This window comes from Canis lupus, chromosome 23, assembly GCF_048164855.1.
Source record: "Canis lupus baileyi chromosome 23, mCanLup2.hap1, whole genome shotgun sequence".
Lineage (NCBI taxonomy): Eukaryota > Metazoa > Chordata > Mammalia > Carnivora > Canidae > Canis > Canis lupus.
The window spans coordinates 13,520,867-13,642,762 of NC_132860.1; the positions used below are offsets into that span (position 1 = coordinate 13,520,867).

Genomic DNA, 121,896 nt, shown 5'->3' on the forward strand with positions numbered 1-121,896 from the left:
TTTCTTTTTAAGGTTTTATTTATTTGTTTGAGAGAGAGAGAGCACAGCGGCGGGGGGGTGGGTGGGTAGTGGCAGAGGAAGAGGGAGAAGCAGACTCCTCCCCAAGCAAGGAGCCTGATGCGGGGCTCGATCCAAGGATCTCAGGATTGTGACGTTTGCTGAAGGCAGATGCCCAACCAAGTGAGCCACCCAGGCACCCCAAATCAGCTGACTTTAAAATACGGAGATTATCCAGGATTATTCAGGTGGGCCCTATCTAATCATAAGTGTCCTTTATTTAAGATTTTATTTATTTATTCATGAGACACAGAGAGAGAGAGAGAGAGAGAGAGGCAGAGACACAGGCAGAGGGAGAAGCAGGCTCCATGCAGGGAGTCCGACGTGGGACTCGATCCCGGGTCTCCAGGATCAGGCCCTGGGCTGAAAGCGGCGCTAAACCGCTGAGCCACCCGGGCTGCTTCATATGGAAGAGGGAAGCAGAAATTCAAAAGGAAATATGATGACAGAAGTAGAGGTTGGAATGACTCGGTGTGAGGACTCACTCTGCCGTTGCTGACTTTTGACGATGCAAGGGGCCATGAGCCAAGAAACGCAGGTGGCCTCTAGACGCTGGAAAAGTAAGGAAACAGATTATCCCCTCCAGGGCCTCTAGAAAGGAACATAGCCCTACTGACAACTTGATTTTAGCCCAATGAGGCCAATTTTGCTCTTTTGATATCTAGAATGATAAGATCATAAATCTGTGTTGTTTAAGCCACCAAGGTTGTAATCATTTGTAACAGCAGCATAGAGAACTAATTCAGCGTAAAGAACTAATTCCACAGATGACAGGCAAAAACTGGGGGCCTGGGGGGATTTTGCATCAGTGAGCCCAGCCACGGGAAACTATGGGAAATGTTACAGAAACTGGGGAGGTAAAGCCAAATGTGCCAGGGCTTACAGTAGCTTAATAGCCAGCTCTCTGGCTTACTGGCTTGTTTGTTGGTTAAATTGGATTTGGCCACTCCTTACAATCCAGACCTGTAGAGAGAGGGCAGCATGCAATGTGGGCAAACTTTCCCAAAGTAAAACTTTTACGCTTTTCCTAGTTAATCACCCTCTCATCTTGAGAACTAACGGTCTCCAGAGCCCCCATTATAGTCACTGCTGTGGAATTCTACAGGCTTCCTGACCCTTAAACTATCAGAATTGCTTCTCAGACAGGCTGTCTGAGTGCCTGTCTTCCTCTTAAGAATTCTCAGAAACTCAGTCTATTTTGCTTCCATCCCAGAGCTGAGAAGAAAAGAAAATACCTCACTTTGTGTAAGTAAAGAGCACAAGATGATCATATTACTAATGATAACAATTGGTATCATTTGAGTTTCCTAAGCACATTTCACAAAACTTGATAAACCTCATTTCCTTTAGTCATTATGATCCTATAAAGTGCATACTATTGGTTTTTTGTGTGTGTGCATACTATTATCTTCATCTTACAGAAAAAAAGAAGTAAAATCCAGAGTGATTAAGGAAACTGCCCCAAACTAGAGAGCTAGCAAGTGGTAACCCAGCTCAATCTTACTCCAAAGTGCATGCACTTTTTCCCATGGCCTCAAGTACCACACTACTTCCCATGGCCTCAAGTACCACACTACTTCTCCAGAATTAGCTGCATATTGGGAAGCTCCAGCTTTCTGTAGCTTTCCCAATACCAGGGCAGAGATTTTAACTGACAATCATTTCTGATACTAAAATAGCAAACATGGTTCAGAAATCTAACAACATTTCTTCAGCCTTAACTCCTATCCTATATTTATTGGTGCACTAAGTGTCCTTCCTTCCCTTCTTAGGCTCCCAGTCAAATATATCCATCTCTTCCTGGCCTGGCTTCCCATCCCCTCTTCCCTATCCCCTCTCAAACCCCATTTGCCATGACTGATGGAGGGGAGAAGGGGAAAGGAAATAGGGCAGAAGAGGAGAGGGACTGGGCTAGGTTGATGGTGTGGTAAGTGTCCTGAGACCTGTGTGAGAATGGGCAGCACTGATGCCCAGCAGTTCTAGAAGCTGAAGGCTGGGGTTCCTTAGTTCAGAGACAAAACTAGCTCCCAGTTCAAACCATAGCTCAGGCCTCCTCTTCCGTATATGCCTCCACCCCAGTCCTGCTTGGGATGCCCAGATCCATCTTGCCAGAAGTAATGAGATAAGCCATAGGAGAGAACATGAAGAGAAATGAAGAAAAGAGGCAGAGAGATTCAACAGAATGCAGCTCCAGTTCGCTTTCATTTACGGTTTCTTTTTTTTTTTAATTTTTTATTTATTTATGATAGTCACAGAGAGTGAGAGAGAGAGAGAGAGAGGCAGAGACACAGGCAGAGAGAGAGGCAGGCTCCATGCACCGGGAGCCCGATGTGGGATTTGATCCCGGGTCTCCAGGATCGCGCCCTCGGCCAAAGGCAGGCGCCAAACCACTGCGCCACCCAGGGATCCCTCATTTACAGTTTCTTGACTGCCTCCCCTGCTTCCTGCAAAGCTCCTTCTCCTGCCATGCTTGCTCTGCTTTGTGCCTTTAAGGATTCCATTCTTGCCGGTCTACATCAGGACTCTTTCCCCCTGGGAAAGATAGGGATCGGTCTAGGTGCCCAGGCCTTCATTCAACAAACATCACTGAGCACCAGCTCTGTGCCAGACAGTGCTCTAGGCAAGGTGATTCAGAGATGAACAAGATGGTTCCCATCCAGCTGAATCTATCAGGAGCAAAGTCGTCGTCGTCGTCTTCTTCTTCTTCTTCTTCTTCTTCTTCTTCTTTTTAAAGGCTTAAGGTTAAAAAAAAAAGACTTAAGGTTTTATTTATTTATTCATGAGACACACACACACACACACACACACACACACACACACATACAGAGGCAGAGACATAGGCAGAGGGCGAAGTAGGCTCTCTGCGGGGAGCCTGATGTGGGACTCAAACCCAGGCACCTGGGAGCACAACCTCAGTCAAAAGCAGATGCTCAGACAGCCAGAGTGGCTCAGCAGTTTAGCGCTGCCTTTAGCCCAGGGCCTGATCCTGGGGACCCAGGATCGAGTCCCATATCAGGTTCCCTGCATGGGGCCTGCTTCTCCCAATGCCTGTGTCTCTGCCTCTCATAAATAAATAAATAAATAAATAAATAAATAAATAAATAAACAAACAAATAAATAAATAAATAAATCTAAAAAAAAAAAAAAAAAGGAATCCAAAAAGCCTTTCCAGAGAGTTAATCAGATGCTCAGAGCTACCATGGGGTCTAAGCTTTGAAACAGACTGACATATTTGCTTAAAATCTAAAAGTTCCTTAAGCCTGGCAACTCAGATCCTCCAAGTGCATGCTTGATCTTTAAGGACGCCGGTTATCATGCAAGGAAGATAAAGGTTTCATCTTAGATGCCAACTCTCATCAGTTGGTAGTGGTTGCCTGGAATCCTGGCTTGAGAAGGGCTGTGGAACCCCATCAGGGCTCAAGCAGGAAAAGAGGTTGTGGTAGATGAGAAATGCCCGCCACACATATTCAAGGGATGAGTGATGACAATGTCCTACATATGACTGTATCCCAGCCCTAATGTAGATTCTACTGTATTTTCCATGGTTGTTTCATATCTGTTCATTTCCCAATTTCTCCGTTCTAGAGAAAGCAACATTGTGCAGCGGAAGGAGCACTGGAAGCTGCACAATGCTCTTTCTCTTCTGAAGCATGGAATGGTGGAATGGAATGAGCATGAGGCGTCCAGAAGCAGAGCTGCGCATCCACACTGTTCCACTGGTCCTGCACATGCTACAGTGGATTCTTGTTTTTTACGGTAGCTCTATAAAGTCTGGGCAGGCACCGAATTAGCAAATACTGAACTGTTACTCCCAGAGGAAATACAGGGTTAGATTCCTGTGGGCCTCCAGTCATGATATTTTCATCAACCAATTAATGTATAACTTTATTTTATGTTTGTTTCTGTTTAAAGACAACTTAATATATATTACTGGTTCATTAACACTGACTTCACAGCCAACAGCACTCTAACTCCTGCCTAAACAAAGCTCGTCTAACACATATTTTTCTCTATAAGGCACGTCATGGCCTTCTTGTGCTTAGGAACACAGACAGCACTTCAACATTGTAACCAGGGACCATATGAAGTGCTGAAATCACCAACAAACAGCACACAATGTGGACAATGTGATGCTAAATAGACTGCAAAAGGGAAACCTGTTTACGGTATGGGAGCTGAAACAGGCTAAGTGTTACCTCTTCTACTGGGTTAGGAACAGTGCCTGAGACTATTCAATTTTTTTCACCACTCTGCGCGTGTCTGTGAACACTGTGAAAGTACAGGTGGTGCGCAGCCCAGGTGGCTCAGTGGTTTAGCGCCGCCTTTGGCCCAGGGCCTGATCCTAGAGTCCCAGGATGGAGTCCCATGTTGGGCTCCCCACAGGGAGCCTGCTTCTCCCTCTGCCTGTGTCTCTGCCTCTCTCTCTCTCTCTCTGTTTCTCTCATGAATAAGTAAATACAATCTTTGAAAAAAAAAAAAAAAGAAAATACAGGTGGTGTTGTTTTGGGGTCACAACTAAATTTTAGGGAGTAGGCAAATTGGCAAATACAGATTCAGTGAACAGTGAAGGTGGATGGTACTTACCCTCAGTATTGCTACCTCCCTAACCCTGCAGATCAAATGAGACAAGGTGTGTAAAATGCTTCACCTGATTCCAGCTACTTCTTTATCCCAAACATTTGCATTTCACCTTTTGTCCCTTGTCTGCCATGCTCAATCCTGAGAGATACGTAGCTATCCAGAAATATCCAGCTAAATGTACCACCCCTGGAGCATAGACCAAAAACCACTCCCACCAGCTCAAGTAGAAGAGGAGGTAGTTGGAAGTGACACAGAAGGTGCTCTCCAGGGGCTCTAAAGTGCAGGGATCAGCACAGGTGTCCTGGCTGTGGGATGAGCCTGAAACAGGAAGGGAAGATGCTGTGCCATGTCTCACGTGGCTGCATCACCTGCCATCCCTGCCTCTCTCTCTGCCTTCTGCTTCTCTCAGGAGACAGCTTTCCTCTGCTTTCTCTGGCTTCCTTGCACTCTCATAATTTTGGCTCAGGTGCCCTTCTGGCTACTACAGAGCCGACTCCAGCCTGACGTGGCTCACCAGGGCACACCTGTCGTCTCTGTCTAGCACCATCCCCCATCTCCAGTAACAGAGGAGGTGACTGTACCTCTGGCTCCAGGTCTGGCCAGGGACCCTTCCTCCTGAGAATGTGATGCTGTCTTAGTCATCTTCTATCACTTCCATCATTACTTTGTGTATCTTTTTGCTGCCTCGTGGTTTTTGTTTGCTCACGGCTGGTGTTTATTCACGGCTTGTGCTTACTCATGAAGTCTGACTACTGCCTCTCTGTGTGTCTGTCAGCTTCTGCTTTCATGGAGTGTCTCTTCTTGTTTCTCCAGTTCTGATTCCTGAAAGAGAAAATCATTGGCACAGTTAATTGCCATTTGCTTGGGCAAAACTTTCGTGCCAGGAAACTCTGTAGGCTAATGTCCAGCCCACTGATCAGCTGCTTGCGGGTAAGCACCTACCATCGTCCAACAAGCTGTGAGCAAGGTTGTAGGAGTAGGAAGGGTGCGTGTGGTATGGAACGCGGTCACCTACCTTTAAGGATTTATATCAAGCTGGTTATCCACATGTCTGTCTTTTTCAAACACCCCAAGTCCAGTCTGTGAAGAACTCCTATTAAAAAAAAAAAAAAAAAAAGAATTCCTATTAACTCTCTCAAAATGTATGTATGTATTTTTAAAGATTTATTTATTTTAGGGGGAGGGGGCAGAGGGAGGGAGAGTCTCAAGCAGACTCTGCACTGAGCATGGAGCCTGACATGGGGCTCAATCTCACCACCCTGAGATCATGACTTGGGCTGAAATTACGAGTTGGACGCTTAACCAACGGTGTCACCCAGGTGCCCCTCAAAATGTATTTAGAATGTAGTCACTTCTCACTATTCCCACTGCTACCACTCTGCTCCAAGCCACACCGTCTCTCGCTTGCATTGCTAGAGTACCCTGCTATGAGGTGACCTGTTTCTACATGTGGTCTATGCCTCACATAGCAGCCAGAGTGATTCATTGAACACCTAAACCAAGACGTGTCATTCCTTTGCTTCATATACTGCAGTGGCCTCCCTTTTCACGTCGAGCAAGACCCAAAGACCTGGCCCCCTTTATACTCTGACTTCATCTTTACCACTTCCCCCCTTGCTCACCCTGCTCTAGTCACGCTGGCTGCCTTGCTTTTCCTCAGATAGTCCAGGCATGCTCCCACCACAGGGCCTTTGCTCTAGGTGCCCCACCTGTCTGAAGCACACCTCTACCAGACACTGGCTTCACTGACTCCTTTAGATCTTTTTTTTTTTTCCTTTAGATGTTTACTCAAATCTCACCTTCTCCACAAGCCCTGACCAACATATTCAATACTACACACATAGTATATCAAATGCTGTACTGTTAGTACTATAGCATTAAATGCTCTAGTTCCCCACATGTCCATTCCCTCTTATCCTGCAGGACTTTTTGTTCCTGTACTTATTACTTTCTAACATACTATCTAAATGACGCTTATTATTTATTGTGTGTCTCCCCTGGCTAGAACGTAAGTTCCACAAAGATAGAGATCTTTGTCTGTTTTGTTCCCTGATGTATACTGAGGATTTAGAACAGTACCTGGCCCAAGCACTCCATAAATATTTGCTGAATTGAATTGAATTCCTCGGTAGGGAGCTATGCACACGGTGGGTACATTAAGGTTTCCCTACACAATAGAAAATATCTCTTTCAGGGAAATTAATTAACACTAAGTGCACATATGAGAAAAGAGGAAGTCTCAGATTAATAACCTGAGCTCCCATTTAAGAGGCTAGAAGGAGGGCAGCCTGGGTGGCTCAGCGGTGTAGCATCGCCTTCAGCCGGGGGCGTGATCCTGGAGACCCGGGATCGAGTCCTAATCAGGCTCCCCACACGGGGCCTGCATCTCCCTCTGCCTGTGTCTCTACCTCTCTCTCTCTCTCTCTCTGTATCTCTAATAAATAAATAAAATCTAAAAAAAAAAAAAAAAAAGAAGCTAGAAGGAGAGAAAAATAAACTCAAATCAAAAGAAAGGAACTAACAAATAGCAGAAATCAATGATTTTTATTTATTTTTATTTTTGTAAAAAGTTTTTATCCGAATTACAGTTAGTTAACATACAGTGTAATATTAGTTTCAAGTGTATAATATAGTGATTCAACATGTCCATACATCATCCAGTGCTCATCACAAGTGCTCTTCTTAATAATCCCCATCACCTATTTCACCCATCCCCCCTACCCACCTTCTCTCTGGTGACCATGAGTTTGCTGTCTATAGTTAAGAGTCTGTTTCTTGGTTTGCCTCTTTCTCTCTTTCTCTTTTTTTTTCTTTGCTCATTTGTTTTGTTTCTTAAATTCCATAGATGAGTGAAATCATATGGTTTTTATCTTTCTCTGACTTATGCTTAATAATCTTTAGCTCCATCCATGTCATTGCAAATGGCAAGAGAAATCAATGACTTTTTAAAAAATACTATGGCAACTCTATACACATAAATTTGACAACTTAGATGAAATGTAGTAATTCATTGAAAAACACAAACTAACACAACACACCCAATATGAAATAGATCATTTGAATAGCACTATAATAATTTTTTTTAAGATTTATTTATGTATTTGAGAGAGAGAGCACGAGTAGGAGGTGCAGAGGGAGAGGGAAAGAGAATCTTAAACAGACTCCACGCTGAGCAGGGAGCCCAATACAGGGCTCTATCCCAGGACTCTGAGATCATGACCTAAGCCAAAATTAAGAATTAGATGCTTAGCTGACTGTGCCACCCAGGCACCTTAGCACTATACCTATTAAGGAAAATCATAACTATCAGGATGGCTAAAATAAAAAGCTAACACCAAGTGCTGGTGAGGATGCCGAGAAATCAGATCATTCTTACATTGTAGGTAGCACTGTAAAATGGTACAGCCATTCTGGAAAACAGTTTGGTAGTTTTATAAAGCACTAAACAGCCAACCACCATACAACCCAGCAATTGCACTCTCGGGTGTTTATTCCAGATAAATGGAGACTTCTGTTCACATAAAAATCTATCCATGAATGTTTATAGTAGCTTTATTTATAATAGCCAAAAACTGGAAACAACCCAGATGTACTTCAGGGGACGAATGGTTAAACAAATTGGGTATGTCCATTCCATGTAATACTCAACAATAAAAAAAGAACACATTATTGATATATGCTAAATTTGGCATGCTGAGTGAAATTATACTGAGTGAATAATCATTAACTTTTCTAAGTTAAAAAAAGTATTATGCAAAGTGGAAAAAAAGCCAAGAAAGTACATACTGTGTGATTCTACTTATGAGCATTCTTGAAACAAGAAAATTATAGAAATAAATGAAGAACAAATTAATAGATGCCAGAGATAACAGCCCCAGTAGAGGAGAGGAGAATGGAACAGAGTTGCCTTATAAAAGGGCAACATGAGGATTCTTGTGGTGATGGAATGTTCTGTATCAATATCAATATCCTGGTTATAGGGCATCTGAGTGGCTCAGTTGGTTAAGTGTCTGACTCTTGGTTTCAGCTTAGGTTATGATCTCAAGGTCGTGAGATGGAGCCTCATACTGGGCTCCATGCTGAGTGTGGAGCCTGCTTAAGATTCTCTCCCTCTCCCTCTATCCCTACCTGTGCCCCATTCCCTCTCAAAAAAAAAAAAAAAATCCTAGATCTAGTACTGTACTACAGTTTTGTATGATGTTACCTGTAGAGGAAACTGGGTATATTAGTTAGGGCTCTTCAGAGAAACAGAACTAATAGGATTATAGATATAGATGTTGATGTAGATAGACATAGATTTGTAAGAGGAGATTTATTATAGGAATTGGTTCACATGATTACAGAGAAAGTCCCATGAGTGTGTATATTTATTTATATAATCCTGTACATCAGATATAGAAAACATTTAGAAGAAAAGATACCAAAATAACAGTAGTCATCTCCAGGTAGTAGAATTATGAGCATTCTTTTTCTTTTCTTTTTTTTTAGCTTATGGGCATTTTCTCATTTTTGTATAGTGAACTCTTATTACACGTGCAATTTTCAAAGAACATATTTTTAAGACATTATTTAGACTAACCTTTAATCTGTTGCCTAAAAAACCCGTAACCAATCTCCAAATAATTAGTCATTTCAGTCTTTCATATTATAGAAATGAATATTTCCCAAACTAGTCCAGGTAGCTCGAATTATTAGAAATGAGAGCTGTTGAAAGCAAAGGTCTGTACAGCCTGTGCCTTCAGAGAGTATAAAGACATGGATTTGGTCCTAAAACAGGTCATTTAACTTGGCTCATTCATGGGGGAAAATGGGAAAGGTACACCTCCCAATGGCTCACAAGAGCCACGTGCTACTCAAACATTGTCCACAGAGACACAAACACGTGAAAGCAAACAGGTGACACAAATCCATCTCTGCTCTGCACCCCTTCTCACACTGGACAATTCTCCATTGCCTCAAGTGGTCAGCAGGGAACATAAATAGATTTTAAAATATTTAGTCGTTATAATCAATATCCAGAAATGAAAGTGTAAAAAACAGTCCATTCATAACCAAGACCCCAAGTCCCCACTAAATATTTTAATGTATACCTAACAAAAATTATAAAGAAAATCCCAAAACCTTAATGACACAGTAAAAGAAAATCGGACTAGATGGAGAGTTAACCTTGCTCAAAATTGGAAAGACCAAACAAATGGTAAGGTAACACTTCCTGTTCACACATTTAATGCAATGCTAATTAATGGAGCATTAAGAGTTTCATAAATATAAAATACAAAACAATTGGGATGCTTGAGTGGCTCAGCGGTTGAATTTCTGTCTGCCTTTGGCTCAGGGCATGATCCCGGGATCTGGGATGGAGTCCTGCATCAGGCTCCTGGAAGGAAGCCTGCTTCTCCCTCTGCCTGTGTCTCTACCTCTCTCTGTGTGTCTCTCATGAATAAATATATAAAATCTTAAAAAAATTTTTTTAAAAAAATACAAAACAATTGTAAAATGCAACCAAAAAGAAGCATACAAAAATGTTAGTGTTCTGGGAGGGAAAAAGATAATGTTGCAGAATTTCCCTTTTCTGGATTTAAAAACGTTGTAATGTCATAGAACAGCAATGATCACAACTATTGGGCAGTTCAACTTCCAAATGCAGGATCTGTTCTGAGTCTGCATGGTGAAGGAAAACATGGGGGAAGAGGCCTGGTCTGATGACCATGATGGGTGTCTTGGGAGGATTTGTTTCTGAGACAAGGTAGCTCAAGTAAAAGGAGGCCTATTTTAAGACTATAATAAGTAATTTCACCTCACTGAGGATGGAAACAAAATAGTACGACTCATTGCACGAAAACTATGAACCAAGACAACTCTCTCCGTATCTTTTTTTTTTTTTACATTTTTAAAATTTTAAATTCAATTTGCCAACATATAGTATATCTCTCTCCATATCTCAAGAACCCTTACTAGTGTATCCACAATCTCCCAGCTCTGAGCACTGGCTGAATGACACCACCTCCTACCTACCTTTGCAGTTCCCTGGAGAATGTTCATGTCACCTCTTCACTTATGTTCTCCCAGTCTTAGAGTTGGTAGCTGTTTGCTGAAATATAAATCTCTGGTTTTCCTAGCTTCCTCTTTTTTTTTTTTTTTTTAAGACTTTATTTATTCATGAGAGGGACAGAGAGAGCGATGCAGAGACACAGGCAGAGGGAGAAGCAGGCTCCATGCAGGGAACCCGACGTGGGACTCTATCTTGGGTCTCCAAGATCACGTCCTGGGCTGAAGGCGGCGCTAAACCGCTGAGCCACCCAGGCTGCCCTAGCTTCCTCTTTTTTACGCTTTTCCAGCTTTCCAACAAATTGCCTGAATTAAATCCTTCTGTTTAACATGTCCATAGCAGTTTTTGTTTTCCCGATTGGACCCTGATTGCTACATGGCCAGCTCCAGGGATGAGCTTTGTGTGTTTTGTGATTTTTTTTTTTTTTTTTTTGAACCAGAGTGCACAGATCACAAGCTGTTTCTCTTGTGGGCAGAATCCATTTCTGGTCTAAAAAACCATGTCCAGGGCATGGCTATTTTGAGCAGATGGTCTGTCACCCCAAACATTCTGATGCAGCTGAGAATAGGACAGACCAGAAGCTGGTAGAGCTGAAAGTGGGTGGGTAGTATGGAGGTGAGGAGGGTTGATAATTGAGGCAGGACTACAAAGAGATTTGAGCTGTAGCCCAAACACGGAAAGAGCAAAATCTGGTATCAGAGATCTAGAAAGAAATCAGTGACTGTTAAGTCACTGTGGTAACCAACTGGGTCAAACACCAAAGGCAGACATAGCTGCAATCACAGGTAGTAGGTTCCAGGAATAGGACTGAGATAGAACAGGACAAGAGAAGTAGACATCTCAGAAATGTCAGGGGCAGCTATGCAGAGATGTACGTACACAGAAGGCTGGATGGTGTCAAGCAGAGTCACATAAAAGGACTTAAGAAGAATTGCCATTTCTAAGTTTGCCCCCAGTGTGACATACTCCCTATCCACCCCTTCTTCATATTTTCCTAATAAGTGCCTTCTATTTCATGATTGATATTTTTGTGTTCTTCACTTTGTTCAAAGAGTTTCTCTAGTTTTAAGCAATGAGGTTGATTTTAATGTAACATATATTACATTTATAGATAAATGACAAGAATACAATGAAATGGTAATCCAACCATCCAAGGTTAACCCTCCAGACTTGCTAATGTCTCCATATGCATATACCTATACCTATAGTCATATGCACATATTTTAGAGGTAAGAATCTTATAGTATTAGATTTTTTTTTAAAGTAGACCAATTGTGGGTAGTACAGTCAGTTAAGTGTCCAACTCTTGGTTTCAGTTCAGGTTGTGATCTTGGGGTCCCGGGGTTGTGGGATCAGCCCATGTTGGTCTGCATGATCAGCAAGGAGTCCACTTGGGAATCTCTCTCCTACCCTTCACTATCCCCCTTGCTCAAATAATAAATAAATAAATCCTTTTTAAAAAAAGAAGAATTAGAAACTGCAGAAATAAATTCAAATCTACACAATAATGTATAAAAAATGTGTTGAAACAAACAATAAATAAATGAATACTTTTTTAAAAAAATTATTTATTCATGAGAGATACAGAGAGAGAAAGAGAGAGAGAGGCAGAGATACAGGCAGAGGGAGAAGCAGGCTCCATGCAGGGAGCCCAATGCGAGACTCAAGACTCGATTGGATCTCCAGGATCACACCCTAGGCCAAAGGTGGTGCTAAACCACTGAGTCACCCAGGGATCCCCAAATGAATACCTTTTAAGCCACAGAGGAGAAACTAGATATCATTTAAAAGACTATACATATATGATCCCATGTATACTCTTTGCCATAACAGATTTGGAGGAGTTAAATAAACTGAAATAGATTTTCATTTGAAGATAAAAATTTCAAAAATTTATCATAAAACATAGAAGACAATCCAATAATATTCCTTTCGTAAAAGAAAAACAAGGTATCAATGTTGGAATATTGAGGCACTTAAAGAAATCATTACTGCCAGTGTGGTTTTTATGCTATAAAAAACAAAGCCAACTATTAACTAAAAAGTGAATTCAAGAGAAAGAGCAATGAAATGAGAAACCACTGAAAAGAAATGTCAAGGGATCCCTGGGTGGTGCAGCGGTTTGGCGCCTGCCTTTGGCCCAGGGCGTGATCCTGGAGACCCGGGATCAAATCCCACGTCAGGCTCCCGGTGCATGGAGCCTGCTTCTCCCTCTGTCTATGTCTCTGCCTCTCTCTCTCTCTCTCTCTCTCTCTCTCTGTGACTATCATAAATAAAAAAATAAATTAATTTTTAAAAAAAGGAAACTGAATTTAAAACAATGATGAGGTGACAATTCATCCTACTATGAAAAGTACAAGTGAGAAAAATCCACAGTTAGCATAATAATGAGGAAACAGGCATTCGAACACTGCTTATAGCACTGCAAATTAAGAAAATCTTCCTAAAGAGCAACATGGGAATATATCTGTTACTCCCACTTTGGGGTAAAAAAAAATATTTTTTTTTAACTTTTTTTTTTTTTTTTTTTTTTTTTACGTTTTTAAAAATTTATTCATGAGAGAGAGAGAGCTAGTGAGAGTAGGAACAGGGGGGAGGACAGAGGGTCAGAGGGAGAAGCAGACTCCTTGCTGAGGAGGGAGCCTATATGGGATGCAGGGCTCCATCCCAGGGCCCTGGAATCATGACCTGAGCAGAAGGCAGACATTTAATTTAACCAACTGAGCCACCCAGGTGCCCGTTAAAAACTATTTTTTAAATATGCACTATTTATTATTGTGAAAAACTGGATATAAGTCAAATGTTCCAAATAGAGGGAATAAGTCATTATGAAAACATTGATATACTAATATGGAAGAATATTGAATTGCTAATAAAAATAATAAATCTATGAACAATGGAAAACAAAAAAACAGAATTTTAGAAAAAACTGAATTAATGGAAAAGAAAAAACAGAAATTAAAAGGCTATGAAAACAACTTAAGACTATGTAAACATTATGTCTATACAATAAAGATTTTTTTAACAGATTTTATTTATTTATTCATGAGAGACACACACAGAGAGAGAGAGAGGCAGAGACACAGGCAGAGGGAGAAGCAGGCTCCACGCAGGGAGCCCGACATGGGACTCGATCCCAGGACCCCAGGATCATGCCCTGAGCCGAAGGCAGACACTCAACCACTGAGCCACCCAGGTGCCCCACAATAAAGATTTTTTTAAGAAGCAGGAAGAATCTCATAAATGGTGAATATTTTATGATAAAAGCATTCTTTGTACTTTTTGTTGATCTGTTTAGAAATTTTTTTGCTGGATCAACATAAAGTCATAAAATATGCCGTTTTTGATGAATTTTTCCAGATAATCAACTATGAAATTTGACAGGTGATAGATATAGCTCACAATTCTCTATCCTAACTCCAACCCATTCCCATTCCAGAACTCCTCGGAATATCTGAAATCTAAAGCAGAAACTCATCATTTAGTCATTGTAGTGGATTCTGTGGTAGCCTGCCTCCCTAGACCTCCCATTCAAGAGTGAGGAACTCATCCCCACTGCCCCCCAACCCCTCGCTGCAGGGGAGTTGGCTGACAACTCTCAGAAGAGCATCTCTTCAAGAATTGCCCTCCCTCAACTGAAGATAGCTGCCTTATCCAATGTTGTGCCCCCTCCTTGAGGGCAGCCACTTCTATTGTCTGGCCAATGATGGGGGAGGGGGAAGCATAATAAAGACCAGACTCCCTTGTCTCAAAGAAGCACACCTCTGATGGGTCATCTGGGCCCAGAGCTCCCTATGGGAACCTTTGTTGGAACTGCATCACTGTTTACCTCTCCCTCTGTCCAACTTGCCACCAAGAGATACCAAGCCTGAGGCCCAATACAGCACCATTTTTCTGGGAGAACAACCAGCCATTTGATGACAAGCTGACTACACCGGAAGGGGCAGTGACTCATTTTGGCGGAAATGGATATGTATTTGGGGCATAGGTTTGCCTTTCCTGCCCTCAGTCCTCAGCCTGTGGCACCATCTGAGGGCATGCAGAGTGTTTGATCCACCAACATGGAATCCTATGTAATATTTTTATTGGATCGAGGAACCCATTTCATTTCACAACAGAGTAGCTGCAACAGTGGCCCATGACCATGGGATCCACTCTTCCTACTTTTCACACCATGCTACACAGAAGCTGTCAGCCTGACAGTGACGAAATGGCCTTTTGAAGGTGCAACTGAGCTACCACTCTGAAGGTGAAACCTTTCAAGAATGGAGTGACATCTTCCGAGATGTTGATGCAAATCAATAATTATCATATGAGCCTATGTTCTCAGTAGGCATAATACATGGTTCTGGAATCGAAGGGGAGGAAGTAGGAGTGGCTTTGAGCCCTGCTTATCATCCCTCACAGTGACCCACTTGTGGTATATATGCTTCTTGTCCCAGTACCTCTAAACTCTGTGGGTTTAGAGGTCCTGATGATTGACTAAGAAACACTTTGCCAATTGTGATGGTAAATGGAGCTGAGAGTGAAGGAAACAAAAATGGGTTATAGAGTAGGGAGTTAAATATCAGTTGCAACCTTCAGGCCAGGAGCAGTATGGGGGTACTGGTAACTGTAGTTTACCCTACTAACCTTCTTCTTGTAAGTTTCCCCAGCAAAAGAGACCACCTGGGGTACCCCAGGAGTTCTCAGACCTTATTATACAAACTGAGTGAATCCAGTGCAAAAGGTTTGCTGTAATGGATGCTATGGTGTACCACTTAGATCCTCCTTTCTGGATCAAGGCAATCATTCCCTCAGCTACTAGGAATACTGGCTGCTGATGGCTCTCAGATGAGTGTCTCTTCTGATATTGTCCTCACCCAGAGAGTCACTTTGCCCACATCTCCTGACTGATTCATACCCAGATATAAATGCTCAGCCCACTTCACTCCAAGGCAGGACAGAGTTCCCTATAGGACTGGCTGAGAGGCCTTCATGGTGACTACACTGCCATTCAATCCCTCCTTCACCCAGTCCTATTTCCTTCACTCCTCTACTGATGTTGAATCCCTGGGTGCTCACTAGTAGACTTCCTGCATGCAAATCTCCAACTCAGAGTTTCCGGGGGACTCAGTATGCAACATTTATATCAGTTTAAAAAAAAATAGAAAAATACCATCTAACACACAGGCTTTGTGTGGCTATCATATATAGAGACATTAAGAATCCCTGGATGATCTACATTTGGAAAGCCATTGAGCTTACCAACAACACTGACTCTATTTCTTCTCCTTTTAGAGACTTTGTTTTCTTGGACTCTGTTGCAGGTGTCAAATACTAGAAACATCCAGGAAGCCTTCTGGTTCAGCTTCTGTCTCATGGTCATTTCTTTCCTTCTTCAGCTCTTTGGTTGTGCCAGGCTCTGAGCTTTTCTATCCCATCTTTCCAGAAAGCTACTAGTACCACTAGCTGTCTCCCTCCACTTGTCTCCCTCCACCCACAGTCAAATAAGTTCCAGATGCTGAGGGAGTTGTGGGAAGTGTCACCAGGAGGAGGGGAGCTTAAATTCCTTTGGTTACCAATCACCATCTTGTTTCTGTTTCTTTCATTTGCCCCCATTGACTTTCTTTCATGATCAGAGAGTTAAGTCATTTCCTTACTCCACTGCTTCTTCAAGTTCCTCTGCCCTCTGGGATTTCAACACCCTTTTATAGTAAATCTCTGCATTACACTTTTAAATTTTATTATTATTATCATTACATTATTATACTTTAAAATTTTTGAATGACAAAGCTATAAATGAGAACTAAAAAAAAAAAGAAAAGAAAAAAAAAAGAGAACTAAGCTCTTTCCTTCCTTCTAACTTTCCTTCCTTCCTTCCATAAATTTCTTGTGTATCAACTCTGAGTCATCTCTTAAGTGAAGCTGGACTATACCTACCCTTACTTAAGGTTATTAAATGTGATATTAGGGACACAATCATTCCTTCTTGCAAATTCCCTAGGGGCCAAAGTTGGCAGCAGATTGCTGGTCTGGCTGAGTCTTGCAGCACATCCCACTGGAACAACAACCCAGGGCGCGTGCCCTTGGATGGAGAGCATATTAACAGCATTCTCTTTGTGTAGGAAGGCCTCCAAGTTTTGTAAAGGCCCACTATATTTAGCGTAGTAAAGTGAAATATCCCTGACCAGTAGATTTCTATCAACTAGCCAGTCTTCAAAGGGCAACGGGACCAGGAGGCTGGAAACCACAACCCAGCCCCCTCTGCAGTGGCTCCTTTAAGACATCAAGAGCTCTTGGGCACTTCTAAATCAAGAGCCACATAAAATTGGACCTTCTCCATCCTCACATTGTTGTTGACCTTAGTTCTCAAGCCTGGACACACTTAATCTTTCTACAACCTCCAGATTTCTGACCTCAGAATTCATTCTCCCATATATAGCCTTGCCTCTCCCTCAGGGCAGAGTTTGGGGTCAGCTGAGGGAACTACTGCTCCTCTTTAGCACATTATCTCAAAGTACAGTCTTTTCAACCGGAGAAATATGTAGAGGAGGTAGACAAAGACTGTGACTTTTTAATAAAGTTTTTGTTTATTTATTCATGAGAGACACTGAGAGGCAGAGACTTGGGCAGGAGAAGGAGGCTCCCCACAGGAAGCCTGATACGGGACTGGATCAATCCCTGGACCTCAGGATCATGCCCTGAGCCAAAGGCAGACTCTCAACCACTGAGCCACCCAAGCGCCCTCCACTGCGACTTTTTAAATATGATTACTCCTCCAGTTTCAAAACACTTCTTGTTTCTTGCTCATCTTTTGTGCTTGACCATAGGCATCATTTCTCTGACTTTAACTTCCAACTTTTATTTTGCTCCTAAATCAGGACTCAGGCTCCCTCACACTGGGACAAATTAAAGAAGGCTGAAAGAAGTAAGATAAATTGAACCAAAGAACCCTGGAATACTCTGAAATTGGAAGCATCAGGTGCCCCTGAAGATGGGAATGTGGGGTAGAAAGAAAAGATTACCTAAACGTCTTTACAATGACCAGTTAAGTATCTAGTTCTTCTTCCCAACAGCACAGCCAAGTGACTACCTTTCCACCATCCTAGAAGAGGCCAGGCAGTTTATTCTTTTGAGAGCCTGGGTCAAAGGCTCTAGGCTGGCACACCAGGCACAGTGGAAGACTGGGGTGGGGGTGGTTAAATGAAAATCTCTAGAAAGAATGATGAATTCCCCTCACCCCACTCTCCAGCCCCTTTCCCCTGATAAGCTCCCAGAAAGCTAGAAACTAGGTTAACAAATTCCCATGCAAAAAAAATTTTCTGACTGACAGCCTAGCCTAAGAGAAAAGATCTTCACATGATGATATTTGGAGGTCCCTCCCCACAAAAAAGGAATGGGAAACTACTATGAAAGCTCAACAGCGAACATGATCTGCCCATTCACAGGAGGAAGTTTTGCTCTTTAATATGAACAGACAGGCATTCATGAGAAGTCATTAATGTGAAATAAAAACAAAAAGAGTATCAGAGGGAGACAACAATAGAGGAAATAAAAGGAAACCTCAAACACTATAATTAATGCCCTTAGAGAAGTGAGAGAAAATACTGCATCCACAGAGCAAGGATAAGATGTCATTTAAAAACAAAGCAGGGCGGGCAGCCCAGGTGGCTCAGTGGTTTAGCACAGTCTTTGGCCCAGGGCATGATCTTGGGGACCCCTGATCGAGTCCCACGTCTGGCTCCCTACTTGGAGCCTGCTTCTCCCTCTGCCTGTGTCTCTGCCTCTCTCTCTCACTTTGTGTCTCTCATGAATAAATAAATAAAATCTTTTTTTTAAAAATAAATAAATAAAAACAAAGCAAAACAAAACCAGGACTGGAGGGAAAGGACAGTCAGAGAATAGGATAGAACTTTAAATAATAACAATGGTAGAAATTTAAAAATTCAGTACAAGAGTTAGAAGACAAAGTTAAGAAAATCTCCCAAGAAAAAAGTATAGGAAAGATATGAAGAATATTACATTAGTTCAAGTGAACCAACAACTGAATCAAGAGTTCTAGAAAGAATAAGCAGAGAAAATGAAGGGAAGGGGATGACGAAAATAAGACTATACGTTAAAAAAAAAAAAAAGAATATATGTAATAATTTCTCAAAACTGAAGGAAATGTGTTTTCAGGTTGAAAGAGCCCATTGTGTTGAATTCATTCCACACAGTGGATGAAAAGAGACCCTGTTCCAAAATGTATCAACATGAAATTTCAGAACATTAGGAAGAAAGGGAAGATCTCAAACCTTCCAGAGAGGAGGAAAAAAAAAAAAACCATGGAAGATGTTAGTGGTTCAACAACAAGGTAGAAAGCTAAACAGCAAGGAAGCAATGCCTTTAAAATTTCGAGTGAAAATAATTTTCAACCTGTAATCCTATACCCAGACTCTCATTCAAGAGTACTGCTAAAACAGAGGCATTTTCAGACATGCAAGTTCTCAAAAAAATTTACCTTTCATGAATTTTTTCTCAGGAAGCTATTGCAAGATGAGCTCCACCAAACCAAGTACATAAAACCAAAAGGTAAATATGAGATCTTGCAAACAAGGAATCCAACAAAAGAGAAGAAATTCCTAAAGTGATGTAAAAGGGAAATCTTGGGATGACAGTTGGACAGCTGACCTAGAGAGCAATAGGGTCAGACCTATGCTGGATGATGGAAAGTTCCAGAAGATATATTTGGGAGGAGGAAACAAAAAAAACCATAAAATTGATGAAGTGAAAGATATATAATTCTGTTAGAGGGCTTGGGTGGAAATTAGTAATTGCTGTATGTAACTGAAGCTTAAAAAAGACAACTAGTAATCTAAGGGAAAACAAAATTATTGTATAAGGTACAAAGTGAACAGCTCACCTATGAACAGTATTTCCATAGGCATAATAATGCAAACACTGAAAATGAGTTTAACCAAAATTGTGATATAATCATAATGGGAGGATGGTTGTAGGTGAAGGGTGTGTATTATAGATAGTGGTATAAGAAAACAAAATCCTACTCTCTGTAATAGGAACTCAGGAGATAATATTTAAACTGAAAAGTCAAGGGGGAAAAACAGAATAAGCACTACAAGAAATAGCTAAAAGGTATGAGTATAGTTGGCTCTGTAGAGCATAGGTGAGGAGGAGTGAGCAAAGGGACTGCCATTTTGTTTTGCTGCTGTTATTAAAAGCTTTGTATTTGATCTTTTTATACTACATGCTTGTATATTTTGATTTTTAAAAAGACTAAGGAAAAAGAGTGAGGAAATACAAACAGAAAATTAGAGTAGAAAAAAACAGATGAAGTCAGAAGTAATATTAGATCTAGTACACATCATTGCTAAAGATAGGCTGAAAATTTGGTTCTGGGCTTTTTAGCAGACAGCACAAAGTGGGAAATATAATCATTTATACAGTTTCACCATGTCCAAGAGATAAAAAACAAACTACTTACTCAGGAGCAATACATCTATTCCTGGTACTGAGATCTGAGACACACTTTTCCTATCTGTCCGCCTAAAGGGGTTATCATGTGACATAGTGAACCACATCCTCATCAACTTGCCTCCAATAAATGCAACAATAATTTTCATTGAGCTATTTCTTATGATGCTTCTTGACATAGGTTAATGACAAAATGCCAGTGCAGACTCCAGTAAACACAATTCTGTGAAGAGATAAAAATCTGTTCACTTCAGAGAGGTAGTGAAACATAGTGGCTCGTGTGTGGACCTGAGTTCCAAATCTGTCTCTTAAGAAAGTTACTTAACTACTCTGCACTCAGTTCTCTCTACTATAAAATAGGTCTAAATATGATTATTTTGTAGGATTCTGTAAGGATTAAATAAGTTTATGCTTATGAAACTCTTAAAGCAATGCCTGGCATGTTATAAGCCCTCAAAGAAAAAGATAGTTTTTATTCAAAGAAATGTTTTTTTTAAAAATGCATCGAGTGAGGATCCCTGGGTGGCTCAGCGGTTTGGCGCCTGCCTTTGGCCCAGGGTGCAATCCTGTAGTCCCGGGATCGAGTCCCGTGTCGGGCTCCCGGCATGGAGCCTGCCTCTCCCTCTGCCTATGACTCTGCCTCTCTCTCTCTTTCTATGTATATCATAAATAAATAAAATCTTTTTTAAAAAATGCATCGAGTGTGATAAGACTATACTAAGCAAAACACCATGATATTGGTGAAGGGATAGATATGCTGGTTAATGGAATAGTATACAGAAATAGATCCCCACAAGTAGAGCCAACTGATTTTTGACAAATGCGCAAAACATTCAATAGAGGAAATAGTCAAAAAAATGAACTTTAATGTAAACTTCACACCTTATACAAAAATTAACTCAAAAATGGATCATAGATTTAAATGTAATATGTCAAACTCTAAAACTTTAGATAAAAACAAAGGAGAAAATCTGCAGAACCTAAGGCGAGATGAAGATTTCTTAGATACTCAAAGCATACTCAGTTAGAGAAAATGTGATAAATTGGACTTCACCAAACTTAAAAATGTTTGCTCTGCCCTATTAAGAGCAAACCTGTTAGGGCACTTGGGTGGCAGAGTAGGTTAAACAATCGAATGAATCTTGGTTTCTCAGGATCATGAGATCAGGACTCACCTCAGACTTTGTGCTCAATGCAGAGTCTGCTTGGAGTTTCTTTCTCCCTCTTTGTCTGCACCTCCTCACACTCCCCCCCACACCACAATCTCACTCTCTCAAATAAATAAATAAATAAATAAATCTTTAAACGGAATAAAAGAGCAAACCTCTTAAAAAGACCCTGTTAAGAGGATGAAAAGACATGACACAGACTGGGAGAAAGTAGTTACAAACCAAAACGAGTTGCAGAAGGTAGTACAAATCAAACATCTGTAAAGGACCATAAAGAACTCTCAAAAAATCAACAGTAAGAAAACAATCCACTTGGAAAATGGGCAAAAGAAATATAAAGACATTTCTGGAAAGACGACATACAGTGGCAAGTAAAAATATATTCAACATCATTAGCCATTAGGGAAATGCAAATTAAAACCATGATGAGATTTCACTATACATCTCTAAGAATGGCTAAAATAAACTATAGTAACAAAACCAAATGCTGGCAGGGAAATCGCTCTATCACATATGGCTGGTTGTAATGTATAGTATGGCAATATCTTAAAAAAACTGAACATACTTAAGGCATTACCCAGCAATCAATGCTCACACACAGCTATGCACGCACACACACATGCGCACATACACAAGTGCATATAAAACTGTGAAATCTGAATCTGAATAAAGTTTATTGAGTGCATCAAGGTCAATTTCCTGGACTTGATATTACATTGTTGTATAAGATGGTGCCACTGGGGGAAACTGGGGGAAGAATATACTGTGCTGGCAATTTCCTGTTAATCTATTATTATTTCAAACTAAAGTTAAAAAGGAAAAATAAATGCTATGAAAAGTGTTAGGTAAATCTTATCAATATGGGAATTAAAGTTATCTTCATTTAGCAAGCTCTTAATATATAAAAGGTTAATTTAAATATTTGAAGGGTTAGTCGAAATTGTAAAAATTCATCTAAGAATAGTGCTTCTATCAAAATACAGTGAAGGGAGAGGTGTGTGAGGAAGGGTGTATGGAGGCAGGGTGTTTCTGTAGGTACTCAGTTTCAAGAAGGCAAGTAGCATATTTCCAAGAGTCCACACAAAGTGACACTTCTTACCATAGCCCTGTGTCTGGCCCTCGGTTTTTCAGCTCAAAAAAACTGATTTTCTTGCAGAATGAGCATGGGTTCCCCATTAACTGAGCTCATAAGACAGATGTGCTGTGAGTGTCGATCTCAACCACACTCAGATGTACCAGAAAAGCCAAATTTCTCTCTTCTTTTTTTTTAATTTTTAATTTTTATTTATTCATTTGACAAAGCGAGAGGGTACAAGCATGGGCAGTGGCAGGCAGAGGGAGAGGCAGAAGCAGACTCCCCACTGAGCAGGGAGCCTGATGAGGGACTCAATCCCAGGACCCTGACATCATGATCTGAGCTGAAGGCAAACACTTAACCGACTGAGCCACCCAGGTGCCCCTCTCTCTGTTCTTTAAATCAATTTACTTTGATTTAAAGTAGGAACCCCCTTCCTATGAGCTGGAGGAAATTCAATCTAAGTAATTCTTTGTAAAGGCATCGCTGGTCTGGTGACTGCACAGATACTCACTACTGTTGTCTGAAGGGTACTCCCCAAAATGCTGTGGCTTTTTTTTTTTATAGATTGTATTTATTTGTTCATCAGAGATGTAGAGAGTGAGAGAGAGGCAGAGACATAGGCAGAGGGAGAAGCAGGCTCCTCGAGGGGAGCCCGATGTGGGACTCATCCCGGTACTTCGGGACCATGCCCTGAGCTGAGGGTAGATGCTCAACTACTGAGCCACCCAGGCACCCCTGACTGTGGCTTTTGTGATACTTGAGACTCTGCAGTCTTCAGTGCCTAGACAGCAGCGTCTCTGAGTACTCCATGCAGCTTTTTCCCTGAGGTTTTGCACCTTCTCAGGCTCTGAAATCTCCCCCTCTCTTGCCTCAGAGAAGCTCCTAGAGAATCCTCTAATTTCTCTAATATCCTTTCTCTCCCAGTCCTCCAGGATATCCCACATCATCTGATCAATCAGTTTAGCTTTTCCAGAAGGTGGGAAAAATCCTAACTTGAAGCTGCTTTTATTTTTGGTCCTGCAAAAATACCCATGGTAATTACAAAGCCTCACTACTTTCTGAAACGTGGGGGAAAATATAGGGAGAACAAAATGAAATTAATGTTTTAACAAATCATTCCGCCAAAACTACATCGAACCGGAAATGCCATTTAATTGCTTTGCAAGAAGCAATGAATATCACAGCAACAGGTCACATCCACGTGGCTAGCCCATTCTGTTCTCTTTAACACAAATATTCAAGATTTTAATTAGACCGTTGCTTAATGACCCTAAAATCAGAATCAGGGAAATTAGAACAACTCAACATTTAAAGGGGTCAGGCTGAATGAATGAATGAATGAATGAATAAATAAGTGGGTCAGACAGTTGCAGTCTGATACATCAATCCATGGTAGGGATACTCACATCATGCTAAGGGAGTTGGAAACACTGGAAGTTCGTTGGCTATAGTCCCCTGGGTCCATGTTCACTTTGAGAATGTCCTTGCCAATGGAGTTGCAATATTCAGAGGCATTTGGCCAGTACTCTCTCTCCCAGGAGAGCACTTGGATGAACACCACCACCATTTGTCCTAGAGACTGTCCTTTTTCTATGCTTCCACAACTGACCACCTCTTTCATCAAATAACAGGCCAGTCCTGCTGACCTAGGATTCATGTCTCTTTGGGATGATTTTGCATAGATCTGTTCCAATCAGTTGCACAGGGACTTTAAATTGAACTCTCAAAGAGCCATAAAATTTCTTTGTTCTTGAGTTACTCTTTCTGTACTTGCCACATGCTGATAATGGTATATATAAAACTAATCATATTAGAAGATTTTCAGTGTGGGGTTCTTTTTTTTTTAAGGTTTTATTTATTCATGAGAGACAGAGAGAGAGAGAGACAGAGAGGGAGAGAGAGAGGCCGAGACACAGGCAAAGGCAGAAGCAGGCTCCATGCAGGGAGCCTGATGTGGAACTCCATCCTGGGACTCTGGGATCACGCCCTGAACCGAAGGCAGATGCTCAACCGCTGAGCCACCCAGGGGTCCCTCAAAGTGGGATTCTAAATACATAAACATTTGAAATAATTATCTTTAAAAGTTTTAAAAAATAATTATACTTTTAAAAATTCAATCATTTTAACCACTGAAGAATAATTGTTAGTATGCATGATGATGGGTGAAATCTGCTGGATACAAATGATAAAACAATAATGACACTGAAGTCAGATTTTCAAGTGTTGAGTGCATACGGTTAAGTATTGACTGTTAATGTTCCTAGGTATTTATGTTTTAGTGGGTAACAATATCTTTTTGGATTATTGTATGTATGCTGTGTTGAGATATCTAAAACCTCAGATATATCAATAATCTAGTATGGGACAAGCAAGTCCATGACATTTCCTCCCCCTCTTTGCAGAGAAACAATGGATGTTCTAATGAAAGTATTGTAGTCTGAATTTGAAAGTGCTTAAAAGCAAACTTTGTGGTAATTCTTCACCTATATTCTCTGTGTGTATATTAAGAATTATTACCCTATTTTCTACTTTATAGAAGAATAAGAAAATATAATTAATAGTAATAGCAACAATAATATAGAGTTCAAGGTCATTTTTCCTATAAAAAGTTTAAGTTATATCACCCATGGCAGCAAGAATAAAATTCAGACTAAGCTTGCTCTCTCAAACTGTTTAGTTACCTTGTGTTCTCTAGTAACTTCTGCTTGCTTTTTATTTCTCTTTTCAATCTTATTTTTCTTCACTAATTTTCTGAAAATGGCACAGAGTACTCATCATTACTAATGAGATCTTCCCAATTTTAATCATTTCATTATGTCCAATAAAGCAAGAAAAAAACACCAGCCAACCGACCTCATGAATGATTTTGTAATAACTTTATCAAGATAGATAGATATGCCATTAACATATTAGGGTTTCTGAGTAATTCCAGTATAATTTTAGGCTTCCAAAGGCAGTATATGAGAAAATGAAGTTTTTTTAAAGTTCAGTTCAACTGGTTTGGGGGTAAAATAGCATAATGTTTCTATCAAGTTGTGCTGTTTTATTTTGATTTGATTCCTTGACTATTTATGAAACACATGAATGTTTATGAAATACATGAATATATTTACTTTGAGCTTTGCTTTCCTCCAACTCATGCATAATGACCCTTTTTTATTTATGTGAACCTGAAATAATAATAATAAGCTAGTTGTGTTCAGCTCTGTCCTTTGAGATGAAGAGATGCAGTCATAGCCGCAGAGGGAAGTCATATGGTCTCCATTGCCCTCGGCATGATTACAAGTAATGACTGTGCTCAGAATCTTGTTCAGATGATCATTTCACCTAAGATACACTTTTGTCAAATACAGAACACCAGGCATTAGGGTAAGATGAGGCTTAGAAGAGTTAACATGTTTTGTTTTGCTAAGACAAGAATAGATCCGGTTCCATGTATTACTCTTGTCTACTGGCTCCATCCTATTGCAATTGGAGCATCAGAACAGAGACTCTCCTCTTGTCCTCTGGCTCTGGCCAGAGCTCCAGTCTTGAGCACACGCTGTGACACTCACTTGGCCAGGAGGGGCGAAGGGCACAGGGAGAGCTGCCGACTGTTGCCACGTTGTATGAGGTGACAAGAATATCTCTTCAGGTTTAATTTTCACTGCAGGAAATTTTAAGATCAGATTACTGCACATAATGGGGCTCACTCTAAGAGGCTAGATTTAGAAGCCTTCTAGCCCACTTACCAAAATGCTTATGGTTCCCATTTAACCGCGGATGAAACAATAATAAATAGTGAGCAAAGGAAGTTAATTCACATCCGGAGGATTGTACTAAGTCAAACAACAAAAGTTATGCAGATCCCAGGCAATGAGGTTCATATTAAAATTCACAGCGACCCACAGGCACATTTCATCAAAAGCCTTAAGAGAGAGGTTGTAATGTATCTTTTTCATCAATGACTCTATCATGAGTCCAGCTGAAAAACAAATAGTAATCATGAACATCAGGGTTGCTTTATTTTAATCAGTGTTTTTCTTTTAAGCAGCATAGCAGATCTAGGGACCTATCAGATAGTGTCCACAGAAGAGTATCAAAACATTATTTCCTATAAAGAAATGTATCATTTTATAGCAAGTATCTTCTAAAGAAATCTTTTTAATTGATCTTTAATCAATTAGGCTGAGTGTGAGGGAAAGCAGGTCAAAATAAAGTTATTATGCAGTCTTAATATTTTTATTTTATTTATTTATTTTTTGTCTTAATATTTTTAAACTTTGTTTTATATTTGGGAATTTTTAATTTATGTGTGGTTTATAATAGATCTATGTGATATGTATACCCAGTGGCATACTGGTAAGTCAACCCTTCAAATAGGTAAAGTCTTGATTTACAGCCTTTGACAATTTCTACGCTCTAAATACTCCCACTGTGGTCAGTTTCAAGCTACCGACGTGATGCCACTGAATGTGAAGCTGGGAAGAGATGTGCATATGTGGCTCTAGTGAGTCAGTACAAACAAGCTCTAACTCCCTGCTGTATCTACACATAGGAGTGAGTGTACATGTAAATATACAGACATATATAAAGATATGGGTGCACACATGGGTATGTATACAACACACACACACAAGAAAGCTATGGAATAGAGAGCAAGACCGAAGCCAGTGTTACTTGGAAATCCCACCCTCACACATCTCTAGTTATGTGACTTTGGGCAAATCACTTAACTTTTCTGTTCCTCTGTTTCCTCTTTTGCATTATGAACCTAATAGTAATTGTACCACTTAAAAGGTATGCTATGAAGATTAAATAAATTAACATATGTAAACTATTAACAACAGTAAAACGTAAGTGCTATATAAGTATCAGCTATTACTATTGCTGTTGCTATTAATATTACCTCTATTTAACTCTGTGTGTGCATATATGTGTGTACACACGTGTAATTTGTCAGGATCTTGCCCACCTGAAGTAGCTGCCACCATCCTGCATCTCCTTCTCCACTTCCCAGCCTCTGTGCCATCTCTCCCCTCCTCTAATTTGCAGGTTTAGGTTAGCCTTATAGGGATTAAACTCTGTCCCAACTGGAATCAGCAAATCTTTAGACTTGAGGAAGGGGCTGTTCCGTTACGGGGCATTAAGTATGTTGTCATGTCTTTGTGTCCTCTCCATCAGTCCTGGAGAGGTCCAGTAAGTGGAGCATTGCCCTCGGTGTTTAGCTACCTTCCTTCATCCCCCAGAGCCTTTGAGCTCATCTGACTGCCTCTCTTTCTATTGCTTTCTGACTGGTATCTTTTCCTAATCCTTGCTTTAAGTGTGTACCTGGATCTCTGGACCTCAACTCCTGGGTTTTGACCTCATGACCTTACTTTGGTGTGAAACCCCAACTGATGATCTTGTTTTCAACCTTCCCTATTTCTTATCTGTTTTTACTGCAATTCCAATTCTCTTGATCTGGGATTTCTATAACTATAATGGTCACTCAGCCTGGGTTTTCCAGATAGTGTCAATTTTAAATATTCTGTCCTGTTGACTCTAGTGCTTTGTTATTACCAAGTACATTGCCTAGAGAATTTTTGATGACAGAAAGAACTACAAAACCCCATACTCAAAATGTCTTTTTTTTTTTAATTAAGAAAAATCGTGGTTTGTCTAACCTTTTAATTTCCAATACTGAAGTGACCACTATTTTTTAAATTATTTATTTGTTTATTCATGAGAGACACACAGAGAGAAAAAGAGAGAGAGAGGCAGAGACATAGGCAGAGGGAGAAGTAGGCTCTTTGCAGGGAGCCCAGTGTGGGATTCGATCCCGGACTCCGGAATCACACCCTGAGCCGAAGACAGACGCTTACCTAACTGCTGAGCCACCTAGGCGTCCCTAGTCTTTTTTTTTTTTTTTAAGATTTTATTTATTTGAGAAAGAGAGAGAGAGAGAAAGAGAGCGAGCATGCATGAGTGTGAAGGAGGGGCAAAGCAGAGGAAGAAGCAGGCTTCCCACTGAGCAGAGAGCCCAAGATAGGGCTTGATCCCAGGACCCTGGGATCATGACTTGAGCCGAAGGCAGACATTTAATCAACTGGGCCACCTAGGGACCCTAAGAAGTGACCACTAGTCTTAATGGCCAATCACAAACCATGGTCCAGGTCCTACTACTCTATCGGACAGTAACATTTTGCATGATGTAAATGATTTGGAAAGAAGGCACAGTTAGTTCACAGGAGGACCCAAAATCTTTCTTGCCCCAGATTTCAAATAATGGCAGAAATGTCACATATTCTGTTCTCAGTTTTTTTTTTTTAAGATTTTATTTATTTATTCATGAGAGACAGAGACAGAGGCAGAGACACAGGCAGAAGGAGAAGCAGACTCCCTGCAGGGAGCTCAATGTGGGACTCGATCCTGGAACTCTGGGATCAAGCCCTGAGCCAAAGGCAGATGCTCAACCGCTGAGCCACCCAGGCATCCCTCTGTTCTCATTTTAAAAATTATTTACTCTGTTTGTGTGTACATATTGCAATCATCTGATATTTGTTGCCTGAATGTAATGGAGGCAAACAACTTGACTGTTTTCCTCCATTCCACCTCTTAGTGACCACATGTGTATTAGCAGCTGTCTCTAATGCTGGCATGCCTTGGTAAACTCCTCTGTAAATCAAAAAGTGGCTAAATTTCTGTGAAATCTAAAATCAGTGGTTGGAGCTTGGTTACCCCACCATTTCCCACTGATTCAAACTCTTGACGACAGCTTTCCTGCCTTGCCAGGCATTCAAAGGCAAATTCTTGAAAATATTCCCTCTAAGAAAACTGCAAAATTCACACTTCCACTGAAGCTGTAAATAACAATTATTTCTCAAAATCTATGTCTTCTACTGAAAGGGAGAAGAAGCATTGTAACATCATTTGGTGATGGTGGTATGGTAGTGGGGCTGGGATGTGTAGGTCATAGGGGAAGGTCATAGCCAAAAGTCCTTTTTTCTTTAGAAACTCCCATGCCAGCAAATCTTGGGTCCCTCTCTTTTTAGAAATGACTCACTCTAGCAGTTTAAATAGAACTCCTTCTTTTCTACTTATTGCCCTATATTAAAAGAGAAAAAAGAGTAGGGTTAGATGGGGTACTGAGTTGTCAGGAAGCACAGATTTTAAAACAGCTTTCTTACCTATTTTCTTGATGAATCCCTCAGGGGTCTATAGATGGACTTGAGGGTATCAGTGAATTTGGAAGGGAAACAAATTATATCATTGCTAATTGAAAGTTAGTATTTCATTCAGTACCTCCCCAACCTCAGCCCTGTCTGTTACTGCTTCCCATTTGTAAGCCTGAATGTGCTATGTAGTCCTTCAATTATTACTATAGATAAGAAACCAGAGCGTTAGTAGTACTTATGCCTTTTCACTAATAGAACCAGACATTTTCTTATTGCTTTTATGTTTGTTGCTGATATCTCAAAATATCACAACCATTCATCACTACTTCAAAATTATGGTAGTTTACAGATTTGCTGCTATATCTTATAATGTGTTAATAAAGAAGCACATATATTACAGATCACATATTTGTTTTTTAGTATTCTGATAACTACATTTCAGTAGAATTGGTTTCCTTTGGATTTTCATGTATTCTATTTTTAAAAAACATCTTCATTGAGATATAATTCATATAACATAAAATTTACCCATTTAAAATGTACAATTCAATAGCTTTACTGTAGTCATACAACTGTGCAACCATTATTATAATCTAAGTTTAGAACTTTTTATCACCACAAGACAAAACCCATACTCATTAGCAATCATTCTCCATTCTCCTACCCCGTAGCCCCCAGCCCCAACCAACCACTAATCTATTTTCTGGCTTTATAAATTTGCCTATTCCAGACCTTTCATATAAATGGAATCATACAATATGTGGTCTTTTGAGATTGGCTTCTTTCACTTAATGTCATGTTTTTAAGGTTCATCTGAGTTGTATCACATATCAGGACTTCAGTTCTTTCTACTGTCAAAAAATATTCCCTTGCAATGGATGGACCATGTCTTGTTTATTTGTACTGATGGAGATTTAGGTTGTTCCAACTTTTTAGCTATTCTGAATAATGCTGCTCTTAGCATTTATGTACAAATGTTTGTGTAGATGGATGTTTTAATTTATAATTGGTTTATACCTAGAATTGTTGGGTCATATGGTAATTTCATGTTTAACCTTTTGAAGAATTACCAGACTGTTTTCCAAAGTGGTTGTACTATTTTATACCAGCAGTGTTTGTGAGTTCTAATTTCTCAATATCTTTCCTATCTCTTGTTGTTGTGTAGCTTCATATAAAGTGGTATCTCATTGCGGTTTTGATTTGCATTTCCTAATGACTAATAATGCTTAGCATTTTTTCATGTGGCTATCGTGGTGTCTAATGGGGTGTTTCTCGATCAAATGGGCCCCCCCCAAATGTGGGAAAACAATAGAACAGTGAAAGGATTACCCTGAGGCAGAACAAAGGAGACAGAAGTTTATTGAACATACCACAGAGAAGTGGTAGGCAGGACAGGAGAGGAGAGGAGAAGCTGTCTGCAATGAAGCAGTAGGTGGGGGCTGTTTTTAAAGGAGGGAAGTGAGGAGGTATGGGGACACCCAGAATTCTCTCTTTTTTGGTTAACTGTGCCTGGTCATAAGTAACCCACTGGTTAGTTAAGGCCTATGGATATCCCGACGTGGGTTGCCTAATGGCCCTTTACTACATTCCATGGTTCAAGCCTGTTTACCTGAAAGCAGGCTCCACACTTATGGGCCATTTGTATTTCTTCTTTGAAGAAATATCTATTCAAATCCCTTGCCCATTCTTGAATTGGATCATTTGCCTTTCATTATTGAGCTATAAGAGTTCTTTATATATTCTGGATACAAGTCCCCTATCATATGTATAATTTGGAAATATTTTCTCTCATTCTGTGGGTTGCCTTTTCACTGACTTGATGGTATTATTTGCAGCACAGAATTTTTAAATTTTGAAGTAGTACCATTTACCTTTTCTCTTTGTTCCTTGTGCTTTTGATGTCATATCTAAGAAACCACTGCCTAGGTAACGATTGTACAACTCCATGAATATGGCAATAACTATTGAATTATACATTTCAAATGAGTGAATTATAGAATATGTGACTTAATCTAAGTGAGATACCTTTAAAAAATAGCAAAAGAAAAGAAGACATAGACTGAGAAAAATCTAGACCTTCATGTCACTGGTCATCTCTGTACATAACCCAATAAATCTTCTTTATTGTTTAAAAATAAATAAGTGGGGCACCTGGCTGGCTTGGTTGGGAGAGCATTTGACTCTTCTTGATCTCTAAGGTTGTGAGTTTAAGCTCCATGGAGGATGTAGAGATTATTTAAAAAAATTTTTTTTGGGTGGGGGCAGCCCCGGTGGCTTAGCGGTTTAGCGCCGCCTTCCGCCCAGGGCGTGATCCTGGAGCCCTGGGATCGAGTCTCACGTCAGGCTCCCTGCATGGAGCCTGCTCTTCTCCCTCTGTTTCTCTCTCTCTCTCTCTTTCTCTCTCTCTTCTCTCTCCCTCTCTGTGTGTCTCTAATAAATAAATAAAAACTCTTAAAAAATTTTTTTTTAAATCAATAAATCAGATCCTAAAGTTAGACCATGATAATGGTTGCACAACTCTGTAAATATACTAAAACTGTATATACTTTAAAAACGGATGAATTTTATGGTATATAGATTATATACCATATTATATAGATTATATAGCTGTTTTAAAAAAGAAGAAATCATTCCCTAGTCTACAGTCATACTCATGTTTATTCATGTTTTCTTCTAAGAATTGTATTGTTTTAGTACTACATTTAGGTTTTTGATCCATTTTGAGTTAATTTTTGTTTATGGTGTAAGGAAGGAGTCTGACTCCACATACTTCATTTTATGTTCTTAAAAAAAAAAAAACAACACAGACTTTATTTATTTATTTATTTATTTATTTATTTATTTATTTATTTTAGAGGGAGAGAACGAGAGCATGAGCAGAGAGAAGGGAAGGAGTGAGAGGGAGAATTACAAGCAGACTCCCCACTGAGCATGGAGCCTGACCCAGGGCTCTATCTCATGACCTGAGGTCACTACCAGAACAAAATCAAGAGTTGGGTATTCAACCAACTGAGCCTCCCAGGTGCCCTTCATTTTATGCTCTTAAGAACATTATTTTGAGAGGGAGTCCATAGGCTTCACCAGACTAACAAAGTGATTCATGGTACAGAAAAAATAAGGAATCTTCCTATTAGAAATTGAATAATATTCTTACTTCTCTGGGCCTCAATTCCCTCTCTTGGAAAATTCATGGCTGGGATTAAATTGGGAAGCCCCTTCCAGTTCTGTGCCTTTTATTGTGCATACATTATGGGTAAAGATCAATGATTCTTTTTTTAAGAAAGTACCAGTTGTTGGGGTGCCTGTGTGGCTCAGTCAGTTAAGCATCTGCCTTCAGCTCTGGTTGTGTGATCTCTGGGTCCTGGTATTGAGCCCTGTGTCCATCTGGCTCCCTGCTCTGTGGGAAGCCTGCTTCTCCCTCTCCTCTGCCCTTCCCTCCTACACGCGCATGTGCTCTCTCTCTCAAATAAAATTTTTAAGAAAAAAAAAATACCAGTTGCTTCCAAGTATTTTTTTGTAAAGGAAGCCATGCTTTGGCAATCATGAGAGGGCTCAGCCAGAGCTTTATGAAGTGTTTTAAGGGGTAGAGGTGACACAATAGGGGAAGGAAATGTTTTCTATTGAAAAGCAGTCAATTGCCTTCAACAAGTCGCCAACAAACTGGGAAAAGATTTTTTTCCCTCTGGTTTCAGCTGAATGCCAGCTTTTGGAAGGTAAATAGAGCAGGCTAGATGAAAGGGTAATAGACACCCCCAAATGAGGGAGGGCATTGTTTGCACAAAGTTAGCAGGAGGAGAGATGCCAAGCATGCAACTGAGCCACTGACACTAAAGTCATCAAAGAGGAAGAAAAATCAGGAAAATACATCCAATCTTTACTTTTATAATGATGAAGGTAATTTTATAATTGTTGCTCCATATTATTTACTTTTTCTTAAATTTTAAACATGGTATAGAAGGTGTTACATATTACTTGGGTCTCTTTCAAAATTAATCAAATGAATGCGAAAAAAATCATTTGCATTTTCAAAGGCTTTCACATTGAATTCTATAAGCTATTGGATCATTGTCTATATGACCAATAATTTTCCCTGGAATCTATTTCTATACAATGGAACTACTGATAATAATAATTACAAAAAAGAGGCAACCCATTTAAAAAAAGTTCCATTACATATGGAGTTTAAAAAAGACTATGGGGGGAGGGGTCCTGGGTGGCTCAGCTGTTTAAACTTCTGCCTACAGCTCAGGTCATGATCCCAGGGTCCTGGGATCAAGCCCCGCGTCGGGCTCCTGCTTTGCAAGGAGCCTGCTTTAACCTCTCCCTCTGCCTGCCACTCCTTCGGCTTGTGTTTCCTCTGTCAAATAAATAAATAAAATCTTCATTTTTTAAATTTTATTTATTTATTCATGAGAGACACAGAGAAAGACATAGGCAGAGGGAGAAGTAGGCTCCATGCAGGAAACCTGATGTGGGACTCGATCCTGGGACTCCAGGATCATGCCCTGGGCCAAAGGCAGGCGCCAAAACCACTGAGCCATCCAGGGATCCCAATAAATAAAATCTTAAAAAAAAAAAAAAGACAATGGGGATATTTGCAGAAGGGCTAGCATATTCTTCTGAGGCTTGTAAATGACGCTGATGCATAGGCAATGCTAACTTGTCTCATATTTTTGCAAATTCTGCATGTCATCCATTGACATCCTTTTAAATTGACAATATCCTGTATCAAGGACGGGGAGAAAATCCTTAGAGCCTCCAAAGGCAGGACTTGCACTTTTCCTCCTCTCCCCAGCCCTTTTTCCTTGGACTTTTCCCCTTTTCCAAGAAGTACCAACAGTGTGGGGAAGAGGAAGAGTGCAGGCAGAGAGGCAGCAGGGTCAGGGCCTGAAGCCCCGCCAGCTAGTCAAAGGTCAGCGCGGAAGGGACTGTCTGTGAGAGGACAAGGAAGCTGAACTTCTTGTGAGCCAGCTGAACTGGACGGGGGCCAATCTATCTCCTTCCTGGGCCTGCCTGGAGCTCTCCAAGGCTCCCTGCCGCCCTGCGTCAAAACAAAAATACTCTGTAGAAATAGGGTCTACTTTCACCTTTTTAAGGTGAGCAGACTGAGCCAGGTTGCAGCAGGGGTTCAAGGGACAGAGGACAGAAAGGACCAAACTGCTATTTGCTCTGTCAGGAACTTGCAGGCTTATTTGGAAAGACTGAAACTAAATAAAGACTTCTTATGAGCATAGGACTAGAGTTGTGAAATTTGGTCAAAGGGTTTTATGCAAGGACGCCTACATACATACATACATACATACATACATACATATATACATAGATACTCTCATGGTGATAGGGAAAAGTAAAGAAAAATGCAATCATTTAGTTAGGAAAGAAAGCTATTGTTTTTCATAAATTCATAACATTTCTAGGCCAGCTATTTTCTTTGTATACTGGAACACGGGAATTATACTCCCAAGTTTTTGCCCCTCTCCTCAAAATGAAAGGGAAGTCAAATTCTTTTCACAGAAGTAAAAAGCACTTCAAAGAAAAAGAGCATGAAACCAATATTAGATGACTTCTTATAAAACCATCTTCCACTTTAATTTGTTTTTTTCTTCAGGTTTTCTAAGAAGGAAAATTGATGTCTACCTAGATTTGTTAGTTCCCTTTTTTGCTTTCACAAATTTTTTTTTTCAAACATTTACTTCCGGGGGGAGAGGGGGAGTACTATTTTATCATTCTGTGAAAATCCGATTATAATGCATCAGGTATCAGTTGTTAGTAAGGTAACACGTGTAAAACTGAAAAAGACATTTATGTCCGAAATAATGGGCCTTTTGCTCTTTATGCGTGTAGGTGATCTCAGCCTATATTCTGGAAATGTGTTTTGAACTGTAAGTGATAACCGAGCTCTCCTGAGGACATGATATTTTCTAAATGCCTGCCTGGTTTACTTTTTCATGGAAGGAATAATCCTGAGGCCTGGGTCCAACAGGGAAGAATGTTACCAAATGTGGCCTGAGACAACAGGGCTGGATGGAGAGTCCCAATTTTCCTCATCCTGTTTGCAAGGAGACCAGGTCATGGCACTGAAGACAACCTTGTGTATTTGTGGGCCAGGCAAATGCAGAGAAGTAAGTGGTGAAGCTGAGATCAGGTGAGTGAAGACCTGAACACAGTGAGGTGGGTGGAGAAGGTCAAGGGTAGTGTTTCAGTTCTGAAGCCACGAATGGGAAGTGGTGCCAGAGCACCTCTTTTACGTCAGCTGTTGAGAGAGGTTCTATTGCTTGGAGTAGACACCCACCACTCCAGGCTAACCACTGAAAATCAATAGGTACACAAGACATATTTGTATTCACTCTTTTAAATCCTTCCGTTTCATCTCAGGGCTGTCATAGTTTTTTATCCTTTCATTCTTCCTTCCATGGGTTCCTGTTTTTAAACTCCATTCTCTACGGTTCTAGGTTCCTTTGAATAAAACCTTTTTGGTTTTGTTTTAAGAGCTTTGTGAAGGCGAGCAATTTTGCCTTTTTTCCCCCTTTGTTCATGTAGTCTAGCCTGGAAACCAGGACTTTATGTTGGCCTAGATTTCCCAGGTCTCTAATCAACTCTGCATAAAGTGAAATAGCTTGCCAATGGGCATAATAATAATAATAATAATAATAATAATAATAAAATAATAGTGAGTACAGAACTAAGAAATGAGATTCAAAAATAAGAAGGAAAGTGATAGAGTCATAGGCTTTCTTGCAAAAATACCCACTCTGGCCAACTTAGAAGCACCCTTACCAATCAGTTAATACCATCTCTCCATGTGGAGAAAAGCAAAACCATTGGGAAATACTGCCTTCAAGTGTAAAGTTTGCTTTGTGTATTACCTTCTGGTTAAATTCCCATATATAAACAAACCTTTGAAAACCCATGATGAAAACAATGGCTGCCACTAGTAAGATTTCCAAGGGTCCTTTGAAAACATAGAGTAGATTTGTTTTTCTGGCACAACTACTTCAGAGAAGTTCACGCATGGTCATTTTATATCTCCCATATTTGCATTCTTGTTTGCTAAACGTAAGTCTTGTCAACGGGTTATTTTAAAAGTACTTTTTAAAGTTACCCACACCCTGAACAGCAGAACTGCTGTGTGTATACAAATGCTCTGGAAAGGCACAAGTCAGGTATTGGGTGTAGGCACAGGACAAACCGCATGGTCTGCCTTGGCAGCCGTGTCCTCACCTGCAAGCTGCCCACACACACTCCCTTCCAAACGGTGCCCTTCTGATGCCAATTGGCTGACTGAGCTACTCTGGGAGGAAGGCCTATGGGAGGGGAAGGGGGAGAAGGTGATGTGGATAAATATTTTATAAACTAAACTTTAAGCTTAAAATTTGATATATTCTTTCAAACAATTCACACCGTAAGTCCCATCCCTTAAAAACCTTGGACACTGAAGAGTTAAAAGGGTATGGAAGCTGGTGTAGCCTGGGGCTGTCATCCAAGGCCAGCAGAAAAGGCAGCAGGAAGGGTTTGGTTCTGGCTAGGCTACAGACAGGCCATCTGGATGCAGGGAAGGCCTAGAATGCCAGAAGCAGCTTTTCTTTTTGGTGTTAGGCTTCATTAAGTTCAGCCTGGGGAGAGTCTTTTTGGTTTAAGACCCAAACTGAGAGTCTTCTTTGAGTAGGGATTTGATATTTTGAATTTTATGTAGCAAACACCCATTACATATAGTCTTTGGTAACGAAAGTCACAAAAACATTGTACATGAGTAAGCATATTTTTAAAGAATGTAGACCAGACTCCTAGATTTATAAATACACAGAAACGATGTGTAGTCTTTAAACAATTTTGCTAGGAATAGATAAATCTGAATAGGTTGTCTGAAGAAAAATTGTTTTTTTATAGTCTCCCAGTCTGTGACTCCCATAAAGACTTATTTTATTGTTTTTCCTATAGTTCACCTGAAAAAGCAGCTTTACCCCACTGGAATTGCTTTTAGGTCTTTAAAATTACTTCCTTTCTTCATTTTTGTTTTGTATTTAATTATATTACGTTTGGCATAAAGCTGGCATGGGCCAGTTACAATTCCTTTCACAGGAAATTTTCTTTAGTAAAATTGAAAACAGAAAAAAAATGCTGCAGGGAAATTATAGCAACTTCCTACTCTATATCACTCATGAACATACACTCTTTTTGGAAACCACCCTCTTTAATTTAAAAGATATGATCTATTTTTCCCTAGCTATAGTAGTCAGCTTTAGATTTGTATGTGTTATTCTTAACAATTAAAGGAAAAGGTGAATGTAAATTCACTTGGACAAAACAAAACAGGAAAGAGAATATTATCCTTAAGAGAATTCTTACCTTAAGGAAGAGAAAATGCACGTATCTTTCTGGGCCGGAAGGGGGGTGGGTGCACTTTTTTTCTCTCCAAGGCATTAATTGCCACCTAGCAGTGGAGAAGGGAATTGCACACTAACTTTGGACTTCAATTCTAGAAAACATGGGTTTTTGTTTTTGTTTTAAGACTTTATTGATTAGAAAGAGAGAGAAGCGGGGGGGAGGGCAGAGGAACAAGCAGACTCCCTGGCTTAATCCCAGGACCTTGAGATCATGATCTGAGCCACCCAGGGACCCCTAAAAAACATTGGTTTTAAAGGGCAAGTTACTTTTTTTTTTTTTTTAAGATTTTATTTATTTGCGAGAGAGAGAGAAAGCATGAATGAAAGAAAGAGAGAGAACATGAGCAGAGGAAGAGGCAGAGGGAGAAGCAGACTTCCCACTGAGCAGGGAGCCCGATACAGGGCTCGATTCCAGGGCCCTGGGATCACAACCTGAGTTGAAGGCAGGTGCTTAACCAATGGAGCCATCCAGGTGAAGGCCATGTTACTTTTATGACCAATATATTTTTTTTTCATGACCAATATTTAAAGAATTATTTGCCTACTGGTAGATTAGGGATTGAATTTTTTTGTCTCTTGTCATGAAGGAAGAAAAATAAATATAACAAATGAAAAACTTTGGCTTATTTATAAGAATGCTCTTTCCATCATAAAATGTCTTGCTGGGATGCTTAGGTGATTCAGTGGTTAAGCGTCTGCCTTCCAGCCCAGGGGGTGATCCTAGAGTCCCAGGATAGAGTCCCACGTCGGGCTCCCTGCATGGAGCCTGCTTCTCCCTCTGCCTGTGTCTCTGCCTCTCTCTCTGTGTGTCTCTCGTGAATAAATAAATAAATAATCTTAAAAAAAAAAAACAAATAAAATGTCTTGCTTTTTTGTTTCTCAATGGTTACCCTTGCCACCTCAGCAATAGGCCAAAGGAAAAGAAATGCTGAAGTCACCCTGACACTAAAAAATGCTGGCTTTGGCTTATTAAAGGAAGAAATGTCTGTTTTTAATACAGAAAGTGGTTTCCCAAATAATCTCAGGGTGGATTTCTATAAAAACAAGATCAAAATGGATTTTATTTTGCTAGGACAATAAGGGGTCATTTATTTTGAAAATCATAAGATATCGTCCTATAAAGGATGAAATAATTTCCAGACCAAATGATTATTCAAAACTGTTTAAGAAGGACATCCTTATTTCAAACTTTACAAACCACGTGTTTACTTTTATAAAAGTCAGCCATACTGAATGCCAAAGTTTTAAAGGAGTCTCTTATTGTGTTTCATAGATCTTGGCAGCTAAATAAAAATAACTTATTTCTCCAAAGAAGACCTACAGATGGCCAACAGACATATGAAAAGATGCTCAATATCACTCATCATCAGGGAAATGCAAATCAAAACCACAAAGAGATTATCACCTCACACTTGTCAGAAAGGCTAAAATCAAAAACACAAGAAATAACAACTGTTGGTGAGGATGTGGAAAAAAAAGGAAACTTGTACACTGCTGGTGGGAATGCAAACTGGTGCAGCCACTGTAGAAGACAGTTTGGAAGTTCCTCAAAACATTAAATACAGAACTACCCTATAATACAGCAAAAAATTGCAGTACTGGGTATTTATCCAAAAAATACAAAAACATGAATTCAAAGGGATACATTCACTCCTATGTTTATTGCTGTATTATTTACAATAGCCAAACCATGGAAACCCAGTTCCATTGGACCCAAGTGTCCATTGACTGATGAATGAATGAAGATGTGGTATAGATATACAGTGGAATATTACTCAACCATCAAAAAGAATGAGATATTACCATTTGCAACAATGTGAATGGAGCTAAAGAGTATAATACTAAGCAAAATAAGTCAGTCAGTAAAAGATAAATATATATAATTTCACTCATAAGTAGAATTTAAAAAACAAATGAGCAAAGAGACAAACTTAGACTTTTAAAAAGATTTTATTTATTTGAGAGAGTGAGCAAGCGAGAGAGAGAGAATGAGTGAGAGAGGGGCAGAGGGAGAGGGAGAAGCAGACTCCTCATTGAGCAGGGAGCCCAACTAGAGGCTCAATCTGAGGACCCCAGGATCATGACCTGAGCCAAAGGCAGACACTTAACTGACTGAGTCACCCAGGTACCCCTAGACTCTTTTTTTTTTTAAATAACTAAGCCTTATACCCAACATTGTACTTGAACTCACAACCCCAAGATCAAGAGTTGCATGTTCTACCAACTGAGCCAGCCAACCAAGAAATAGACTCTTAACTATAGAGAACAAACTGATGGTTACCAAAGGGCAGGGGAGTAGGGGAGCTGGGTAAATTAGGTGATAGGGATTAAAGAGTAGATCTCTTGTGGTGAAAAATAAGTTACACTTTTAGCCAGGAACTTTATTTCAGCTTGTTACCTTTTGAAGTCCTCCTAAATTTTTAATTTTGCTTGAATCTCTTTTGAAAATGTTTATTTTATTTATTTATTTTTTAAGATTTTATTCATTTATTCATAGAGACATACAGAGAGAGAGAGAGGCAGAGACACTGGCAGAGGGAGAAGGAGGCTCCATGCAGGGTGCCTGACATGGGACTCGATCCTGCATCTCCAGGATCATGCCCTGGGCTGAAGGTAGTGCTAAACCGCTGAGCCACCTGGGCTGCCCCATATTATTGCTATTTTATAGGTTTAAGTAACAACAACAAAACAAATGTTCAGAGAGGTGAAATAAAGCATTGAAGGTCTCACAATTTATAAGTAGCTAAGCTCAAATACAAAGCCAGTTCTGTCTTCATATTGGAGTGCCCAGTTTAATTCTTGGAACTCTTGTATCTGCTTTTCAGGCTATGGCTCTAAATACCTTCCCTAGGATGACTCCCAATTTTATTTTATTTTAGATTTTATTTTTAAGTAATCTCTACACCCAATGTAGGGCTCCAACTCACAACCTCAAGATCAAGAGTCACATGCTCTATCAAGTGAGCCAGCTAGGCGCCCTAGTGACTCCCAGTTTTAAATCTGCAGCCTCCATCTCTCCAGTGAACTCCAACTCATATGCCAACAAATTATGCCTTAACTCCACTCAGATGTGTAACAGACATCCCAAAGTTGAAATATACCATACTGCATCATCATCTTTCCCCAAAACCTGCTCCTCCTATCTCTTCTTCCTTGCACTTCATCGCAACTCCATTCTTCCATTTGCTCAGGTCAGTAACGTCAGCCATTTCTAAACCTCTTCTTTTACAAGCCACATCCAATCCACTAGCAAAGTACTGTTGGCTCTGTCTTCAACATATATGCAGAATCTAATTACTTCCTACCATGTCAGCATTACAACTCTGGTCTAAGCCATTATTGTCTCTCATTTGGATTACTGTAAGAGCCTTGATCTTGTTAGCCTGCTTGGCCCCCTATAATCTGTTCTCAATACAAGGGTCAGGATAATATCTTTTAAATGTCAGTCATGGGGCATCTGTCTGGCTCAGTTGGAAGAGCTTTGACCCTTGGTCATGAATTTGAGCCCCACAGTAGGTGTAGAGATTACTTAGAAATAAACTTAAAAAAATAAAATGTTAGTCATGATATTTCTGTATTCAAAACCCTCTAGTAGCCTTTTATGTCTCTCAAAGTCTTTACTGTAATCTGAAAGCCCTATACTGTCTGTAATCTCCATCCCATTTTCTCTCTGATTTCATCTCCTATTCTTCCTTTGGAATTTTTGTCTGTTTACTGAGGCATTTTTAGTATCTTAGTGAAAATGCTTAGCATTTAGTAAGATCAACACATATTTATTGAATGAATGAAAAATATCTGACTCCAGAAATTTCCATTTTCATCATTCTCTTCTATGTGTATATTGGTGACTCTGTGAGTTGAAGGTGATTGGCTAGACTTGGAGAGGCTCTTCTATCAAAGCTTCACTGGTAGACCAACAGAAGAGACATTTGGTCTCTTGGGGTGTTAATGGTTTTCAGTTCCTCTAAGTATATGATGTAAGGACTTTGCTCAGGGTGCACCCTAATTTTTAACCAATAGTTGCAAAATTGATCAATAAGGGAATTTAGTAAAAAGCGCAGACCAGAAAAGTAGCCTATTTCTCTAATTTAAAGGCCATTGTTTGTTAGTTTAAGATTTTTTAGAACTAAATGAAAATAAATTCTAATAAGAGCCAAGTTGAAATTTTCCCATGGACATGTAACATTCATTGTTACCCAACTATCTAGATGACTTTCTGTAATAATTGCTTCATTTCTTGAAAAAAAATATTTCTAAACAACTCAAGTATGCCAATGGCTTTTGTACAGGCCTCACTTTTGGTAATACTGAGGGAGGGAAATTATAGAGTTTAGATAAGATTCTAAATTGTTACCCTTCTAAATTATGTCTATTAGTTCCAATTTTTTTTTTTTAATTTATTTATGATAGTCACAGAGAGAGAGAGAGAGAGGCAGAGACACAGGCAGAGGGAGAAGCAGGCCCCATGCACCGGAAGCCCGACGTGGGATTCGATCCTGGGTCTCCAGGATCGCGCCCTGGGCCAAAGGCAGGCGCTAAACCACTGCGCCACCCAGGGATCCCTAGTTCCGATTGTTCTATTCCAATCTTTAATTATTGCCAGAAGAGAATATTAGCTTCTGAATAAATAGAAAAAATAAAAAAGGTAGTAGTAGAACAGATAAGGTTGCCTTTAGAATGAGCTATCAGTTAAATGTCAGTTAAATAAATTATGATATGTTTGTATGATGGAGGATCCTACAGTTACATAGACATTTAAAAGCATGAAATGTGACATGAAATGTTTATGGTATAATGTTTAAATAAAAAAATCAGGGGAAAAATAAGCATTTATAATTTGATATAAATTTTTGTGGCAGGTTATTTTGTTAAGATTTTAATTCTACACGTTCTCCTATTCCCTTGCCCCTTGCCTCTGTTCAAGCAGGTATCCAGACCCCCATATTTTTGTGAGGCAAAAAGTAAGAGCTGCTTAGAGACAACATGGGCTCTTACTGTCTTTTGAAATGAGAAGGGGGGAAAAAGACAGGAATGCCTTTGAAAGTGAGGTGAAAGAGAGATTCCTCAAGACTTAGAAGTCTGAAGCCCAAAGGTTGAGTGAGCAGCTAAGTCTTCTGTCTTGCTCTGTGACAGAGCCCAGGATGGTGGCAAAACCTCAAAGGAGAAGGCTGCACCTGGGTGCTGGGGCTGCCAGATTCACTCATTTGATTCCAGATTCTTGAGTTCCAAGGGCAGTAAAGGAATACTGGAGTCATCAGGCCAGAGGGAAGATGGCATAAACAGGAATCTCAACAGTAAATCAATGTGGACAGACAACTAAATAATTTCCAGGTACAGGGAGCCTGGGTGGCTCAGGTCATGATCTCAGAATCATGGCTCCCTGCTTGGTGGGGAGTCTGCTTCTCCCTCTCGCTCTGCCCCTCTCCCCAATTCGTGTACTCTCTTTCGCTCTCTCAAATAAATGAAAAATAAAACCATTAAATAATAATAACAATAATTGCCAGGTACTTCCACAATAGCTAAGGCCCTAGAAACTTCATAAAATCATAGGTGGAGAGGAAATGCTCAGTAACTGAGACTGACTTTTCCACCAGCATGGCAGGGTGGGAGTTCAGGGTTAGATTCAGGTTGATCTAAAGAAATGCAGTATTTATTTCTATGGAATGAGAGCCACACCTACAATACACATATGCATATTATAAATATTAGAAAATATATTCTCAGGGTAATTGTCCTCCTTTCTTTAGATACATATTGTAGGGGAAAAAAAATCACTAAAATTTTAACAGTGATTTTTCTCTACCTAGTGGATTATAAGGGATTTTGTTTCATACCGTTTGCATTTGAAAAAGTTTAATTAAATGCATATTCCTTTTATTATTGGAAAAAATTATAAAATCTTTATAATTTTACAACCAATGGTAAGCTGACTTTTTTCCCTTGTATATTTGAGCAGGTAAAAAAACAGGGAAGGGTATACATCATAACCTTAGTTTCTATTTTCCAGCTGTTTCAGACCTACCAATACTAACATTCTTAGAAGTATAATATAAACTCAACTTCAGGAAAAGAAAAAAAGTTTTTCTCACATTAAAAAAAAAAAAGTATTGTATACCTCCTGTACCCTGTAAAAATTTTAAATATTATTGAATCAGTCAGAGTCCCAGCAGGAAACAGATGGCACACTCAAAACGCACAACTGAAGAGAGTAAACTCAGAATGTAGGCAAGGAAATAGCAAGAGATGATATAGTATCACTGCCAAGTAGTTGTGGCCAAGGTGGAGAGAGGGAGGGTAATAAATACCCCCAGATCTCTTTCTCCCACTGCTTTAAAAAAAAAAAAAGATTTAATTTATTTATGAGAGACACAGAGAGAGGTAGAGACACAGGGAGAGGGAGAAGCAGGCTCCATGCAGGAAGCCTGATGCGAGACCCGATCTCAGAACTCCAGGATCACGCCCTGAGTCGAAGGCAAATGCTTAAGCACTGAGCCACCTAGGCATCCCTCTCCCACTGCTTTCAGATCTCCTGCTAGTGCCCTCTATCAGCTAAGCTCAACCAGAAGCCAGAGGGGAAAGTGACATTGCTAATATAATCCATAAAAGCTGAAGATAGAGGGGCAATGGAAACTATCTAGCACAGTAACATAAAGTAACATATACAAATTTGCTATAAATATTTCCAAATTTAGGAATAAAGAGATACAAACTTCTAGCTACAAAATAAGTCACAGGGATAAAAAGTACAGCATAGGGTATACAGTCAATAATACTGTAATAACTTTGTATGGTGGATAGGTGGTGACTATACTTACTGTGGTAAGCATTTTGTAACGTACATAATTGTCCGACATATATAATTGTCCAATAGCTATGTTGTACCTGGAATTAATATAATATTATATGTCAATTATACTTCAATTAATTTTTTTAAATAGAAAAAAATACTCCCAAATTTAAAGATTTTTATTAGAAGAGTATTGGAAAGACAGTTTTATACATTAACCTTTGGTAGTACGCAATATGTTTGGAATTATTACTACTAGTGCTAGTGTACTTTTATTCATTCTTAACTTTTTAAACTATATTGAGCATAGTTTGTAAAACACATTATATATATACATATATATATGTGTGTGTGTATATATGTGTGTGTATATATATATATATATATATATATAAAATATAGGCCCTGTCATCCATCTATTATGATTTAATAGATGGAGACAATATATAAACAAATAGGTGCAATTGTTATATGTGTGTAGCAGAGTGTTAAAATGAGACTTTATCTCACTTTTGTCTATGACTCTAAGAAAATAAATTATTCCCACATTCCATGGTAAAGTGGAAGACCACCAGAAGAGGAAATTGAAAAAATTGGGGGGGGAGGGGACTGCTTTTGCAACTCTTACTTGTCTATTGACTTCTAAGTCAAAAAAGGTTGAAGTTTAGATTTTGAGAGGGTTTTTAGTGTGCAACAGTTGACATTGCTTTGCCTCATCTTCATGCTCAGGCAGAGAGGCTTTAATGGAACTTTGATATATGGCCCTTCGAGCTGGAGATTCTGAGATCCACAGTGGATTAGTGTCAGGATCATATCTGAGGAAATCATTCATTCAATACTTACAGAGCACATCTCACTTGTACAGTGAACCAGTTACAGTTGCTATAGTACACAGGTCCTATTCTAGGCACAGGTGACTACAGCAGTGAATGAAACACATGAAAATCCCCTGCTTTTATGGAGCCAACATTTTAGGGGAATCTGGACAAGTAAAGATGACTAGCTAACTGCAGAGATGAATTTTGAGTTCGGTTAAAATCCATACTCCCAGAGATGTAAGGCAAAGCCACTCTGTGGATATTTGGATCAGATATGGGCTACTGAAGAAAGAGTCAAGTGGAAGAGTAGAGACTTCCATAGAAAGAAGCTTGAGGCATATAGCACAGATGCTAGCTACTGACATTGAGCTTATTGCCAGATTGCGAACATTTACCCAAGGGCAAGCAAGAGATGGCCAGGACTTGCTCATCAGTGTAAGGTGAGGCTAGAGGTGTTTTCAAAGAATGCATAAAGTAACAAGTGTCAATTGTAAACACCTGTTAAGCTCAGAGAGCATCCACCTTTAATTACAGAACTATATTAGCCATGTTAAGGGATCCCTGGGTGGCGCAGCGGTTTGGCGCCTGCCTTTGGCCCAGGGCGTGATCCCGGAGACCCGGGATCGAATCCCACGTCGGGCTCCCGGTGCATGGAGCCTGCTTCTCCCTCTGCCTGTGTCTTTGCCTCCCTCTCTCTCTCTCTCTCTGTAACTATCATAAATAAATAAAAATTAAAAAAAAAAAAAAAGAACTCTCTTGCCCTTCCCTCTGTTCCAACTTGGGAGAAATAAGGCAACCTACTTGTTGTCGGTAATGGGAAGGGGTATTAAAAAAGAAATTTTAGGTAGGGACACAGAAAGGAAGTCACCCATTCCCCTTTTATCATGGCAGGTTCAAGCTGGAGGGAAGAGGTAAATAAACTCCTAAAGATTTTATTATTATACTGAATGTATCAATTACTAGTATGAGGCTGTTGAATTGACTAGTTAGTACTTGTTATATTTGTGCCATGTTTCATTCAAGGAGCAGGGAGTCATTAACTCACTGGCATGGTTTTTGTTTTTTAAGAGAGAGAGTACCAGGGCACATGCCCTGGGGGGAGTGAGAGAGGGGTCAAGGGAGAGGGAGAAAGGGAGAAAGAATCTTCAATAGGCTCCACACTCAGCACAGAGCTCTACTGTGGGCTTGATCTCAGAACCCTAAAACCATGACCCAAGCCAAAATCAAGAGTTGGATGCTCAACCAACTGAGCTACTCAGGTGCCCCATCCACTCGGTGTGTTTTAATATATGGGGGAAAATAATCAGTTATTTGCAGATTGCACCATACACATCTCACTTGTACAGAGAACCAATTACAGTTGCTAAACAGAGTAACATACTGAGATTTATATGCCCATAGGGAAAAAATTTCAACTTGGCTTTTATTTAGTATTTACTTTTTATCTCATTCTTAAAAAGCCTGATATAAACTAACCAATGGCCTTTAAATTGAAGAAGTAGTGCTACATTTCCTGATGTAGTCTTCTTACAAAATATCTTTACTGATCAATTTTTCAGCTCTTGGGTAAGGACCAAGATGTATCCTAAGCCAAATCCACAAAACAAGCAGAGAGGAGCTCAAAGTCATATAAAAACTTCAGTAAGTGCTTAGGAACTTCAGTTTCAACAAAAAGGACAATCAATGGCCCTTCTGATGGCTCATAAGTGGAGCTTTGACAAGAGCCACTCTGCAGAGTCTAGACAATCACTGTTAATGAATAATGTATCACAAAGCCTCATACATTTGCTTAGGAGATAATAATCAAAAGGGCAAGTTTGAGAGTAAGAGATTCATCATTCTTTCATTAAACATATGTTTAGTGAGTGTCTATTATTATACCAGGCTTTGTTCTTTTTTTTTTTTTAAGATTTTATTTATTTATTCATGAAAGACACAGAGAGAGAGAGAGGCAGAAATACAGGCAGAGGGAGACGCAGGCTCCCCACAAGGAGTCTGACATGGGACTCCATCCCAGGCCCCCAGGATCACCCCTCCAGACTCACCCCCACCCGCCCACCCCCGGGCTCAAGGCAGCCCTAAACTGCTAAGCCATTCAGGCTCAGGCTTTGTTCTAAGCACTAGAAATACCTCAGCAAATAAAAAATTCCTATCCTTGAGTGTTTATGTGATTCCCTGTTACATATTTACAGTATTCCCATGTTGCCCCTCCCCCCAACTTTTACTTGACTTAGCCTCATTGGGTTTCTTTTCTTTGTATTCAACAGATTCCTTCCAGAAAAGTAACATGGTAACAAGGGGTTAACTTCCTAATGGAAGGGAACTCCTAAAATCAATGAGAAAATGACTAATAAAAATAGAGAAAAAAATTATTTTTTCCATTATAATAGCCATCTTTATTTGTAAAAATCCAGATATAAAATGTATTCGCTCAGTCTTTCCAAGTTTTTCTTTTTACAAAAACAAAAAGGCACATGAAAACCATCCCCACTGTCATTCCCATAGACGATGTTTTTCAGGCAGCCCTCCCCCCTCCCCCCCATATAGCTACATGCTAAGTGACAATTCACTAAAGCAACATAAATAGTCAAGAAGTACATGAAAAGATTTTTTTTGCTAGTACTCAAAAAATACAAATAAAACTAAAGAGTTTTTTTTCTTTTTTCTATCAGCTTGATAAAAGTAAAAAGTACTTACCCTATTCAGTGCTTGGGAAGGCATAACGAAAGTGGAACTCACAGGCACTGTAGAAAAAAATTGATATAACTTAATTTTTTTAAATTTAGCCATATTTACAATCATAATTATAAATGCAGGTTCCCTTTGACTGGGCAATTCTATTACCATGAATTCATCATAAGAAGGCAATCAGGAAAGTACATAAAATATGTGTATGTATAAGAATATTCACTATAGTATTTTTATGATAGCAAAGGCTTGGAATTAATCTAATGGCTCACCCATAGCTAAGTTAATTACTGTATTTCTACACAATGGAATAATATGCAACTATTCAAAATAATATATATCATTTAAAAAAAATAATAATATATAACATTACTTAAGAACACAAAAACATGGCCATAACCTTTTTTAAAGATTTATTTAAGAGAGAGTATGCTCACATGTGCACAAGCATGGGAAGAAGCAGAGGAGAAGAGAGAGAGAGGGAGAGAATCTCAAGTATACTTCCCACTGAGCGTGTAGCCAATATGGGGCTCCATTTCATGACCCTGAGATCATGACCTAAGCCAACACCAAGAGTCGTATACTTAACCAACTGAGCCACCCAGGTGCCCCTGCATGACCTTAAGTGTAGTATAAAACAGTTCAGTATGATTTTATTTATAAAAACAACTATATATATATATATATACACACACACACACACACACACACACATATTTAAGTAGGCTCCATGCCCAGCATGGGGCTTGAACTCACAATTCCTGAGATCAAAACTTGAGCTGAGATCAAGAGTTGGATACTTAACGGACTGAGCAACCCAGGTGCCCCCATTATACATATTTTTGGAGCAAGTGACTATATACATATGTAGAATAGTCAAAATGTTATGTACTATATAAACATTTTTATTTTTTATTTTTTTAAAGATTTTATTTATTTATTCATGAGAGACACACACACACAGAGAGAGAGAGAGAGAGAGAGGCAGAGACACAGGCAGAGGGAGAAGCAGGCTCCATGCAAGGAGCCCGATGTGAGACTCGATCCCGGGTCCCCAGGATCATGCCCTGGGCGGAAGTTGGGCGCTCAACCACTGAGCCGCCCAGGCATCCCCTGTACTATCTAAAATTTTTTAAATGAGTAGTTAATCATTCAACACTTATTAAACAATATTTATTAAGCATTTAGTATGTACTAGGCATTATGCTGAGTGTTAGAAAAAAGGAACAGTTAATTTAAATTTGATAATTTAATCTACTAAATTAACAGTGATTGGGATCCCTGGGTGGCGCAGCGGTTTGGCGCCTGCCTTTGGCCCAGGGCGCGATCCTAGAGACCCGGGATCGAATCCCACATCGGGCTTCCGGTGCATGGAGCCTGCTTCTTCCTCTGCCTGTGTCTCTGCCTCTCTCTCTCTCTGTGACTATCATTAAAAAAAAAAAAATTTAAAAAAAAATAAATTAACAGTGATTTTGAAAAATGACAACTAATATTGGTGAGTTTAAGTATATTATGCTCATATACTATTGTGGAGAGTATAAACCAGTAAAACATTTCTGGAGGGCAATTTAGCACTTTTTATTAGTAGCTTTAGAAAAATCCATTTCTTTGATCCTGCAATTTTTAGGAACTTATTCTAAGGAAAGGAGTATAAAAACATGTATCAAGCAGCATATAAACAAGTGGGTGTGTAGGGGGAACCTAAATATCAAACAATAGGGACTTGGGTAAATAAAACATCGTGTGTTCATAATGCAGATACTAGGAAGTCCTATTTAACCTGGAAAATGTGTAACAGGGGGAAAAAAAATATATGTATATATATAAAGGGAGGGGTTTAAAAAGACTGTGATACTGAATTGCTCCAAACTCGAGCAAATCACTTAAGTGATCTGAGTCTGTTCCTTCAACCGCAACGTTTAGATCACTAAGGACCCTTTCAACTCCTAACTTACCTGAACCTAGGTACTTACCTCTTCTACTTTATAAAGAAAATAAATCATCATCATTGGTGCAAAGTAGATATTAAGCTGACAGATGTGGGGCACCTTGGGGGGACTCGGAGGTACAGCATCTGCCTTTGGCCCAGGGTGTGATCCCGGAGTCCTGGGATCGAGTCCCGCATCGGGATCCCCATGGGGCGCCTGCTTCTCCCTCTGCCTGCGTCTCTGCCGCTCTCTCTCTGTCTCTCATGAATAAATAAATAAAATCTTTTTTAAAATAAAATGAACGGACAGAGGTTTGCAGAGCTGTACTAAATCAAGTCTTTCATCTGGGGACTTGCCAAAAATCCTCAACAGAGAAAACAGTGTTTCGGAAGAAAACGGCCAGTTTTTCTCAGTGGTCCAATCTACCAGATTAAAAAAATTCGTTTAAAAACATAAAAAAACCAAGCCTCATGGATGGTTTTGAGACCATAGAAAGGCATGAGCGCCCTCGTGGAGTTCAAAGTCCTGTAGAGGAAACCAGGGAGGATCACAACGGGTGATCACTGGCAACGGGGCCTTGAAGAAGCTATCTCCGGGGAACGGAGCAAAGGATTCCAAAGTAGAAAGAAAAGCGTGTACACAAACAACACGCTTGACGAAGAGTGTGGCTGACATCTACAAACGGACCATTACTTTGTGGTCTTTCTTTATTTTTAAGATTTTATTTATTTATTCATGATAGACACAGAGCGAGAGAGAGAGAAGCAGAGGCACAGGCAGAGGGAGAAGCAGGCTCCATGCAGGGAGCCGGACGCGGGACTCGATCCCGGGACTCCAGGACCACGCCCCGGGCCAAAGGCAGGCGCTGAACCGCTGAGGCACCCGGGGATCCCCTTTGTGGTCTTTCTCACAGCCTCATCCTTACAGCCCCCCACCCCCCGCCCCCATCTCCGTGGCCCCTGAGCGAGCGATGTCCGGCTGCACACCGGATCACCTGGAATCGCAGGCGTGGTCTCGAGCCATTTCAGGTGGATCGGCCGGGCCGCTGAGGACCTGGCGGGACTGCAAGGGCCCAGGTAATGATCACGGAGCATCCAAGAAGGGTGATTTGTAGCAGCCGCCCCCGCAGCAGATTTCCCGCCAACCTCAACTCCTCCTTCTTCCGAGGCCCCGCCCACCTCCCAGGGGCCCCAGAGCTTCTGAGGGCGGGGAAAGCGTTGGGCGTCTATCGATAGCTCTGGGATCGACTGCCGTGCCCTGCGCCGCCGCCGTCCAGATCCCGAAGGCTTCTCTGTAGATTGCCGAGCGGCAGTTGCGGCCGCGCTCCTGAAGCCGCCACCTCTGCCGGAGGCCGCAGCGGGACCCGCGCCGGAACCATGGTGCGTTGGATCCGGAGCGCGGGCAGGGTTGGGGCTGAGGTGCGCCGCCGGGGGGTGGGGGGGCGGGGATGGCGAGCCGCGCCCCCCGACCTCCGCAGAGCCGCCCGAGGCCGCGGGGTTCGGGGCCCGCCGCCGCCGCCGCCGCCGGGAGGGTTCGGCGGTGATTCAGCATCTCCGGCCTGGCCCCGAGGGGCGGCGGGGAGTCGGGGCGGCCGCTCCCCGGGGCTCGTCTCGCTGTCCGCCGGGCCCCGGACGTGCCCGCCGCTCCAGGTCCGTCGGAGGAGCGGGTGCGAGGGAGGAAAGGAACAGGAACTGGGGATCGACCCGGCGGCTTCCCTGTGCCGCCAGTGCGGGCTCGGCCCCCGGCCTCGGGTCCAGGACGGCGGCCGCCTTGCCTGCGGGGCCGCCCGATTTCTCTTCCATCCTAGAGCTTGATGGCAACAGATGCTTTTCAGTCCCTCTGTCCGGGCCCCCCCGTTTTACAGATGAACAAACCGAGGCCGAGAGGAGACGCGTCCGCATGGTTCCAGCCTGGGCTCGGGTCCTCCAGCCTCCCCTCTGCAGCCCCCGCGCTCGCCTTTCTCACCCGCCCCCCCCCCCGCCCCCTCCTCTCTCCTCCATCTTTCTCCCTGTATCGTGAGGCCCTAACGATTCTGACCCCGGAGCTGTGTGCGTCGGCATCTCCCCTCCCGAGAACACCCTCGTGTCTGTTCATTCTATAGGGACGTTTATACACACGTACAGGGCACCGTTTTGAGTGCAGTAAGGGTTGGAAGATAAATCTGCCGTGGCTCTAATCACAGAGTAAAAAAAGAAGGGATGGGAGGATGAGTTGGAATTTGGGGAGAAAAGATGGAGATGACCTAAAGAGGTAGAATTTTGAGCTAGTTTTTGGCCTTTTGGTTTTTTTGTTTTGTTTTGTTTTGTTTTTTGTTTTGTTTTTGGTGAGTGCTTTTAACCATTTATTAGGGCCAGTGTAAGAGAAGAGCATAAGCATGAGAGAAGGAACATGACCCTATGAACCTTAGTGACTGAATCCAAAGGGAGTGCTACCAACAGTAGTAAAATCGGAAGTTGGGAAGATAGGTCCCATCGAGATCCGCCTCTCCCTTCTAGCTCATGGTAAATTCGGAGCTGGCTTGCAACCCACGACAGTCGTGATCCTCCAGTGAGGTTGTGTGAACAGCAAGTGTTGCTGTTGAATGGAAACAGGTGGGAGGACATTGTTTAACCATAGAGCTTGTTTAAAATTTGTGATATTTCGAAAGTTCATTTGTCTTTTTTTCTTTCACTTGCAGTTTCGCAACCAGTATGACAATGACGTCACTGTTTGGAGCCCTCAGGTAAGAATATTTTATACTTTTATCTGTGGCTTTAGAAAGTCATGAGGAGGGACGCCTGGGTGGCTCAGCGGTTGAGGGTCTGCCTTGTGCCCAGAGTCCAAGGATCAAGTCCCACATCAGGCTCCTTGCCTGGAGCCTGCTTCTCCTCCCTCTGCCTGTGACTCTGCCTCTTTTTCTGTGTCTCTCATGAATAAATAAAATATTAAAAAAAAAAAGAAAGAAACTGATGGAGGGTCACCTCGTTGGCTCACCGGTAGAGCGGGGGACTCTTGAACTTGGGGTCATGAGTTTGAGTCCCATGTTGGGTGAAGAGCCTACTTTAAAAGCAAAGAAACTTATGAAACTGTAGGCTGTGAGAATATGGAATATAATCATTTTAGACATTCCTGGAACATAAGTTTATCATTAAAGTGATTTTCCTAGTTTAAAAAAAAAATCTTGGGGATCCCTGGGTGGCTCAGCGGTTGAGTGCCTGCCTTTGGCCCAGGGCGTGATCCTGGAGTCCCAGGATCGAGTCCCACGTTGGGCTCCCTGCATGGAGCCTGCTTCTCTCTCTGCTTGTGTCTCTGCCTCTCTCTCTCTCTCTCTCTCTCTCTCTCTCTGTGTGTGTGTGTGTGTGTGTCTCTCATGAATAAATAAAATCTTTAAAAAAAATAAAATTAAATTAAAATTAAAAAAAATCTTTTGAGATTTTAACTATATTCGCCTGAGATTTGGGACCACTAGATCAATATTAAATATATAAAAGGTGACTGTAAGATGTGTTTTCTCTTTAGGGCAGGATTCATCAAATTGAATATGCAATGGAAGCTGTCAAACAAGGTTCAGCCACAGTTGGTCTGAAATCAAAAACCCATGCGGTGTTGGTCGCATTGAAGGTGAGTAAAGCAGTACATAAATCTTCTTCATGTAGAAAATGGAACTAACGGGGATCCCTGGGTGGCTCAGTGGTTTGGCGCCTGCCTTTGGCCCAGGGCGCGATCCTGCAGTCCCGGGATCGAGTCCCACGTCCGGCTCCTGGCATGGAGCCTGCTTCTCCCTTTGCCTGTGTCTCTGCTTCTCTCTCTGTCTCTCTGTGTCTATCATAAATAAATAAATAAATAAATAAATAAATAAATAAATAAATAAATAAATCTTTAAAAAAGAAAGAAAATGGAACTAACAAATTTAAGTTTCACTGAAATAATAAAATTATAAATGTGTTTTTATGTTTTATAATGTTTCTGTTTAGAGAGCACAGTCAGAGCTTGCAGCTCATCAGAAGAAAATTCTTCATGTTGATAACCATATTGGTATCTCAATTGCGGGACTTACTGCTGATGCTAGACTGTTATGGTGAGTATGATCGTGAAAAACAAAAGAAACATCCCTTTTGATTCGTCCAGATAATATATTTTAGGAAGTTGTATGGCAGAGTTTATAAATTCAGATTGTTAATACCTCAGCATATTTGGGCTCAGTTACAAGTACTCCATTTCTTGATTCCTCTAGTAGTAACTACTAGAATTAATGATGTTAAGATTAAAGCTTTTGAGAAGTCAGGGAATAATGTGATACTTGTTAACTCAAGATATATGGTTTGAGACAATGTTATGTCTAAGAAGAGCTTGACACTTTTGTCTGGTTTCTAAGGACCTGGCAAACTACACTTGCTTTCTTTAATATGCCAGTATTTATTAGATACTTATTTTTTGTGAAGCTCAATACTAGATGCTGCAGAGTACACAAAGGTGAGTCAGATATATATCTTGTGTTTTAGGAACTTAAAATCTAGTAGTATATCTATAATACAAGGTAGAAAGTAGAGAGTAACAGATTTTTTTCTTTTTAAGATTTTATTTATTCATGAGACACAGAGAGAGAGAGAGAGAGAGACATAGGCAGAGGGAGAAGGCGGCTCCATGCAGGGAGCCTGATGCAGGACTCAGTCCTGGGACTCCAGGATCACACCCTGAGCCAAAGGCAGGCGCTAAATGCTGAGCCATCCAGGGATCCCCAGTAGCCGATTTCTATGAGAGTCCAGAGGAGATAGAGATGATGTATAGTTGAGAGGTGTTATAAGTGAAGAGCCAGGGCTTTGAAATCATGGAGATTTCATTCTTACCTTTACCACTTAGTATTTTATTTTATTTTATTTAAAAAAATTTTTTTTAAAGATTTTTTTATTTATTCATAGAGACTCACAGAGAGAGAGAGAGAGAGAGAGGCAGAGACACAGGCAGAGGGAGAAGCAGGCTCCATGCAGGGAGCCTGATGTGGGACTCGATCCAGGGTCTTAAGAATCACGCCCTGGGCTGCAGGCGGCGCTAAACTGCTGCGCCACTGGGGCTGCCCACCACTTAGTATTTTAGATAAGATGCTAGTTACTTAAACCATCAGTTCTTTTGTATTTTCTTTTTCAGGGCTATTGTTTAAGAGCCTAACATGTAGAGCACTTAATACAGTGCCTTTTACATAGCATACGAATGTGTGTGTTGGGAGGTCAAAATTAGCCAAAACTAATTTCTTTTCTTTCCTTTTCTTTTTTTAATCTATAACTCCCAGGGAAATCATTTTAGGAAATTTTATCAGTGTGTCCTCAGGTGATTGTTTTTAAGATTTTACTTATTTGGGCAGCCAAATAAGTATTAGCTTTTGAAAGCTCTAGAAAATGTAAAATATGCTGCATGGTCAAACATTTTATTTAACCCAATCTATCCAAAATACTGCCATGTCAACATGTAATCAATATGAAAACTTTATTGAGATATTTTACGTTGTTTTTTGTACTAAAGTCTTTGAAATTTCATGTGCATTTTGCACTTAAGGTACTTCTCAATTCAGACTAGCCACTTTTTAAGTGAATAGTCACATGTAACCAGTACCTGCCATGTTGAACAATGCAGTTTAGGTAGCCTTGGGAAATGGACTTAAAAGTATTGAACAAATAGCATGGTTCCTGCCATCAATATTTGATTCTCAGATATGTGATGTACACATAAACTGGACAAAGCATCATGGAAAGAAAGGTGCATATCCATTTCTTGTTGTTTATCCTTTTGTCTTTAATAGTTAGGCAAGAATTCCCTTTTCCCCAGTGTGACATTTGCTTGACTCTTACCGGGTTTAACAGTGAGGCTCAATAGTCCAGTGTCCAGCATCTCCTCTAGAGTACTGCTTATGGATAGAAGCAATGTTGGCAGGAACGTGTAGCAATGTTCTAGTATCACTTCAATATCTTGCAATTGCTCTGTTGGGAAAATTTCAGTTTCCAAAAAAACAAGTAGTTATGCTCTTTGGTGATTCAAGATCTAGAGTTGTTGCTGACAGTGGGAAGGGTAAGAAAAGAGAGCTTGCTCTTTAGCCTCTAAAATTCTCAGAGACCAGGTTTATCCAAAGTTAAGGAATATTTTAGTCTTTTTTTTTAAACCTCGTGTGGCCAAAGAGTTTGGTATAAAATGCATCCTTGTGTTGTGACTTTCTGATTCCCTTATATGGATGTAATCCATGTGAAGAAAGCAAAAAGAAATTAAACTATTTTATTTAGATTGAAATAATTCTGATTTGAATAACTAATTTTCCTTGTTTCTTTTTTAGTAATTTTATGCGCCAGGAGTGTTTGGATTCCAGATTTGTATTTGACAGACCTCTTCCTGTGTCTCGTCTTGTATCTCTAATTGGAAGCAGTATCCTTTTTTTTGTTTTTAGCATTTATGGATGTGAACTTTAAATAGATTTTTTTTTGATACTTAAGCCTTATGTTAATTACTGGGAATATAATACATAGCATAGGTTAAGAGTTTGAAAACTAAGGTTAATTACTTCTCAATAACAGAATATTTAAAATTTAGAAGAAGAATTTTGGAAAATTTTGCCATGGAAAAATGTGTTCTAAATAAGGAATTGGGTTGCTCTTTCATCAGCCCTTTTCCGGGTGTCAATGAGACCAATTTGAGGAAAACCAGTCAAGTCTCATTTTTAGAGAAGATTTAAAGTTTTTTATTGGTGGTTCTAGATGTCCTCCAAAATTCTTGACCCCTTATATCCAAAACAGATGAGGTTCTCCACATGAGAAGAGATCATTTTGCTAGCCCTCAGTCTTAGGTTTGGTGGATAGTCCTAACATTTTTTCATACTAAGCCAAGAAATGTTGCTCTTTTATTTTCTTCTTGGTGTGGTAGATTATGCAGCAATTAAAAAAAAAAAAGCAGAGCTCTTTCTTAATAGTGTTTAATTTGAAAATAAAGATAGTACTTTATTCCTTGTTAGAACAGTTTCTTTAACTAGTTTAAGAGACCCAGATACCAACACAGCGGTATGGCCGGAGACCATATGGTGTTGGACTGCTTATTGCTGGTTATGATGTAAGTTCATAGAATCTTATTATATTTTAATGACTTTTTAAAAACTAACTAGAAAATATATAGTGTGTGTGTGTGTGTATACGTATATACATATATATATATTTCTTACTATTTGTAGGATATGGGCCCTCACATTTTCCAAACCTGTCCATCTGCCAACTATTTTGACTGTAGAGCCATGTCCATTGGAGCCCGTTCTCAATCAGCTCGCACTTACTTGGAGAGACATATGTCTGGGTTTATGGAGTGTAAGTGATTTTTTTTTTTTTTTGCCCCCTCTAGTCTTTTTTTTTTTTTTTTTTAAAGATTTTATTTATTTATTCATGAGAGAGAGAGAGAGAGAGGCAGAGGCAGAGATACAGGCAGAGGGAGAAGCAGGCTTCATGCAGGGAGCCTGACGTGGTACTCGATCCTGGGTCTCCAGGATCATGCCCTGGGCCAAAGGCAGGAGCTAAACAGCTGAGCCACCCAGGGATGCCCCCCTCTAGTCTTTATATAGTGAGTAAATAGTATCCTAAATGAAAAAACTATCAGCCTTAGGGTAAGAGTTTTTTTGTTTGTTTTTAAATAAGTCCATGGAGTGTTTATTATTTCTGTCATACATACTGGTTATTACCCCATTCAGCCTTCACAGTAGTTTCAATCACTAGAACTTTGTCAAAATACAAATACCAAAATACAGAGGTCTTCAACTTTGAAGAGCTTGGTTCAGTTAGTCTGAAGTATGCCCCATTCAGAGTTGAGAACTACTTACCAATTATAAGTTCTGTTACCAGCTTATAGTTTTCTGTGATTCTGTTATTTGGAGCCACACAGACATTTCTGCATTAAGTAGTCCATAAACATGTAAAAAACTTGGTGTAGCTTTGAGAAAGGTAAAAAGCATTGATGTAAGTTGTGATCATAGGGCAGGTTTTCAAACTTGCTTTACTCATGCAAGTTTCAAGGACTTAACACATGCTTTTTGGACATTCTTGAGTTGACTATGTAGTGGTTTCTCCTTCATTCTATCATGGTGTGGTGGCATTATTTGACTTCTGAATTTTTTTTTTAAGATTTTATTTATTTATTCATAAGAGATGCATAAAGAGACAGGCAGAGACATAGATAGAGGGAGAAGCAGGCTCCGTGCAAGGAGCCCAATGCGGAACTCAATCCCAGGACTCTAGGAACATGCCCTAGGCTAAAGGCGGGCGTTAAACTGCTGAGCCACCCAGGCATCCCTTGACTTCAGAATGTTAAACCAGCTTGCATTCCTAGAATAAATCCCTCTTCCTCATGATTAATAGTATAAAAACACATTCTCTCTCTCTATGTATATATCTATAAATGTTTACATTAACATAAATGTTGCTGGATTCATTGCGCTGATATTTTCTTGAGGTTTTTTGTGTTTGTATTCATACAGGTTATTGATCTATAGTTTTATTTTCTTGTGATAGCCTTTGTCTAGTTTTGGTATCAGGTTAGTACTGGCCACATATAAAGAGTTGGAGACTTTGTTTATAAAGAGGAAACACCTTCCATAGAATATATTCTACAAAATTTTGTGTTGTATCATTTGTGAATCTGGATTCTCATTTAATTTATCACAAAACATTTAGTAACAAAAATCATGTATTCTCCCATTACATAAAATAATGGCAATGCTTATTATTATTGCCATGTTATCATATGGCTAAACATTAAAATTTTGGCTGTTATTGTGATATATTTAGTATGTGACTAAAGCCACAATTTCAGACTATAGACCACAAATAAAAGCAGCCCAGTATGAAGACGAAATTAAGAAATAATTGTTAATTTATTATACAGGCAATTTGAATGAACTGGTTAAACATGGTCTGCGTGCCTTACGAGAGACACTTCCTGCAGAACAGGACCTAACTACAAAGGTAGGTATCATGTTTTCCAACTTGAGATTTTAACATTACAGGTCAATCACTTATATTTATGAAATATAATAGAGGTCTGTATACTTAACAGTTCTTTAATTTGGGAGATGTTTACCTTGGTTCATTGTTTCTCCTTAAGCTATTCACTAAATGATCTGATTTTGAAATGATTTGCAAACATTTCTTCTTGGTATAAAGCAATAAAACCAATAAGTCTTAGGGAGATCGTCCTTCATTTCTTCAGCAGGTAGAAACATCCTTGTATTATTAACTCAGTTAACAAATATAGATAGATAGATAGATAGATAGATAGATAGATATAGTACCTACCATGTGTAGACACTAGATACTGAGACTATAAAGTAAACACAGCAAACATTTTGACCTTCATGTAACATCCATCCAAGTCAAGGAGATAGACAATATACCCTTAAGTAAATTATACATTAGAAGATGACAAATGCTACAGAAATAACTAAGGTTAAGAGGAGAAAGAATGACCATATAGGGGGTAGGAAGGTATGGTGAGAGAAATTTAAAATAAAGTGGTTAAGGATTGCCTTGCTGAGAAAGTGAAATTTGAGGAAAATAAAGGAGATGTGTGAGTGAGAGTGATTCAGATGTCTAGAGCAAGTTCATTCCAAGGAATACAAATGTAAGGGCCTTGAGTCCAGAATATTCCTAGTATTTGAGGCAAAGAGGTCACGAATGTTGGAGTCAATGATCAAGAGGAAGAGAAGGAATAAAGTCAGGTAATGGAGGCCAGATCGTGTATAAACCATTGTAGGTACTTTGGATTTTTCTGAGTGGGCAGTTAGAGTTTGAACAGAACAGTACCATGATTTGATTTAGGTTTCAAAAGAATTGTTCTAGTCACCATTTTGAAAATAGATTGTAGTGGGCAACAAGGGTAAAAATAGCTTTACAACTATTTAGATCATATAGATGAGAAATTGTGGTAAATTAGAGGAGAGCCTTAGAGTTGGAGATGAGGATAAGTTTTTTTGAATTAGAGTGAAAAACGTTTGCTAACAAATTGGTTGTAGGGGTGTAGGAACAACAAAAATTGTTTTCAAAATTTTGGGCTTGATTAGAGGAGGGAGAAATTTATGATTTACTGAGCTAGGTAAGACGGTGAAAACAAGTTTTGGGGCGGGAGCTATGAAGAAAGATCAGGCAGTTAGCTTAGACTTAGAAAACTTGAAATTTCTATTGTCCATTGGTGATATAAAATAAGCAGTTATTGGGGCGCCTAGCTGGCTCAGTCAGTAAAGCATGTGGCTTTTAATCTCAGGGTCGTGAGTTTAAGCCCCATCTTGGGCATAAAGCTTACTTAAAAAAAAAAAAAAATGCAGTTGTCAGATGTGTATCTCCTGGAGTTTGGTGGAGAATGGTCTAGCCTAGACTTACAAATTTTGGAGTCTTTATGTAGAAATGGTGATTTAGATTGGATGACACTGCTAAAGGAATCAAACAGTTTCACAAGAGGTTTGAGGCCTGGGCTAGGGGCACTCTAACCTTTAGAAATTGGAAGGTATATAAGTATCAGCAAAAAGGGACTGAGAACGATGACCAGGGAGGTAGGAGGAAAACTTGGAAAGTGAGACATTCTTGAAAACAAATGAAGAAACAATTTCAAGGAAGAAGGAATGAAAAATTCCTAGTAGATCAAGGAAGATGTGGAGTGAGAATTAACCATTAGACTGGCAATGATGTCACTGGGGACTTCACTAGACAGTTTCATTGGAATGGTGAGCCCAAAGCCTGAAAGGAATGGAATAAGGAGAGAATGAGAGAGGAGGAATAGGAGGCACCTCTATGGAGATTTTTCTCTTGCAGGTTCAGAGAAATGGGGGTCCTGGCTGGAAGAGAATGTAGTGAGTGTTTTTGTTGTTTTGGTATTTTAAGATGGGAGAAATTATAGCACATTTGGTGCATGGTTATAAGAATAATCCAGTGTAAAGGGAAATATTTATGTAGGAGAAATATGAGAAAAACTGCTGGACCAATGTCAAACAGTATACAAGTGGAAAGGTAGACCTTAGAGAGGAAATTGGACCATTCATTCACACTAACATGAAGGGAGAGAATCTAGGGACATAGATACAGGAAACACTAGATACTGTGGGAGCTTGTGAACATTCTCTTCTAATTGCTTCTGTTTTCTCAGTGAATCCGTGAAATAAGGAGCAAGGAGAATAGAAAATGTTAGAAGAGACTGAATGATCTAGGGACCTGTCTAGTACAATGCAGGAACCATTATGGATCTCCTTGTGGTTAATGATCATTAACTAAAGTGAGATCAGTCAGCATTTTGTAAATCCATTTTATTATAGTGTTTGGATAATTATGTATTATATATGTGAAGAATTTATAACTGGCATAATCTTTTGAAAATAATTTTTACTATCCTAAAAAGAACTTTTTTCCAAAACAATTTGGAATGTACATAAAATTATTTTTAAGTGTTTAAAGTACCTATAGTGGCACCTAGTGGCTTAGTCTGTTAAGCATCTGACCCTTGATTTTGGCTCAGGTTATGATGAGATTGAGCCCCCGAATCTGGCTCCATGGTGAGCATGGAGCCTTCTTAAGGTCTCCCTCCCATAAATAAATACATACATACATACATACCCACCCACCCCATAATGCCATCACTCCAAGGAGACTATCTTTTATTTATTTAATTTTTATTTTTTAAAGATTTTATTTATTTATTCATGATAGACATAGAGAGAGAGAGAGAGAGAGGCAGAGATACAGGCAGAGAGAGAAGCAGGCTCCATGCCGGGAGCCCGACGGGGACTCGATCCCGGGACTCCAGGATGGTGCCCTGGGACAAAGGCAGGCGCTAAACCGCTGAGCCACCCAGGGATCCCCGACTATCTTTTAAAATTTGGGTTTACTCTTGACATTTACAATTTGGGAGTTTGCTCAGGTATCTGGCTTTCTGATTTTATATTTTTACTGAATCATGGAGAATGGTTCAGTGAAATCATTGAGAGAAGGCTTCAAATTCTCATGCCTCAAATTTTCACTAAAATTTTCATCTTCCAGGGGGACCTTTTTTACATTGGGTAGCATTCACTGAACATTTTAAAACTTGCTCTTTAATTTTAACATGTAGAACATAGTTCCAAGACCCTACCAGATTTAACACAAGATCCCACAACTTATTCTCTTTCCTTTTAAAGAACCATCATGTCTTAATTTACACAAGAAACAAACTGATTATTTCTTTAGAGTTAGGCTTACTTCCCAGCTAAGTTGCTTGCTCCGTTAGCACTAGTCTGCAGCACATTTCCATTATGAACCAAGTTACAAATTTCTAGGTGGCATAGACCTTCAGTGTTACTCATGATTATGAAAAGTGAATATTAGATCTGCAAGTTATGAGGATCTGCTAGTTTTCTTCTTTTTTTTCTATATTTACTTTTTAGTCTTATTAAAATAATGCTATATAAACTTTTATTCTGTTTTTCTTCACCCCATATTTAACAAAAGCATTTTCCCATCATAAATTCTTTTAATTTTTACCTTTTTTCCCCCTCACTCAGAATGTTTCCATTGGAATTGTTGGTAAAGACTTGGAGTTTACGATTTATGATGATGATGATGTATCTCCGTTCCTGGAAGGTCTTGAAGAAAGACCACAGAGAAAGGCACAGGTATATAACTATAATAGTAACACCAGAGGCTTTAGTCCTATCATAAACTCTGTTCCTACCTCAATTGTTTAGTAAATCTTCCATTTTTGTCTTTAAGTATTGAACTGGGCTCACAGTTCAAATAGCAGTAGGAAAAGCTAGAACTGAATGATGTAAAATACTGAGAGGTAGTGATCTCCACAAGCAAAAATTGATGATTTGGTTATCTAATGCTATTTTTCACAATTCTGTTGGTTGACTATGGCTAAGTGATTCTTTTGCTGGTCTCATTTAGAGTCTCTTGTGTTGTAGTCAGTTGAAGCAACGGGACTGGAACATTGAAGATGGCTTTATTCACATGTCCTCTTTATTCATACTCTTTAGGTATATCCTAGAAGGATAGCTAGAAGGCTGGGACCTCTGTCCATGTAATCTCAAAGCCTCTCTTTAGCAGGGTAGTAGCTCAGAGCTTGCAAACGTTGAAAATCTCAAAAGTGGAAGCTGCTAGACATTCTTAAAGGCTGAGGCTCAGGAGTGGCACAGCATCAATTTTGCTCATTTTGTTGATGAAATTATAAGGCCTGCTAAGAGTCTACAGGAGTGGGGACTGAGAGAAAGTTCATTGGGGGCCCTTTGGAAACTAAATTGACTCTTCATAAATATTGAGAAAAGAGGAAGTATTGGGAAATCTCAGATTAAATATTGGTCCTTTTTGTTGGATATTTAGAATACACATTTGCTATTTATAGATTCTTATTTGATAGCTGTGTAATTGAAAATAAAGTTTCCTGGGGAAAAAATAAATAAAGTTTCCTGGAGAGAAGTATTTTCTACAGTATGAATTTTTTTTTCAACCTGGAGAGGATATTGTTGGTACAATTTGGAGGAGTAGGATTTGCATTGTTTAAACTGCTGTTGATAAGAACCAGCACTGTTGGGAAAAATGCTGTGAGTTCCACACAGCTGATTTGTTTTAAAATGTTTTCTCTGTGTTGATTAGTGCTAAAGAGGATAAGAATGTCTAAAATATACTGATTATATTCTAAGGCTAGTAGTGTTAATACAAAGAAGGACTTTACTCCTGAACAAGATAAAGTGATTAAATGCTAAAATTGTTCAATGATGCTTAGGTTTTCAGACCTATAAAATTATGTCTGTTTAAGAAACAACAGCAAAACACCCTTGGTTCAGAAATTTTAACAGGACATGAACTAAAATTGAGTATCCAAAATATCTCCTATCCCCTTTTTCATGTAAATTCTTTTATAATATAATATCTGTGATTAGAAGTATATATTGGTCAAGTGATTTTTTTTAACCTGTTTTCTTTTTTCTTCCCCCCCGCTACAGCCTGCTCAACCTGCTGATGAACCTGCAGAAAAGGCTGATGAACCAATGGAGCATTAAGTCACAAACCAGTCTATATGTGTATTATCAAATATGTAAGAATGCAGGAGCCTTTACTGATGACAGTAATCTATACTTTGAACCAAAAGATGCAGCGTGGTCTTCTGGTATGTTTTAGGAATCGGTCCAGATGTGTTTTTCCCAAGTAACTTGTCTGAACCATATAATGGTGTGCATTTTTCTTTGAGAGGGTCTATATAATCATTTTCTAGAAAGTATAGTTATCTGTACTAATGTTTTTATATGAAGAACATAGTGTCTTTGTGGTTTTAAAGACAACTGTGAAATAAAATTGTTTCACCTGCCTGTGTATTGGGTTTCTTTGTTTTTTTGTTTTTTTTTTTTTAAAGATTTATTTATTCATTCATGAGAGATACAGAGAGAGAGAGAGAGAGGCAGAGACACAGGCAGAGGGAGAAGCAGGCTCCTTGCAGGAGCCAGATGTGGGACTCAATCCCGGATTCCAGGATCACGACCTGAGCTGAAGGCAGCCGCCCAACCCCTGAGCCACCCAGACATCCCTTCTCTTTGTTTTTTAAGTAGCTTCAACTATAATGATTATAAGGAGATTACAACTGGTTATCTGCCACATTTGCCAAATTAATTTGCCTTAAGTTTAGTGATGAGGGAAAATAATACCTCTTATCTGTCACAGCCTTATACCAATTCCCTATGTATGGACTAGCTACATGAAAATCATGGAGATTTGGTTCAGAATACAAATTGCAGGGTTCAACGCTGAAGATTCTTATTAAAACCTAAGAAACTGGGATGCCTGGGTGGCTTGGTGGTTGAGTGCCTTGGGCACAAGGCATGATCCTGGAGACCCGGGATCGAGTCCTGCATCAGACTCCCTGCATGGAGCCTGCTTCTCCCTCTGCCTATGTCTCTGCCTCTCTTGCTCTATGTCTCTCATAAATAAATAAATAAAATCTTAAAAAAATATATCTAAGAAACTGCCACTTCCCAGCAACCATAGTATCAAGATTTCTAACATGTAAATGGTTTTTCTTTGCAATCAGCAGATGGCAGTAGTGATAGCTCTGGTCTCTATAGAGAACTTTTGTAAAAATAACAAAAGGGAAAGTTTAATCCCAAACCTCATTTCCTCTTATGCTCACCCCACTCTGCTGTAATCTTTCGGTTGCTTTCTATTATTGTTGTGAGCAGTGTATGCAAATATTGCAGAACAATTTTTGTTTTAGGCCATGCAGAATGAAATTCGAGGAAATCTGATTTACAAAGCAAAATACTCCAAAATTTTGCTAAGAAGCCTTGAGTTTTTTATTGCCTGAGATTTCTATCTTTCTAGAGAGGAGCAGTTCATTCATAGATACGGAACTTGGATTAAAATTCTACTAATTAGGGGTGCCTGGGTGGCTTGGTTGGTTGTGTCTGCTTTCTGTTCAGGTCATGATCCCAGAGTTCTGGGATCAAGCCCCACATCGGGGCTCCCTGCTCAGTAGTGAGCTGGCTTCTCCCCTCCCTCTGCCTGCTGTTCCACCTGCTTGTGCTCTGTCAGATAAAATAAAAAACTCTAAAAATTGGGGCGCCTGGGTGCTTAGTGGTTGAGCATCTGCCTTTGGCTCAGGGCATAATCCCAGGGTCCTGGGATCAAGTCCCACATTGGGCTCCCTGCTGGGAGCCTGCTTCTCCCTCTGCCTGTGTCTCTGCCTCTCTCTCTCTCCCTATCTCTCATGAATAAATAAATAAAAATATTTTTTTTAAAAAAATTATTCATGAAACAGAGAGAGGCAGAGACACAGGCAGAGGGAGAAGCAGGTTCCATGCAGTGAACCCGACATGGGACTCGATCCCGGGTCTCTAGGCTCACGCCCTCAGCCAAAGATGGTGCTAAACCGTTGAGCCACCCAGGCTGCCCAATAAAAATCTTTAAGAAAAAAAAATTTTATTTTTAAGTAATCTTTACACTCAACGTGAGGCTCAAACCTACAAGGCCAAGAGTCACACACTTCATCAACTGAGCCAGCCAGATGCCCCACAGATTGCCTAAAACTTTAAAAGCTTGTTAGGGATCCCTGGGTGGCGCAGCGGTTTGGCGCCTGCCTTTGACCCAGGGCGTGATCCTGGAGACCTGGGATCGAATCCCACATCGGGCTCCCGGTGCATGGAGCCTGCTTCTCCCTCTGCCTATGTCTCTGCCTCTCTCTCTCTCTCTCTGTGTGACTATCATAAATAAAATAAATAAATAAATAAATAAAAGCTTGTTAAATCTACAAATCTCTTCTTGAAGGTAAAGTGCTAAGAGAAACTCTGGGCAACTTTGTTGAAAGACCTAACTAAATACAGTAATGTGTGAGATGTTGGATCTCTGTTCTGGAAGGAGCCTCAGGAGTCTACCATTTGAGCTTGGGATGAGGCCCCAAGGACCATGTGGCCATTTGACCTACCATCGAGTAGGTCACCATTTGACCTACCACCGAGTATTTGCACCTTCCACACACATAAAGTGAATGATAGGGAGCCCTCCCACCTGCCTTCAGACTCATTTCTATTATAGTCTGGGTGAGGGAACATAAGTGGGAAATTTCATAATTTGCTCTTTAAAGCCTCAGGTAGGTCTCTCTCCCTTCATGTCTATCATTGTGCGAGCCTGTCTTGTTGGGCAATTCTGTTGTTTAAAGAAAATGTGTAATATTTTGTACCTGTTCCCTAAATATAAACCAATTACTTGACTGGGGAAAAAATGTGATCTGTATTGTACTTCAGAGGCAGTTTTAGTAATCTTTTTATTATATTTTAAAAGATATCTGTATCTTTTATTTTTAAAAAATTAAAAAAGACTTTATTTGAGACAGAAAGCATGTGCACAGTACGCGGCAGGGGAGACAGAGGGAGAGGGAGCAGACTCCTCGGTAAGCACAGGGCCCGATGCAGGGCTCTATCCCAAGACCCAGAGAGTGTCACACCTGAGACAAGCTGAAGGAAGATAATTCACCAACTAAGCCACTCAGGTGCCCCTCAGTAATCTTTTTAATATGTGATGTTAGTCTCATACACTAACCTTAGAACTTAACATCGTTTCCACCCCAATAAGATTCAGTCAACTCCACTATCTCCACAGAGTTCATTATGATGCCTTTTCATTGTTTTGTCTAGAGTGTTATATTTAAGTAACACTCTCTTTGGTCTGTGTTAAGTAATTATAAACAAAAATATTCCTAATAATATCCAATCATAAAACCTAACACTGATATAATGTTCAATTCACCTGGAATTTATTAGGCATCTATATGTGCAGCTTTGCAGAATTCACATGGTTGAAAAAGAAGAGGCAGTGCAGTAAGTGACAGGATTCAGGTTTTAATACCAACTTTCTCAACGTTTGGCCACTTTGTGATTTGAGGACAAGTCCCTTTGCTCTAGGCCTTGACTTCCTAGACATCTATCTGAATTTTTATGATTCTTGGTATATGTCAAGGTCTTTGCTCTCAAGTTTAAAAAGCATTCCAGATGAGGGATGGCTGAGTGGCTCAGTTAAGTGTCAGATTCTTGGTTTTGGCTTAGGTCATGATCTCAGGGTCATGAGTTGGAACTCCAAGTGGGTCTCTGCATCCAGTGGGGAGTCTGCTTGGGATCCTTTCCCTCTGCCTTTGCTCCTCCCCTTCTCTCTTTCTCTCTCTCTCTCTCTTTTTTTTTAAATTTTTTATTTATTTATGATAGTAGGCGGAGGGAAAAGCAGGCTCCATGCACCGGGAGCCCGACGTGGGATTCGATCCCAGGTCTCCAGGATTGCGCCCTGGGCCAAAGGCAGGCACTAAACCGCTGCGCCATCCAGGGATCCCTCTCTTTCTCTCTCAAAAAAAACCACACACAGACACACACACAAACCTCTAAAAAAAAAAAAAAAGCATTCACGACAATATAATTGCTAGAGTAAAAATAAGACCCAAAACAAGGTACATATTAGGAAGAAGAAAGAAATTGGCTATATAAGGTCCTGATATCTGATGAACAAGCTCTGTATTTAATATACAATAATATATATAAAATTCCAATGACATTTTAAGTGCAGATAAAATGTGGTTTTATAAAATACATTGCTTTCTTACCTTCTTTTCATACTTAATAGTTTCCTTAATGACTCGGCCATAATATCTCCAATTTTCTTCTGTAACACAATGAACTTCCATTGTGGGTATGGTGGTTGGTGCTACACTATGGTGGCTCAAAACTGCTGAGCTTTCTTATTACTAAATCTAGTTTTTGTGCTTTCGGGGGCCTCATTTCATGCCAACAGATTGTCCCTTCTTGGTAAGTGGGCTTGGAAACCAGATACTGTTCCTGTAAAGTTTCATATTAAACACCAATACACAGAAGTGAAACAACCAGTTGTTCTCAAGGGAATTATATTGCATGAAAAAAAATCTCAATGGTTACATTGTATAGTTCACATATACTATGTCCTTGAAATGACAAAATTACAATGATATGGAGAACAGGTTAGTAGTTGCTAGGGGTTGGGGAGTGAAGTGGCTGTGACTGTAAAAGGATAGCAGGAGGGATCCTTAAGATTGTTCTGTATAGTGCCAGGTGGCGGTCACATGAATCTAAACATGGTAAGATTGCCGAGAACTAAATACACAAGGGAGTGCATGTAAAACTGGTGAATCTGAGGAGTAAATCATATCAATGTCAATTTCCTTGGATTTGATATTGAACAGTATGCATAAATGTTACTACTGGGAGAAACCAGGGGAAGAGTATACGGGATCACGGTATTTAGGTCACTCTGCAATTATCTCAAAAACTTAAAAAAAATCAATACATAGGATTTGAAGAACATTCTTAGTGCTGTAAACACACGGCCTTTGTGATATATTTTGGGTGCTCAAATTTATACTTTGACGGTTCTAAAAAAAAGAAATCTCAAATAGCTGGATTCTAGATACATGAGACAGTGCTCGTGTTCTAGCTTCCTAACAGAAGTGTACCTGTTAAGGGCAAGTCTTTTATTCACGGTATTTTGCTCAAGGCTTAAAACATTTTTTTTAAATTTTTATTTTATTATTTTATTTTTTTAAAGATTTTATTAATTTTTTTCATGAAATACACAGAGAGAGAGAGAAAGAGGCAGACACAGGCAGAGGGAGAAGCAGGCTCCATGCAGGGAGCCCAATGTGGGACTCAATCCCGGGTCTCCAGTATCATGCCCTGGGCGGAAGGCAGACACTAAACCGCTGAGCCACCCAGAGATCCCCCCGCTTTTTTTTTGATATTTGAAAAACGATTTTAAAATGATAATTGGCCAGAAAACCCTTTGTGGGGAAGGTGCTGCTTGGGGGGCATAATAGAACCTTATATGTGCAAACCCGAAGATGCTATGGCTGATAGCAGCTGCAACTATTAGGGTATTTTGGAGATACGTAAAATCCTTTAAAACAGTGACTGTCAAACTTCCTTTCTGCATAAAAAACACTAATTTCTTGGGATCTTGAAAGGGACCATTAGGGGCAGCCCGGGTGGCTCAGCGGTCTCGCGCCGCCTTCAGTCCAGGGCGTGATGCTGGAGACTTGGGATCGAGTCCCGCGTCGGGCTCCCTACATGGAGCCTGCTTCTCCTCTGCCTGTGTCTCCACCTATCTCTCTCTCTCTCTCTGTCATGAATAAATAAATAAAATCTTAAAAAAAAAAAGGACCATTAGGAAATAATCAGTTCGACTTTGACATCAGCCCAAGTGCGGAGGCAGAGATTGGGACCGCGGGGTGACTCCCTCAAACAGCAGTCGCTCTCCCCGTCTCCTAGGGGGTGAGCTAGGAAAGCGCTGGACAACACAGCCCTTAGAAACTGGGCTTTCCCTCTTTCCAAGCACTCCCCCCCCCCCCCCCCCTTTTCTAAGCAGCATGCAAAAGACCGCGGCGCTGAGCTCAGAGCCTGGCTTGCAGGACTAGCCCGGGGAAGCTTGCGCAAGCGCGGGACGGAGGAGGCTTGTCCTCTCCGCGCTGCCGTAGCGGCGAGGTGGCTCGTCGCCTCGCCCCCACCCCCGCCCCCACCCCCTTCCACGTCAGCCGAGGACTGTGCGGAGCCGCGGCTGCTGCCGCCGCGGGCCGGAGCCGGTGTGGACGGTCCCAGCGTCGCCGTAGCTGCCGCCCCGTGGAGCCAGGTGATGAGCCGAAGGCCCCCAGGCCCGGGGGGCGTGCTGGGCTGGGCCGCGTCGGAGGAGCGGGCTGTCCTCCGGGAAGATGCGGAAGGGGAGTGACTAGGCCGCTGGCGTCCGGGCCCGGCGGGGTGGAGCGGGGGGCTGGGAAGCCCGGGCCGGGGGCCCTTCCCGGGTCTCTGGTGCCCCCGGGCCGGCACCCGGGCGCGTCCACCCATCGACGTAAGGGCAGGTAGGAAGGTGCACGGCGTCTCCGCGGGGGCACCTCTGAGGAAAGATCATTGTTCTGTCAGATGGTTGGCTGGGAGGCTGGCCAGCGCGTCTTTTTTATTTTATTTTATTTTATTTTATTTTATTTTATTTTATTTTATTTTATTTATTTATTTTATTTAAATTTATTTATTTGTTTATTTATTTATTTATGACGTGTCTTTTATTATATTCGGCATTATTTTTATGGGACACAATAGAAATTGGCCCTACCCTGCGGATACTTTAAAACTCCTGAGCCAGACTGAGTGAACTTTAGACCGTCAAGATCACGATAGTTAACCGCTCGTGTGTGTGTGTGTGTGTGTGTTTTAAATGTATTTATTCATGAGAGACGCAGAGACACAGGCAGAGGGAGAAGCAGGCTCCACGCAGGGCGCCCGACGTGGGACTCGATCCCGGGTCTCCAGGGTCACGCCCCAGGCCGGAGGCAGGCGCCAAGCCGCTGGGCCACCCAGGGATCCCCGTGTTTTTGTTTTCTTACTTGTAGTGATAATCCTCGTATTTTCCTTTTCCTAGATTTCCCTGCATCTGTCATCCTTCATTCTCGCATCGAGGTTCGCTTATATCCGGAAACCATGACGGCCGCCGAGAACGTGTGCTATACGTTAATTAACGTGCCCATGGATTCAGAACCACCGTCTGAAATTAGCTTAAAAAATGACCTAGGTAAACTCTGATAATATTTTGAAAATTAAGTGGAGGGAAAAAAAATGAGAATAAGGAGCTCATTTCCATTCCGAGTTGTCTTTGTAATTAGAAATACTTAATTTTTGTCTAACTACTTTGTTTTCTAGGATCTCTTCCTCAGAACTTTGATCTTATGACAAATGAAGACTTGTTACATTTAGACTTGCAGTGTTGATTCTTTTTTTTTTTTTTTGGAAACAAAACGTCTCAGTTTAGTTTACTAAAGCTAAATAAATAGTTGTTAGACATTCCTCAAAGTAACACAATGGCTTGTGTAGTTTAATATACGCTTAAGTGTAGCTGACAGTTTTCTGTAGGTAACAGGTTGAGAATGGGTGTTTGAACGCTCAGTTCCTCTGTGCATTTAACTTCATGTTACTTAGCTCGTAAAACCAAAAAAACTATGTTCTTTGGGTTTGCCACCTATTGAACTAATGAAGTCAACCTCGGAATATACATGTGTTTTCCAGAACAGTTTAAGCCTTTCAAGCATGGAGGTTTCAAAAGCTTCAAGCTTTTTAAAAGCATTTATACAAAAAGAAAACAGATATATTTCTGGACTTTTTTAATTTGGTTATTTGACAGAGAGCATAAGTAGACAGAGTGGCAGGGAGAGGGAGAAGTACACTCCTCGCTGAGCAGAGAGCCCAAGGTGGGCCTTGATCCCAGGACTCTGGGATCAGCACCCGAGCCAAAAGCAGACGCTTTTAAGTAAGTGACTAAGCCGCTCATGCACCCCCCTATTTTTGGATTTCATTTTATTTATTTATTTTAAGAATTTATTTATTCATTCATGAGAGACAGAGAGAGAGGCAGAGACACAGGCAGAGGGAGAAGCAGGCTCCATGCAGGGAGCCTGATGCGGAATTCGATCCCAGGACTCTAGTACCACGCCCTGGGCCAAAGGCAGAGGCTAAACCGCTGAGCCACCCAGGGATTCCCTATTTCTGGATTTTAAAAGTGTATACTCTGTCTTGTCTTTTTTAAAGTGATTCTGTCAAAAGCATTTTTCAAAGTAATGCACATTCCAAAAAAAATGATTCTTGTTTCATTGGAGTACTAAAAATAAGTTAAACTGGTTGGTAACTACTGTTTAAAACAGAATAAAATGAAAATTATGCTTCCCATCTTGAAAATATTTTTTAGAAGATAGTTTGCAATTTGAAAGACCCTATTTTACTTGCCTATTCCCACCTCTTAATAAGCAGTAACGGAATACCTCCTGATTATAGGCTACTTAATATTATGTTTCTGTTGAGATCCATTTTTATTTTTTATTTATTTATTTTTTATAAGATTTTATTTATTTATTCATGAGAGACACACACACACACACACAGAGGCAGAGACACAGGCAGATGAAGAAGCAGGCTCCATGCAGGGAGCCCGATGTGGGACTCAATCCCAGGTCTCCAGGATCACACCCTGGCCTGAAGGCGGGCACTAAACCTCTAAGCCACCCAGGGATTCCCCGAGATCCATTTTTAAAGAAGGAAAAAGAAATCCTCCTTTATGGCATTTAAACCCATACCCTCTTATATACAAAAGCCATATATAGTACTTTTTTTCCCCGTATTTATGTAAGATAGTAGAATGCAATGTACATTAATGAATAAACTTTCATTATTATTTTTTTCTTATAATTTGAAAGTTTTTGGTGTGCCTGGCTGGCTCAGTGGATCTTGAGTTTAAGCCCCATGTTGGGTATAAAGCTTACTTAAAAAAAGTAAGCTTTAGATCCCAAAATACTTAAGGTAACCCCTGTGACAATAAAGAACAAAACCTGTCCATTGTAATAATACCTTTTCTTTAAATTGTGGCTGCCTTAGCTATCCTCCCCCACCAAGAAATAAATAAGTAGTCTCAATTTTTTTTTAAGATTTTATTTATTTATTTATGAGAGACACAGAGAGAGAGAGAGGCAGAGACACAGGCAGAGGGAGAAAAGCAGGCTCCACTCAGGGAGCCCGACGCGGGACCCGATCCCAGGTCTCCGGGTTCACACCCTGGGCTGAAGGTGATGCTAAACCACTGAGCCACCCGGGCTGCCCACAAATCTCAAATTTTATGTATATTTTTTTACTGTATCTCAAAAGAGTTGAGATGAGAAAAAAATTAGAAGTAGTGTCCAATTTAAGTAACATTTTTTAGTTTGGTGAAATACTGAGTTATTTTACTTAAACTTTTAGCTACTGGACATGAGTTCTGATAACTATACATTAACCAGAGTAGGAAGTACTTGATATATTATGGTGAACTGAATTAATATTTGAAATTTTCCATATTTTTGTAATGCTCATGGAGGAAAAGTTTTGAAAATTTTGAAGATGTAGGAAAAAAGCATTTTTCACCTTATTTTGAATTGTTGGAATAAATGGAAATTGAAGTTAAGAGGGCTTGGATTATAAATGATACAGATTTTTTACAAGTTTTCTATGAATTTTTAACATTTAGTTACAAGAGGAGCTATATCCTGCTAAACTCTTAGAATTTGCTAATTTTTTTTTTTTAAAGATTTTATTTATTTATTCATGATAGTCACACAGAGAGAGAGAGGCAGAGACACAGGCAGAGGGAGAAGCAGGCTCCATGCAGGGACCCCGACGTGGGATTTGATCCCGGGTCTCCAGGATCGCGCCCTGGGCCAAAGGCAGGCGCCAAACCGCTGCGCCACCCAGGGATCCCAGAATTTGCTAATTTGGAAAAAGTAGTCAAATGCTGGAATAAAAGAAGATATCAGCATTATAGTGATGCAGTTTTATGCTTTTTGGACTTTGTGTCCCTTACGCTATCAAACAGATTGGGAAAAAAAACCCACAATTTTTTTATATTCAGAAAGGAAGCTCAGGACAAAGATAAAATCTCTTTAGCCTCAGCAAATAACTGATTATGGTTGTTGTTTCTTGATTTGATATGGCAATACCAATTTTTTTTTCATATGTGGCAGAGATGCATGAGAAGGTGTTATGTTTTAAACAAATATGTTGACCCTTGTGGCATAAATTGGGCAAGAACCCTTCCTGTAGTCTCAGTTGAACACAAATTGAGAACCTGAGGATATTCTCTATTCTGCAACATGTAAAAATATCATGTCAAACTACTAATAGATAAATAGCCTTCGGGGGCTAGAAAGAAATTTTGATTTAGGTATTATAATTCTTCCAAAGCTTAAATCCTTTCTGTAACTCTACCAGCTGATTGTTCACAGTCTCTTATCTCTGGCAACAACAAGGAACTCTCATTTGATGGCCACTTAGCCCTAATGGTTGGAAATGTATTCCTAGTTCTATTCTTTTGCTCATGATAACCCTAAGAATTTTTTTTTAAGATTTTATTTATTTATTCATGAGAGACACACAGAGAAAGGCAGAGACACAGGCAGAGGGAGAAGCAGGCTCCCTGTGGAGAACCTGACATGTGACTTGATCCCAGACCCCAGGATCACACCCTTGCCCAAGGCAGACACTCAAACACTGAGCCACCCGGGTGTCCCTAACCCTAAGATTATTAAAAACTTTGTCATCCCTCTTTGTCCTCCCCTCTCCTAGATACTTGTTTATTTCTGTGATGTAAGCCATTGTAGTGGTGTGCTTGACTCTTAATGTTCCTGCCTTTAAATTTTGGATACAAAATGTTTTTTACCATAAATTCTTCAGTATGCAGTGATAGTGATGAGATTAGAGATTGTTTTGCATAAAATAGTTTATGGTGTAAATTGCTTTAAGCTTAGTAACAAAAAGCTAGTATCATGAGTGTGTCATCCTTAATTCTAAATAATGGTTACCCATCTAGTACATTTTATTTTCTTCCATTTTTTAGGCAATTTCTTAAAAAAGAATCTGAAGTTTTGTAGTCTGTAGAAACATCATGAGATTTTGGAATTAGTGTATTAGTCCCTAGCCTTTTTGAATTCGAAGATCTAATGTTAAAAAAAAAAATGTCCCTGATCCTTCTCTTGCCCTCATAATAGTGGTTATCACTTTGATTAATGAAATGCACAACTAAATAAAAGCTACATTGAATTCAGAAGCATTCACTCTAACAGCATCTATTTACACTTTGAAAAACAGTTACAGGGGCACCTGGGTGACTTAGTGGTTGAGCATCTGCCTTTGGCTCAGGTCATGATCCCTGGGGTCCTGGGACCGAATCCTGCATCAGGCTCCCTTCAGGGAGCTTGCTTCTCCCTCTGCCTATGTCTCCTCCTCTCTCTCTGTGTTTCACATGAATAAACAAAATCTTTAAAAAAAGGGCAGCCTGGGTGGCTCAGCGGTTTAGTGCCACCTTCAGCCCAGGGCGTGATCCTGGAGACCCGGGATTGAGTCCCATGTCAGGCTCCCTGCATGGAACCTGCTTCTCCCTCTGCCAATGTCTCTGCCTCTCTTCCTCTGTGTGTCTCTCTTGAATAAATAAATAAAATCTTAAAAAAAAAACTTTAAAAAAGTTATATATTTGTTTGAGACATGCATTATTTGGTATATCTATAGATGTGGTGGCTTCTGCATTGATTCCTTGGGTTAGGGACCAGAGATCTCACCCAGTTTCTTTATATTCTGTATTAAGTATCATGAGGTTCAGAGAGATAAATGCCTTCTGTAAAGTCATTCAGCTTGTTTGTGGCAGCTAGGTCGAAAACCCTTATGACTTTGTTTAGTGCCTTTATTATCATTACTACGGATACAGTGAGAAAATGTTTTATTCTGTTAATTGTAAAATTTTCTGAGGAATTTTCCTTTGAAAAAAAATTTTTTTTACATCAGAAAAAGGAGATGTGAAGTCAAAGACTGAAGCTTTGAAGAAAGTGATCATTATGATTCTGAATGGTGAAAAGCTTCCTGGACTTCTGATGACCATCATTCGTTTTGTGCTACCTCTTCAGGATCATACCATCAAAAAATTACTTCTGGTATTTTGGGAAATTGTTCCTAAAACAACTCCAGATGGGAGACTTTTACATGAAATGATCCTTGTATGTGATGCATACAGAAAGGTAAACTAAACCATGGTTATTTCTGAATATTGCCTTGATTTTAATTGTAAAATTGGTGGAATGGGAGTTCTCTTGATTTTTAAAATTAAATCTTGGGTAAGGTCTAAGTTATCAATAATTGGAACTGCAGTTGTAAAGAGTTATTGTAAAAAGTTTTATTGTTACTTTCTTTGGATATTTTCAATATATTTTTATGTTACTAATAAAAAAAACACATAGAATATGATACATTGATGTGATAGGTGAAAATTGATTTGACAGGAATATGAAGGAAATTGTCAGATAATCTAGATTTTTTCCTTGAACCTACTTATTTTATCCATAGGAAATTTTGCTCTTAAAAATTGTGTGTTGTTTCATAAAAGGCTGTAACTCAACATTTCATATTTAACTTTTATCAGGATCTTCAGCATCCTAATGAATTTATTCGAGGATCTACTCTTCGTTTTCTTTGCAAATTGAAAGAAGCAGAATTGCTAGAACCTTTAATGCCAGCTATCCGTGCTTGTTTGGAGCACCGACATAGCTACGTTAGAAGAAATGCTGTTTTGGCCATCTATACAATCTATAGGTAAATGAAGGTACTCTTGTGGCTTACTTTTGTGAGGATTGTTTAGTCTAGAGGTTCCATAGCATTTCCTTACAGATTGTACATACTTGTAGATAACTTTTTCTTTGGCCTTAACAATATTTTTTTCTTATTATCGTTATGTTGTCAACATTGAAAAGATCTGGCAATACTGGGTCCTAGTTTCTGCATAGCAACAATATGCTGAAATTGACAGTAGCTCCCTTAAATAAGTTGTACACTTTCCAGTTTACAGTGCCTATCATTGTAGTACTTTAGCCCACTTAATTCATTTGTTGACTTGCTTAGCCTCTTTAGGATTTGAGTTTTTGACCCTGCTTTTGAATTCTCTTTATGTGGAATGTGGGTCTTAACCTTTTTACCCTTAGAAGCCTTAAGTAGGGAGCTTTTTATTTTTTTATTTATTTTTTATTTTTTTTAAGATTTTATTTATTTATTCATGAGAGACACAGAGAGAGAGGCAGAGACACAGGCAGAGGGAGAAGCGAGCTCCATGCAGGGAGCCCAACGTGGGACCCAATCCCGGGTCTCCAGGACCACATCCTGGGCTGAAGGCAGCGTTAAACCACTGAGCCACCTGGGCTGCCCAGGAGGGAACTTTTTAATGAGAAAGGTTATAGTTCTCAACTGATTCCTGTTCTTGGAAAGCTGAAGTTTCTGGATTTTAAAAATGATTCAAAGAATCAGATAAGGCTATAATGCTTGGTTTTTATAATCACTAGTGTTAATCCATTTAAAGATTTTATTTATTTGTTCATGAGAGACAGAAAAAGAGAGAGGCAGAGACACAGGCAGAGGGAGAAGCAGGCTCCGTGCAGGGAACCTGATGCGGGACTCGATCCCGGGTCTCCAGGATCATACCCTGGGCCGAAGGCAGGCACTAAACCACTGAGCCACCCAGGGATCCCGGTGTTAATCCATTTAAATGTAGGATGTAATTTTTATAAATGTCTTCGTACTTTAAGAGTTGATTGTTACATAATTTCACAGTTCTCTTTACAGTTCTCTTATTGCTATATTATATTTTGTTAACTGTTAGGGCAGTGATATTCTGGTTAATAATGTAGAATTCCTTAAAAGTTACCATATAGACTACAAAAATTTCAGAACTTAAGCTAGACTGCATACACAGGAATTACAACATTTATTAAACAATGGGAAATTTGAACACTGTAGATGATATTAAGGAATGTTAAGTTTTTAAAGGTATGATAATGGCATTATGATTTGTTTTAAAAAGAAAGAATCTGGGATGCCTGCAGGGGCTCCGCGGTTGGGTGCCTCCCAGGTCATGATCCTGGGATCCGGGATCGAGTTCCGCATCGGCTCCTTGCGAGGAGTCTGCTTCTCCCTCTGCCTGTGTTTTTGCCTTTCTCTCTTAGTCTGTATCCCTCATGAATAAGTAAATAAATCTTTAAAAAAATAAAATAAAAAATAAAAAATAAAAAAGAATCCTTAATTATAATATGTCAGTATATTTACAGAAGAAGTAGTAAGTGGTCTGGGATTTGTTTCAAAATAATATTGAAGGAGAAGAAGTGTGCAGGGGTATAGGTGAAACAAAAATGGCCATGAATTAACAATTGTTGAAGCTAGATGATGGTTTTTAAACTGGTTTTCATTATTTTGTATACAACAGGTACTTTAAAATTTCCTGAATAGGAAGTAAATTAACAAGTAAGTGAATAAGTAAATATAATGCATAATTAATAAAATTCAAGGGACTCCTTTTTTCCTGATAATTCTTTTTTTTTTTTTTTAAGATTTTATTTATTCATGAGAGACAGAGAAAGAGAGAGAGAGAAAGGCAGAGACACAGGCAGAGGGAGAAGCAGGCTCCACGCAGGGAGCCCGATGAGGGACTTGATCCAGGGTCCCCAGGATCACACCCCGGGCCCAAGGCAGGCGCCCAACTGCTGAGCCACCCAGGGATCCCCCTTTTTCCTGATAATTCTTAATGAACAATCTTTCAGTACCTTGAGATTGTCATTATGTGCATTTTATTCCTAAAGTATATGAAAGACAATTATTAGAGATATTCAGTTGAAAGCATGTGGAAAAAGTCAGCTTTTTCTTTATTAAACTAGATAATATATAATTGATAATTTAATAGATAAAGATGTAAGTTTGTAATTTCTATCCACAGTTCTAATTGACTTAAGGTTACAAAATGCAAAACAATTAACAATGTTATAAAGCTTGATAAAGATAAATTTTAGTAGTGTTCAAGGAGTTACTAAAATAACAAAGCAAGTTTTATTAAATACGAATATTACCTGTTTTATTTCAAGGAATTTTGAGCATCTTATACCTGATGCTCCTGAACTCATACATGATTTTCTGGTGAATGAGAAGGATGCAAGTTGCAAAAGGAATGCATTTATGATGCTAATTCATGCAGATCAGGTAAAGTAGTTTTTTATATGACTGTATTCAAATGAGAATTAAAAGTACATAGGCCAAAAAAAAAAAAAAAAAAAAATTCATAGGCCTAATCAAGTTTTATTTAGTCCATGATTTAGCTTATACTACAAGTGTTTGTATATTTTTTTTTAGATTTTTGAACTTAATTTGTATAAAATAGTTTTTTCTTAACCCTTCTTCAGACAATTGCTTATGTATATACTTTATTTTTAGTAAACATCTGAGAAATAGTTAATAATGGCCACTTGACAGTTTTTCCAGATTGAAGTTATTATGGCTATATTTTGTGGCACTCTATTTTGGGGTTTGAGCCTGATTATCCTTCTGTTGGTATAGGTCTAAAATTGTTTAGTAGAAAAAATAGTAGCATTGTATAGGGTTCACCCTGAGCTGTGTCTGTGAAAGAAGCATAGTCTTCAGTGTAGGTGTGTATCCTTACTAGACTCTTCAGATTTCATAAGTCAGTGTCAACTCTACATCCAGCTCTTGTTGGTGCTTAAAATGTACGGATCAGCTGGTGGGTTAGCAGTGAATCTGCATACTTTGATGGCATATTATCCTGAAATTTTTGCTATCCAATATTCTCAAAATGTGGGAAATAATATGCATGAAGACTGAAAGATATAGAATCTATCCATTTTTCTGAAATTTAGATGCTGTCATTTTGTGTGTGTGAACAAGACGATAAGAAAGCTGCTTATTTGGGCCAGAATGTTTTGTTCTCTTTTGTTCAATTGGTATTATTGACCTATATATTTAATACTATGCTGTTTACCCACATGGGGGGCATAATCAGAAAAAGATCAATAAAATTTTCTGATACTTTTTCTGTAGAGATATTGTTGAGATCATAGTTTTTTTATATCCCAGTATTCAGTATATGAGAATCGTTGAGATTTTTCTTTTAGGTCTTAGAAGTAAGAATAACCATGTTCCTAAATAGCTGGTTTGTTTTGGTTGTGTGGGTTCTCTGAATCATGTAACACAGTATTTTCCTCTTCAGTTTAGCTGCTAGAAAATTCATACCCCAGATTTGTGGCCCATTTCTAGAATATGTATTGGACTTTCTTACATGTATATGTTAACCTTCTTTTTTTCCTTCATTTGATTTTTCTTTGCCCTCATTTCCACATTCATTTTATATTCAATTGTGTATGTTTTTTTAAGGTTGCACTGATTAAGTTCTTTTGTTGAATGAGGTGGAATTTGATAAATATATTTTTATTTTGTTAGGATCGAGCTTTGGATTACCTAAGTACTTGCATTGATCAGGTTCACACATTTGGAGACATTCTTCAGTTGGTTATTGTTGAACTAATTTATAAGGTAAGACTAATCTATAATGGATAAAATATACTCTAAGAGTTGTCTCTTTCAGGAATGCTGCTTAATTGTTGGGATAATATGTTTTAATAATAGAAATCTATGTATATATTTTTTAAGACTTATTTATTTATTTATTTATTTATTTATTTATTTATTTATGAGAGAGAACACAAGCAGGGAGGGGCAGAGGGAGAGGAAGAAGCAGATTCCCTGCTGAGGAAGGAGCCTGACATGGGGCTTAGTCCCTGGACTCCGGGATCATGACCTGAGCTAAAGACCGATGCTTAACCAGCTGAGCCACCCAGGCGCCCCAGTAGAAGAAAAATTTTGTAGCATAGTCTATGAAAGTCTTTTTTAAAAAAAATTTTCATTTGATTTATTGTGTTTTCCAAACACTTCCTATTTCTCTAAACCTCTATAAAGAAGTCTATTAAAAACTGATGCCTTGACCTAATACAGCAGTAGAGAAATCATCCTGCACTATTTAGTAACTGAATTGATTATGAATCAGGCTTTGGAATAAAATTTAAGATTTGAGTATGTACCAGACTACTTTGGAAATCTAAAAACAAATCAGAAAACTTCTAAATACTTTCTTTGTTCCCTGTTTGTAAAAGAGAATAGACTTAAATATGTCAAAATGACATTGTTGGCCATTGACCAATAGGAAGTCTAAAACTAGATAAGAGATTTGGATTTTAAAATGGAGTGCTTTATTGGCAACATTTAAATTTGCTACATCCTTTGAAAGGATTGATTGCATCTTAATTTTCTGATAAAAGATAAAATAACATCTAGTTTTGCTATTGATAACCATGGGAGACCAACAAAAATATACATCAGGACTGACTTTACTAAATAGAAGAATATTGACAAAAAAAAAAAGACGAAGAATATTGACAAAGTACCACAGCAGACACTGCCGATTACAGCTATCTCTGATTTTGAGAGAAAAGGGCCCTTTTCAACATAGAGTACCAGTCATTTGGATTTGGCATTCAAGATGAAACTAGAACTGTAAATATATAGTTCCTTTTAATTCATTGTATGGTTTAGAGATGCTGCTGAGGCTCTCAAAAATAGGGATTCTCTGCTATTCAGAGATTTCTTTGTCTAGCAGGGTCCAGTTATTCGCAAGAGTAAATAGCTTTTGAGTCATGCCTGAATAAGAGAGATTTGACTATATATATTAGAGGAAAATCTGACATAAAAACCAATTTCAGGAAAAAAATAAGGAATGTTTGCTTCATAGGTAAAGATACTAAAATATTTTTTGGATAGCATAGAATATTTTAGTTGTTTCCAAAGTACTGAATATGGTTCCAGATAAATAAGTAGTAGTACTTGAAAAAGGGGTTATCTTTTTTGCTTTTAGAATGGGTATTTTCCTTTTTTGGCGGGGGGAGGCAATATTTTCCTTTTATTAGCCATTGAGATTGATAGCCATCATGTTTCCTTTTTTGACATGATATCCAGAATAAAAATTTAGGACCATTTTTTTTTTTTTAAGATTTTATGTATTTATTCATGAGAGACACAGAAAGGCAAAGACCCAGGCAGTGGGAGGAGAAGCAGGCCATTCAAGGAGCCCGTTGTGGGACTCGATCCTGGAAATCCAGGATCACGCCCTGAGCCAAAGGCAGACACTCAACCATTGAGCCACCCAGGCGTCCCTAGGACCAAATTTAATATCCTATGACAATATCCATATTAATGCACTTGGTTAATGAGTTGTCCTTGACTTTGTTACTTTACATTTTCTTATTCTATTTCATTTGTATATAGTCTGCATTCTTTTATTATAAGCCATTAGAAAATCTTTTGTGAAAGAATATTAATTATGATTGAATGAATAAATGAGTGAGTAGCTGTAACAGCTGTCTGAAGTAAAACCTGTTTCTTCCTGAAATTACCAGTCACAGTGTCTCATGTCATGTTGGCTGACATCTTCAGATGCCTTATAACATTATTCTTCACTTTCAAATTAAGAAAACTAGCATCCCAAAAGCTGACATCTATAAAAAAATCTGTTTGAAAGCAAGTGTCCCTGAAATCCATTGAAACCTAGATGTTTTCTTCTCCAGGTCTGTCATGCTAATCCATCAGAAAGGGCTCGTTTTATTCGCTGCATCTATAACTTATTACAGTCGTCTAGCCCTGCTGTAAAATATGAAGCTGCCGGAACATTAGTGACACTCTCTAGTGCGCCTACTGCAATCAAGGTACTGCTTATTTTATTTAGTTCATTCAGTTAGATGATAGATATGCTATCTTAGCACTTGTGACTTATTTTTTTATTTTATATTTTGTTCTCTTTTTTTAAAAAATTCATTTATTTGCTTGAGACAGATAGAATGTGGGGGATGGGAGAGCAGAAGGAGAGAGAGTGAGAATCTCAAACAGGCTCTTCCAGAAGGGTGGAGCCCAATGTAGGGCTCAGTCCCAGGGCCCCGAGATCATAACCTGAGCCAAAACCAAGAGTCAGACACTTAACTGTCTGAGCTACCTGGGTGCCCCAGCACTTATGATTTAGTGACATTGCAGTTTACTACGTGATTACATGGCATTACGTGGCACAGAAATAACAATTTATAAATTTTGTGATATTATTGGATTCTTTACATAGTCCAATCTTTTTTCTTCCTTCCTGCTTTCATACATATACATGGGAAGAGAGACCGAGAGACAATACTAACATTTCTAGTTTCTAGAGAATGATACTGATATATTTTTTTAAGATTTTATTTATTTATTCATGAGAGACACAGAGAGAAAGAGAGGCAGAGACATAGGCAGAGGGAGAAGCAGGCTCCACGCGAGGAGCCCGACGCAGGACTCGATTCCGTGTCTCCAGGATCACGCCCCAGGCCAAAGGCAGGCGCCAAACCGCTGAGCCACCAAGGGATTCCCCCTGATACTGATATTTTAAGATCTCTCCCCATACTTTAATTATATTAGAACCCAGATCTGGGAAAATGAACTTTGGATCCTACATGATGGATCCTAAAAAAGATTATAGTGCATATTTTCAATACTGGGATACTGCTTTCTTTTCTATAATTTACTGTATCAACTGCATGAGGAACCCCTAATATATTCAGAGAATGAATAGTTTTATAAAGCCAGCTTGTAGGAGACTTGATTGCTTTACCTGCCAATACTTAGAAAAAGTTGTTTTACCTTTTTTATATTGAAATAATTTTAGGCTTACAGAACAGCAAAACAGTAAAAGTTGTAAAAATAGGACAAAGTTCTCATCACCCTTCCCCAGCTTCCTGTCATGTTTGTGTCTTACATAGCAATTGTGTAATTGTCAAAATTAAGAAATTACCATTGGAACAATATGAGTATTGTTAACTAAACTATCGACTTTATTTGAATTCCACCAATTTCGTCACTAATCTCCTTTTTTTGTACCAGAGTTCCATCCAGGATCCCATGTTACATTTAGTTGTCATGTGTTACTGTCCTCTAATCTGTGACACTTCCCCAGGCCTTTCCTTGTTTCTAATGACCTTATACTTTTGAGGAATTCTAGGTCAGTTTGCTTGTAAAATGTCCCACAATTTGAATTTGTCTGATGTTTTCTCACAATTAAATTGAGGTTATACATTTTGGGGAAGAATACTGTGGAAGTGCTGAACCTTTCTCAATGTGTTATATCAAGGAGTACATGATGTTGGGATACTTTAGGATGTTAACCTTGATCAGTTGGTTAAGGTGGTACTTGCTGGGTTTCTCCACTGTTGAGTTATTATTTATTTATTGTTGAGTTACTACTTTTGTAATTAGTAAATAACATGGGAAGATACTTTTTTTTTTTTTAAGATTTTATTTATTTATCCATGAGAGACACAGGCAGAGACAAACAGGCTCCCTGCAGGGAGCCTGATGTGGGACTCCATCCCGGGACCCCCGGACCCCTTCACACCCTGGGCCAAAGGCAGGCGCTAAACCTCTGAGCCACCCAGGGATCCCAGGAAGATACTTTGAAACTGCAAATATCCTATTTTTCCTCAAACTTATACCAACTAAATTTAACATTTCTGTACAGCAATTATTAATGTGATATTCTAATGGTGACTTTCTGTTTCCCTCATTCTACATTTATTAACTGGAGTACTGCAAGGAAGAGTTGTCCCTTTTCTACCCACTCTCCCTCCTTTTCTTTCTTCATATTAGTATGGCTACTTTCTTCTATGTGTTATAATCATTATCATTACTTCTTTTATCGATCATATTATTCCAGTTTTGGTCATTGGGAGCTCTTTCATGTTTGCTGCTTTGTATTCTGCTTTTAATGAGTCAGGGTCATCTTTATAGTCTTGATTTTTCTCTGCTGTAATTCAGGTGTGTTAGACTATGCACCTAAACTAAAAGATCCTCAATAGCTATATTTTTGGGGATACTCTGCTTTTTTCTGCCTTGTTTCTTAGTTTCAGTCCTTATTTTTTGACTGTTAGTATTTCTGCCTATAGCAGCCCCTTTTCTTCCTTCTAATATGTGATGCTTCTTAACTTTTTTAATCTTGAAAATAATGAGATTTGTTAGAATTTAGGGAATAGAGGGACACATTCCTTTGGGAAACTTTTAGAGCAGGAGTAGTGAATGTATTTTGGCTTCTTTGGGGGCTTTTTTTTTTGTTTTTAAACATTTTTATTTATTTATGATAGTCACAGAGAGAGAGAGGCAGAGACATAGGCAGAGGGAGAAGCAGGCTCCATGCACCGAGAGCCCGACGTGGGATTCGATCCCGGGTCTCCAGGATCGCGCCCTGGGGCAAAGGCAGGCGCCAAACCGCTGCGCCACCCAGGGATCCCTTTTTTTTTTCTTATTTGCAGATTCTGTGTTTAAGATGGATGATGTTCTTAAAGTGTGTTTCTTTTTTTTATATAGGCTGCTGCTCAGTGTTACATTGATTTAATTATTAAGGAGAGTGACAACAACGTCAAGCTCATAGTTCTGGATCGATTGATAGAATTAAAAGAGCATCCTGCTCATGAACGAGTACTACAGGTAAATACTAGCTGAAAGAAAGAAATCCTGAGTAAAATCCTTTTCAAATTGAGGTAATGCTCAAGCCTTGCTATCTTGGTTAACCTAAATTCTTGCGGATTGGGCAGTTTAAATTTTGGTCAACTAAGGTGTACCATTAAATGATATTAATGGTGTAATACTATTTGGGGGTATTGTCTTTGCCATAAAAAAAATTTCTGACGTGAATTAATATTTTATCTTACATCTTTTCTATTTGTACTACATTTGATATTCTCAGCAATAGAGATATATTAATTTGAATTTGAATATAATTTATAGTTTTTGAAAAATAATTTTTCAAATTATTGAAAGGATAAAAGGATAGAGGATAAAAGATATTGAATTCTATAGAATTATCAGCATTCCTATGTAATCCATGAAAATAATGATTGTTATAAAGCCCCATGACAGCTAAATTCAATGCTGTTCTGGACTAGAGCAACACCAAAAAATATGCTCTACAGGACATTATTAGGACACTTGGAGAAATGTGATTTATAGACTGTATATTAGTTAATATTGTTACCACTCTTCTCTGAATTTGATAATTTTATTATGGTTATATAAGAGTCTATCCTTATTCTTGGGAGGTGTACACTAAAATATTCAGGTGTAGAGGGCGTTTGATAAAGTATATGGTGTATGCAGCAAAATATTAACTAGTGAGCATAAGTGAAAGTTATACAGGAATTGATTTTTCAAACTGTTTTATCAGCTAAATTTTTTAATTTTTTAATTTATATATATCTTTTTAAAGATTTATTTATTCATGAGAGACAGGCAGAGACACAGGCAGAGGGAGAAGTAGGTTCCCTGCAGGGAGTCCGATGTGGGAGTCGATCCCAGACCCCAGGATCGCGCTCTAAGTGAAAAGCAGATGCTCAAATGCTGAGCCACCCAGGCATCCCGCTAAATTTTTTTTATTATTAATTAAAAACAAAAATTTTTTAAACATTTTATTTATTTATTCATGAGAGACACAGAGAGATAGAGGCAGAGACACAGGCAGAGGGAGAAGCAGGCTCCATGCAGGGAGCCTGATATGGGACTTGATCCGGGGTCTCCAGGATCAGGCTCTGGGCTGAAGGCAGTGCTAAACCGCTGAGCCACCCAGACGGCCCTAAATTTTTTTCAAATAAAGTTTTAAAGAAGTAAGATCATTTGTAAATGAGTTTTGCTATATTTTAAAATCTTTATCTGCCAGAGTGGTTCTTTTTTAAAGTATGTGCCATTAAAACATTACATTTCCTTGCAGAGTAAAAATAATGTTAGTGCACTTAATGAAATTAATAGTTTCTTTTCTTTTCTTTTCTCTTTTCTTTTCTTTTCTTTTCTTTTTAAGATTTTATTTATTCATGAGAGACAGAGAGAGAGAGACAGAGAGAGAGAGGTAGAGACACAGGCAGAGGGAGAAGCAGGCTCCATGCAGGGAGCCTGATGTGGGACTTGATCCTGAGACTTCAGGATTATGCCCTGAGCCAAAGGCAGGCACTAAACCACTGAGCCACCTAGGGATCCCCAAATTAATAGTTTCTTAATGTTATCCAATACCAACACCAAAGTTAGATTTTCCCAGATGTCCCTGACATATCCTCTTTGTTTGGCTTGTCCATTTCATGACATGGTCTTATTGACAAGACCAGACCAATTGTCCTATAAGATGCCCTTCCTTACAGATTACTTTCTGGTAGTGTTGTTTAGTTTCTTTCACTGATTTCTGAATTTTCTATAAACTATAAGTTTGATCTAAAGCTTGATAGAGTCACAGTAACAGTTGTAATTTGAATGCATCATATGTGATATTACATACTTCATATTGCATTACACCAAGATACCCAAAATACCTGGTTCTTCCAGCACTGGTGATTTTATTACTGATGAAAGAATTAAGGTGATGATGATGGTCAGAACTCTCCATCCTGTGGTTAAGACATTTTCCTCTTAATATTGTTGTTAATTCTGGATTTTTTATTCTTTATTAGGATCTTGTTATGGACATCTTGAGAGTATTGAGCACACCAGACTTAGAAGTACGCAAGAAAACTTTGCAGTTAGCACTGGATCTCGTCTCTTCTAGGAATGTTGAAGAGGTAAAACAAAACTCTGACAGCACTGTGGTAAGCTGCCAGGCCAAACATGGTATAATTCCAATTTATTTTTACTTTGTTCTCTAGCTGGTTATTGTTCTGAAGAAGGAAGTGATTAAAACAAATAATGTGTCTGAGCATGAAGATACCGACAAATATAGACAGCTCCTTGTGAGAACATTGCATTCCTGTTCTGTCCGATTTCCAGATATGGCTGCAAATGTTATTCCTGTGGTATGTAATTCTGATGACTTTAATTTTGAAATTCTCTAAAAGAATAGAAAGTTTTAGTTATTTAGCAGTTAAACTGTCCAGTAGAATCACTGAATCTTGTGGTCGAAAGGGATCTTTATTTCACTCTTAAGCTCAGAAAGATAAAGGACTCTGACTTCTTTCTACATCTTCAAAGAAGCAAACACACAAACACATAATAACAAAAATACCTGCACATATTATTATAACTGATGTTTGTTACAATTATCTATGGTAGAATTATGCTATGTTGCAACTGTATTTCTTTCGATAGTTTTACCTCTTTATTTTTATTATTATTTTTTTTTTTTAGTTTTACCTCTTTAAAGTTGAAGGATTTAGTTACAGGAAAAATATTTGTACCTAGAATCATTGACTTCTGTCACTGTCAAATAAATGAAGTATGTTATTATTATTAGAAATTTTGTCTTTGAACTTAATATTTTCTCTGAAATGATTTTTAGTTATAACTTAGGAGTATCCAGTTAACTTATTTTGAGTCATGTATTTCTTTTTTTTTTTTTTAAAGATTTTATTTATTTATTCATGAGAGGGAGGGAGAGGGAGAGGCAGAGACACAGGCAGGGGGAGAAGCAGGCTCCATGCAGGGAGTCCCGGGTCTCCAGGATCAGGCCCTGGGCCGAAGGTGGTGCTAAACCGCTGAGCCACCCGGGCTGCCCCTTGAGTTGTGTATTTCCAGCTTTGGGTTTTTTTGTTTTGTTTTTTTTTTTTAAAGATTTTATTTATTCATGAGAGACACATAGAAGCAGACACAGCAGAGGGAGAAGCAGGCTCCCTGTGGGGACCCCGATGGGGGACTTGATCTCAGCCAAAGACAGACACTCAACCACTGAGCCACCCAGGTGCCCTTCCAGCTTTTGTTTTATTAGTGACTTTTTTTGTAGTAAAGTTGGCTATCCAAAACCCAGAAAAGACATTGTGACTTAGTTTTTATAACAGAGCTTGTGTCTTATATTTTGTTATATGTTTTAAAATTATTACATTCTGGGGGCAGCCCCAGTGGCCCAGTGGTTTAGCACCGCCTTTGGCTCAGGGCGTGATCCTGGAGGCCCGAGATTGAGACCCATGTCGGGCTCCCTGCATGGAGCCTGTTTCTCCCTCTCCCTGTGTCTCTGTCTCTGTCTCTCTCTCTCTCTCTTTGTGTGTGTCTCTCATGAATAAATAAATAAAATCTTAAAAAATTACATTCTTTGTGAATTTGTTTACTTCTTAAAACTTAGATAATTTTCTTTCTGAAAATAATAGTTATGGATGCTTGGGTGGCTCAATCAGTTAAGCGTTCAACTCTTGATTTTGTCTCAGGTTCGTGACCTCAGGGTTGTGAGATTGAGTGGACTCAGGGCTCAGTGTGGAGTCTGCTTGAGATTCTCTTTCTCCCTCTTCATCACCCCCTTCCCACACTCACATGCCTGTGCACTCTTGCTCTCTCTCAAATAAATAAATCTTTTTAAAAAACTTATATAATTTACCCTATTTTCCTCTTTCCCCCCCTTTCAGTTAATGGAATTTCTCAGTGACAATAATGAAGCAGCAGCTGCTGATGTCCTGGAGTTTGTTCGTGAAGCCATTCAGCGCTTTGATAACCTGAGAATGCTTATTGTTGAGAAGATGCTTGAAGTCTTTCATGCTATTAAATCTGTCAAGTAGGTCTAAAATCTGTTTAAATGTAGGGTCAAGCATTGTACTAGAGTCTATTTTTAAAGGATCAGTTGATAGAAAATGTAAAGGAGAAGAAATGAATCAAGACACTAAAGCCAAAATAAGGATTACAATAAACATCACCTCACTCTCACCCTCGGTAAATCCATAATCTATGGGTGAAAATTTGTTTTTTTATATGTGATTTAGCTAAGTTTCTTTATCCTTATTTTTTCTAAAACAGGGTGAATCCTAAAATGACTGATGAACATATGTTTAAAGTATATCACTTTCTGGATATCATTATTTTTATCCCCCGTTAGCATTTACTAAAATGAGGGATTGAAAATGCAGCCTAAATCTGACATTGTGCATTCCCTTAAATAGCCTTTGCTAATGAGAAAGGACTATTGCATCCAAATTTTGCTTCATTTAAAGCATCTGATGGATACAGTTTAATAGACTTGCATTATATCTGCCTGGATAGAAAAGAAAGGACCACTGTAAATTGTTTTTATGATATGAAGTATTGATATTTATAGAAGTGAAAAAGATTTGCTTCCTTCGTGAGAAAAAAAATCATACCAAAGTTTTGTCTTTAATGGCCATCATTTTAGAGCTTTAGTTTCTAAAATATTTTCTAAATCAATTTAATAAAAATCTTAAGGCAAAGATAACTGAAGACTATTCAGTTTAACATTTTTAACTAGAGAGTTGTTGCTTTCTTAATGTTTTTTGGAGTTTTTAAATTACTGATCCTTTGCATTCCTTCCTTGTCCATTTTTCTGTTCAGCATCTTGTCTTTTCTTTCCAGTGACTACAAATAAAAGTGAATTACTTTTTTACACCAAAGTAACACATTTTTTATAGTAATAAATGATAAAATATACCTTAACTCTGTCCTAAATGGAGGGTAACACCTTTCTGGGAGATGGTTTGGTATTTTTTTTTAATTTTATTTATTTATTCCTGAGAGACACAGAGAGAGAGAGAGAGAGGCTCAGAGACAGGCAGAGGGAGAAGCAGGCTCCATGCAGGGAGCCCGACATGGGACTCGATCCCGGGTCTCCAGGATCATGCCCTGGGCTGATGGCGGTGCTAAACCACTGAGCCACTCGGAGTGCCTGTATTTTATTTTTACTGATGAGTTTACCAATTTTAAAGTGTTCCTGATAATAATAATGGGTGAGAATACTTATTTTCCTTTGAATCCTTGTGATTTCTGGAGAGTTATATTCTTTCTTAAAATTTCATCCATAGTCCCTGGTTACTGCAGAATCTTATTTTCTTGTTTGAACTTAAATTCACAGAGAAAGATCTCTGCCTGCAGATTTGTTGGCAGTGTTTCAGAACTTGTATTCTTCCCTTAGGATTTACCGAGGAGCATTATGGATCCTGGGAGAGTACTGTAGTACCAAGGAAGACATTCAGAGTGTGATGACTGAGGTCCGCAGGTCCCTTGGGGAGGTATGTTTTACTTTAATAAATGTTACTGTATGTGGTGGTTTTTACTTCAGTAAATCAGACTTTTAGGTGGTGGTTTGCTTTCATGTTTTCATTTAGTAGTGTTGGAGTTAAAAACACTGAAAAATGTGTTTTAATTACCCAGATAATTAAAGCTTAGAAGCTGTGGGAAGTTAGGGGCATCCCTTTCCCCTGCATTCAGCCATAACACCCATTCTTTCAGGTAAGATTTTATTGGAACAAAAGGTTATATATCTAAAAAAGTGAAAAAGACTTGTAAAACTCTGTGTTAGCCTATATATTCTGAAAGGAGAATGTTACAGGAACCGTGTTGACATTAGACTATTTTTGTACTAAAACTGGCAGTGTGTCCTCATCCAGACAACCGTATGGTTGAATAGGAAGAACAGTGCTTGTCAGGAGACCTGGGCTGCGGGCTTCCTTCTGCCAGTAATTAACTCTGGGACCTTGGATATAAATTTCTTAACCTGATGAGACTTCACGTTTTTCACTTAGGAAATAAATAAAGGAATTGATTGAAGAATGAATAAAGGAATGATTGAAGACTCTTAGAGCTCTTACGTTAGATGATTGGAATTGAGGAATAAATACAAAGTAGCCATGTGGTTGATGAGGTTATTCTGTACACATAAGTCAGATTTTAGAAAACATTCAGTACACATTTCGAGTAGGTTTCTGTTTTGGTTAGTATTTCAGAGGAAGGGCTAGAGAAGGGAGGAGTAAGGCTTAGTGAGGATCTACTTTGTCTTGGTCACTGTCCCAAGCATTTTCCTTTTTTAAAAATTTTTCCTATTAAGTAACTTGTATGGATAGATTTAAGATTCCCATTTAAGAGATAAAGAAACTGAGTAGCTTAATTGACTTGCCCAGAACTATTCAATAAGTAACTGGCATCCAGCTTGCCCCTATTCTTTTCACTACATCGTCCTGGGAAGGAAAGAAAATTGAATGCAGAGTTGCAAAAATCCCATTGGGGGATTGCTTTTTCCATAGAAATGATGGAATATTTAAATATGATTCTGCTTGCTGTTGATATTATTACTAAATTGGTATTCCTAATTGATTTTTAGATCCCAATCGTAGAGTCAGAAATAAAGAAAGAAGCTGGCGAATTAAAACCTGAGGAGGAAATAACTGTGGGGCCAGTCCAGAAGTTGGTAACTGAGATGGGCACCTACGCAACTCAGAGTGCCCTTAGTAGTTCTAGACCCACGAAGAAAGAGGAAGAAAGGTAATCTGCAGTACCTGGGACCTACCATCTATATTTTTAAATTATTACTTCTGAGTATAGATTAGTCAAATGATTTTTTTTTTCTCTTAGTAGTTTACTTTCTTGGACCAAAATGGATATCTTTGCCATTTAAGATACTTGAAAGGAGGATGTTAATTTCTTTCTCCCAGGAATTGTGTTGATGGTTTTAATCATCTGCTCCTTAAAACTGTTTTCATTGAGATAACTATTCCGTTTAAAATTATTTTACTCACATAGAAAATTCTAAGTGAAGGGGCCCTGGGTGGTTCAACGGGATCAAGAGGCATGTTGGTCTCTCCAGTCAGTGGGGAGACTCCCCTTCCCCCTGTTTATTGCATGCTCACTCTGTCAAATAAAATCTTTAATAAAAAGACTTAAAGAGGATGCAAAGTGAAGGTAACTTTGTAAATTTTATTGTCTGTATTAGTGCTTGGGAAACATATTTTGAAGATTTTCCACTTCTGATTGATGGAATAAAATTTTAATATTTTCTGTCTAATTTTGTTCTCTGATTTTATAATGAATGTGATAATAATGCCTAAAATTTTAATGGTTGCTTACTATATGCTAGGCATTATACAAAGTAGTTTGTTTCCTGTAGTCTTAACAACTTGTTGAGATACACAGTGTATTATTATCCCCATTTAACAGAAGAGGAATTTGAGGCTTAGGAAAGGTTTGTAATTTACCCATAGGAACACAATAAATAGATAAGCTGGAATTTGAATGTAGCTCATTGGATCCAGTACATACACTTGTAATTCATTTTCTCTTTCCATATGCACTTGGCTCTAGCTCTTTTGAACTTAAGTGAATTAAGTAAAACCACATATATTTTCCTTCTTCCATTCTAAAAGCTAAAGAGGAAACTAATGGAGATCCTCTTCACTGAAGGGTGGTGGTAAGAGTGCTAAATAGGCATACTTGAATCATTTATGCAAAAGTTGTGTGATGCTTTAGAAATGATTGGGTTTCATTTTCCTTGATTGCTTTGCAGACCTCCCCTGAGAGGCTTCCTTCTGGATGGAGATTTCTTTGTTGCTGCTTCCCTTGCCACAACTCTAACCAAGATTGCCTTGCGCTACGTTGCTTTGGTTCAGGAGAAGAAAAAGCAAAATGTAAGTTCATTTATCCTTCATTTACCCAGCAAATACTGAGTGCCTACCGTATGCATTTGACAGTGAAGGACCTGAAGTTCCTGTCATTAATGAGCTTATGATAATCAGGGAAATGGCCATAGTAATACAACGTTCTTATAAAATTGACAAAGTAGTACAAAAAATGGTACCTTGTGATTAGTCCAGTGGAAGAGATGTAAGGGTTTATGAAGTCAGTCGGTTTATTGGCTAGGATCAGTCAAGGCCCAGTCAAGGCCCAGTCAAGGCCCATTTCACTTGAGCATAATGTCTTCAAAGTTCATCTATTTCTTTCTTTTTTTCAAGCTGTATAATGTGCTGGTTTTGTTTATACATTCATCTGCTGTAAATAGTTAATATTCTTTTAAAGAATTTTTTAATGAGAAAAAAAGTCTTATATTTACCCACATATTTTCATTCCTTTGTGTAAATTCAAATTTCCGTGCAATATTTTCTTTCTGCCTAAAGAACTTGATCATTCTTTTTTTTTTTTTTTTTTTTTAATTTTTATTTATGATAGTCACACAGGGAGAGAGAGAGAGAGGCAGAGACATAGCAGAGGGAGAAGCAGTCTCCATGCACCGGGAGCCCGACGTAGGATTCGATCTTGGGTCTCCAGGATCGCGCCCTGGGCCAAAGGCAGGTGCCAAACTGCTGTGCCACCCAGGGATCCCGAACTTGATCATTCTTATCATTTATGTCTGTTGGTGATGAATTCTCTCAGCTTTCATTTGCCTGGAAAAAAAATCTTTACTTTGCCGTCATTTAAAACAAATCTCAGGATGCTGGGGTGGCTCAGTGGTTGAGTGTCTGCCTGCCTTTGGCTCAGGTCAGGATCCCGGGGTTCTGGGATCGAGTCCCGCATCAGGCTTCCCATGGGGAGTCTGCTTCTCCCTCTGCCTATTGTATCTGCCTCTCTCTCTGTGTCTCTCATGAATAAATAAATAAAATCTTTTAAAAATAAATAAATAAACAAATCTCTCTGTGGTAGAATTGTGAATGTGTTTGTTTTATTTTTCATTTCTTTTTAATATTTTTAAAATGAGTAATATAATAAAAACTAATGAGGAAAAAGTCACTCATGGTTAGAGGGCTGAAGTACAGATCTTAGTAGTATTGTAGTGGAGATAGAAACATCAAAAGATAGAATTACATTACCAAATATGATAACAAAAGTTCTTCCTTCTTCCGGAAAGATTTTAATACAGCTTTTCTCCGTGAATTACTTTTCTCCCCAGTATTGATCATTCTGTGTTTTATGACACTGCAGTTTCGCTCCACATTGTAACAAACATTTTTCCATGTTCCTCTAAGCTTTTCCTAATCCTAATATTTAATACCTGTGTAATAGTCCATTAGATTTTATTTATCCTCCCATATAGTTAGACATTTTAATTTTAGATTTGGAATTTCCAAAGGATTTTTTTTTATTACATGCATGAAAAGAGCCATAAATCAGATATAGAAGGCCAAGTAAAATACAAGGTGTATTATTTCTTTTTTACCTCTGTTTTGATTTATGGGCAATAATTTACTTTGTAACTCTTCTGTGGGGTGTTTATTTAGGTTTTTGTTACAGAATAATTGTCTATTCTTCAAATTTTGCCTTTTAAAAATCTCCAAAAGTTTGTCTCTGAGTCTACTTTGATGTCCTTTCATGGAATGACTACTCAGTTCTGCAAATTGAGAGACCATTTGAGCATTTGCTGTTAAGAGAGCCAGGTTTCTAGTAACTGGTTCACAAAGTTTGCCATAGGTAGTACAAGGCAGGAAGAAGTTTGGTTGTTTATTACCTCCCCGACTCTCCTTCACTTACGCCTTTCCTAGCATTCTCATTTCTCTGAATAGATTTTAGTTTCTCCCTGATTTTATGTACCTTTTGGCTAAAGATTTTGCTTTAACTGTCCTTACAGTGCAGGTCTGTTGGCAAATCATTTTCTTGGTTTCTGTTGTCTGAAATAACCTTTATTTTTTCCTTCATTTTTGAAAGATACCTTTGTGAATATAGAATTTTATTGACAGGTGTGGTTTTTTGTTTTTGCTGTTTTTAGTTCTATAAAGATGTTACTCCATTGTCTTCTGGCTTGCAGTTTAGTATAAAGTAGCTCCAGTATCTTCTGACTTTCTGATGAGAGGCCTGCTGTCATCCCTCTGCCTCTCTCTGGAATATGTCCTGTTTCCTCTGGCTGGTTTTAGATCTTTCTCCCTATCATAGATTTTAGTAATTTGATTAGGGTTTGCTTTGCTGTGGTTCTCTTCATCTTTCCTTTGTTTGTGGTTCATTGAGCTTCTTGGATATGTAGGCTTAGTTTTCTTTAAATTTGGGAACTTTTTGGCCACCATTTTTGTCGCTTTTTTTTTTCCTGTCCCCTTCCCCTTTCTTCTTTTGGAGACCATAACCAGACTCAGGGTTATTACATTCATTCTTCTGTTGGTTTGTTTCCAGGCCTCTAGGAGTCTTTTATGCATGTGTGCAGATCAGTACTTAGCCAAAGAACAAGTTGGCAAGATCATAGAGCATGTGTCAGGATAATTGTACTTGGCACTAAAAAAGAAAATTGGAGTCACTTGAAATTGAAAACCTTGAATAGCAGGCTAGGTAGTATGGACTTCAACATGAAGGCTGTAGGAAGTCACTGAAAGTACTCACAGGTACAGTAAAGTGATTAGTGCACAATAAAGAGTAAAAGCAGCAGCAGGAGATCACACTTTGCACCTCTTATAATGGAGCCACCTGACATTAGGTGCCTCCTAATGCAATACAATAAGAAATGGAAAATGTTACCTATCTCGTATTCTTACAAAAGTGGGGGACATTCTACAAAGCAACGGGCTTAGCCTTTTTAAAAAAAAAGTCATTGTGATGGAAAACAATACAAAAAGCCAGGGGGGCTGGTTTAGGTTAACAGGGACTTAAAGACTGTAATGGCCAAATAAAATGCACGAAGCTGATCCTGGATTAAAAAAACAGTAAAAACATTTGGTGACCTTAGGAAAATTTATTTTAAGTGTAATGTAGATATATTTTGGGATTCTATTTCTCAGGTGCAAGAATGATATCGTGGTTCTGTAGGAAACTGTCCTGATTCTTAAGAGACATAATGCTAAAGTACTTAAGGGGTGAAGAACCTTACTTTCATATGGTTAGCCCCAAAAGTAGGTGGACTTGTACAGGTAGAATAAGAAAGCAAATGTGGCTAATGTGAGCAACTGGTAAAGTGTATCATTCTTTTCACTTTTCCATAGTTGGAATTTTAAAGAAGATAGCATTGGCGTGTGAAGGGATTAGAGCTGGGGAAACTGTTAACAAGCCGTTGCTGTCTTTCAGTTGGAAGTTAATGAAGGCAGTAGAGAGTGGCAGCTCTAAAGATAGGGAGGGAAAGGGTGCATCAAATCTATGGAGATAAAATCTAAAGCGTAAATTTATTTTGGTGAAATGAAAATTAGGTTTATTTCTTGGGTATTGAGTTATGTAATAAAGTGACATTACTGAATTGGAGAACCATGACAGTAAATAATCCATTTCTCTGCTTTTCTAGTCTTTTGTTGCTGAGGCTATGTTGCTTATGGCCACTATCCTTCATTTGGGAAAATCCTCTCTTCCAAAGAAGCCAATTACGGATGATGATGTAGATCGAATTTCTCTGTGCCTCAAGGTCTTGTCTGAATGTTCACCTTTAATGAATGACATTTTCAATAAGGAATGCAGGCAGTCCCTTTCTCACATGTTGTCTGCTAAACTCGAAGAAGAGAAATTATCCCAGAAGGTAAAATATATGTGGGCAAGTCATAAAAGTGCTTCAAGGGTTATTTTTTTTTTTTAATTTTGTTGATTTTTTAGTCCTGTGTGAGGGCTGTCCCCATTGTAGGCCTACAGAAAGCTGTCGTTCTTTCCATAATAGAGAGACGTGTGTATTGTTTTCTCAACACAGAAAGAATCTGAAAAGAGGAATGTGACAGTACAACCTGATGACCCCATTTCCTTTATGCAACTAACTGCGAAGAATGAAATGAACTGCAAGGAAGATCAGTTTCAGCTGAGCCTGCTGGCAGCAATGGGCAATACGCAGAGGAAAGAGGCAGCAGATCCCCTAGCATCTAAACTTAATAAGGTAACAAAATGTCAAATACACTGGTAAATTATTTAAAGGACCACTTATAGTAATAATCAGGAAGTGGCTAGTCCCACTGTTTTTTTTAAAGAAAAAGTAATATAGCTTTATATACTTTATAAAGTAATAGTAATATAACAATATAGTAATATTGTTATATAGCTTCAGTTTTTGTCAAGTCACTAATTAGTAGGTTCATGAAGCATGAACTAAAACTCATTAAAACTCAGATACTGGGGGAACTGGGTGGCTTAGTCAGGTAAGTGTCTGACTTCAGCTCAGGTCATGATCTCGGGGTCCTAGGATCGGGTTCCATGTTGGGCTCCCCACTCAGCAGGGAGCCTGCTTCTCCCTCTGCCCCTTCCCCTGCTTGTGCTCTGTCTCTCCAGTGAATAAATAAAAAAAAAAAAAAAAAAAAGAAATGATGAGATGCCTGGGTGGCTCAGTGGTTGAGTGTCTGCCTTCAGCTCAGGGTGTGATCCCGGGTCCGGGGATCGAGTCCTGCATTAGGTTCCCTGCAAGGAGTCTGCTTCTCTCTCTATGTCTTTGCCTCTTGCTGTCTCTCATGAATAAATAGAAATTTTTTAAAAAGCAAAATTAGGAAAAATAAAAATGAAAAAATAACTCAGATGCTGATAAAGTATTTTACTATATACATGAGTACTATAAGTCTAGTACATGGTTTTATAACTTGTTCCAGTTGTGTGTGTTGAATCTTTTTAAAAAATATTTTATTTATTTATTTGACAGAGCACAAGCAGGGTGGGGGCAGGGGAGGGCATGCAGGCAGAGGGAGAGGGAGAAGCAGGCTCCTGGCTGAGGAGGGAGCCTGATGTGGCTGGCGCTCGATCCCAGGACCCTGGAATCATGACCTGAGCCAAAGGCTGATGCTTAACTGACTGAATCACTCAAGCACCCTGTGTATGTTGAATCGTAGACTAACACATAAACTGGGAGATCCTTAAAGATTAACTAAAGCTTTAAAATTTTATTTATTTTTTAAGCTGGCTCCATGCCCAACATGAAGCTCAGTGCAGGGCTTGACCTCATGACCCTGAGATTAAGGCCCGAGCTGACATTAAGCGTTGGATACTTAAAAGCCACCCAAGGACCTGAAGATTAACTAAAACTTTTCAAGGGCAGGGGTCTGGCCTGGTCACTATGAATGTGATTGCTACAGGTACCTTATATTAGCAGAATCATACAGCATTTGCCCTTTTGTGACTGGCTTATTTCACTTAAAATAATATCTTCAAGGTTTATCCATGTTGTAGTGTGTGTCAGAATTTCTTTTTTAAGGCTGAGCGATATGCCATTTTGAATATATACCACACATTGCTTATCCATTTATCTGTCGATAAACACTTGGGTTGATTTGTCTATTGTGAATAATGCTTTTATGAACATGGATGCACAAATATCTCTTTGAGGCACTACTTTCATTTCTTTTGGGTTATACTTAGAGATGTAACTGCTGGATCACAAGTCTCTTATCAGATGTATGATTGGCAAATATTTTCTCCCAAGGTTGACTTTTGACTCTGTTTAATAACATTCTTTATGCACAAAAGTTTTTCCTTTTGATATAATCCAGTTTTACCTCTTTTTTCTTTTGTTTGTGTTTTTGGTGACATTATTATGTAAAAAGTACTATACTTGGGGTGTTATGTTTTTAAATTTGGGGAGCATATAAAATTTATCTTTGTGGAATTACAAGCATTTCTTGCTATATAATCTATTTAGTTCCTTAGTTTAGGTAGCAGGGACTACCATGTGATTTGGATTTTATATAGTTCCCAAGTTCTGGAGAGCAGCTATCGAGTTTAGATACTGAGGGATTTAACTGAAAGTGTATCCAAATTACACAGTTCCTAAATTGAGATAATGTTTAACATGTTTGCTCAACATATTTAACATTTTTTTCCCACTGAGCTATAAACTCTAGTACCTGTTCTTTTTTTTAAATTTAATTTTATTTAAATTCAATTAACATATAGTGTATTACTGGTTTCAGAGGTAGAATTCAGCGATTCATCAGTTACATTTAACACCTAATGCTCATTACATCGAGTGTCCTCCTTAATGCTCATCACCCAGTTAACCCATCCCCTCACTCACCTCCCCCTCTTCCAGCAACCCTCAGTTGGTTTCCTATAGTTAAGAATCTCTTATGGCTTGTCTCCCTCTCTGATTTTGTATTTATTATCCCTCTCTTCCTCTATGATCCTCTGTTTTGTTTCTTAAATTCCACATATGAGTGAAATCTTTCTCTGACTTACTTTGCTTAGCATAATGCCGTGTAGTTCCATCCACATCATTGCAAATGGTAAGATTTATTTTTTGATGGTTGAGTAATATTCCATTGTGTATATATACCACATCTTCTTTATTCATTCATCTGTCGGTGGAGTACATCCATCTGTCAGTGGAGTTATTTCTGATGTCTGATTTTCAATTACCACGTCTATATTCCAAAACAATTTTATTATATCAATTTCAAAATTGTCTAATATAAGCACGTCTGTTAATTACCTAACAGACTTAGTCATTTGACTAGGATATGTTTGGTTAAATTGTCTTGGTCCCTTGATTTTCTCTTTATTTTTGTTTGACAGGTCACTCAGTTGACAGGTTTCTCAGATCCTGTATATGCAGAAGCTTATGTTCATGTCAACCAGTATGATATTGTCCTGGATGTACTTGTTGTAAACCAAACCAGTGATACTTTGCAGAACTGCACATTAGAGTTAGCTACTCTGGGTAAGGAAATTTACCATAAAGGAAAACTATTGTTACATAGTAAGTCTTTATGACAGATTATTAAGGGAAATGTACAAGTTTTAGTGTAAGAAATCTTAGTGTAAGAATTTTTTTTTAAATATTTATTCATGAGAGACATACAAAGAGAGAGAGAGAGAGAGAGGCAGAGACACAGGCAGAGGGAGAAGCAGGCTCCATGCAGAGAGCCCGACATGGGACTTGATCCCTGGTCTCCAGGATCACACCCTGGGCTGAAGGTGGCGCTAAACCGCTGAGCCATTGGGGCTGCCCAGTTTAAGAATTTTTAATCAAGGCTTAGTTTTACATTTAGTCTCCTTCAGCTCCAATTTTCTGAACCTCTGTGACACTGACTCTCTTAGGTTTATGCTCTTGGTACATCCAGATGGATTTATTCAGTAAGCTCAACCTAACAAATATCAATTTTTCTAGATATAAATAAGAACTGTTTAAGTTATAGATTTACCTCATGGCTCACTTAAATTTTTAATTGCCTTAAAACAGAACTAGGTATTTTCTGAGTCTATAACTGATACCTACCATTTGTGGCCAAAGTAATATATTATTATAGTTAGCAACTTGAGATGTGCTTTTCTTCTTAATAAAAACACGTGAATCATACTCTCTTTGACCACTTCTACATATGGCTTTGAAGTTGGAAAAAATAAATTGTATACAGAAACAGTGCAGGGTCTCTTGGAAATTCTGTGTGGCTTAAGCAAGAGTTAAAGCACTTTAAGATATCAAGGGAAAAGATACTTCTGCCCTTTCTTCCTCACAACATGATGCCTATATAAAGAACTATGTTTCTAAGAATTTATAAGCCTTCGTGTGGACTGTTTTATCTCTCTTGGTAATGGAGTCTATAGTTTGACTCAAGATTTTTGAGAAGTTTATACTCAATCATTGAAATAAAATGATAAGCCCAAAGTATATGCACACATTAAATATAGAATTATTTTGAGGAACTTATTACTTTTTCAAAGAAAATATGTATATTGATGTGAATAATAAAGTGTTAAATGATTTATTTTGTCCTCAAAATATTTGAATCATAACCCTTTTCTTGTTCCTTATTTCACTGCATCATTTTAAGTTCTTATTTTTTGGGAGATAAGATTTATGATTTGAAATGAATATATGTGATTTAATATGTATATTTAACCATATCTAAATGTTTCTTCAGGGGATCTGAAACTTGTGGAAAAGCCATCTCCTTTGACTCTTGCTCCTCATGATTTTGCAAATATTAAAGCTAATGTTAAAGTAGCATCAACAGAAAATGGAATAATTTTTGGTAATATAGGTAAGGAATTGTTTTATAGCATATGATGTTTGAATATTTTTATTAAAGAATTTCTGTAATGAGTAGTTGTATGACATTTCTTGAGGACAGGACCTGAATCCATTTATTCATTTACTCATTCATCCCTTATGGGGCACCTGCTGTTATACTACGTGTTGTACTTTGTTCATGGATGTACAGAAATGAACCATGGAAAGACTGTCCTCAAGAACCTGCCAAACAAAAGAAGGAGATAGAGTAACTATATAAGTACAACGCAATGTGATAGATGCTAGTTTATATGTTATGTGCTTTGAGAACATAGAAGAAAAATGCTAAGCCCACAGAAGGCTTTATAGAGGAGTAGGATATGTTATCAAAGGATGACTTTTGAACTGAGTCTAAAATTGCAGAGGCAGTGGTTGCCAGGGCACATAGGACTGTGTATCCAGGGGCATTCAGTCAGACAGTAAGCATTTTTTTAAGCAAGGTCTGTGGCACTGTTAGGGGTGCCATGGTGAGAACAAAAGATCTCCCCTCAGGTAATTTGTGGTCAAGTAAGGGAAAACAGATAAGTAGGATAGATACGTATAACACATAATGGTAAGTTCTAGGAAAGAAGCTTGTGCTAGGTAAAGTGGGAGTCTGTGTAGAAATTTGGTCATTTTTCTCAAAGTGGTGGGGGAGTGGGAGGTGGGAAGGTTAGGAAAGGCTTTGTGGAGCAACTAATGCTCACAGGGCATTTTGAACAATTAGGAATGTTCTACATATAGGCAAGGATTCCACTGGAACAAATTAAGAGAGAGAGAGCACATGCAAGCCGGGTAAGGGTGAGGGGAGGCAAAGGGAGAGAGAGAAAATCTTAAGCAGGCTCCATGCTCAGCACAGAGCCCTATGTGGGACTTAGTCTCAAGACCCTAAGATCATAACCTGAGCTGAAATCGAGAGTCAGACGCTTAACCAACTGAACCACTCAGGCACCCCCATGATTAAGCATTTCTGTGACAGCACAGATTGGAAGAGGCAGGAAGAGTAAACTAGTAGACTATTGTAGTAGCACAGGTGAGAGATGATAGAGCTCAAACCAGTGCAGTAGTGGTTGGGTTGTAGAGAAGGGCTGAATATTATTAATATTAAGGAAATAGGATGCCCAGGACATGGACTGAAGAGGAAGTGGCTAGAGTAATGGTCAGATTTTTTTATTGGGTTTATTGAATTGATATTTATGGCAATCACCAAAAAAGGAAATATATGAGAGAAGAACAAATTTGAGAGAGGTACTAAGGTAAATCTTTGAGCAGATCGAGTATTAAAGTATTGAAAGATGTCCAAGGGCAATTTGATGTGGGTGTGGAACTTGAACAGAAAGTCTAAACTAGAGATAAATACTTGTTTAAAAGCCATAGAAATGGAAGAAATCACTCAGGGTATAAAGAGTGAGAAGAGGGGAGATCTTAAAACTGAATCTAAGAGAACAGCAATATTGAAAGCTTGGTTGGCCAAGAAGAATCCTATAAAGGTACCTGAAATGTGGTAGAGAAGAAGTAAGGAAAAATCTTCCAAAGAATTTGGAGCTGCGAAAGGTCAAGAAACATGAAGTCTAAAGGAAGAGTCCTTTGAATTTGGTGATCAGTGATATTAAATATTGCTTGTGGTATATCTTGGGCATTGATGGTGAGTTGAAGACTTGGAGGTAGAGAAATAAAAACAGTGTAGACTGCTCTGAGTATAGAATTTTGGTTTTGATAAGAATGAGAGAGGGCAATAAATGAAGAGAAGTCAGAGGAGGAGGGAGAGGTTTTTTTTTTTTTTTTTTTTAAGGTGAGAGAGTCATAAAAGGGAATGTTTATAGACTAAGGGAAGAGCCAGTAGAGAAAACAAAGCTAAAGACATAGAGTGAGGGAGGTAATGATTGGTGGAGTGATGTCCTGAACCAGAACAGGAATCACAGATGGCAGGAATCTGCAAGAGAAGAGACAGCACTTCCCTGATACACAGGGTAAGGAAATGGTGTGTGAATTCAGAGAGAGAGAAATTTGTTTTTAGATGTGGGACTAAAAATTAAAGGAACTTATTCTTGGTGACCTCTGTTTTCTCTGAAAGTAGATGCAGTGGAGGAATGTAAAGAGAAGAGGCTAGGAGGAAGAAAGGTAGGCTCCAATCAGATGACAACTTTCTGCTGTGGATGAGGCAGTCATAGAAGTAAATAATCTTGTAATCATTAAGTACTGTGGCTCCTCAATATTCATTAAAACATATTTGTTAAGTACCTCCTAGGGAGCACTATGACTTACATATCCCCATGGAGGGCCTCACACTGCAACTGCTATGCATGTACTGACTGAATTTGAATCCTGCCCCTACCACTTAATCAGTTCTGTGGCCTTAAGCAACTTACTTGACTTCTTTTTGTTTTGTTTCCTCATCCATAAGATGGAAAATGATAATACTATAACATAGGATTGAAGGAGTATTAAATAGGTAATATTTTTAAAGTATTTAAAATAAGAGCCCAGGATATAAGCATTATATAAATAGTTGCTAATCTTATAATTATTATCTATAAATATTAAAACTTTTTTTTTAAGATTGTATTTATTTATTCATGAGAGACACAGTGAGAGATGCATAGATATAGGCAGAGGGAGAAGCAGGCTCCCTTCAAGGAGCCTGATAGGGGACTCGATCCTGGATCCCAGGATCACACCCTTGAGACAAAGGCAGATGCTCAACCACTGAGCCACCCAGGTGTCCCATATTAAAACTTTTTTTTTAAGATTTTATTTATTTGTTTGTTCATTCATTCATCCATCCATCCATTCATTCATGAGAGACACAGAGAGAGCGAGAGAGAGGCAGAGACACAGGCAGAGGGAGAAGCAGGCTCCATGCAGGGAGCCTGACATGGGACTCGATTCCGGGTCCCCAGGATCACACCCCGGGCTGAAGGCAGCACTAAACTGCTGAGCCACCCGAGCTGCCCTCAAAACTATAAAATAAAATTTGCCTCTGATGTTTCAGGACCTTTTTTTTTTTTTTTTTTAAAGATTTTATTTATTCATGAGAGACGAGAGAGGCAGAGACATAGGCAGAAGGAGAAACAGGCTCCCTGTGGGGAGCCTGATGAGAGACTTGATCCCAGTAGCCCAGGATCATACCCTGAGCCAAAGGCAGACATTCAACCACTGGGCCACTCAGGTGTCCCCTCAGGACCTTGTTTGTGTGTATTTTGCAGTTTATGATGTCTCTGGAGCAGCAAGTGACAGAAATTGCGTAGTCCTCAGTGATATTCACATCGACATCATGGACTATATCCAGCCTGCCACTTGCACTGATGCTGAATTCCGTCAGATGTGGGCTGAATTCGAATGGGAAAACAAAGTGAGTCCTTGGGAGATTTCCTTCAGCTTCTTATCTTACTTTTTTGGCTAGTGTTGGGGATTATCTGATAAAATTAGTCCCACTAAAAAGTCTCAGATGTGAGAAGCAGCTTCTCGGTATCTATTCTTGCAAATTAGCCTTAACCATGCAAGTTAATTATGTGAGTAGTATGGTAAGTTGTTTTAAACTGATTAGAGTAACAGTTGTATAATTTTTTTTTAAGATTTTATTTATTCATGAGAGACCTAGAGACAGGGAGGCTGAGACATAGGCAGAGGGAGAAGCAGGATCCCTGCAGGGAAGCCTGATGTGGGATTTGATCCCGGATCCCAGGATCATGCCCTGAGCCAAAGGCAGGGGCTAAACCGCTGAGCTACCCAGGTGTCCTTGTATGATTAATCTGATAGATACAGACATTAAAGACAATATACCATCCCTTGTATGTGTGAATAATAACTTACCATTGAATCCGTGTCCAGAAGAGGTTTTGCAAAGTCAGTGTCCTTGATTTTTGTTAGAAATATTTAAATGCAGCATGGTGATCTTTTATGAAGTGATCTATGTATGAAAGTTCTGATACCAACTTGCAGCTTGCTGGATTTTGCAAAAGATGTCATTTGCTTTTTTGTTGCCCACCCTCCCCACCAAATACTTGGAAGGAGGTTCCATATGACATATAAGTCTGTTTTCTCAACTCTAAGATCAGAAAACCAAAACTTTCTCCTTATAAGGATTATGATCTCTTTGACTTTTTTCTCCCTCTATACAGGTGACGGTTAACACAAATATAATCGATTTAAATGACTACTTACAGCATATATTAAAGTCAACCAACATGAAATGCCTCACTCCAGAGAAGGTAAGATTTGATTGAGAACTTCTTAAATCTGATAGAGAGTAGTATGGCAGGTTCCTGGCTTTCTTGTATTCCCTTTAGTGGGTTTTTGTTACTGTTCAGTGTGAGAAAAGCAGTGTCATTCTAGACTCGCTATTATGAGACGTTATCCCACACCTACCTCTTTCACATACCAGCCTCCTTGCTCCTAGTGCAGGGAACCAATTGAATAGTCATTCGTTTTTCTTTTCAGTCTTCCTTTCAGCTAAAGAAAGACTCATTCCAAAATAGGTTTTGATACTGAATTAAAAAATGTCCATGACCTCTTCTCTTGGCTCTGATTATGGGTCGGAATATATCTGTTCAGATATAGGATTTTCTACTAAGTTCTGTATATATGAAAAAAAAAAAAAAAGACTAGAAAAAAGAAAAATGAAGATGAGACTCTAAAGAATTTTTTTCTTTGTAGAATTCCTGCTAATGCTAATTTTATCAGTGAAATTCTGCCAAATGGGTTTTAATTCATATATTAGTTTATTCAACAGATAGTCTAACAAATACACAAACATCATATGCCCAGTACTCTCTGAGCTACTGGATATACAGTAATGAACAAAATAAAAATTGTCTCTCCTTTATGGAGCTTAAGGTCTGGTGCAAACAACTCTGTAAGTAAACAGGGAATGTATAAATACAAACTGAAATAAGTGCTATTTCTTTAAAGTCATTTTTATTGGGGTATAATATAGACACAGTAATATTCACACCTTTTACACATACGATTCTCTGAGTTTTGACATGTTATGTAGTCATATAACCACCATCATATGGTAAGTCTTTATTTTAAAGGATAATTTACCTATGCTGGTGGGTCTTGCTTATGTGTGGTTCTCTAGAGAAGTTCTGAATATATCATAAATTTCTTCTAGGCTCTTTCTGGTTACTGTGGCTTTATGGCAGCCAACCTGTATGCTCGTTCCATATTTGGAGAAGATGCACTTGCAAATGTCAGCATTGAGAAGCCAATTCAACAGGGACCAGAGGCCCCTGTTACTGGCCACATAAGAATTCGTGCAAAGAGTCAGGTAATGGTTGGGTTTTGTTTGTTTGTTTGTTTTTGAGATCATCTCTGAACTGAACAAAAAGTTTAATTCTTCATTATTTCTATGTGTAGCATTCTCTGTCATACTAGTGTTGTATGTGTTAGATGCATATATATAATAATAATATTCTCTGAACAGAAATAGAACTTTTGCTTAATTAAAATGGCCCACTTTTTGGGCCTGTCATTCTGGATTATTCGCTTAAAACAATATTGATTCCCATAGGCTGTGAAATGATTCTCTAAAGTTTTTTGAATGAAATCCAAGCTCAGATCTAGTGACTATTTGTAAATCTAGCACTAAAAGTATTTAACAAAGTAAAGTTTTAGTGAGTCTGTTTTGTACCTCCTTGTTTTCTTTATTGATGTGGTGCCATTGAATGGGGGCTTGGTTAAGATAGAATAACCTACTGGTTTTATGTAATTTTAACAATTATAAACATTTGCATTTTTCCTTACAGGGAATGGCCTTAAGTCTTGGAGATAAAATCAACTTGTCTCAGAAGAAAACTAGTATATAAGAATAAATAAAAAGTCCTTGCAGCTTTACAGTAAAATTTAGGTATGGGCTTATTGGACTCCAACATCTTTTGTACTCTTTCATGCTTTATGTTCTATAGAATCTGAATTCATGCTGAATGCATTCCAGCCTATAATTTATAGCCTTTCCCTTAAATCAAGATTGACTTTAAAATTATAGTTTGTCTTTTGTCTTAACAATTCTGAATGCTGTCCTCAAAGTATATAATGTTTCTCACATGTACCAAGACCATTTTCACAGTACAATAAACAGATCTATTCCTAAATCTTTTGTTATTTTATAAATAAATATAATTACCTAATTTTAGTTATGTAGCAATGGATTTCTTATAGTTTGGTTATAGGTTTCTACTATAAATTTAAATCACTCTGAGTTGTACATATACAAACTTTGTTAAAGAATTTACAAATTCAGTGATACAAATTGAGACAGACCTTGACTTACTTGATTGATTTTTACTTGTTTACTATTTCGACATCAGTATCTCTAAAAATGACTTACTGTGTTCCTAGGGCTTTTCTCTGGAATTGAGCTCTAGGAGGAAGTATCAAATAACTTGAGACAACAGATCCATCTTCAGTTTAAAAGAGTATTATGAGCCCTGACTTAAATAAACATACTCTTCTTAATGATCCTGAATCATAATGAAGAGTAATAAACCAAAGTAGATCTTTCAATCATTCACATTTAGCTCGGAGTCTTATTTTGTTTGTGGAATTATATTTGCTGCACCCAGTTACTGAGACTGCCCTGGGAGGATTCAGCTCTAGGGAATTCAGAAAGCTGTGCTGTGCCCATGTCTCCTCTGAACCTTACTCATCCCTCCCTTTTTCTTCCTTTACACCAGGGCTTGGGCACATTTGCCTCTTGATAGGATTCCACGTGGCTCTCTGTACTGAGTTCCCTAGAGCCTAATTGTGCTGTCCTTTTGGTCCTTGCCTTCCTTGGGGATGATGGAGGTAGTCTGATCTTTTAGCTAAGTCTGTACATTGAACTATTACGCTTTGTATTTGAGCTAGGCTTCAGGCTACAGTCAGGATGTGTCCACAGATTAGTTCTGTGAAAGAGTGAAAGCAGCATCTCTTATTTCGGCACTTGAGAGTGAAATGATTTGTTTGGAGCATAAAAGAGATTGATACCTTGTATGATGTCATAAACTTTGAAGCCACTTGCTTTTTTAATCAGAAAGACCCAGAGGATTACAAGACATTTGAGATTCCCTGGTGCTGAGGTCTCAAAGCCAAGTCATTGGCTACCGACGGGGAAGATACTAGGAATGAAGAAAGGGGTCAGTTTGATAAACATTAAGTCAAATGCTGCAGATTTATGATGAGAGCAGAGGAACTGATGAAACTTTAGATCATTTCCCAAACTGTTCCATTGAACATTAGCTTCTTTGATGTCATTAGATATTCTGGGGAAAAAAAGGATTCCATAGTCAAGTAAGTAAGCTCTGTACTGTCCTGTACTGGAGATTCACCCTGTACATTAGCATACTAGAAATTCTGAGAGGTCCTTCAGGAATAAAGAAGCAGATTAGTTTGGTTTAACCCAATATCTTAGCCTTACTTGACCAGGGTATCCATTTTCATAGAATACCTTTACATGATACCATGAGACAGAAAAAGTGACTTATTAGCATGTGAAAGATTTGGGTTTATATTCATAAGCAACCAGTATTGTATTTAAAATCTCAAGGAAATATACATATACATTTAGAATATCTCTCTGGACACTCAGAAAATTGCCTGCCTAACATACTCCAGCTCTTGTTGGTAGGATTAGCTCACATTGCCATTTTCTGAAATTCATAAGTAAGGAGAACAGAGAGAAAGAAGTTAACACAGATGTCAGATACCTATATTACATTAAGCTATTTACTTCATTAGCATTTTTTTAGCTTTGTGCAATTAATGAAAACTGAATTGGATAGCTTACTGCTCTTTTATTTAGGATACAATATGTACATTTAAAGGTTGTGGTTGCTCGTATTAGAAGATACCATAATTAGGACCATGGTGTGTGGTAAGGCATAAACATAATATCTGAGACCAAATTAGGCCTTAAAACTATGAAGGTACTGAACGAAACTTGTAAATCCTAAAAGAGAATTAAACGGCCCTTATATTTTGCTGTCATGACACTAGAGGGAGCCCTCAGTGCTCCCTTAGAACTCAGAGCTCTTAGGAATTCCTGTCACTTTCATTTTGGAATTAGAAGTGATTGGAGTTCAAAGCTGTTTTTATAAGAAGGAAAAACAAGGTAATTTTTCTGTCAGCAAGGAGACTGATATTAGTGCTTTTCCACTAGGTATGAGAAACTTTTCTACATGATGTAAATAACATAGGTGACAAAATTCATAGTATCTAAAGAGATAACCACAAATTTTTAGAAACTAGTATCAGAAGTGAAATAACTGTGCTCTGTATTCAGTAAAGTAAATAGTTTCACTGGTGACTTTTTTCCTTCCACATTGGTAAATGTTCTTAGCTAATAATTTATAGCCTTTCCCTTAAGATTTAGTTTAAAATTACACTTTGGTTTTTTTAGCAATTCTAAATACTGTCCTCAAAGTAGGGTCAGGCCTGTCAGCTGTGTGCCTTAACTACCCTCACCTATACTCTCAGCACACCATTCATGTTACCTGTCCTCACCGCTGAGCTCCGCTCTCCACCTCCAAACTCTCAGGAGCCTAAAGATGTAACCAGGTAAGTATAGTATAGTTGAGTTGAGTTCAGTTTAGAATCAGAAAAATGTGGAATCCTGTATTCCATTTCCTTGCTGGGTAGCCTTAGTGATAAATAGCTAACGATTTATTGGGTGCTTATATGTGCTGGGCATAATAGTGATTTTCATGATATCCATAATCCAGCAACTCTGAGGAAATACTGTTAATATCATCATTTACAGATTACAGTCTTGGAGAGAGTAAGTTACTACTAGTAAAGGCCTAATAGGAAGAGTTGACCCTGTATTCTAGGATCCTTAGTAATTCTAGGATTGTTATGCAGCAGCTCGGGAAAGCTGTTCTATGTTAAGACAAATTGTAATATTTTAATAATCTATGATATAAACTGTCTTGTATCTATTCTAGTTTGATATTAGTAGTTTGTGAGGAATCCTGTAGTTTTCATTTGAATGACTTCAGTTCCTATAGTTTGCATTTGAATGGTGTCAGTTTATGTCCACTTTTCAATTTGACCTAAGGAAGCACTACTAGGTTTTGAGTGTGCCTAAGTGTTTGAGAAGCCTAAAGTCATTAAGATAAAACCTAACATCAAAAAATCGGAAGCCAAGTAACTTGTGCAGAAGGAATACACAGAAAACTTGGGGTGGTTTGGTTAGAGTATAATTAGGGGACGGTGTGCATAAGGTAGATTTTTCTAGTTTTCAGAAATTGTAATTTTTTTGGTGCGCTATTTCAATTTTTAGTAGCAAATGTATATGTAGAAGATCTTATTAAAATTGAGACTTATTTGAAAAAAAAAAAAAGATCCTGTATTACTAGGATCCTGTATGGAGGCAGGATGTCAGTAAGTCCCTGCAGCTAGGCACACATGGCCACCACCGCCTACTCTCTGTGTGCCTCAGTTTCCACACTTGTAAGGTGCTTATAATGTCTATGTCACAGATTAATGGAGGATGAAGTTCTACAATGTACTGATTGTGAATATTTGGCACATAGCAGACGCTCATCAGTAAGTGTTGATTCCATTTCTTTCCCCAGTCCCCTTCCTTCCTTACACGCAGAGATGGAAACTTGCTCTCACTCTCTTCATATGCCCCTCTCCAAATTTAGGTCCTCATTCTATACTCTACCTGAATGGTTTTGTTTTTTAACACTCTAACTTAAAAAGAATCCTCATTTCTCAAGAATTCTTTCATTGAGGTATCATTGGCCCTCAACTTTTTAACGTTTGTCGTGTCAATTTTTTAATTAGCTCTTGACACTAGAGCTAATCAGCTGTTGTTATCACACCTCATGTGACTGTCACATCCATGTACCTCATATGATAAATGGTCTGTGATGAACAAGCTGGTTTTATTTGCTTTCAGAATGACAATCAAATGACTAGTTCTTTAGAAATTGAGCACAGAGATGTGTGCAGCCAGGTTATAGTAACAACATGACATTTAGAGTCACTCACTGATCAATTCACTTCTGGCAATCTGACAATTTCTCTTTATTTTCTCCACATCACTGTGGCGGAACCTCTGATTAAAAAGTCAGTTCTGCAGTGACAAAAGAATTCAAGTGGGATCTGTGCCTTTTATCTGGGGTTCTGTGTATGATTGTGGGATTCTGAGAAATCAACTCTGTATGTCTCTGAATAATTGTAAAACCAACAAGGTTTACCAGTGGAATGCAGCATGATGGGCTGAGATAGTCCCGAATGAGTGTTTTTAAACCTAATCTTGATTCTCTGTAATTTTCTGAAAGTAGATAAATCTGCGTGGGCATATCTCCTTATCCGTAAAAATGAAATAATTCAGTTAGCTGACCCAGGGTTCCCACTGAAAAAATTCATACTAAAAAGCTACCTCTTCAACAAATTTTATAATCAGCTGGGATATCTCCTGGATATTACCCACAGGCAACTTAAAATTAGCATTGTAAAATGAACTTATCTTGCCCCTCAAATTTGTTCCTCTGCTGTATTCTTTGGTCACTTATGCTCAAAACCCAGTGGTCATTTTACCTCATCCCTCACCCTCTATATCTCATCAGGTACCAAGTCCCATGTTGTTCCTTCCTTAGTATTTTTCTCTTTTTTCTCACTCATTGCCACTACCATTGCCCCGTTTTAGACTCTTGTCCTCTTTAGCTTAACCTGTTGCCGTGGCCTAACCATAAATTTTACACATAATTCTAAAATTAAAGCCTACCTTTTCATCTTGACCACATACAATAGTAGCCATATAGTTCCTTGGCCTACTCGGACTCTTCCCTGGTAATACTGTTTTGAGAGATCTACTTGAAAAAAAGAAGTCCAAAGATTTTAATAGTAGTATTTTTAATAATGAAAATGGAAAACAATTGGGACACCCCAAAATGAGCATTAATGAGCAAATGGTGTAAATTTATATACAGTGTGTATCAGAATACCCACTAGATAGTAGATGCTTAATAAATTCTTACTGAGTGAGCAAATGAATGAGGCATGTAGCTATAAAGATAACAGGGTGTGGATTAAATCACACCATTGACATGTGTCTATGAAATAATATTAGGTGGGGGAAAAAAAGAGACTGCTCTGTAAGAATGTTTCCTGCCTTCTGATGAATCAGGATATATTTTAGATGTACTGCCTGTCTCTCAAGCGAGTAGAAAATCAAAATGACATCTTTCCTATCACTATTACATCTTGAAAATACAGCCTGTCTACCCCCTCAGGACACTGGGTGTGGCTGAGCTATTTCATTGGCCGGAGTCCCTGAGTCCAGCCCTTGCAGATTTTTAGATCTATGATCTCGATCTCTTGGGCTTCTTTCTGAGTGGCTGAAAGCTCAGCTTCTCCTGGGCCCACCCAGAGAGCTGGCATCTCCCTAAGTAAGCGCTGCATTCTCTTCTAAGAGGGTGGGGACCCAATCACCCGACAGGACTTCACCAGCCAGGACAGGGGAAGACGCCTCTCTGGCTCAAGGGGTCTGGGAAAGTTACTGAACTCTGCCAAACTCTGTAAACCATTCCTGAAAGCCCAACAATATTAAAAAGGGAATTTAATTAATCATCATCAAAATTCTCTCTCTGAAGTTATTTAAGGTCAGGCTTTTTTTTTTTCAATGACCCTGTGCTTTGAGTAAAGGTATGATGGTTACTCATGCTTTGAGTGAAGGTATGACTGTTAAGAATATGGTTTTCAAACTGCCTCTGCGAGTACACTAGGATTCCACAAGCTAGGCCAGTGTGTCCCCGCAGCTAAAATCAAATAATGGTGGTCTTTTTCTTAGGTCCAAGGAAAGTCGGTAGAAAGAATTTTGTCAATGGTACTTTTTTTTTCCCTCCATAAATGTTTTTAACACATTAATACCTGCTACCAAATTTAAAACGTAATAAAGAAGCATTATGGGATTATTTGGCTAGCTGAATGTTCTTGGTCTAATAGCTTGTCTTTGTGGCCATGTGTTCCCCTGGTGGTTTTATATCGCATACATATATTTTCTGCTAGTAAGCTGCTCCTTGCTCATCAAACTGAATTAAATGCGTCACTAAGATGGGGTCAGTGAAGGGTAACTTGATTTCTAGGTGCCCCACCACTGGCATAGGTGTCTGTGTAAAACATAAAATCCAGATGTTCTTATGTAATTCATATAGATCATATGCTCATAGGAACCATTTATCTTAATGCAAATAAGATAATGAAGTACAGATCCGTGTCAGGTAGTCCCTGGCTTATGCCTTCAGTGTAATGACCTCTGGAAAAGCCCTAGAAGAGTGTGCCCTGGTTTTTGGCACCCAGCCTATAAGAATTTTTTCCTTATACCCTAACCTAAGGCACAAAATGGGGACTTTCTAGGACCCTTGCGTTCCAACTGGTAGTACCTGCTGTTTGTCTAGTGCCATGGTATGTCCTTACGTTACTATGGTTAAGATACACTTTGGCGAGTATTTTAGTGACAACACATGAATACCTAACCAGAATACTGGTTTTAGTAAATCTTATATTAGGAAAATATACCAGCTGCTGAGTACTAGAAGAAACTCAGGCATAGTTTCACAAAGAGGTGACACTGGAACTCAGCCTCGAGAAGCAGAAATTTACCTGCTGACTGTCAGAGGAGGGTAGGAGAGGAGGGATGGCCTTCCAGCCACAGAGCAGTTTGGGTGAAGTCACAGAGGGGTGTGGCACAGGAGCTGGGCTTACTTAGCAAAGAATATGTTGGAGGCAATGGTGGACGAGGTCAGGTCATGAAGGACAGGCCAAGGCCTTTGAATGTCATCTTAAAGGGGTGAAGAATTGCTAAGGATTTTAAGCAGATGAGCGATACAATCCGATTTGCATTTAATGAAACCTCTGGCCGCAGCGGGGAGAATAGATTGCTGTGGGGGAACAGTTAGGAACGTGTCGTAGGAGTCAGTTATTTTCACAGAAGGTGATGTGGAGGCCGGACCTGGCCAGGGCAGGGAGTGGAGACCAGGGAGAAGCCTTTGAAACACACCCTTAACAGGCGCCCCTCAGGGCAGAGGGTCCTCCGGTAAGTGGGCAGGGTTGCCAACTCTGCTTTTCCTCATGTATAAAATGGGAACAGTTACCCTTCCCCTTGCCGTCTTAAAAGGTTACTAAAATGGCATGAAACATAATCTATACTTAATAATATTGTTATAATGATTTCATCCACAGAACAAATAACCATGAGGCTGAATGATGCGAAATTGCCTCTTTTACAGCCAAAACAAAACAAAAGTCAAATATCAGAAATTTCTTATGATTCAACCTAATAGTTTGTGACTTTTTTCCTGTTACTTCCTGCCTCCTTTTTGGCTGCATCATTGCCCCCCCCCCCCTTTTAAGATGAGCAATACATCTCATCAAGGGGATTTCCAGGAATTTTGGGGAGGCAAGAGTATAAGTACAGGCTTCGGAGTCAAACCTGGAATCAGATTTTTCTCTGTAATTAACTAACAGTGATCTTGGACTAGCCCAACTTTTTTAGCTTTATTTTCTTTTTCCCAGCGGGAAAATAGAAATAATGCCTACCTTGCAGTGTTATTGAGAGAAGAAGTCATGCCTTGTGAGTGTGTGGCATGAAAAAAGTGTTGAATAAAAGTTAGTCTCACCCGCCCACCCCCCAGCCCCTTCTAAGTTTTCCTACTTGTTCAAAGAAGGCTTGGCACAGAACCCTAGTTATCTGCTTTCTTGTGTCCCAGAAAAGCTGAGTTAATAGCTACATACCAGGGATTTTGGTGCGTCAGAAATGTTCAGCTGTCATAATAACTTCAAGCCAAAACCTTTTCAACTAGTGACCATTGAAAGTATCAACCATGATTCCGTGGAATTTCATTAGTGCACAATTTGTGTCAAGTTTTTCCGGAATGCCACAAGCCTCATCACTTTCCACATCATTCAGGAAGTTACTCATTTGGCCCTTCCAATAAACTCATATGTACAGACTGTGTCATGTTCCCCTGGCAGTGTCATAGTGTCATCACCTTTTTTTTTTTTTTAATGTGATAACTACTTTCTCAAAAAAAAAAAAAGCTTCAGTAGTATTCATTTCCTTATATTAATGACTTGGAATCCAATCCAAAATGTGAAGTTACAATTGCTGACCCTCCACACTCCTGGGTCTCAGTAGCACAACTGGATTTCTGCCTCAGTTTCCCTTCTTAACATTTTCCCTTGTGAGGAGTTCTGACTTTGCATTAATTCAGTGGGTTTTTTTCCTTATTGAACTCCTACTTTGTGCAAGCACCACTCTTGTCCCAGCATGTATATGGTGAATAAGACAGACAAAATCTTTGCGCTCTTGAGCTTACTTACACTTCTTGGAACAACAATCAAATATTTTCCGAGTGGATGAGTGCTGTGTAGGAAGTCAACAGGCTAATGGGACAGATAGTGGCTGGTAGATGGAGGGTGGCAGGGTTGACAGGGAAGTGAGACAGGAACAAGGCCCTGAGGTGGAAACGAGTTTGGCATATTTGAGGAAGAGAATGGCTGGGATTCTTTCTTCTTTTTTGTGACAGAGGGATAAAGTAGTAGAAGATGCAGTAGGAAAGGTAGATACAAAATTCGGGGCAGCCCAGGTGGCTCAGCGGTTTAGTGCCTCCCTTCAGCCCAGGGTGTGATCCTGGAGTCCCGGATCGAGTCCCATGTCAGGCTCCCTGCATGGAGCCTGCTTCTCCCTCTGCCTGTGTCTCTGCCTCTCTCTCTCTGTCACTCATGAATAAATAAATTAAAAAATTTTTTTGACCTTCAGCTTCCCTGAGGGTTGGATTTTATAGATAGCCACTGCCTTGGACCTTCCTTTAAACCGATGTGTGCCCTCCAGAAGTATTCTGTGCCTGTTCTTCTAACCTCATCGCTATTGCATGGAACCTGGCCACCTCACCCTACTCCTTGCATTTGCCCCTGACTGAAATCAAGTCGGAGGCCTTGGTTCTCTGGCGAATACAGCCTTGTTTCACTTAAAATTTAATCACGACGAAATAATGTCTGCTCATGCAGATAGAAAATGCAAAATTTTAAAGTTATCCACAAACCACCCAAAGATAAATATCAGTAAATACTGGTTGTCATTTTGGTACAGATCATTTCAGATATGGATTCATTTATATATACATATTTTAAAATCAGAATATCACGACCTTCTAATGATATAAATGATATAAACTTGATGACATAAATTTCTACATCAACAAGTCAACGTCTGCTTCCACTTTACTTTAAATAATTTATCACGCTGATGATATGCCACAACTGATTCTACCCATTAGTTTTGAAGACTAATAAAAATAACAATTATGACAACCACAGTAATTAATACACGTTAAGAACACTGGTGATTTTACATCCTTTCTGAAGTAAAGAATAGTTAAGTGATTTGCTGAACGCAACATGGATAATGAGTTAACAGCGCTGAAGCAGAAATGACATTTGCTACACATATACTGTGGGCTAGGCCTAGTGCTGATCTCAACATGGAGGTGACTTCTGGTATTTCCTTCAACCTCACAGGTCAGAGCCCCATAGCCCTTTGGTGACCATAATGGGAGAAAGGCATCTGGATGTCCACACCCACCAAGACTGTACATAATATGTACAGAAATCAGGATGCTATTAGGAAGGGAGATGCGGGTACTGCACAGCCTGAGGTGACAGTCTTTATTCTCTTGCCTCAGGTTACGGTCCAGCCTCATGTTTTGCTTCCCCTCCGGGATGGCTCCCCTCACCCCTCATCTCTTACCTTCTCTGAGGTTCATCTATAAAATGGGTATACCATGGTTTTTATTATAGTTGGCTATTAACTAGGAATAAGGCCCAGCCCTGGGCGGCCCAGTTTCCATGGGGTGGGTCCCCACCAATGCCCTTTAAAAAAGTGAGAAGGGAACCGTCAGTGCTTGGAAACTAGGGGTTGAGGGAGAAAGGAACCATATGGAATCAGGTTTTCCCTTACTATTACTGAAGGCAATAGTGAGGGGGAAAGGAGATGGGGTGGGTGTGGGGGATCCTCCAGCAACCTCATTCAGATGTGACACAATTATGGGGCATGTGACAAGTAATGGTTCCTTTAAAGCCCTGCTGGTTTCCTGGGAAAGCTGCTCACAGGTTGACGCACTGAGCTCCCATATAAAGCAGGGCAGTCAGCCAATAACAGGCATCATCAGACGGTTGGGGAAAGACTAGGAGGCCAAAACTGAAGCATGATGCCTCCTATCTAGGGTATCTGAGCTGCGCATTTGCACCCTGACAGTAAGTTGTTGACAGCAAGCAAAGAGACTAAGCAAGTGTTGTTCCCATGGCAGCCTGGCCCTTTCATAGAAGCAAAGAGAATAAGCTACTGTGTGGGACCAAAGAGGCTTCTTTTCCTTTTGTCCAAAGAGCACTGGGGAGGTGGCACACAATTGCATGTCCATGGCCCTGGGTTCTATCTGGTTGGGTCTCCACCACTCACTCCCTGGGAGGGGACTATCTCCCCTCTTCTTGGGCTTCATCTTCAAGGCCCAGCTCACTTGCACTTCCATTACAAAGCTTGCTCAGGCTCTCCCTAATTGTTCTTTTTTGTGTTCTCACACAACACTCTCTACTCCGCTGTGATACCACAGAGCACAGCTTAGCAATGTTGCCATGTCAGTCTCCTCCATTACACTAAGATCTCCAAAGTTAGGGACTGTGACTGATTCATCTTACTGTTCCCTTGCCCAGCTCAGTACTGATGTAGGGTTAGGACTGAGTAAGATTACGTGAATAAATGGACCTGAAAAACGGAGATAGCATTTGCCTGCCTTTGTCCCAGGACTGTTCTAAATCGGGAGTCAAGAGTTAACAACTTTTGTCCAAATGCTACCATTCACTCACTGTGCAGTAATGATAATAACAATTCACATGTGGACAATACTTTCGAGCTAATGATGCAGTTCTGCATCTATTATCTATTTGGTCCTCACACTGAGCCAGTTATGACTTTATCATTTCACAGATGGGGGAAACCAAGCTCAGAGAGGTGAAGTAACTGGTAAAGGTTGCTCAGCAAATAAGGGAAGGGGCCAGAAATGGAACTCTGACCTCTGACCCAGAGCATAGCTTCTCTGTATTACATGTTGTTACTTCCACTGCTAGACCACCCTTGATCCATTATAAAACAAGCAAACAGAAACCTCTCCGTTATAAACTTTGAGTTCATGGCAGATTACTCCCTTCACCTCTTGCTTAATGGAAACGTGGCTTTCCCTTAAGGCCACGTTTCCCCTACATTCTCTTCCAGTCCCTTGACTAGAAGCTGCCCACTCTCATATTCCATGAGGGCCTCCATTGGCAGTCCTGTCATTCCCTGTCCATGCTGACCTACTACTACTCGTCTGCCACGTGCAAATTTACTTCCCCCTTTGAGGCTTGTGCCATCCAACTCAACCCATCAGACCCTTGTCCTAGGGCCTTGACTCTTGAATGAGTGACCCAAGAATAGGAGGAATGATGGGCAGGCCCGTCCTGGAGGCACATGCCACCTTCCACACTATCTCTGCAGTTGTTGTTGTTTGACCACCTCGGTCCCTAAAGTCTTCTCCCTTCCAAGTCCTGCCCTCACTCAGGTGACCTCACTATGTGAAGCTGTTTACCATTCTGTTCTCTTTGTTTCTTGATGTTGGCAGCAACAATAACCACTTCCTCACAGCCACGGTTATGCCTTGGACCTTCTCAGGACCTGAAACCACTCCACTTGAGAGATCTTGAGGTCTGGCGCACTGCATCTTTGACATCATCCCTTGGCTCTCAGCCTTCTCATGCTTTCACTCCATCATGTCTGCTCCTGGACACCCTGGTTAGCACCAGGCCTTTGGCCTCACTGTTTTCTTCCAAGTCCATCACTCCCTTTACTCTTTCTCTTCCTTCTCTGTTTGCCTAGACCTTTAGGGCAGCATGAAAACCAACATTATCTTCTTTTTGCCACACCCATTCTGAAAAGTTTAAACTTTGAATCAGATCAGTCTCTGCCTTCTCCACCCCTACACTTGGATGGCTGAACACAACCGTGCAGACTGGCTCTAAAGCGATTCTGTGGTCACCCTTGACTAGGCTCTCATAGTAGTGCAGTCTTCGTCATCTCTTCCCAGTAAGTTCAAAATCATTGACTAGTGAAACTGATTAATCCCTTCATTCATTTGATAAATATTTACCAGCTGTTATATGCCAGGCAATGTGCCACATGTCTACCTTATGATAGACAAAAACAGTCCATGAACACAGTGCCTGCCTTCGTAGAATTACAGTCTAGCAGAGGAAAGAAACCTTGTCCACTGTGTACAGTGTACAAACATGTAATCACAGTTGGGAAGAGTGCTGCAAAGGGATTAATCCCAAGTATTGTAACAGCACACGATAGGAAGAACTACTACCCTAGTTCGATGGGTCAGAGAGGGCCTCCCTGAGAAACTGACTCTTAATTTCAGGCCTGAAGGAAGGGTTCAGATAAGTGTGAGGAGTTCAAGTGGTGGAAGGAGGGCTTTTGAGATGAAAGGAAGAGTATATGTAAATGTCCTGGCTCAGGAGAGAGAAAGGAAATGAAAGGGGGCCTATGACGGTGTATGGAGGGCACTGGGGGCAAAGTTGGAGAAGTCAACATGAGCCAGATCTTTGGACATTTTAAGGATTTTGAACCAGTTTTATGCAGAGGATGGCATCATCTGATTTGTTCCATCTTTTAGAAAGGGTCAACCCATTCCATTTGTAGTACATTGGAAAGGTTGAATAAGTAACCAGATAGGAAGCTGTTGTCATTGTCCATTCAATGACTGATGGGTTTGTGGAGGTAGACTTGAGAACCTTCTTCAAACTCCAAAAGGCCTATAACTTCTGGTCCCTCCCACCACCACCACCACTACTACTACCATGTTTGGCAATTGACTTGCTTCCTACTTCTTAGGAAACTAAAAATATCAGGTGTGAACGTCCTCAATTTCCTGCCTCTACACCCACACATTTACCTACGTTCACTTCCTTCCCGCCCACCTCAGAGAAGGAGGGTCCAATCTCCTTTCTGAGGCCCATCCTTCTCTCTTCCACCTTCTCTAGGACCAATACCATGCTCCATTGCTTATGCACTCCTTGTCCTATAAACAAACTCAATTCTCTTCCACTTAGATAACCAAAAATTAAAATCCACTCACTTCCTATCACCCCAGATACTACTTCATCTCTCTCTTTCCCTTTATAACAATTTGTATATAGCCTACTCTCTCACTGTCAGAGACAGTAGTGCTCACCAGAGAGTCCATGGATTCCACACGCTTCCCAGCTCCTTTGAAGTTGGACAGGCCTGGTAAATAGCATCTCACTTTGGACCAAACCTCAGAATAGCTGGCTCTTTCCATGAGCTCTTCAATGGCTGAGGTAATTGTGAAGGGGGTTTTGTCTTCCAAAATTACAACTTCAAGATTGATGCAGCCCCAATCACTCTAAGCTACTTGGTGACTGTATACAGCAGTCCCCCCAACACATAGAGTATAAGGAAGAAACAACTTTTTGCTGTGTTAAGTCACTGAAGTTTGGGGGATGGTTCATTACTACAGCCTAGGCTAGCCTAACTAACACATGTACTAGCTCTACTTCCTCACATCTGTGAACTTTTTAAAACAGAATTACATTATTTTTGACATACATTTTAGTCTTCAGATTCCTCTCTGTTGACATTTTACTCAGGCAAATGCCACTACAATTCTTTTATTGCTAAATCACCTAATTTGATTTCCTTGTGTCTTATGACCTAGATGATACTTTTTTTTTTCTCACTCTATCAAAGTGGAATCGAATGCTTTTATCAAGTCAAACCTGATTTAAAAGACTTCTGTGATTTCCAGAATCAAAACTTATTAAACTGACATTTGAGATCCTCAATGATTTAGCCACAGTTTAGCTTCTCCTGTTCTCCTTTACACAGCTTACACATTACTCAGTGCAGCCTTTGATGAGCTCCTCCTCCTTTTTGACCTTCACCATGCTGTTCCCTGCACCTGTCATATGCTTCAATCCTGGTTTCTCCTGTCAAGTAATTTAGACACGTGTGTAAAAATGCTTGCACAGGGATTGCTTATTAATAGCAAAATATTGGAAATGACCTAAATGTCCATTTCTAGGTGATGACTTTAACAGATTTTGGTAAGTTCATGCAATATATACCATGAAAACAATAATGATGATGTGCAGTCCTTGAAATTGTTCCCAATATATTAAGTATAGAGAGCAGTG

At 39.2% G+C, this 121,896-nt stretch overlaps 3 protein-coding genes across 7 annotated transcripts; 2 read left to right on the plus strand and 1 right to left on the minus strand.

Moving 5' to 3' along the window:
- Positions 1–22,612: 22,612 nt before the first annotated feature.
- Positions 22,613–53,150, minus strand: LOC140614614 (uncharacterized). The gene is made up of 6 exons (XM_072793692.1): positions 53,102–53,150; positions 51,598–51,931; positions 51,123–51,541; positions 48,210–48,256; positions 44,723–44,789; positions 22,613–26,033 (listed from the first exon to the last, which is right to left on the minus strand). The coding sequence occupies exons 1-6, from the start codon at positions 53,148–53,150 to the stop codon at positions 25,867–25,869; spliced, it is 1,083 nt and encodes a 360-aa protein (XP_072649793.1). The 3' UTR covers positions 22,613–25,866.
- Positions 51,350–64,448, plus strand: PSMA1 (proteasome 20S subunit alpha 1). 4 transcript variants are annotated; one of them, XM_072793979.1, is made up of 11 exons: positions 51,392–51,507; positions 52,624–52,719; positions 52,806–52,850; positions 53,627–53,728; positions 54,082–54,185; positions 56,427–56,515; positions 57,123–57,193; positions 57,312–57,441; positions 59,009–59,088; positions 62,646–62,756; positions 64,086–64,448. In XM_072793979.1, the coding sequence occupies exons 4-11, from the start codon at positions 53,654–53,656 to the stop codon at positions 64,140–64,142; spliced, it is 717 nt and encodes a 238-aa protein (XP_072650080.1). In that variant the 5' UTR covers positions 51,392–51,507; positions 52,624–52,719; positions 52,806–52,850; positions 53,627–53,653; the 3' UTR covers positions 64,143–64,448. The 4 variants fall into 4 exon arrangements, with proteins under 4 accessions (XP_072650079.1, XP_072650078.1, XP_072650080.1 ...); XM_072793980.1 differs by lacking the exon at positions 51,392–51,507 and adding an exon at positions 51,680–51,777; XM_072793978.1 differs by lacking the exon at positions 52,624–52,719 and having other exon boundaries at positions 51,350–51,507.
- Positions 64,449–70,126: 5,678 nt separating this feature from the next.
- Positions 70,127–107,756, plus strand: COPB1 (COPI coat complex subunit beta 1). 2 transcript variants are annotated; one of them, XM_072793982.1, is made up of 22 exons: positions 70,127–70,266; positions 71,050–71,199; positions 75,981–76,210; positions 76,612–76,781; positions 79,091–79,205; positions 80,457–80,549; positions 82,634–82,771; positions 85,446–85,565; positions 87,569–87,676; positions 87,761–87,907; positions 89,444–89,589; positions 90,955–91,051; positions 92,140–92,300; positions 93,319–93,439; positions 96,997–97,224; positions 97,390–97,569; positions 100,185–100,329; positions 101,534–101,653; positions 104,868–105,013; positions 105,783–105,872; positions 106,778–106,933; positions 107,412–107,756. In XM_072793982.1, exons 2-22 carry the CDS (start codon positions 71,109–71,111, stop codon positions 107,469–107,471), a joined length of 2,862 nt encoding a protein of 953 aa, XP_072650083.1. In that variant the 5' UTR covers positions 70,127–70,266; positions 71,050–71,108; the 3' UTR covers positions 107,472–107,756. The 2 variants fall into 2 exon arrangements, with proteins under 2 accessions (XP_072650083.1, XP_072650084.1); XM_072793983.1 differs by lacking the exon at positions 70,127–70,266 and adding an exon at positions 70,386–70,492.
- The last annotated feature ends 14,140 nt before the right edge of the window (positions 107,757–121,896 follow it).

Bases quoted from the DNA above. Each gene is read 5' to 3' on its own strand.
- LOC140614614 (XM_072793692.1), bottom strand. From the start codon at position 53,150: ATGGGACTCAAACTCATGACCCCAAGTTCAAGAGTCCCCCGCTCTACC. The intron at 51,932-53,101 runs GTGAGCCAACGA...ATCAAGCTCTAG, and splicing joins AAGAGTCCCCCGCTCTACCG to GATGGAAGAGAAATCGGGCG. The intron at 26,034-44,722 runs GTAAGTATAGTC...AATTTCCTGCAG, and splicing joins GTTACAAAATGCTTACCACA to TGAAAATTAAACCTGAAGAG.
- COPB1 (XM_072793982.1), top strand. From the start codon at position 71,109: ATGACGGCCGCCGAGAACGTGTGCTATACGTTAATTAACGTGCCCATG. The intron at 80,550-82,633 runs GTAAGACTAATC...TTTCTTCTCCAG, and splicing joins TTGTTGAACTAATTTATAAG to GTCTGTCATGCTAATCCATC. The intron at 105,873-106,777 runs GTAAGATTTGAT...AATTTCTTCTAG, and splicing joins AATGCCTCACTCCAGAGAAG to GCTCTTTCTGGTTACTGTGG.
- PSMA1 (XM_072793977.1), top strand. From the start codon at position 51,505: ATGGTGCGTTGGATCCGGAGCGCGGGCAGGGTTGGGGCTGAG. The intron at 53,729-54,081 runs GTGAGTAAAGCA...GTTTCTGTTTAG, and splicing joins CGGTGTTGGTCGCATTGAAG to AGAGCACAGTCAGAGCTTGC. The intron at 57,442-59,008 runs GTAAGTGATTTT...TTTATTATACAG, and splicing joins TATGTCTGGGTTTATGGAGT to GCAATTTGAATGAACTGGTT.